Source organism: Dermacentor variabilis, chromosome 7 (assembly GCF_050947875.1).
Source record: "Dermacentor variabilis isolate Ectoservices chromosome 7, ASM5094787v1, whole genome shotgun sequence".
NCBI classification, from domain to species: Eukaryota; Metazoa; Arthropoda; class Arachnida; order Ixodida; family Ixodidae; genus Dermacentor; species Dermacentor variabilis.
The window spans coordinates 83,151,618-83,295,796 of NC_134574.1; the positions used below are offsets into that span (position 1 = coordinate 83,151,618).

General features: G+C 44.1%; 2 protein-coding genes and 1 non-coding gene across 3 annotated transcripts; 1 reads left to right on the forward strand and 2 right to left on the reverse strand.

Moving 5' to 3' along the window:
• Positions 1-7,250: 7,250 nt before the first annotated feature.
• Positions 7,251-78,163, reverse strand: LOC142587579 (uncharacterized). Its single transcript, XM_075698693.1, has 10 exons — positions 78,004-78,163; positions 64,002-64,043; positions 63,690-63,826; positions 63,557-63,624; positions 50,045-50,131; positions 20,307-20,419; positions 10,399-10,535; positions 10,129-10,196; positions 9,086-9,172; positions 7,251-8,552 (listed from the first exon to the last, which is right to left on the reverse strand). Exons 1-10 carry the CDS (start codon positions 78,106-78,108, stop codon positions 8,344-8,346), a joined length of 1,053 nt encoding a protein of 350 aa, XP_075554808.1. The 5' UTR covers positions 78,109-78,163; the 3' UTR covers positions 7,251-8,343.
• Positions 31,523-31,595, forward strand: TRNAS-UGA (transfer RNA serine (anticodon UGA)). The gene has a single exon. It is a non-coding gene; the product is annotated as a tRNA-Ser (tRNA).
• A 32,066-nt stretch (positions 78,164-110,229) lies between the features above and the next one.
• On the reverse strand, positions 110,230-134,089 carry LOC142586885 (uncharacterized). The gene is made up of 6 exons (XM_075697763.1): positions 133,899-134,089; positions 125,276-125,338; positions 119,089-119,225; positions 118,959-119,026; positions 115,559-115,639; positions 110,230-110,657 (listed from the first exon to the last, which is right to left on the reverse strand). Exons 1-6 carry the CDS (start codon positions 134,076-134,078, stop codon positions 110,452-110,454), a joined length of 735 nt encoding a protein of 244 aa, XP_075553878.1. The 5' UTR covers positions 134,079-134,089; the 3' UTR covers positions 110,230-110,451.
• Between the last annotated feature and the right edge of the window lie 10,090 nt (positions 134,090-144,179).

A 144,179-nucleotide genomic window follows, 5' to 3' on the forward strand; every position in this document is an offset into this window, starting at 1 on the left:
TCATCTTAGGAGTTCCAGGACTTCCTCGATGCCTTTGGCATTCGGCGCACGTACTGCCCGCCATACCATCCGTAATCCAATGGAGCTGCCGAGAGGACGGCACAAACCGTTAAGAGGAGCATCCGCAAGCAGCTGTTGCACGACAAGGGAGGAAACAGCAGACCACTGCGGCAGAGGCTGGACGACTTTTTGCTGGTATATCGGACATCACCTAACACAGCAACGCGCAAATGTGCAGCCGAACTGTTTCTGAAACGATTGCGGCGCATGAAACTGTCCTTGCTAACGCCCTCATTTCCAGAAGACATGCAGAGCAAGCAAGAAGCTGTAAAACGGCAGCATGACAGTCAGTTTGAGATTAGGGACTTGACCTCGCTGTTATATTGTGGCTCAGTTTAGGCGACTATAGCAAAGCGTAGGACGAGCCCACACCTGCTGTATCGGCCAATAACCGCAAATGAGGCACGCATATGGGTTCAGCGAAGAGGGGACGCGGGCAACACTCACGCGTGAAGAGAAAGAGGATTAGTAGCTGCACCGTAGAAAAGGCAATAGAACTGCACCCCCGCTCGGAACAAAAGGGTAGAAGGCCCGAACTGAAGGGGAGCGTTCGGGGAGACGAGCGTGAAGATGAAAGTAGGGGGTGCTTGAGGTCACCACCACCACTAATGCCCATGCGCTCCTCAAATGTCCCGTCGACCGTCTCGGTCACGGAAATTGAGCGAGGCGACGGTGCCCAGCCGGTTTGACGTTTGGCATCCGCGTGCGCCTGCTAAGGATTCCCGTGAAAATGGCGGCAGTTTTACCACTTAGCCGGCTACGGCCGAGGAATGCTTTTGTGTGCGATTGCCATCGGGTCCCAATTATGGTGTTTGTATTTCAAGCGAACCGGCACACAGCTGCACGGGAAACAGATTTCTCAGTTTGGCAGGGTAGCCCACTGTCCGGCGGATATGCAGTTAATAATCCGCGATTTCATGGAACATTCTCGGCAGCTTGGATGGCAGCCGTTTGCAGGTGAAAAGAGGGAAGACATCAGGGGCCGATACTCGCATCCCAACGTAGGGGAGAGGGAGGTGGCACGTGTGTTTGAGAAATCCTATCCCCTGGCGTGTTCTAAAGAGTGCCACTGTTTTCACCAATGCTGTGTGCGACACGAAGGTGGTTGTGCTATTGGTTACAATGATGTGAACTCGCATGTGTGATTAGCTGGTTCGCGAATCCTTTGTACAACTGAGGGCTTTAAAAGTCATGTTGGTTGTGTGGGAAAGAGCGGAGCTTCGGGCTAGGACTCGGACAGACGCCTCGGCGTTTGAATAAAACGTCACTTCGTCGGACAACGGCTCTTCCTTCGCGCTGCCACCATGCACTCGAATCATCGAGGGGCGCCGACTTCGGACCTTCAACACCTTCCCTCCTTGACTAGCATTGAAGCTACAAGAGGACAAGGGAAAGAAAATAACTTGACCAACGAAGATCGATTTTCCGTTCATTCAGGGCAGGGGACTTCGTATACGTTAAGACTGTCAGGCAAGAAAAGGTGTCATGGACAGAAGGGTGTGTGGTGCGGCCAGTTAGCCCTGTGACCTATCTTGTAAAAACGCGGAACACAGACCGGCACGTTCATGTTGACCATTTACTCTCGCGCAGTTTCCAGCATGCAGGATCGAACGTTGGTGCGGCGGCCCCGAGAAGACACGGGACCGAGGACGTTGTGCGTCATCGGCAGGCCCCAACCATGCTCCAGCAGGCGTATCATGAAGCGGACGCGGCAGCATCTCTCCCGGAGGATGCAATAACGCCGCACCCGCCATCACCAGATGGGCAGCAATTTCCACTGCCTGCTACCCACGATGATCATTCTCAGGCGCAAGCCGAAGCGCCTTCCGATCCTCTACCAGTGCTGCGCAGAAGTCAGCGCACCAGGAAACCACCAGACCGATATGGGTCTCACGATTTCCGCCACTGAAGATAGGTAATGTGGACGACGATCTTGGGGAGATGGAATGTGATGAAGTAACGTCAAGTGAATGCCGTGCCACTTCCTCATCACGTGCACTGATATCAGCAGCGCATAAGGAACCGCTGCCTATAAAAAGCGTGTCAAAATGAATAAACGCTGATTCCTTGTTCTGCACCGGACACTGTTGTTTTCTGGACTACGGCTTCTCGGTTGCCGCTCCGCTACTACAATAATCAAACCTAATAAAAGGTATAGATTAAAGGTAGTGCAAGCCTACGCTCCAACACCCAGTCACAATGATGAGGAAGTAGAACAGTTTTATAAAGATGTTCAGTTAGCGATGAGAAAAGCACAAGCACAGTATACTGTAGTAATGGGCAACTTCAATACAAAAGTGGCGAAAAAGCAGGCGGGTGAACAAGCAATTGGCAACTACATCGTCAATTCTAGGTATGCTAGAGTAGAGATGCTGTTAGAATTCGCTGAAAAGAATAAGCTTCGAATAATGAACTTTTTAATGGAGCGTAGAAACGGAAAATGGACCTGGAAAAGCCCTTTAGGTGAAAGAAGAAATGAAATTGACTTCATACTTTCTGCTGATAACAGCATAGTGCTGGATATAAAAGTGACAGCTACGGTAAAGTGCAGTGATCATAGGTTAGTGAGGGGCAGGATTCACCTCAAATTGAAGAGAGAAAGAGCTATATTGGTCAAGAAGAGACAGGTCAGCCTAGAGACAGTAAAGGCAAAAGCAGACAAATTCAGGCTAGTAGTTTCAAACAAATATGCAGCGTTAGAAGAAATGGGTGATAATGACAAAGAGCTATTGAATGAAACCATAACTAGGTTGGTTTCAGAGGCAAAATTGAAGTGACAGGCAAGGCAACCAGTAGGCAAGCTCTCCCAAGTAACAAAGCACCTAATAAAGAAACGACAAAAAAGGAAAGTGTCCAACTCAAGAGAGTGGATAGAATTCGCGAAACTGTCAAAACTGATCAACAAGGTGATAAAAAGATATATTCGAAACACTAAGGTGAGAAATACTGAAGAAGCCGTAAAAAATGATAGCAGCCTGAAATCGGTGAGATAGGAACTTGGCATAGGACAAACCAATATTTCTGCACTGAAACATAAGCACCGTAATATTGTCAGCAATCTCGAAGATATAGTAAAAGCACAGGAAGAATTCTATACTGACCTGAACACTATCCAGAGGATTCAACATGCCTCAATCAGTAACGGTAATGGACAGGATACAGGAACTCCTCCTATAACTAGCGATGAGGCCAGAAGGGCCTTGCAAGACATGAAACGAGGAATATCGGCACGAGAAGATAGAATACCAGTCGATTTAATCAAAGATGCAGGAGACATAATGCTTCAAAAAGTGGCTGCTCTTCATACGAAGTGTCCATTGACTGCAAGGGTCACAGGAAAGTGAAGGAATGCCAACATTATACTATTCCTAAAATGCAAAACGCTAAAGAATTGAAAAATTATTGGCCCATTAACTTACTCGTAGTATTGTACAAAATATTTACCAAAATAATCTCCAATATAATAGGGGCAACACTGGGCTTTAGGCAACCAAGGGAACAGGCTGCCTTCAGGAAGGGATACTCTACAATGGATCACATCCATGTAGAGTATGGTATAATCGAGAAATCCGCAGAGTACAATAAGCCTCTCCATTTGGCTTTCATAGATTATGCAAGGGCATTTGATTCAGTGAAGATACCAGCAGTCATATATGCACTACGTAATCAAGGAGTACAGAACGCCTACGTAAATGCCTTGGAAAATATCTACGGAGGTTCTACAGCTACGTTAATTCTACACAAGAAAAGCAAGAAGATACCTATAAGGAAAGGCGCCAGACTGGGAGGTAATCTCTCCAATGCTATGCGCTGCGTGCATAGAAGTATTATTTATTTATTTATTTGTTTATTTATTTATTGTAACTTCAAGGCCCGAAGGCGTTACATAAGAGAGTGGAACGAAATACAGAGCATGTGCAGTAACAGGGCATTTATTTCAAACTATTAAACTGGGAGGGCTTAGTAGTAAAGATCGACGGCGAATATCTCGGCAACCTTAGGTTTGCCGATGACATTGTTGTATTCAGCAACAATACAGACGAGTTACAACAAATGATTGAAGACCTTAACAGAGATAATGTAAGAGTGGGGTTGAGCATTATTATGCAGGAGACAAATATAATGATAAATAGCCAGGGGAAGGGAACTCAGGGTCCAGGATTCCCAGTCGGCCTCTAGAGTTTGCAAAGGAGTACGTTTACGTAGGTAAATTAAACACAGGGAACCCTCATCACGAGTATGCAATTCACAGACGAATAAAAATAGGCTAGGATCACATACAGCAGCCAGTGCCAGCTCCTGACTGGAAGCTCATTATCATTGCACAGTCAAGCATACCATTATCAAAATGCACAATCAATGCATTTTACCAGTGCTGGTATATGGGGCAGAGACCTGGAGAGTGCCAAAGAAGCTTGAGAACAAGTTAAGGACCGCGCAAAGAGCGATGGAACGAAGATTGCTAGGCATAATGTTAAGAGACAGAAAGAGAGCGGTTTGTATCAGAGAGAAAACTGGTACAGACGTATTGCTAACTGACATCAAGAGGAAAAAAATGAGCTGGGCAGGTGATGTAATGCGCCTGTATGATAACCGTTAGATCATTGGGGTTACACAATGGGCACCAGGAAAAGGAAAATGCAATCGAGGATGACATAATACTAGGTGGAGCGATGGATGGATGGATGAATAACTTTCTTGAGGTCCGTCGGTGCGCGCGATTAGTGCGCAATGGGCCGCGCCCAAATCGGGACAGACAGGACATGCCCCTCCACCGAGCCACGGGCCCGATGAACAGCTCAGAGCTTTCACTCAAGGTCCGAGCTGCGTAGAGCTCGGTCCCACTCTTCCTTGGTGGTCCTGACCCGCGGCGCCAGGGGGCAACCCCAGAGCATATGTGCAAGGCTAGCTGTATCATGACAGTAGTGACACGCATTGTGAGGGTGCGCGTCGGGAAAGATATTGTGGAGGAAGGCCGTGCATGGGTAGGTTCAAGTCTGAAGCCGCCTGTACGTGACTTCTTGTGCTTTATTTAGTGCTTTGTGTGATGGCGGAATGGATGTTTTGAATAACTTATAACGCTGGGTGAGATCGTTGTAAGTGACGAGGGGAACGCGCTCACTCTCCCAACCTGCCAAGAGGGAGTCTGGGCTAGCACAGTGAGTTAGGTCTCGTGCGGCCTCATGTGCCGTCTCGTTGAGGTTAAGGAGCGGCCCCTCCAATGGTCCCATGTGTGGCTGGAACCAATTGATGTAGTGTGGGGTGACGTGATAAGTAACAAGTATTCTGCCGACGGTCGGGCATATTATTCCTGTTCCGAAGGACAGAATTGCCCTCTTGGAGTCGCAGTATACCAAGCTTTTCTCGCCTTCTAGGAGTGCAAGGCTGATGGCCGCCATCTGGGCAACCTCAGGACTATCAGTGCGGACCGTGCACGCGTTGATGACTGTGCCTACTTTGCTGACCACCGCTGATACATAGGCGCATCTGCCAAGATATTTGACTGCGTCCGTAAAGCTGCATGCTTTCCCGGAGGCGGCTGCCTGTCGGAGGAGTGCTTTGGCTCGAGCAAGTCTTCTGTCGGCGTTGTGCTCTGGGTTCAAATTGCTGGGTAGAGGGGCTACCCTAATCTTTTTCCTCTGATCGGGTATTAGCCCGTGGCTGTTACACTCGATCTCCCAAGTGGAGATACCGATTTCTCATAGGATCCACCTGCCCGCAGGTGTGCCGGACAGCCTGGTTATCTGTGCCGTTCCTGTGCCTCCGCAATCTCGCATGCGTGTTGTACATGCCTAATGCGTGCAGTGCCTCATTGATCGAGTGCGTGGGTAGACCCATGGCTCTCTTGGTGACCTTACACAGGAACGTGTCAAGCTTGTCTCTCTCCACTTTGGACCAATTGTGCATGGCCACGATTTACACGAAGTGACTGATTGCGAAGGCCTATGCCAGCCTAAGCAGGTTGTCCTCCTTGTGCCCGTGATGCCGGTTGGCCACTCGGCTCAGTAGGCGTGTGGCGTTCTTGGCCTTCTTGGTGAGCTTAGCGACTGCGATGGTGTTCGAGCCGTTTGCCTCTATTGTCATGCCCAACATTTTGATGGGACCGACCACCGGAATGGTGTTGCCTTCAGCGGTGTACGAGCGGACGCATAGGTCAGCGCATGTGCCCCATCCCTTCGGTTTGGGACCTCGTCTCTGGTCTATATAGCTGCAGCTCAGACTTGTTCGGCGAGCACCGCAGGCCTGTTGGTTTGAGGTACTCCTGAGTGGTTCGGATCGCATTTTCTAAAGTGTGCTCGATTTGTCCTTCGCTCCCCTTTGTCACCCACATGGTCACGTCGTCTGCATAGATGGTATGTTGGAGGTTCTCGATTGGAGTCAGTTGCCTGGACGGTCCTATTATGGCAAGGTTGAAGAGGGTAGGGGATATCACTGAGCCCTGCGGGGTACCCCTGTCACCCAGTACTACTGGCTCCGACTATAGGACCCGACTCATAGTCAGGCCTGCCTTCCCCTCAGGAAGTCACGGATGTAGTCATGGAGACGTTGGCCAAGTCCGAGTACTGAGATTTGTTGTAGAATGGAGTGCCGTATGTTATTAAAGGCCTTTTCTAGGTCTACGCCTAGGATAGCCTTGACGTGCCCCACAACATCATTGGCATTCGTCAGGGGCTGGAGACGCAAGACGCTATGAAGCTGTTCAAAAGCCAGATATTCGACAACACAACAAGAGGCGTCTAGGTGGAGCGATGGAATTAGGAAAGCCGCGGGCGCTAGTTGGAATAGGTTGGCGCAGGACAGGGGTAATTGGAGATCTCAGGGAGAGTCCTTCGTTCTGCAGTGGACTTAAGACAGGCTGCTGCTGCTGCTGCTGCCGCCGCTGCTGCCGCTTAAAATTCTGCCTATCCTTCTATCATCACTGGTGCCTGCAATCAACCGCCTCACTTGGATGCGTCATTTGTCGAACATTTTCACGACGCCCTGCACCATGTAAAGCCGCCTTGTATTCACACAAGCGTTTGTGATGCGGAAATTTTAACTTCCTTTTAATTACCTGGTATAATCTATCGTCGACATTAAAACATAAGGTTGAAAGATATTGTATGTCTTTATTGTTCGGTGTCCATGCTGTACAATTAGCATTGCTTTCTGGCGAAAATGTCGTAAATGGTTATTGATGATTTACAGGATCATTTGCAGCTGATTTAATTGCTTTATCAATATGCTCGAAAAGCCATCGAGTGTACATGAACTTCAAGTAGCTTTCAGTTGTATATGTGAAGACGCAGTCAGTCGAGTAATATTGCACAATAATGTGCACTGTGCCTCCCCGGAAATTATAATTTTAGCTTACACAACCTTGCTAAGACCCATAATTGAGTACGCAAACATAGTATGGGATCCTTACACACAAAGTAGCTGTCTAAAACTAGAGAAGGTGCAGCACCTTACTTCTAGGCTTGTATTTATTTATTAGCACCATTTGCACTCTCCAACTAAATTATGTACACTTGCAGAGCTCCCACCTCTACAAAAACATACCCAGTGTGAAAGGCTCAAATTCCCGTTCGTAGTAATTCATATCGATATCAAAATATGATACAAGTACTTCCAAATCAAGACACAGGAAACATTACGGCACAGGCACAGTATGTATATACCTCCTTCCACATTGCACAATGACTGCTTCAGGTATAGCTTTTTTCCCAAGCCAATTCAGCAGCGGAACTCCTTGCCTGATTCAATTGCCCAAATTAAATCCGTTAATGCAATCTTGGAAGCAATACATTTCCTTATGTATCCTGATGCACCCTGATGTTCTGGGGTAATGTTGTGATATAAGTCAAAATGTGCTGTGTAATTATATTGTTAATGTGTTTCATATCAGCAGTGCTGCTTCATTTTGATTTTTTCTTCTTTTCAGTGCATTGCTCAAGTGCACTAATGCACTTCTCTGTTTATCTGTGTTAAATGCACTCCGGCATTAGCCCGCCATGGGTTGACACTATCAATAAATAGATAAATCAATTCGTATAAAACTTAAAGCCGGTCGGCTACATATCCTTTGCTTGTTTTGTTAATTACATTATCGAGTTAAAACAACTAGGTCAGCAAGTAAATGACTACGAAACGAAGGAACTGAAGACAATATAACAACGATATGCCGAGATACTACAGATCTCCTCTCTATTTCGTAATATGAATGCTGTACACCAAAATCGGCTTTAATATATTCGTTAAACAAAACCATTCATGCACACATGGCATAAGAAACAACTAGTATTAGCTGTGCGTATTGGTCGACGGCTTATGATTTGCCCCCGATTTCGGCAGTGGTGCTTGCGTTTTGTTATGAAGTATATCACTGCATTGCGGTCTGTAAATCACTTGTCCTCGGCTGTCTCGCTTCTTGAATTTTCGAACACAGTCCTTATGGGGCCCGAACGCAGCGAGTGAATCTATCACTCGGAGGTCGTAGCTGCGGAATGTACCTAGAAACAAGAATTATTAGGTCAAATTTATGCGTTTATAGAGATGTTCACGCATTGTGAAACGGGGAATATTTTGTTAATAATCCACTTGTACCTACGATATGCAAAATTCTAGTGAACCACCGTTTAGCACAAGTATACGTCCTCATTACCTACTGCTGTTACTGATGTCGTGTATTAGAAAAAAATGTTCTTTTGATAGGGAGGCCTGAAATATAGCGAGTGTTGGCTATAAGATGAAAGAATACTTTGCGAGTGCATATTGCGACACTTATGTTCCGTGTTTACCAACGAAAGAGAATTCCTGTGTAGATAATGGCTATGACTGCTCGTGAAAAATATTACTAAACGGAACACGAAACTACAGTTGTCTTGGACGCATACTTTCTTATATTACTGTTTACTCAATGATAGAATCTGGCGCATACTAATGGTGTTCTCTCTAAATAACTTCAACGTGACAGTTCAAAAGCACATATGAAAGAGCGGATTTTAAAAGAGAAGAATAGCTCAAGCTCAACATTAAAACTTACCACCAAACAATCGCGATACCATAATAACGGCGCAACTAGAATCAGAACTCATATAGAGAACCTCCTCGTGAAGGTCGTATGCTCCTCCTGAAATAGGATAGACGTAGATGTGAACTCAATTGGAAGCGACACATGCGGCTCGTTCTCTCGATATAACAGTCTGATTTCATTTAAAAGCAACATAAAGGAGGGATCGATGAGCGTTCTCATGTTTGTATGAACCTATGGCCAGTCTTTACAATGTTGTTGGGATATGAGTGACTCGTTCATTTTGCTCTTGCGCCCTATTGCTCCCTCAGCCCTTAGAATTCGTGGTTATTGATAAAATAATTTCCCATAACGTAAACACTTTTACATGATAGGCATTGTTCACTGCGTTCTTCTTATTAATAGTTTTTTTTATTTCCTTCTTACGAGCGCTTTTACTCTACACTCCAGCGTTTCCGTAGGTCGGACGCTGCCTATACAAATTGGCATATCTTTATTACAAACAATCTTGCGGCACTGCGATAAGCTTCAGTTAAAAAAAAAACGCTGGCAAAATGAAAACTGAATGCGGAAGAATTCACAGGGCACCATCTACTTCCCAATCTTTCTTTTCCCTTTTTTAGCAGACATTTGTGCAGCATTAATGATTATTATCGATAGAGCTCAAAGCGTGAATTGATCGTCGAAAAGCCTTACAAAGCCTTCACACACAGAATGGAATGCGCCTCTGCGCAATCCGGGGGCGAACGACGATTCAAGCTAAATAGTTCGTGACACTGCTTAGGATATCGAGATTACGCTGTCAGCAGGAAGTGTACGCTAACATTTTTTGCCGCATTTATGGGTTAAGGCTTGATATGGCCATTGACCTAGGATTTCAAGAGCACAAATTTATACATCTATCTCCTTAAACAACCTTGTACACCTCGCTCGTAAACCTGAGTTTGTTGCATACAAATAAAACGTTCAAAACCATCGTTCTATCCAAGCAGTTGAAAATATTATATGTATACCAAGCTTTACATCGAAAATACTAGTGCAGCTTTTATAAATACCTTGAGTGTGCACTAGCATGTACTTCTTTCGGCGCTGGTTGAATATTCCCTCCAGGTTGCCAGATGTTCTATAAAAAAGGCACACATGGCGGTGTGGTTTGTATGACAACACGTGGTTACAAACTTTCCGCTTTAACGAAGTACGTATAAACAGCGTTGTTGTGGTCATTTTTCAAGTTCCTGTATTTCGCACATGTTGGTTAGTCTATTTTTCCAAAAAGAAACGGTGTTTCCAACATACACCTTGAAATAACAAAAAGATTACAATACCTTCCTTTGCGGTCGTACGAGAATCGTGTGAAAAATACAGAGGTGGCTGTTATATTCTTCACTACATCCACTTCACACAATATATCCGTACGCCTGCTTGTAGTGTATGTCCATATAGGCTCCTTGACATCTAGGAACTGAAATTCGAATATAAAACGCGCACATCAGTACAATGTTTAAAATATAGCCCTATGTTAGGATTTTTTTTTATAAATCGTAAACGCACCTACAAGCTTGGCGCTCAGTGAAGCGTGTTTGCCGAACGTCACTACGCCATTATTGGTGCGCGGTTGGCGCACCAGGGAAAGAACACCCGTGCTGTTATTTTCACTACATTGTGCTGTAACAAATGAAGAGCTTGCGTTTCAACTGAAGTTGTTTCATGAGACTGGTCGCTTTTGCATGAAACTTCGCAGTGACCTGCCTGTGTAGAATACTTGCTAGGCTTCTTTTCTTTCCCATAGTAAGTATACACACTCTGCTTGTTTAATTTTATTTCTGTATTACAACTATACGTCTGCAATCGTCTGTTTTTGGTGTATTTGCCCTACTTTTGAACTTTGACAAATATTTTCTGACAGAGATTGCTTCGCGAGCAGGCAATGTCAAGGCCGTCAAGGTATTTATATCTAGTGACATTAGTGCCGCAAACTTCTTGAGGCATTCTACAAGGCTCATATAAATAATGCTCTGCTCTTCATCGACACATTTGAAGGCGCTCGTAATAAAGTGTCAATAGATATACAAGCAGATAACATGACATGATGCTTCACAAATTCATGTTGCTATCGGCATGCACACACACAGCCATCTCATGACACTTGTAACGGTGAAAGCGCCGAAGGTTTTCGATCCATATCATACCTTAGTAATGAATTAGCAATGAGGTTGCTCTCAATATTGTTGCGCGCGAAGGAGACCGTCTATAACCCGTACGGCTATACGGGCTCATTTACTTTAAGTCACCAAGGTGAGCTCGAGAGCGGCCAGCTGGCTGAAGATCCCAACGTCGCCCTCTTCCTCTTTCCATGCTCGGGGCCGTAAGCACGTTCAGCGGTCTTCATTTTTGTGTCGCGTATGTGCAACATTACCCTATGCGCAAACAAAGCCCTCGGGGCGAGTCAGTTCATTTGTCTTGATGTGAACACTTTCAAGCGGGCGACATGGACCACTTAGGTCTTGGCGGATCTTCTACGAATCGCCGTGAGGCGAGCAGTGTTATAGGTGATCTCCGTGAGACTGTTGAGAAAAACAAAAGGTTCATCGTAGGTGGCTAAAAGATGTTGGCATAACCCGCGTTTCCGTGCAGGAGTGCACAGCCACGCACTAAATCACCAAGACAATAGGTTACGGGATGGTGGCGTATGTCGCAGCGTGGGTTTGATCTGTCCTGTGATGTCAAAGTGTGTAAACAAGCAATACAACGCACCTGTTCGGCGAGGTGGAAGGTCTCGGTGACAATAGCGTTTTTTTTACTACGGAAAGGGAAAAAAGTGTCGATTGTGCGCCGCGGTAGATGTGGGTACAGCAGGAAGAAGAGGCCGGTAGTCTCGTGCTTGACTGTGCTGAACGCGTACGTGATAATGAGCAGATCATTATCCCAGTTCTTGTGGTCGTATGAAACATGCATAGATTGAATGTTTATAATTGTCCATTGGTGCGCTCCGTAAACCCATTCCTTTGTGGATGGTATGGTGCGCAGTGACGCAAGTGGTATTCACACAACGACACAGCTCCTCTACGAAATTCGCTGTGAATTGTCGTCCACGGTCACTGATGATCACGCTAGGCGGACCATGTCGGAGGTTGACATATTGCATAAGGCACGTTGAAACGCCACTGGCACTTGCGGAAGGCACCGTCGCCCTCTCGCATTAGCCTATGAGGTAGTCGGCGCAAACAATTATCCAACAATCGCCCTTGGCTGATTTTGAAAAGCGCCAGGAAAGTCAATGCCCACTTGCTGGAAAGGCGTGCCTCGAGGCGATATCCGCTGGAGCAGTTGATGGCATTTTGTGACACTGACACTGCAAGCAGCTGGCCACATACGTCTCAACAGACTATCGCATTGCAAGTCAATAAAACATTCCTTAATCAGGGCGAGCGTCCTCGCCGAACCTATATGGCCAGTCCCGGGGTAGCGGCGTGTGGTATTCATGATCACTGTGCGTAGGCTCTCCGGCACCACTAATAGGAAACGCGTGCCAGTCCTATAAAAGTTCTTATGCGAGAGTCCGTCACCTAAACAAAAACTGTGTACTGTCGTAGAGGCGGTCACAGCGGCAAAGAGTGGTGTGGATTTAGTGTCATTTCGTTGTGCGGCTTTCAAACTGATAAAATCGCGAAAATTCGGCGACACTGAAGCCACAAGGTCATCGAAGCTGTCGGTATGGAAGTCAGTAGTGGTAAGTTGCATGTGTGAAAGGCAGTCCACGTCAGCATGTCGTCAAGCAATCTAATAAGTGACGGTGTAGCTGTATTCCTTTAGGCGGAGTGCCAATTGCGCAAGGTGGCCACAAGGGTCAAGAGCGCTTAAACCCAACACATTAAGTGGTGGTCGTTGACAACTCTGATGGGCGTCCATACAAATAAGATCAAAATCGCTGAACCACAAGTATAACCGCAAGACATTCTTGTTCCGTGACAGTGTAATTCTGCTCGGGCCTACTTAATGAGCGACTAGCATACGGGATCACGTGTTCGTAGTCACCACAGTGTTCAATTAGGATGGCACCAGCACCTATGACACTGGCATCCGTGTGAAGTTCCGTCGGAGATGAGGGATTGAATTGCTGACTAACCGGTCATGAGGTCAGCAGAAACTTCTACTGACGAAAATAAGAGTCGCAGTGCGAAGTCCGCTCAATGGGGACATCCTTTCGTAGCAGGCATCTGAGAAAATACGTGACAACGGCATATTTCGGAATAAAGCGGCGGAAATAGAAACAAAGCGCATGAGAACTACGAAGCTGCTTGACAGACCGCGGGTTACAAAACGGTTCAACAGCTGCTGTCTTGTAGGAGTGAGGGTGAATGCTGTACTTATGGGCGAAATGCCAACGCACAAGGGTTTGGTGAAGTCAGAAGTGGTACTTCTTTGAGCTTAAAACTACGCCAGCGTTTTTTATGCAATTCGAGACAATATAAAGACGCGAGTTGTGTTCAATGAAGGCTTGGCCCAAGATGTCGACAACGTCGCGGTAGCAGATGCAGATGTTCCACTTCAATGCCCGTATAGCGCGCATAGGCAGCCGGGGGGCCACTGTTAATTCAGACTGGCCCGACATGGTGCCGCGGGATCTCGGAAGCGGCCTGTACCGCGGCCGATCACGTCGAGCGGGCAAACGTGTTCTCTTTTTTCGCTACTTGCTCAGCGTATTCTTCTTCACGGGCTCTGGGGGCAACGGTCGCCCCGCTAGAAGAAGTCTATTATATACAGGCGGCGACTAGTTTATGCGGATTCTCCGAGCACTTGCCAAACTACGTACTTGTGCGTTAAGAAGCAAGTACCTTAAGTCTAAACACGGAAACGTAGAGGCGCATTTTTTGTGCCCGTGCACCGTTTGATACGCCCACTTCTGGCAACAATAATTTTGCAAGTAAGATGAGTGCAGAATATTATGCTAGCAGAGAGGCATCTGTCTCCTCCGGTGAAGCGTGAGGTGCATTATCTTATGTCAGTATGGCGAAGACCCCAGTCTTATTGCGCAATTTAGTGCAGTCGTTGCGATTCCGCCAGCTTGTTGGCCAGAATTCTGGGTTGTGGTAGGCAAATGCGCCCAATAGGACGCACATGTCCGATTACATGGGTGCTACAACCTAAAGATATTCTGAACTTTTTTATGGCGTTTGTGCAATGAGTCCTCCGGAAATGGCGGAAATGTTTTCGTGCTGCAGCCGCTTCGCCTTTATGTAGCGTTACGTCGGAAGATCGCGAAAAATCATCACGGGAACGGGAACTATACGCCGCAATTATGACTTAAATGCAGAAACAATCCGAACTTTTTTACGTAATAAACAAAGTATGACTTGTTCCAAAATGAATAGAGGACGTCTGGCTACCGACCGTTGTGGCACTAGCTACTCGGAGCTGTCGAGCAGAATGGCTTCATTTGTCTGAAATAAAAATTTTATAGGGCAGTATAATCTTGCTCAAGCCCTCTAGCCCGTATACGACATGGGTCTGCCAATTCGCTGAGGATTCGTTTTAGCGGCATTCTGGCCCTTCAATTGCACGCTGCCGCATGTTTTCTGACGCCACCGCAAGTCAAACAAGGTGAAGTGCCTCAAAGCAGGCAATGCGATTCGCTGTGCAAGCAAACAAGCAAACAAGGTGGCTTACTATAAACGAAGAGAGCACTTGAATGGGTGATTCAAACAACTGTACATATCACCTCAGGATACTTAGAGCACCGGTTACGCAATATTGACGTTAGAAGACTGGACTGCAAACTGATTGCAGCAGACTCATTTTACCGGGCCCCCTGTGACATCAGCGAAGCTTACTACATCAGATGAGGAAAGCCCGCAGTTTGACACACACTTGCGAATTGGGCCGCATTTCTGTCACACACTGCACATTGTTACGACAAGTTTTAACGAAATGCTACTTGAATGAATGAATGAGTCGACTTTATTTATTCTCCGAGCAAGGGGAGACTGGGACTAAAGGCACGAAGGCCTGAAAGAGGTGCCAGACCCGAGAATCACAACATCGACTATAATCAGTACAAATGAATCTATATCAAACGCACATACATTTCGCACAGGAGAACAGAATTTCAGTAACAAAAATGATTACCATATTTGTTCATTGGAATGGTGAAGCCGCATGAACATTAGCACAAATTCCACATATATGCACTCTTTGTTAGGTCATACAAGCATACATACAGATGCAATGAAAAGAAAATATCAATAATTAGTGAAGCAAATGTCATCGGCGTGTAATAATGCACTAAGTTCTTTATTAAAGAACCTTTTTGAAGCGCTAGAATTCAACAGTTCTCTTACCTTGTTTAATATTTCTATCAACTGATATATGAATGTTTGTTTTCCATAATTTGTTCTTGCTGTCGGTAAGTGTCTGGTATTCCGGCGCAGTGAACTTGATGGTCGTTGCCTTTTATCAGTACATAATGAAGGCTTGAGGGTGTGATAAGCCTCCTCACCATTGTTAGCGCGATGAACTTCACATATTCGCCAAAGCTGTTTGTGCTTCTTAGCGGTGTCTCACTTTGGAAGGGGTTTACAGTGCTCGAAAGGACATTTAGTTATCATCTCTGCAACGTTTTTTTTTCTCTCTGTCACCTCGTTGGCCTGAATGGGTACGTCAACCTTAAGTTACAAACTTAATGTATTGCTAGTAAAATTAGATATTTCTAGTAAAACTGATGAGCTGTGCAGCTATTTATCTCTTTGTATGCAGACACACTACACAGAAATGAAGATATTGTAAGATGACTGTAACTAAACTAGTACGATCTACTGAACACTCGTCGAATAAAAACGATGACAGGTAATACCACTAAAAGGCACAACTCCTATATATGATAATACTTTCGAATAACCAAAGACCAAGTGTCAGTGTCTAAAGAGGGTGGAAAAATCGCCGAAGCATGGTACGATGACCACCAAACGCTGACTTTCAAGTTGAGTGTTTGGTGGCTGTCAAAATATTTCTTAGGTAAAGCTGTTCCAATATGTTTTTATTCCAATCTCTCCTGACGTGAAATTTGCGGAACCACCGACGCATCCATCGGGCGTTCAAGCGCAGGGTTGTCTGAGTAGACCAACCAAACGCTATCCTCTTTCATAGGTCACATTTGTTTGCTTCAAAAACGAATAACATTGCCTACACTGAGCGGCTTGTCTGATCTAATTGGCTGACATGAGGCGAGGGGCACGCTTAAGTGGAGAGGGGTGAGCCACTGCACTGAAAATCGAGAACCGGATGAAGAGGGGGGTGCCGGCGTCTGCGTTTGGTCCGCTTACCCTTACTTGGCTTGCGGCGCTGGTCGACAATCGCGGCAGCATTCAACGAAAACTTAAGAATGACGCTAAAACGGATCCTCAGCAAAGAAGAGCTGACAGAACGAGGTCAGAATTATGCCGAACGTGCTTGAAAACGTTACACGGCAACGAAAAAAGCTTTATTATATGCAAATGAACGCATGCTCTTCGGCAGGAGCAAGTAGCCCGTACCTGAGGGATTGACGGCAGCCATCTTTTATTCCTTTCGGAATGGGGCAGCCTGTGGCTATTCACAAGAAAATTCAGCTTTGTTCGGCATATTGATGCATCTTTAACGTGTACACGTCACTTTGACGTGGTGAGTTTTTGCGGTTTTGTGACGTGGCGAGACATGAAGGTGTAGTGGGTGCAGCACGTAAACTTTTGAGCAATAGCCGAGGGCTAACGACGAAAAGGCGTTGAATCAGAAATAACTGTTTTCCTTTTGTTCGTTCAAATCATGCATAGTCAGTGTGTACACATCATATCAGATGGGGAGCTATCGCGGTTTTCGTGACGTCGCGTGATAGTCAGGTGAAGTAGGGGTGGTTCAAAAAGGTTTCCGACCTATCGTGGCGGGATGACCAGTTGTGCGTTATAGCGTCCATGTTCTGCGTTCCATCAGGTTTGAATTTGTTCGGCGAGAGAGAGTTGTCGGATGTCGAAGCGATGGCACATACACATTAGGTGGTTAATGGTTTCCCAACACCAACAGGGATGGTATGCCGGTGTATGGGCTGCTTCTTTATGGTAGGAGTCACCGTACTTAAATTCCACTTCAAGTAGTAGAAAGCTTGTTCAACACTCGTACAACGGGCTCCTTTTGGCTGCAATAGGGCCTGCTTGACTTCCTTGTCGGCAATGTACAAGGAAGGCGCGCTGCTCACAAGGCTTTACCACTTAGTATTGATGCGAAGGGAATACGTATTTAGCTGCTAAGCGTATCCCAAAGTGAAACATGGCAAAACCATTTAGGGGCCATATAACGTAATACTATTCGAATATGTCTTTATTCCAATTTCCTGACGTCAAATTTACAGAAACACTGAGGAAATAATCGGGCGGTAACCCGCAGCGGTGTTTTAAAACCCCAATAAAATGTGCTTCTGGTTTACAGGATATGACTTTCTTTTGCTTTCAAAGCGAATAGCACAACCTACATTGAGCACTTTGTTTTTGTGTAATTGGTTGAGAAAAGGCGAGGCGCACGCTCATATGGGGAAAGTTTTGATTGAGCCGCACCAGCGCAGTGAAAGTAGACAGCGGGATGAGGGGGGTAGCACAAGGGTATGCGATTGGTCCCCTTCCCCTTAGCTTACGGTGGTTGGTAGATAATCGCGGCAGGGTGCAACGCAAGATACACCTTCCGTTAAAACAGATTCTCGGCATAGTAGAGTTGGCAGCGTGCCGAAAGGTCTCCATAACCGTTTACTGCCACGCATAATCTCTTATTATAAGGAAATAAATTCATGCATACTGGCAGCTCAGAGTGGCCATGGTAAGGTTTGTAACAGCGCACCCAAGACAAGGACAACAGCAGGAATAAAACGACGACACGGCGCTGTGTCGCTGTGTTTTATTCCTTCTACTGTCCTTGTCTTGGGTGCGCCGTTACAAATCTTGCCATGAATCCCAACCAACTGGCCCAGCTTGCCATTCTGATGCAGAGTAGCTAATGCCACAGCGATCGGCGGGTAGCCATCTTCTATTCCTTTTCAAATGGAGCAGTTAAATTTCCGGCCATTCAGAAACACTTTCAGTTTTGTTCGGCATAATAATGCGTCTTTAACACGTGCACGTCTCTTTGACGTGGTGAGTTTTCATGTTTGTGTGACGTGGCATGACAGACAGGTAAAGTGCACGCAGGACGAAAACGTTTGACCAATAGCAATTGCTTATACAACGCCTTTTTTCCTAATGGCCAGAAGAGCGTCAAGTGAGAAATTGTTTTCCTTGCATTCGGTCTAACCATGCCTAATTGGTGCGCGCATATATCAGATGGGGCATTTTCGCGGTTTTTGTTATTTCGAGTGACAGACAAGCGCAAAGGGTGGTGCCTCGAAAATTTTTCCATGAATCGGGAGGGGGGGGCTGATTCCATAATTAGAATAGAAAAGTTTGGAGTAGCTTTAGGTTAGTGTCCTAAATATGAGGACGTGCTTCCATAAAAACTTCCGAATTCATTTCACGTACCTGTGCAAAAAGTTGAAGGAAGAAGTCGAAGGTACCCATCGGCCCAGCCTTCTATTTTTAGTTTTAATCTTACTCTTTTCTTTTCCTTTTAATCTTACTCTATGTGTCAAACAACTTATTATACGTTATTATGTATGTGCGCATCAAGGTGTTGCGGCAAGATTTTAGTTACGCAGAAAAGGAAGACAGCACTATATGCATCTTATTTGCAAGGCTTGCGGTGGGCTATATTGATGTGTGAGATGAGTACAGACCATGTGGGGTGTAAACATTTCGATGTTTCACATAATGCGCTCTGGTTAGTATTACGGCTCGGTCGGGGTCGTTCTGTCTTTGGTACTTTTAATTTTGCGTATCCCAGCTAGTGCACGGTGGTTGTTGTTTTTATCAACTTTAAAGTTTGCACACGCGAACCATTTATGAGAATTTCTATGCTATGTCAGTGGTCCCTGCGTGAGAGTAAAATTTATTCTCGCATCCAAGATATGAAACAATACTAATCACTCCAAAATTTATTTCTCCATGCAGATTTTAGATGACAAGTTACTGTTCACCTCAGTCAGCCACCATTACATTGTGCAAAATCGATTATTTACTGACGTCTGTGAATATATTCATTTTTCCACAGCGGACGCTGGGCAAAAGGCAAGCATTGTATTTGCTAGTTTCTTTTTGTGCATTTGCAGATGCACGAAGTTCTACTTCACTAACGAAAGCTTATCCATTGTCCAGCTTCAGAGCTTCTGACCCGCTGGCGAAGGGGCTTAAAGTGTTTCTTTGCAGAAAATTTTCTCTTTCACGGATCTTAATACTACTGTACCAAAAGAAAAATCTTCGTGCCGGTTACTTCTCCCTACACAGCAGTTTCGTCCGGAGTAGCAGATTCAGTATGTATGTATTATGACTTCAACCCGCTGAGGCAGCATTTTACAACGAATAACGCGAGATCCAAAAAGAACGAGTACCGATGCGCATTGTTGCAGCTCGCAAGTCTACAGCTCTCCATCAGGTACTCCACGTGTTGTAGCTTGGCGTCCACAGTTTGGGTTGCGCTTACATGACGCAATACCACACTGGAGTATAAATACAGGCGCAATGTCTTAATGTGCTAGAAAAAATGACTTCTTTTTATGTACTGAGAAACAGCCTGTTATTGAGCAATGCGAGCTAGAAAAAAGCGCGATAACTTGTCGTAGCTTGTAGCTTTGATTAATATGTTAACGGTGCATTCAATAAGCGAGAAAACGGCAGTTTAGTATGGCTGGAAGTGCTTTGAGACAGATTACCGCAGGGTTTATTTGAAACAAACCGCATCTTCATAATGCTGTCTAGTAAATTATCTGCTTCTGAGCCAGTCGCGAACAATTATAACCTGCCGTGACACTGCCGCAAAATCAGCATGTTCTTTCCAAGAAATAATCCAAGACACCGCTCTGGGATCCTGTATGCGAAACCGCTTTTCGGGCACGCGGCAGCTCGATACATTCTAATAATTTGAGCGGCGTATAGATAATTGTAACATTTTGCATTGTGAAGATGAAAAGTCGAAATGCTGAGTGGCAGCTTTTGTATTAGAAGGTTATTGCAAAGAAGCATAGAAAATCAATCTTACAAGGATGGTGGCTACAACAGCGAGCAATACTAAAAAAACGCTTAAAAATTCCTTGTGTCATTTCGAAATAATTCCTGTTTAAAAATCTTACCTTGTGCATACTGACACTCCTTCTTCTGAAAAGGGTAAATTTTGACTCCAGCACAGTCAATGTTGTGGCTAATAGAATGACAGCAAGAAGATTCCTTTCTGTCATGTTCCCCACTGTAAGATTGTCGAGGCACACGAAATTACGCAGGATTCTTCACTGAGCAGCCACTCGGAAGAAAATATATTCACATAGACAGAATGAGAAACAAGCTTGGCTGCCTATTGTAACCTGCTGTTCGCAGGTGGGCTACGGAGGACAAATGCGTCGACGAACTTCAAGCGCGTTTTGTTGGCATACGATTTACGCATGTATTGTAAGGTAAGGACAACAGACTATCGCCGTGTTTTTCCAAAAGCTAACGTAATGTTAGGCGGCGCTAGAATATAAATTATAATTTTGTCCATCACGTGAGTGTTTTTGTGAACAGCAAATAGTTTAAATTTCTTCCCCGCATTTTTTTACCTAGCAAAAAAGAGAAATTGTGCCTTTTTGGATTTTACGTAGCAGTTACCTGCAGATTAATTGCCACTCGTTACCAGCTTTTTTTATATTTCTGTTTGGGAAACCAGTAACATTTGTGTATGCGAAAGGTAGCCGTATTCTGATGACGTTAATATTTAGCTATATGAAGACGACCTGGATCATATAAAGATACTGAAGAAACACTACAGTAGCGCCGAACAGAAAAATGTACTTATTGAGAGATTACCGTGTACTTAGCGAATGTGAATGGTGGCAATCTCGTTGAATAAAATACTTCTTATCTCTACTACAAACTGTATTTCTGATTTCTTTCAGAATATCATTTATTGATTCTTTCTATCTAGGCAATAGAAGGTGCTGTGATGGTTTATAATATAATTGCAATATTTACGCATGTAGTTCCAGCATACTAAGAAGAGGAAACCGTGAGGAATTCAAAGTAGCGTCCCGGATAGGTTGTATTTCGCAAAGACAGCAGCTAAAACCTCGCAGAAGGGTTCTGGAATTACTAAAAGCGCTGTGCTGCCGCGATACCTTATGTAAACTGAATGAAATAGCTCCTATACACCAGTAAACTGAATCACGATGCAGGCCAGTACCCTGCTATAACATGGAAATAAATTCCTTTGTTACAACGTAGACATAAAATAGTGATATATTTCTCAGTAAAGTAGGTGTATACATATATATCGGCATTCACTCCGACAAGGCCGGGCCTCCGGCCGATTCGTCAGTAAAAACATATATATATATATATATATATATATATATATATATATATATATATATATATATATATGAAGGAGGCTGGAAAAATAGATGCTGTATTGGCAAGAGGAGACGCGCCTCGAAAGAACCTTTGTTCTCTTGACATGTCCCAGAGATATCAGTTTTCAGCTAATTAGGGAGCTTAAGATTTAGATTTCCGATATTTCAATACTTTTTATATCGCTCTTATAATTTTTGAGGTATGTGATGCGCAATGGCAAAATATGGTCCTCTTTGTGGGCAATGTCTTATGCACTAAATTTTCACAAAGAACATCATGCTGTCGCTTGTTCAGCTGTTTGTAGAACACAAAATGCCGATATCTAGCCAAACAGCATGTAGGTACATTTAGTGCACCCACACAAAAAAATTTGAGCATTTCAACAAATTTCAAATGCTCAAAACAAATAGAGAAATGAAGCTCCCAAGGTGCAGTATCCACGTACGCACATAAACCGGCTTCATGCGCACTGCTTGAACAACTTCAGAGCCACCACGACCATGGGCGAAACGGGATCAAATTTATAAGGGGTCACTTCATAGGCTACGTCTGAGGCGGCGTGTAATTTTGTAAGAACCAAAATACCGGTACAGCAACTTTTCCGAGAGTCTCCGGTAGTGGACAGACGTCCAGACCCACATGGAGTCGCCGGGATAATAATGCACGTCGCGTCCACCCTGGTTGTATCATAGGGAGTCGGTACGCTGTTGGCTCCGGATACCATGCCGAGCAAGCTGGCGTGCCTCGCTGGCTCTTTGTATGAACTCTTTTTCGTGTTCGTTGGTAGGACTATAATCAGCCACAGGTAGCATGGCGTCAAGTGTTGACGTGACGAAGCGTCCTTATACAAGTTCGAAAGCTGTAAAGTGTGTGGTGCCCCAACTGTCACATATGGCAAATATCTCGACCCACGTCTTATGCTCTAGGTCTATATTGACGGGTGACCGCGTTTCACAGCCTAGCAAATGTTATCGCACAGAGCAGGGCGCGCCTGCATGTACGGGAAGTTTAAGCCCGGCCGCGGCGGCCGCATTTCGATGGGGGCGAAATGCGAAAATACCCGTGTACTTAGATTTAGGTGCACGTTAAAGAACCCCAGGTGGTCGAAATTTCCGGAGTCCTCCACTACGGCATGCCTCATAATCAGAAAGTCGTTTCGGTACGTTAAACCCCATAATTCTTTAATGTATGGGAAGTTTCTCGAAAGTTATCGATGGTTCTATCTGCTGTGTGTTGTCATCGAACCTTGTGTAATGTGATTTCATCGCGTGATGCAATTGGCGTATAACTTTCTGGAAGGCACGTGTTCACCAGTGATCACTAGGGAACCTTCGACGACTCATGTATAAAAGCGGACGGGCTTGACCCGCAGATCAGATTTTAGATGATAGCCGGCTGTGATCGCCACTGTCATTGTTCCTTGAGTGTACCCTATTTTTCAGGACACAGGTTCGCCCGCTATAACACTAGTTTCGTTACAACTGCCTCGCTGCTTTCTTCACCGTGACTACCACGTGACACCTGGTGGAGGCCCAGGGGTAAATCTCCGCATGGCTGCCATTGGCTGTCTTGTAGTAGACGCTATTCAGACGCTAGCGCCAAGGTCCCCTTCAGTTACGACCCTAATAGGAGGGCGACACTTTAGCAAAATGGCGGCGCACATGATTGTTTAGGTTATCATGGCAACAGACACAGCAGCCACGCGGCGCCTCCTCACCCTACCGTTTTTTTTCTTTTCGTTTTTATTATGCCGACCCCCTCCGCTCCCTCTCCACCCTTCCCCATGCCCCGCGCGCCTTTACTTTTGCTTTCTTTTTGCTTGTCTGCGGAGCGGTTTTTTTTTTTTTATCGCGCGTGTGCATTACTCCAGGCATTGTTTGTGAACTGGCGAGTGGTGCGCCGGGAGTTATTTATGTGTAAGCACGCTCGCAGTCGTGTCCATACTTTGAGTATTCCAGAGTCCACTTCCAACACACCTTTCACCTCGTTTTATTGAGTTCCTTTTCCGAAAAAAATATTTTTGCATACCTTGGTATTATACTCGCTCAGAAAATAAACAAAAGTGAAAAAGGCATGACATGTACATGACTACTAAACAACACAAAAGTTCACAGACAGTGAAAGAACAAAAAATAACTAAAACTCGAGAAAACGCGAAGGCCTTTTCTTGTACAAACATATAGGAGATTTTTATATAATTCTCTCAAGACCAAAATGTAGAATTGCTTCTGCTATACTCACTGAGATATTGCACAAAAGTGGACGACGTGTATGACACAGTCATGACAGCTAAAGAAAGGGAAAATTCTCTGGTAATTGCCAAAAACATTAACACGGAAAATGCCTAAATAATAGACCCAAATGCTAAGACTGCTTGATGGAAAGCCATACTAAAAAAATAAGAGCTTACTTATAAACCTGCACGAAAGTATATGAAATGCGCGACATATTTATTACTACTGAACAAAATGAAAAAGACATGGCAGAAGAAAATAACATTGCACTAAAAACAGAAGTAGACATCACATTATTTTGCACATGGCCACAACTTGAGTAACTGCGGCAAGGGGGAAGAGAAGGTAGTAAGCTTTTGGCAGCAGCGCACAGAAATCACTCGCAGAAAGGCCTATACCGTTTCGCTGAAACGAAAGCTCTGCCGAAAGATTGCGCAGCCGATGTAGCGAAATTATTCGACGAGAACATCCGGCTGCGACATGGCGCCCCGGAAGTCTCCATCACTGGTAGAGGAACGGCCTTTACAGCCGAGCTCACCCAAGCCATTATGCAATACAGCCAGACAAGCCACAGGAGGACAACTGCGTGCCACCCGCCGACGAATGGTCTTACTGAGAGCCTGAACAAGACCCTCGCCGACATGCAGGCTCGCAATGTACGTCGACGTTAAACAAAAGACCTGGATGCCATCCTGCCGTACGCAACCTTGTCTTACAACACGGCGGTGTAAGAAACAACACAGATCACACTGTTCAAGCTGGTTTGCGGCAGGAACCCGACAACGACTCTCGACGCCATGCTGCCGCGCGTCACGGACGAAGAGAATCTAGACGTTGCCATCAATCTCCAGTGCACCGAAGGCGCCGGACAGCTCGCCCGCCTGCCGATAAAGAACCAGGAGATGACTGACAGCTGATACTACAGCCTTCGACGACGCTACGTCGAGTACGAGCCCGGCGACCGTGTTTGGCTTTGGACCCCAATACGCCGACGAGGACTGAGCGAGAAGCTTTTACTCCGCTATTTCGCACCCTACAGTATCATCCGATGCATTGGCACACTCAACTATAAGGTCGTACAAGACGGAATTTCGCTATCATAGCGACGCCGCTCACGACCTGAAATAGTCCATGATGTAAGACTAAAACCGTTCTACTAGTGCTAAGGAGCTTTGGGATTTTGCATAGCTGAATTCTGGACATTACTTTCACGGCCTTGTTAATTTCAACTTTTGTTAATTTTCATTAATAAGGATCCTGTTGTGTTTTGCTGTATTATGCTTGTAGCATCGGGACGATGCTTTTTAAGAAGTAGGCATTCACACGTGTAGTTGTTTATCGGGTGACCACGTTTCGCCGCCTAACAAATGTTACCGCAGAGCGCAGGACGTGCCTGCTCGCATCGGAAATTTTTAGACAGTTATCGATGGTTCTATTCGCTGCCAGATGTCACCGAACCTTGCGTAATCTGATTTCATCTCGTGACGCGAATGGTGTAGAACGTTCTGGAAGACACGCGGTCACGAGCGATCATTCTGTGACCTTCGATTATATGTATAAATGCCGACGCGCCTGACACGCAGATCAGATTTTCGACTATCGCCGACTGTGTTCGCTGCTGTCGTTGTTATTTGTAGCCTATATTTCAGTGCACAGGTTCGCCCAATAAAATGCTAGTTTCGTTACTCACAGCTTCGCTGCTCTCTTCACCCTCACTGCGACTTCACAATATACACGGAAAGCGTATCAGCTAGCGTTCTGTTGATGTGCTCCGTTAATCCATTTGTTTTTCGATAACACGCAGTGCTCCTGCGGTGTCAGCTATGCGCCAGCTTGCGAACGCCCTGCATAAGTTCAGCTGTGAAGGGTGCACTGCAATCTGTGATTAGAACAGAGGGTCCACCATGTCATTGGAGGATGTGGCCGACAAAGAACATAGCCACTTCATAAAGGTTCCCTTGGGGAATAGCTACAGTTTCGGCGTACCGGGTTAAGTAGGCGATAGCGAGGACTATCTAACTGCTGCGCGAAGAGGTCAATAGGAATACACGAAGCTGATTCATTCTTTTTTGTTAGAACGGTGCTTGAAGTTGATCCACAGGGTGGAAAAAGCCAGTCGATTTAACGGGCCGTTTCTTGCGGCGCTGACATTCGTGGCAAGTCTTTACGTGCCGTTGCACAGAAGAAAACAGAACAGGCCAGTAATACTTGTGTCCTATTCTGGCTAATGTTTTAGCGAATCCTAGATGTCAACCGCAAGGGCCATCATGGCAGGCTTGTTAAATCTCTTGGCGCAGCGCCAATGGCCCGACAAGGAGGTAAGTACTTGGACAGCTTCTGCAGTTCTTCCTTTAAAGGACGTTGTTGTGCAGACAGTATGATATAAGCCGCGCAAGCGAGTGAGGTAAAACGGTTTCAACTCCTAGAAGGGGCTCGATCAGCGGCAGCAACCCAGGATCACCGCACTGGTGCTCATCTAGCTTTACGACGTCAATTACACCGACAAATGGCATGTCATGGTAAAGGTCCGATGATGTCGTAGTCACTGGTGCGCGTGATAACCGTCGGCGTCATTGTACTTCCTTCCATATCGGTGGACATCGGTGATGTCACATTCTTGTAACCGCAGGCTCCAACGGGATAGTCTGCCTGAAGGATGTCTGAGGTTGGCAAGACAGCACAGGGCGTGCTGATCGATGAGAGCCTTAAACGGTCTATCGTACCAATAGGGTCGGCATTTACTAATTGTGAAAGCCACCGCCAAACATTCTTTGTAAGTGGTTGAGTAGTTTATCTGAGCCTTGGTAAAAATACGGCTTGCACAAGCAATGACGCGTTCCGCACCAGCTTGCCACTGCACCAAAACTGTGCCGAGGCCCGCATTGCTGGCGTCAGAATATATTTCTGTATCAACGTGATCGTCAAAATGACGAAGTATCGGGGCAGCTTGCAAATGCCAGCGCAATTCATTGAACGACTGCTGTTGCTCGTCCACCGCCCAAATGAAAGGAATATCGTCGCAGGTAATCCGTGTCAGAGGCTCAGCGATTCTCGAGAACTCCTAGACGAAGTGTCTAGAACATGCGCACAAACCAAAGAAGCGTTGAACAGCCTTTTCTGTGGGTGGTAAAAACGCGGCTACAGTAGGTAGCTTGTAGTAGTCTGGTCGGATGCCTCTAGGACAAACTACATGGGCAAGATATTCGAGCTCTTGGAACACAAAGTAGCGTTTTTCAGATTTGATTGCGGAGTTGGCACTACGGATGGCAGCGAGGAAGCTCTTGAGCCGTGCGAGATGTTCGTCAAACGTGCACGAGAAAATGACGACGTGATCCAAACATACGGGGCAGGTTTGCCATTTGTGTTCAGCAAGGACCGGTATCCATCAGTCGCCGAAAGGTGGTAGGTACTGAACAGAGACCGAAAAGGAAAACTTTGAACTGATAAAGCCCGCCAGGTGTCGCAAAGCCTGTTTTTTTCACGGTCCAATTCATCCGCTTAGATTTGCCAATACCAGAATGTTAGATACTAGAAAGAAAAAGCTTGGCATGTTGTACACGATGCAATACGTCGTCGATACATGGCAATGGATCAACATTTCGTTTCGTGACACAGTTATACTTTCTGTAGTGTACAGAAAAACGTAGTGTGTTGTCCTTGTTTACTAACACCAAACGGGAGGCCCACGGGCTTGCGGACGGCTGGATGACATCGTCTTGGAGCATCTCTTTCACCTGCCGCTTGATCGCTTCCCTTTCCGCTTAAGACACCCTGTAAGAATACTGGCGAACAGGACGTGCTGAGTCGTCCACAATAATCTAGTGCTTTGTGATGGACCTGCATCGTACATTGGACGACGTTGAAAGACAGTCAGAAAAATCATTCACGAGGCTAAGCTGTCAGTCTTTCTGATGGTCTGGCAGGGCAGCGTTCACATAAATGCGTTATTTTAGCCTGGGTAACTCAAATTACTGAGGTGATGCGATTGCTAATGTGCGAATGTCAGTAACATCAGTAAGTTCGCAAAGAAATGCGATTGTCGTTCCTCGAGGTGCATGCCGTACTCGTTGTTAAAGTTTGTTAGAATAACGGCGGAACATTTGTTTCGCACCTGAAGAAGCCCACCTGTTTGCCTCAGCAATGCCTTCGGCATCGTCCTCCATATCGCATCCGACAACAGTAAGCACGCTGCTCTTGGGTGAAACGTGAAGTGATCGTGGGCTACAGGAAGCGCGATGTCAGCGTAATAGTCATTACTCTTCGCTTCGCCTTGCATAATAGCGAAGCTGACTCTGGACTCTTGCAGGTGGATGATGGCACCTTTCGCGTGAAGGAAACCCATGCTGAGTATAAAGACCTTTTAATATTGAAAAAGAATGACGAAGTCGTCGATATACGCGAAGCCCCGAATATTGACTCGTGTCGTGCACCGGCAAACTGGTGTTATGACGTGCCCTCCTGCTTTACGAATCTGAGTTCTAGTCCATTGTGTTGAAGCTTTATTCTGTAAAAGCGCGATACTCTGGCTGATAACAGACTTGTCCGCACCATTGTCGATTAACGACTTGACTTCTTGGTCCTTATGGTTACTGGCACGTCGCAAGATACTGACATGGAAACACACTGTTCCCATGCGTCTGAATTTTCTCATAACGCTGTCTTCCTCGTACAGGATCTTCTGCGTTCGCCACTTCAGCGACCTCACTTGCGCATTTCGTTAGACTAAGTTTTTCGAGGGGCCTTGAGTGGGTGAGTGACGCTTGGTTGCTCTCGGCGTGAAGAGGGGGCAGGAAGACCTGTTTCGGGCCGGTGACGGTGACCAGCGATCAAGGAATTGCCGAACAAATGGCGTCCTGGTGTCGGCAAGATGGGCTTTGATCCCATTCGTTCGCCTTTGCGCGGGAAAGGCGCACTGAGCGAAAATTCATGGAGCCCCGCTCGGAGGCAAGGACATGCCCTGGGAGGCGATTAGCTTCACCGCAATGAAAATACAAGGGCCTCCAGGCTGCGGTGTGCCATATGTTGCTCTTGCCGGGTGGTCGCGCTTCAGCCATGAATGGCTCACTGCGAGGCCTCAAGTCGCCAGTCGCTTGTTCAACGGCGCGCACACCATGAAGTCCGGGAGTACGCTCACACTACAAAAAGTTGGGGACTAAAAACTTCGCGCACCTGCTGCAAACGACCCGCGAGGCTGTGGGTGCAGTGCCTCATGCTCAGGTGTCGCTTCACTCTGGGACACAGACATGACTTGACATGACAAGAACTTTATTTGAGTCCTGAGGGACTGAGATCATGGGGAGCCAAAACCGAAGGGACACGGACAGCCTGCCTTATTTCCTCATGCATGACCTCAGACAGAGAACACCATGGTACCGAAACGTCAGCCACCTGACGCTTTTCGAGCTCTTCTCGAACAACAAGCTTGGTGAGCACCCACAAGGCGTCCGTACTGCCAGAGTTTAGAGCGAAAGCGTCACGTGAGAGGGTACACATGTCGCGGTTATACTTGCTTGTTTGCCGCTGCTTTGCCTTTTCTATTGATGTGGTTTGCGCAAGAAACTCTGCAGTGGTCTTGGGAGGGTTAAAGCTCGGGACACCAAATGACTATTGCTTCACACCGCGTATCATGTTCCTTAACTTGTTTTCTTCCGACATGGACGGATGTGGGCGTGGGAAAAGCTGGTACATATCTTCCACAAACATTACGACGCTTTCGTTCGGTCGCTGTACCCTCGCCTGAATTGCAGATTCAGCTCGGCCCTCGCGATCAAGACTTGCATATCAGCTAATTAGCTGCCGTCAGAATTCGTTCCATATCAATTGGGTCGCACCACATTTCTCAAACCATGACCGCGCGCAGTCCTCGAGGGTGACGAAGGCGTAGCCCAACTTTTCAGACCAACTTTTGGTCCAACTTTTCAGACGCGCAGATCCGTCCATGTCGGAAGGAAAGAAGTTAAGGAAAATGATGCGCGGTGTCAAGCAAGAGTTATTCGGTGGCGTCATAGGTACCCACTCAAAACGGTTGCAGAGTTTCTTTCTTCTGCTCCGCAGTGCAGCCGTTGAATTCCGCTACACACTCAAAGACATCCAGCCAGCCTTCAGCATCCTCGAAGGCATCCACATGGAAGGATTTGAGGATTCGCGGCTGGTTTAGGACGACCTCCAACGATGCCGTTGGGGAAGAGGGAACTGATGTACTCATCCTTCTCATCCTTCTGACACAGTTAGGTAGAGGCTTGGGCTCAGGTGGTAGTTACTGAAGTCAACGGCTTGTCCTTACATGTACTGGAGTCAGCTCAACAGGACTTCGTAATAGGCTTGTAGACGGAGTTTATCTTAGAGGGGTAGCATACCCCCCACCTCCACTAGAACAATGTAACAGATTGAAGATGGAGGCTGGAAAAATAGATTCGGTCTCTTTAATGGCGGGCCATAAAGAGAGTGTGCAGCCAGCATGCTTAATTGTCTTGCATATCCTAGACCTTGCGCGCGCCTTCTTTCTGTGCGGAAGCCCCACATCTTCGTTTCACTATCTAATTAGCGGCTTAGAGTTCAAAGGGTCAGTACGTTTGTTAAAAAACTCTTTCATGAGCACACTTTAAAAGCCATATGCACACACACTCGCTCACACACACGCGCACACTCACACACACACACACACACACACACACACACACACACACACACACACACACACACACATACATACACACACACATATATATATATATATATATATATATATATATATATATATATATATATATATATATATATATATATATATATATATATATATATATATATATATATATAATCAAGGAGAACGTCTGCACCTAGCCAGCAGAATTGCTAGCAGCATCGCGTGGCGCAGATGCTCGAGCTTAAAGGCTATGCTTGGTGAAGTTCTCTACCCATCATCGGCCCGACGTGTAATGCAGCTCCTTTATAATTGGTGGACGTGCTGGGCTCCTCCAACTCTGCCATCCTGGATTTCCACATTCGGACGCGGCCTTTCGCCATTCCAGACGCCAACCAGCAGACGCTCCCGTTGTCACCTTTTCTCTGCGCTGGCTCTATTCACCAGCGGGATCTTACCATCTTCACTTGGACGGACGACAACAACGTTGAAGACTGCCTTGCATCCTACAAGAGTCCGAGAGCTCATAACAAATGGGGTGACTCGACCAACCTAACCAACGTCGCTTTCTATCCCGCGGGCGTGTCCCATCTCTGGTTCACGAACCCTGAGGCGCATTTCAGAACGTGGTTTACAATCGAAGCGGCTTTTACAGAGGTGTTAGCCGACCCGCCTTCCGCAAACTCCGAGCCGAGCAGCAATTGCGCACTCGCGCACAGGACACGGGAGAAACACTCACCAGTTAGATATCGGACGTTGTCGATCTATGTATACGCGTCAATTCCACCATATCGTAAGTGGACCGAATCAAGCACAGCATGAAAGGAATTGATGATGCCTTCAAAATGCTACTGGCCAAGAACCCGAACGATGACGCTCTACCCATCATCGGCCCGTCCTGTTATAAAGCAATATTACGTATATATATATATATATATATATATATATATATATATATATATATATATATATATATATATATATATATATATATATATATATATATATATATATGGCGGCGCTGGCTAACACTCCCAGGGTTCTACTAGGACTCATAAATACCCAAGAAAGTGGATGGGGAAACGGCGCCGCGGTAGCTCAATTGGTAGAGCATCGCACGTGAAATGCGAAGGTTGTGGGTTCCGTTCCCACCTGCGGCAAGTTGTTCTTTCCTCCAGTTTAATTTCTATTAATTTATCGTTTCTTCATTCCATTTATTAAGCATAAGCAATTTCCCCTATGTTGTCCTTGATGCCAGTGTTTGTTGGCTTCTTATGATAGGACTAATGAAAATCGGGCCCCTCGGTTAACCCCTTTCTTTTCGTTTACATATATATATATATATATATATATATATATATATATATATATATATATATATATATATATATATATATATATATATAGATATATATATATATATATATATATATATATATATATATCCTGAGAAGCCAGCAAGTGCACCAAGTACAACATACAGGAAAAACCTATACTTACTAATTTGATACATTTACTACTGATACATATAGTGGCAATGGAAGTGGAACGTAAGAGCAACTTGCCCGAGGTTGCAAAGTGAGCTATTGTGGTGCCGTTCCCTCATCCACTTTCTAGGGTATTTACGTTTTACTACTAGAACTAACCTTAGGAGCATTAGCCAGCGCCAACACTAACAAACCTTGTCGACGGATGCGCAACAATCTTTCGGGCACAGACTTGACGAGTACTCGACTTTTTGAGTGAAAGCCAGTGGTCACAAAACCCACACATGCAACCTGAAGGCATGAATGTTGCCGCATTCAAGACCCTCGTTATACAATGAACAAGATGAAAGGGGTTTAAGCAAGGGGCCCAATTTTTATTAACCATCTTATAAGCCAACGAGCAAGAACACAACAGACACCATAGTGGAAATTATTTGTACTAACTAGTTTAATTGAATAAATATTCGATAATGAAAATGAAAGTGCATGAAAAAACAACTTGCCACAAGTGGGGAATGATCGCACGTCTTCGCATTACGCGTGCGATGTTTTACCAATTGAGCAACCGCGGCCCCGTTCCCCCATCCACTTTCTGGGGTACTTTTGTTTTACAAATGGAAGCAACCCTGCTAGTATTAGCCAGCGCCAGCACTCGCAAACCTTAATGTCGGATGTGCAACATCCTTTCTGCTGCAGGCGTCACGAGTACATGATCGTTTTGAGTGCAGCCATCTGATCAATAAACAAACACATAATATAAATATATATATTTATTTATAATCATATATTGAAGACTGGACAAAGTGGACACAGCGTTTGCGAGAACAATTTTTTTTATGAGTATTCGACCATTTTACATGCAACGTCATGTGCTTGCGCATGTCTTTTGTAATTTCCACGAGAACGTTATTGTGAATATAACATAATATGCCGAAAGCAAGTAAACTAACCATTCTATAGACACTGGCATTGCTCAAGCACTGGCATTGCCCAGAACAAAGGCCTACATCACCAATCCTCCGCAACTCCTGTCTTGAGCTGCCTGGATGTAACTTACCGCAGGCCTGTAAATTTCATAATTTTTATACCCCACCGAATTTCCTGCCATGGTGAACTGCTCTTCTCTTCCCCTGCCAACCCTTCTGTAACTTTAATTATCCACCGGGAATCTGCCTTACGCTTTACATGGACTGTTCAGCTCTGTTTTTCTCGTGTAGTCAACGAGCATATCGGCTATCCCTTATTCATCTCTGCTGCACACCGCTCTATTCCTGTTTCTCAGGGTTACGCCTAACAATTGTCGTTCCATCGTTGTTTGCGCAGACCTTGACTTGTTCTCGAGCTTTCTTTATTACTTTCCAAGTTCGTGCCCCTTATCTTAGCACCAGTACAATGCAATATTGTACACTTTTTTTTCCAACAGCAGTGGCAAGCTAGAAGTCACAGCGTACATTTCCTGCTTATTTTAGGCCGTGCGTCATGACTTCACCGCTATTGTGTGGGTACAACGTTTCACATATCATCGGACGCCAGCTGGCTCCTAGCGAGAAAGCAATGCTTTTTTTTCGGCAGATTGATTTCACACCTACACTGCGTGCAAGACACCTGCGACTTTCTAAACGTGAAAACAATACTGGCGTTGCTTAAAATGTTGCATAGCTTTTTCAGACCTCTGTATAATATCCACCAGGTTATGCGCCAACATATATAAAATATATCAATATAATGATACACAAATTAAAGAAATTCAGAATTACCAGCAAGCTATGATTGTTTCTGGTGTTCAAAAAGTATTTCTTGAAGTTGTTTAATATAAATGAGTGAGGCAGTGTACGCCGCTTAGCAGGGATAACATGCTAGCGTTAGAAAAGTACCGGGTGTTTCAGGAAACCTTAATAAAATGGTAAAATATGTGAATGGCACGTAGCTGGACCGAAGCAAGGTAATGTTTGCTGTCGCTTGGAGATACGCAGATTATTTTCTGTATTCTACGTATGAGATAAATTAGCTTAAAGTATTTAATGAACTTTTCAACTATTACAACTAAGTGAAAAGTTTCGGGGTGAAAATTGGACATGAACATGAGAAACTCCCGATACAGATTTACCTTGCTCAATACTCTTACGGCCTAACTGGCCCACCACTTCAACTTATTTCCAGCTACCTAACTAATCTTACTCAAGTTGCTCAGAATGACGGCAAACTCTCATCTGTTATAAGCATATATCAAGGCGTTCCTCAGGGCTCAATCCTTGGCCCGCTGCTGTCTCTGCTATTTATAAACGACGTACCTAATTTTCTGACCACTACGGACTGTATATGCTATGCAGATGACGCGACTATCTTTACTTGTGGTAACAATGTCGACGAGCTACATCGAAATGTTAACGATGATCTGCATAACATAGCTTCCTGGTGTCAAAAGAACATGTTGGTCATCAATCCGCTAAAAACGGTTTTTATAGTTTTTCATTCCTTCCCGACACTTATTTCGAACTCTATATCGGTGTGTCTTGAAAACAATTTAATACCAATATTCGATAAAACTAAGTTTCTGTGCGTAGTTTTAGACAGGCATCTGAAATTCAGTCTTCATGCGCAGTCACTTGTGCGTAAGATATCGTTTGGAATACACGCCATAATCAAAACCCGCTCATATTTTCAGCCACAAATTATCCATCCCCTTTATCATGCACACATTCACAGCCATTCATCTTACTGCAGATCAGCCTGGGGAAACACATACCTCGCTCACCACAGCCAACTTCAACGCCTGCAGAATGAGGCGATTCGCCTTATGACTTTCAGCCATTTCTTATCGAATCCGACGCCACTTTATTGCAGTTTAAACATTAATCCTCTTCATCAGCTCTTTCAATTAAGGTTTACAATCCTGATATATAAGATATTTCGTAATATTACACACATAGATTGCTTTGTTATTGAAACTTTTGTAAATACTAACACTACTAGGTTCTCTGAACTCGATAATCGTCTTTTGCCTAAAGTGAGCACAAGCTCTGGTAAGTTCACTACCGCATTTGCGGGAATAAAACTATGGAATTCTATTCCACATACCATTAAATCATCCCCCACAGAGCATATATTCAAGAATCAAGTTAAGAAATACCTTATGCAGCAACTCTCTTCATCCTAACCACCCCTTTTGTGATTGTAATCATAATTGACTTAGCTATTATACTACATGTTATATTACTCCTATTTTTATTGTATTGTACATTTGCATTGCTTGTTCACTACTGAAGTCTTCTCCGAATTTTTTCGTCTTACTAAACAGCTTTATATTCTTGTTTTTTTCGCGCTGTTTCTCATTTTTTTGAAATTGTCTGTGAAGCCACCGTAACCAATGCTTGATTTGTATCGTCTTTTTTTCATTTTGTTCATGTATGGGAGCCCCCTGACAGTTTGTAACTTTGGGACTCCCTGTGTAATGCTAATTTTGCATACAATTCTTGTAAAACTGACATAGTTGATGAATTAACTTGAACTTGAACTTGAACATGCTGCATAAAAGTGTTTTTCCGAGCGCGAAAGCAGGCAGCATATACACACAAAATTGCCGTGCGTCTAGCCGCTCGATGCACTCTATGCGTATTTGCGGCCTTCTTTCATGTTCAGAAAAACACTTTATGTAGCACGTATTCAGCAACAGAAAGCTGTATCGGTAGCTCCTCTTTGACACTGTTCATCTGACTATAATCATTGAGAATTTGATCATTCGACTAATAAATACTAATTATCAAATTAGGCTGAGTGCAAATCTTAAGTGTAATCTTAGTATCTCCAAGCGACGGCAAACAACATTACATTGGAATCTGTTCAGCTGCGCAGCATTTACATGCATTGAATGTTTGGCACATGTTAAGTGAAACACCATGTACGTGCGCAATGAAACACGTTCAAGCCGTCGCGTTTCTAGAAAAGACATTAAATATATAAAGGCGCTTTACGTTCGCATTTCATCCCCTGGTGCGGATCTAAAACAGGGCCCAGAAGGCGCTGCACAATTGCAAGTCAACGACAGCCTTCACGCAGCTTTTAACTGTTTTGGGTAGTACAAAATACTAGGTTCTACTTTGGAATGCAAAAAAAAACACGGTATATGAGCTAATCGATGTAGCGCTGCAGTCAAAATTTCAAACATATTTGCGCATTGAAGATTTTGTGATATGCCATGAATGGCGGAGAATTCAAAGTGCAGTGCTGAAGCCGTACACTGCTCACTTTTAATAGTAACCGCAATTTCGCTGTGCAGGCGCATCCGGGCATGTAGCTGTGTCATTTCGCAAGATGGCAGACCGGGCGGCTAAAAGCATCAATGGCATCCGTGCATTTCTGCTAACATCTCTTACCTTAGCGGGCTCTGAAGCGCTTGCAGTGGGCCATGTATTTTTGTTTCTTTATTTATTTGTGTTTTTTTTCAAGTGACACCAATAATTTTCGGGCTAATCAGAGTGGTGAGGGGTCCCTGGCCGAAACTACAAGCCGGTGTAGATATCATGTAAGGGATAATAGTAGGCAAAACTAAAGAGATGTATTTCGGAAATATAGGCAGAGAGAAGCTAAAGCCGCCACGGCAGAACATTCTCCTCATAAGCGCTGCTGCGATCGTTGTTTTGGTCCTCTTCGCATCTCCAATTTACGGAAATGGCTTCTAACGTGTGACCCCGCCCAGGATTTGATTACTTTCGAGGTTAACGGTTGCTGTTCTTGCTAACACGTGGTAGTTACGAATTCCCGAATCGCATCTGCACCGTTTGCAATTTTTGCACCCTAATGGTCACATTATAATGCTGCTCGACCGTGAAGGGTCTGATTGAAATCTAGACTTGTCTAGTCTACATATTGTCACGGCTCACTGGAGACAAGAGCGGAGAGCGGCATTTAATCGAGAGAATTAGGGCAAGCGCTCAGTCCAGGCTTCTTTTGTAGCGCCTCGCTTGTACACACGAGGTGGTCCTCTTCATCGTCAACGTGGTTGGGCACAGATGGCGTCGCGGCATTTTCTCCCCTCCAGAAAGAGCATCGCCCCGATGCTCGGCGGGTAGCATCCGGTGTCCAGCAAACCAGAGAGTGTCCATGTCATTCAGAAAAATAAGGTTTCACGCGCACCACGCGCTCAGTCTCAGGCAAGTCCTGACGGCGCCTCGAGCAGGATGGGCTGTCAGGGACGACTTCATAGTTGACGTCGCTAAGGCGTCATAGAACCTTGTACGGTCCGAAGTATCGGCGCAGAAGTTTCTCTGTGAGGCCTCGGCGGCGTACTGGAGCCCAAACCCAGACTCTCTGGCCGAGCTGGTAGACGACGCATCGATGGTGTTGATTGTAACGTCGGGCATCACTGTCTTGCTGGCTAGCTATGTGAACGCGCGCAAGCTGTCTTGCTTCTTCGCCGCGCTCTGTAAAATCTCCGGCGTCAGTCTCGGAATCGTTGGAACCTTGAAGAAGCATAGCATCCAGCATTGTAGTCACTTCTTTACCGTGGAGGAGACTGAGGAACGTCAGTCTTGTTGTGTCTTGCCGAGCCGTATTATAAGAAAACGTTACGTAGGGTAATTTGGTCCCCGTTCTTGTGTTCCACATCGACATACATGCACAGCATGTCTGCGAGAGTCTTGTTGAGGCGCTCCGTAAATCCATTGCTTTGTGGGTAATAGGCTGTCGTCCTTTTGTGTGCCGTGGCACTGAGGGTGAGGACAATTCGTAAGTGTTCAGCCGTGAACGCGGTTCCCCTGTCGGTTACGATAACCGCTGGAGCACCGCGCCTCAGGACGACGTTTTCGATGAAGAACTGTGCGGCTTCGGCTGCCGTGCTGCTAGGAAGTGCCTTGGTTTCAGCATATCGCGTGAGGTAATCTGTCGCGACTATGATCCACTTATTTCTGGCAGCAGATATTGGGAATGGACCCAAAAGGTCCATCCCAATTTGTGCATACGGTGTCTCCGGAACTGGAACGGGATGTAATAGTCCGGCAGGTTTCGTAGGTAGCACTTTTCATCGCTGACAATCAAGGCACGTTCGAACGTAGTGCTTCCCCTGTGCTGCGAGCCGTGGCCAGTAATACTTCTCTTTGATTCGTGCTAATGTTCTTGTGTAGCCTAATGTGACCTGGGGTAGCTTCATCGTGACAGGCCTGCAAAATTTAATTGCGGAGGGTTCTAGGGACGACTAGTAGATATCTCTTCCCTGTTGGAGAAGTTCCTCCTAAAAAGAACACTGTTGCGTAGGCAGAGTTATGACAAGGGCCTTGAGAACAATCCGGGCTTTTCTTCATGCCAAATGAATAAACATACCTTATTTGTGTCAGGAGGAACAAACTGAGATTGGCTCTTCCTATTGCAGTTAAATCTATACTTAGTTGCATTACCATTTTTGCATAGTGTCAACAACTTTTAGGGCAGTTAGATCGACTCTAATACTGACGATGGCTTACCGACTTAAGTATAAGGAAAGAAGGTGAAAAAGTGCAACATTGTTGTGGATTTCACCTAATCCTCTTGATTCTTGCTACTTGTTTGACTTGCTACTTGCTTGCTTGCTGACCACTCGGTTATACTAATTTTGGCGTAATGCCGCAAAAAAGCGAACAAACGAAGATATGTACACACATGACAGAAGCACCAGCTCTAACCTCAAGCTTTAAAGTCAGCAAGCAGACATTATTTAATAACACATGGAGACATGATGGGATGTTATTTGTTAATATAACGTTTTCGTGCAATGCAACTGATGGATGACAGATTCATTTTTTATTCTTTTAAATGCCGCAAGCAAGTGGCATTTACTTCGCACGATGTCTGATGATATTACCTGGCGTTCGACTACTCTCGATCAACAATACACCAATGCAGTTGGCAACCCATATCAACGTAACAAATTCACATTCAAATAAAGATAATGCAGTGTGCACCCTACAAGCTAGCATGAACATTATTTTAATTACTAGTATGAAATGCACGTTTGCTTTCCAAATGGTTCATTTTGATCTGCATTTTATAATTCGAAAGCAGGGCTCCTCAGGAAGAATAATAACATGAAGCTCCACAGTTTGGCTCCTTTATGTCGGTTGCTACACTACCAGTCCTGTTTACAACAGCACAGTTGTGTTTTAGGTTTGCACCCCAATTCAAAAGAATAATTGGGCTTTTGCCTCAGAAAGTGTGTTGCTTTCCAACTAGACGCGAACAAGTATTTTATATCTGCATGATGACCGCAATGGGATGCACTTTTTAAATGACAGTGATGTCATATTTGAAGTGCAGTTGAATACACTCTCAAGTGACCTCAGCTCGGGGGATGACACGATCGGAGGCCATTGTGAGAACGAGGATCTTATTTTTTGTGAACAAAGCGCTTCAACATGAGGAAGCATGACTTATTTCGTCTAAAGTTGCTGCAATTGGATACGATCAAGGAGGGCATTTATTCGTGGCTCCATACACCACAAGATTACAATAATGGCTCAATATGTTGCATTCGGTACATTTAAAAGTCAAGAAGTGCACGATATTCATCTAAACATGGTAGCCATGCTACAGTGTCTGTGGAGAACCCAAGTCAAGCACTATTATAAAATGAATGTATATGGAGAACCCTGTTGGAAACTTTCACAAATCTAGCGATAAACAAGAGGGCCAGTGAAAAAATCCCCGCAACGGCGGACGTATGTCGATGGGAGCGAAACGCAAAAGCACCCTTCTGCTTCGAGGTGCATGTGAAAGAACCTGAGGTTGTCCAAATTGATCCACAGTTCCTCAGTACCTGTGTGCCTCATGATCAAAAGGTGGTTTTGCTCGTGAAACACTTATCATCATCATCGTCATCAGCCTATTTATCGTCCACTGCGCGACGGAGGCCTCTCCGTGTGATATCCAATTGCCCTGTCCTGTGCCAACCGATTCTAACTAGCGCCTGCGAATTTCTTAATTTCATCATTCCACCTAGTATTCTGCCGTCCTAGACTGTGCCTTGCTTCTCTTTGCACCCATTCTAAAACCCTAATGGTTCACCAGTCATGTAACCTACGCATAGATGAATTGCCGCACTTTATTTTTTTCTCTTAATGTCAATTAGAACATCGGCTATCCCCATCTGCTCTCTGATCCACACCACTCCCTTCCTTTCTGTTAACCTTACGCCTAACATTCTTCATTCTATCGCTCTTCCCGCGGTCCCTAACTTGTTTTTGAGCTTCCTTGTCCGTCTACAAGTTTCTGCCCCATATGTTTCCATTGGTAGAATGCACTGATTGTACAGCTTTCTTATTAATTAAAATGGTGAGTTTCCAGTCATAATACAACAATGTCTGCCGTTTGCGCTCTAACTTTTGCTCTTTAGTAAATTTCTTCCTCACGAACAGGGTCCCCTTTCAGTAACTAACCTAGGAAAACGTACATCTTCACACACTATAGAGGCTAGACCGGCGATCGCGAACTCTTGTTCCCTTGCCAGGCTACTGACTGTTATGTTTCTTTTCTGTATAATAACCTAAAACCCTACTCTTATAATCTCTCTGTTGAGGACGTCAATCATTTGTTGTAACTACTATAATACTATAAAACAGTAAACGACAAGAGAGGGGGTTAACCGAGGGCCCCGATTTTCATTAGCCATATCTTATATTACATAGTATATAATACAATAATTTAATTTTAATAGCTTGCTTCGAAATGCTCCAGAATAACTAGACCAAATAATTTAACCCGTTTCTGTGAAGAGTGCCATTTTTAAAATTTAGTACTTCGGCATTTATCATATTGTTTTTATGCTAGTACACGCATAAGACCTCCGATATTGGCATCATTATGCAATCCACTGTTAATTAAGGTGGCTGATTCCTAGAAGCTCAATATATAGTCTCTGCAAAAGTGTGGAATGTCTGTACAAAATAACAGTTCAAACACTTCGGTCTTTATTTACAGCTTAATATGGGACGAGATAAGGGGCCCTATAACATAAAGCTATTCCAATATGCTTGTATTCCAATCTCTTGACATCAAATTTGGGTAACCGCCAACGCAAGCATCGGGCGGTCACCCTCAGGGTTGTCTGAACAGACCAATCAATGGTTCTCTTCGTTCATAGGAGGTCACTTTTGTTTGCTTGAAAAACAAATAAAAGTGAGCGTCTTGTGTTATGTAATTGACTGACAAGTGGCGAGGAGCACGCTGAAGTGGAGAGGGATTTGATGGGGCCGAGCGACTGCACTGAAAATCAATAACCGGATGTAGAGGATGGTGCTGTCGTCTGCGATTGGCCCGCTTTCTCTTACTTTGCTTGCGGTGGATGGTCGAAAATAGCGGCGCAATGCAACGGAAGCTTAAGAATGACCATAAAACGGATACTCAGCGAAAAAGTGTTCGCAGAACGAGGTCGTAAACGTGCCGATAGGCTCGAAAACGATACAGGGCCACGCAAAAAGTTTTATTATACGCAAATAACCCCGTGCTCTCCGGCACGTGCGAGTAGCCAGTGAACTGAATGATCGGCGGCAGTAATCTTTTATTCCTTTCGGAACGCGACAGCCTGCCGCTATTCAAAAGAAAATTCAGTTTTGTTCGGCATATAATGCTTAGCGCGTACGCGTCACTTTGACGCGGTAAGTATATGCGGTTTTGTGACGTCGCATGACAGGCAGGTGAAGAGGGTGCAGCCCGAAAATTTTTGACCGATGGCCGAGGGCTAATGGTGAAAAGGCGTCCAAACGTAAATAACCATTTTTGTTTTCTTCGGTCAAATCATGCATAATCAATGTGTGCCCGTCATATCAAATGGGGAGTTATCGCGGTTTTCCTGACGTCGCGTGACAGACAGGTGAAGTAGGGGTGGTCCAAAAAAGTGTTCGACCAATCGCGGAGGGCTGATTGCAGAATTGTAATAGAAAAATTTAGAATAAATTTGCGCTATAGCGCCCAAGATTTCCTAAATTAACTTTTCATTCGTTTAGGAACTTCATTCTGTAAGGATATGTAGAATACCAGTGACTGGCATGTTTACAATCTAGAGCGGTTTTATTATATCCAGTTTTAATTTTGCTGGTGCAGAAAAATGTTTATCTTATTTGTCAAAAATTAAACATATATACATATATATATACCTATATATATGTCACATTTCGTGTCTATGCTAAAATGCATTCTCTCTCATTCTGCGTGTATCGTGTATTTTTCCTTTCAGCAAGTTGCAACTGCTCTCGAAGGCGTTTACTGGTCTGCTAAACAATGCCGACAAGTACTATTTTCGCGACGACGACTGCATGGGAGCACAAGGTTTCCAGAGAGGCGCTGTGTGATCAGTGAAAGGAAAATATGTCGAAGAAGTGCGGCGACGGGTTAATTCGTCGTTGTACCACGTGTGCGCGTGATTTCGTCAATTCAGCGATGGTCCTTTGCCATCGATTTGGCTACGTGTTTCGTGCACGAGACGAAATATTTCGCGGCGGAAACTCAGTCTGAATACTGCCGGCCGAATTGTCAGACGCAGGCGATCACTCCGAGTAGGCGGAACGCCCGCTCGGGTGGCAGCTGCACGGACGACCGAGTTCCCTTGGGCCTTGAACGCCAGCATCCGACATTTCGGCCTGCGGTGCTCCGTCTGGCGCTGTGTAAGCTTGTGACGCCCACCACCAAGAATGTCGCTACATGCGTGCCGTAGGTAAAGTAAATGGCTTTAATTCCTCCATAATACTCCCACTGTGGCCTGCATAACCTGCCAGTCAAATAAGGGGGAGGGCAGGAGTGTGTTTAATATAGTACTCCCGTTGTATGCTGAATGAAGGGTGTTTACCTAACTAGGAGTTTATCAAACGCCTGTTCGATGGGAGTAAAAACACGTACGGATGGGAATGCGCTAGAGGACAAGCGAGAAACGCCCATCTGGGTCTTTTTTTTGGTTACAGTGCATGGAGTCTCTGCTGGAGTGCATTTGTCTAGATCAATACTTTACATGGTACCCTGTTCATCAGACAAAAATTTACAGGTGAATAAAAATTAGTTGGAACGCATACGACGGGCATTACCAAATCCTGACTGGGAGCTTACCACAGTCGTTCAAGAAACAAGAAAGGCACAGTCACTTTAGCGCACGCAAAAGAGGATGATGGTAAAGCATGCGGGATCACGAGTCACGAGATTATTGACTTTCATTCTAATGCATTGTTACTTGCTATTGTCCTCTCACAACAAATTGCGTCGGTTTGGGTGCCTTAATTACCTCTACCTTATTAACAGTGCATTCCTTACCTTATTTTGATATCTGACAATTCTCATTTTGTGCTGTAAACCCAACGTTCTATCCATACTAATCTTTTCAGATATCTGGAGAGAGAGTTCAATTGTGGACAGTTCAGCAAATGATTTACTACCTAAGTTATTACCAATTTTACTACTAATTACTACCTAATTACCACTATTACCACTAATTGCTCTTCAATTATACTTGAAAGAAACACGTGTAAGCAAGTTCTCTTATTTTTCTCGACGTGTAATTATGCTCGACCTTTGCGCGGCTAGTAACAGTGCAATTAATAACTTCGCCTTAATTAACGCCAAATGTAGTCGTTTCAGCTTTAGACGTTCACAATATGATTTGCAATCGAAGTTAGAGTTATGCCTGGGTGACCGATATCTCTATTGTACATGGTGGTATCGAGGGCCTTAATCGTTTTCGCCCTAATTAAAACCAAAAAATGGGTTGGACTCCATCCGATGGTCGTGGGTAGAGTGCCTTAAATAACTACTTTATTTACCTTTGCACTAACTTGCTTCGCCTTAACAACAAAATCGTGGGTTCCACGGCCGGAACTAAATCTATCGTGACGAACTGTGTCCTAATTGCACTTGTGGTAATTAACCTCAAATGTTCACAGTTCGACTCCCGGCGCTGAGGGTTGAAACCACAATTCTGGTGCCATAATGCCGGACGGTAAAATTTTCCTAGTGCCCGACACGGATGGGCAAATTTTCGTCGCATGAGACGTCTGAGCCGTTCGCCTTAAAAATTGCGCAGGGAATGCACTTTAACGGTGGTAACATATTAGGTAGCAATATGGAGGTTATCAAAAGAGCAGGAAAGCAAGATAAGGAGCGCACAAAGAGTGGTCCTACGAAGAATGTTAGGCTTAACGTTAAGAGGCAGGAACAGAGCGGTGTAGATCAGAGACAAACGGGAATATCCTAAATTAGAGTTTATAATAAAATAAAGAAATCTAACTGGGCAGTTCATGTCATGTGCCACGCAGATAACCAGTAGACAATTAGCGTTGCAAAATTGGAGCCAGGGCAATGGAAACGCTGTCGAGGACAGCTGAAAATCAGGTGTCATGATGAAATTAGGAAATATTCAGGCTCAAGTTGCAATGAGGTGGCGCAAGACAGGGCTATTTGTGAATCACTGGTAGCGGTCTTGGTCTTGCAACGTTCATAAATATAGGCTGATGATGATAATTTTCATCATGAGTAAAGTGAAGTTGATGATTATAATTACAAGCCAGCGTATTCGAAGCCTCAAACGGATTTGGATATTCGATATAGGAATAGTGCAGGCATCAACTATGAAACACTGTGCGTGACTTTTTTTCAATATCGTGCTTTGCATCGACCATATTGGCAAATAAAACGTACAATGCTTCAAATTCGGTATTCATTGGGCGAAGTGAAATTGAACGATCTGCTTATTGCTTAAAACCTTCTCTAAATTTATTTAGGTATCAAGTTTAACTCAGTGGAGTTATGTTCTTCTTACAAGGCTTTATGGCGCCATATTTTGCGAGGAATAGAGGCTTAGGGTCAGTTCTGTGTATTACGTAGCTGTCTGTGTGCCTCTGCCACTTCTGACCGCTGCTACATGAGATCCTATTTTCTTGAGACGAAGGTAGCATACACATTACACATACATTTAGGGTCAACAGAATTAGCAATGCGTTACTACTTGCCAATATGCACAGGTTCTAATATCCAGAACTATGAACGTGCCTTGATCGTGCGATCCTGTAACCATGTCTTTATTTCGTCGAGATACACCGATAATGTTTCCCTGCGTATTGGAAAATGAAAGCCGTTCATGCAAATTGAGGATGTCACGCATTGATGTGATCTACTTACTTTTAATGAAACTGAAAACTTGGGGTGCAGGACCAACATAATTTGAAATAAGCCTCAAGTGTTGTTAGTGTACACATCTCCGCAAAGCTGGAGCAAAGTCTAGCGAGCGTGCTGGCTTTGCGGATTCGCTTTAGCTGCAATTTTAGATAATGGTTGCGTTGTGTTCCGTAATATCTCCTGGCACTTTGTTTGGTAAGTACCATGTGATCCACGTGCGTATTTCCTAAATTTTCTCTTGCAGCCTCGGCTGGGACCCCGGGTAATGGAGGAGTTCCGTACTCGGAGATCATAGGTAGCGGGACTGCCTAATAGAATAATAAACATAACATTTTAGTACTTCTCGCAGGCATCTTAATCCACAAGGAATTGCAAACCTGTATATTGCATAGTTATGGAATAGTATACTCAAAAGATTTTGCGCCAAGAAACAGCACACACAAGAAGAAATACGATGACACCACGGGCGCTACTTCAACTGTTTAATGAGGGTGAAATCACTCGACATATATAGCCCTCCAAAACACCGCGCATGCGTACAAGGCAACATGGAGTACAAGGTTTTTTCAGAGTAGGCGCGATAGAAACTTCAGCTCAGCATCGTAAAGAAAAACTGACCTATCACTAACACAGTTCGGACCCGCTTTCTTGATGTAGAAGGCTTCCAATGTTTCACGCGAAGTCTGATGCCTGCCTCTATATACCCAAAATCCTCGCATCGCGGAACCGTGGAAAACAATCGGTGCAAGCTCTGCAGTGATTCAGAAGTCGCTCACCTTCAATATTCTTTATACCTTTTGCATGTTCCCAACTTTTTAGTCCTTTTAGAATTTTATCTCCGAAGTACTTTTATCTTGTTTGACGAGCAACCTTACCTGCTGAAGAAAGGCAGATGCATAGGCTCTTGCATAGCCCCCATACTTTGCAATATCTTTTTATCATCCATCGATCGCTCTCTACACGATCGTTTTAACCATTTTATTAATGACAAAGTCCTTAAAGTGTTTCGGTACAAGGACGACTTTTTAATGGTTTTAAACAAGCAGTGCTCCGTTTCGAATGTGGCTACAGTGAGCAGTGTTTTAGATGATTTTAGAAACCTGGGGAAATGGCTTTGTTTTACTTTTGAGCTACCGGATAATGGTTTGCTTCAGTTTTTAGATTTACAGTTAAAGTTTTCAGATGGCCACATTTGTTGGGCTTACTCCCCTCGAGCGCAAAAAGGGCTCTTGCCGTACAATTCGGCCCACTCAAAGGTAGTTAAAATAGGCATCGCCAACCTCTGCCTGGAGTCATCGCTCCGAAAGTCGTGTGTCCATGAGATGCAAGCAAGTTTTGACAACCAATTGGGCAGGCTCGTTGCAGCTGGCTTCCCTGAGTCGGTCTTGGCCTCTGTGGCAGAAACGCTTTTGAAGAAGTTGAAGGCAGGGGTAAGCAGGGTAGAGCCGAAGAAAAAAGAGTGGCCTATAGTGGTCCCATACATCTATAACGTCACGCACAGCCTGAAAAAAGTGGCTAACCGGTATATAGCACCAGTGGTGTTCTCCGCTCCCCAAAAGCTTGCCCAGCTAAGCCGTCGCATAACTTGCGAAAACCAAATGCCTGGCTGTCAGAAGAAGCATGGCCAGCGTTTCGCAAAGTGTGCCACAAACGTGGTATATGAATTTCCTCTGTCCTGCGGGAAATCCTACATTGGACAAACGGGGTGTTGTGTCACCGACCGACTTAGGGAACATGCAAAAGGTATAAAGGATAATGAAGGTGAGCGACTTGTGAATCACTGCAGGGCTTGCACCGATTGTTTTCCACGGTTCCGCGATGCGAGGATTTTGGGTAGAGGCAGGCATCAGACATCGCGTGAAACATTGGAAGCCTTCTACATCAAGAAAGCGGGTCCGAACTGTGTTAGTGATACGTCAGTTTTTCTTTACGATGCTGAGCTGAAGTTTCTATCGCGCCTACTCTGATAAAACCTTGTACTCCATGTTGCCTTGTACGCATGCGCGGTGTTTTGGAGGGCTATATACGTCGAGTGCTTTCACCCTCATTAAACAGTTGAAGTAGCGCCCGTAGTGTCGTCGTCTTTGTTCTTGTGTGTGTTGTTTTTTGGCGCAAAATCTTTTCAGTATGCAAGATCACCAGCTAGCCGAGCAGTTAACTCTTCTAAATTATGGAATAGTATCTACCCCTTACTACAGCAAAGAAAGTAATGCACATTGAAAAAGCAGTAATTCACATAACTTCTATATAACTTCTGCGGCATCTAAAAATAGTTATTCGCTTTAACATTGTAGCGAAATGCCGCGAGTTTGCAAATATAACCAATGCCTATTCCATTGCAGTCACCAAGAGAGGATCACAAACTTGTTGAAGTCGCCACGTTCCATGAGGTTTATCGCAGGTTTCTCAAATGAAATCACTATGTATAAGCTAAATAATCGTTCTTACATAAACGCTTGTTAAAAACTGTGCCTGACAGTATGTTGCATTATTAAGTATTTTTCTTTGTTTGTATGGTTTCAAATATACATGAACTTTATACAGGCCAACGCAAGCGTTCCGAAAAAAGAATCCCTGTATTAGAGCGAAGCTGTTTTACTCTAGCACGCATATGCAGCCTGTGAATACGCTCCCCGGGGGGTACCCTGCGCGGCTTGCGTCCGCACCGTTGACAGGAATGCGCGGGCAGCCGGCCATTTAGGGTAGAGGTCGAAAGAGTATGGCGACAGCGCCTGGACACGTGGCCTTCGCTACTGTGGTTAAAACATCAGGCGCGTCGGAGGTACATGCGTAGCTGGAACGGAAACAGGTAGGGGCAAGGGACAAATATTGTGACGACGGCGCCGTAGCAATGGAGATGGGTAGGGAGAGAGGGGGAAAGAGCGTGGCGGTGGTTTCGGCGCACGTGTCCTGTGCTTCTGTAGTTATAACGTCATCTGCGTCAGAGGTGTCGGTGCAGCTGCAGCTGCGGTTGCGTTAGATGACTGGTAGGTGCTTTGACGGTGGCGGCGCTTCATCCGGTGTAGTGTGGCGCGGCGTGAAAAGAAAAATGTATGTGTGGTGACCTCGGCGGCGCTTGTGTCGGCGTAGTGTGAGGCAGTATAAAAAAAATAATCTATGGTTTCATATCGTATGCGGCTGACCTATGCAGCCTAAACAGCTGCACTGATAATCCGTCCCCTACCCGCCGTGGTTGCTCAGTGGCTATGGTGTTAGACTGCTGAGCACGAGGTCGCGGGATCGAATCCCGGCCACGGCGGCCGCATTTCGATGGGGGCGAAATGCGAAAACACCCGTGTACTTAGATTTAGGTGCACGTTAAAGAACCCCAGGTGGTCTAAATTTCCGGAGTCCTCCACTACGGCGTGCCTCATAATCAGAAAGTGGTTTTGGCACGTAAAACCCCATATATTATTATTATTAATCCGTCCCCATGTGAATATTGGCAACCCACAAACATTTACTTCTTTTGGATTACATATTACCTAGATCTACAAACACTAAAGTTATTGCACAGAAATGACTCAACAATAAGCGCGAAAAGCCATACATTTACAATAAAATAAACGTATTTGTTCTGCCTGATAACTTCGAATGAATAAGCTAAAACTTATTTCGCAAAATTTGGTTCAAGAGCTGGTATAAAGTGACCTTCTTCTTTGTCATGTGGAACATGTAGCCTCTAATTCCACATCCAAATTGCAGTTGCTTGGTTTCCCTATTATTTGAAATGTTGCGATAGCGAGAAACAAGCAAAAAATAATTCTCTTTGAAACTACATAGACGCAGCTGAGCTATTACCTTATCGCTAATTAGCTTTTGTAGAATAATAATACGCAGGTGTCACGAGAGCCAAATTTACTGGTGACTATCACCTAACGCCGCTATGTCTACATTGATCGCCATATACAGAGATCAACTCTATGGTAGCCTGCAAATATGATAGTGAAACGTGTACTTATCTTTATCGGGCAACCACGTTTCGCCGCCTAACAAATGTAATCGCACAGCGTGGGACGCGCCTGCATGTATCCGAAGTTTCTGGAAAGTTATCGATGCTTCTATCCGCTGTCTGTTGTCGCCGAAACTTATGTTATCTGAGTTCATCAGCTGACGCGAATGGTGTAGAACATTGTGGATGGCACGCGGTTCCGAACGATTATTCTGGAAGATTCGACGACTGCTCTATAAAAGCCGACGTGCTTGACCAGCTTATCAGATTTCCGACGATCGCCGACCGTATTCGCCGCTACCGTTGTGCATAAGTGTAGCCTGTTTTTGTGGGCGCAAGTTCGCCCAATAAAAGCTAGTTTTGTGTTCCACCGTATTGCTGTTTTCTTCGCCGTCACTACCACGTGACAATATTCATATGACATATTCAGTCCTCAATATCTTTCTGGAGTGTATATGAAATAATCTTAAGCAGAAGAATGTTGAACGTGGGACTACAATTTCAAGTCGTAAGCGATTGTCACAGAGAACATATCTATATATAAATGAAATCGACGTGCATATGCGAGAACGAATTATTTTCGTATTGCACTAAATCTAAGCGGGCTGACGACGCAGATTAGATATGTATATTATAGGCATTATCTTACTTGGTATATGAGTTCTTGTAGCACAGTTAGTTGCTTGTCTTCTTAATCTTCGTTTTTTCATTTTTTATTGCGGCAACAAGTGCTCATTGTAGAAGGGTGGTTCTCGGTTATGTTTGAGTGAAACGCGTGTGATTTCGTAAATTCGTCAGATAGTAGTAACTGTATATGTGCAATTGAAAAGGCGTTCGTCCTCTGCCGATTATTCGGTGCTCCATTTACTTTATGTAATTATCATTGAATATTGAAAAGTATTGGTAGCGTAACACATAAAACTTTCTAGAAGCTAATTTATAAATCTGCAAGAATATTCTGGAAAATTCTTGTCCTTTCCAATAACCTCGCAGCGGGGTTTCGGTCGGGATAATGAGATCTTGCTAATGAGAACAGCGTATAAACACTAACCTTGAAGCGTGGACCTTATCTTAATCACTGCACATCTTTGCTTTCTACTCATATACAATATATCTTCCGTCTGATTGTACGGGACATCTGAAAAAGAAAAATAATATTTATCTCAGTGCAGGTTGTTGTTTATAATGAAACGTGTAGTTTTCTCTTAGGTGCCGAAATAAAAGCAACACGCCGCATTTGAAGTGTAGGATTTTCATTTATTTTGGCTTATCACTACGTAAATTGTGTCACTGATAGACGCAATAAAGACCACTAGTACGGAAACACGCCAAATGATAAAAGCATGACCTCTTGTAGCTAGACCGCGTCATTTAGTGTTGCTGATGACGTCAAGTAACCTAGACATTGCGCTAGGACTTCCCTGCATAATAATTTTATTGCTTTGCCTCCAATACGAGAGTGCACATAACTTCTTTTAGCTAGCAAAGTGGTTATATCTATTTCAGTACGCTCAATAAAGCGCAGCTGTTCAATTACCATGAATGCCAAAAAGATCATGAACAGTCGGAGCCAGCAGTTTAAGTTGTATCAGCTGCATTGCGAATGCTCTTGGATGAGCAAATTAGCACGAAAAATTAAAATCTGCATCTATGAGGACTGCGATTAATCTTACTTGTAGGCATCCACAATATTAACGTGTTCGAAGATTATCAAGCAGAATTTTAAGAAATTCTCCTGAGTGAATGACATATTTACATTGAAAATGGTGTATCTGCAAAATATATACAGAGAATATACACAGCCAAGCAGGGAGAATAGCAATAAACAAGAACGTGCTTTTTCCGATCGGCACCTTTGTTGTCCTGCTGACCCCCTTCTTTAGAACACGGGAATGGCCTGTAATACTGACTTCCCTTTCTACTGTTGCACGTTAATAGAAAGGTAAGTGCTGCAGTTACCACACATATTTTTCGGGGAGGTGGGTACTGGATAAGGGTTTGTATCTCCGCCGCAACCGTGACATTCTTGACAGCAAAACGCTAATGTATTCATTTATTTTGCCAATTTATGTCCACCCACCGCGTCTTATGGTATTACAGTGAGGGAAAGAAAAAAGAATAAAGCACTTCAAGAAATACAAATTTGGAGCAATTATCCACAACCAGAAAAATGTACACCCTCTCATTACAGTGACATAACGAAACACTTATAAACAAAACACAAAATAAGCGAATTGTCTAAGTAGTTCCGAAAACGGATTGGTAGCGCCTATATACTACAAGAACCAGTACCACACACTCACATTACGAAACAAAAGTAGCACACAGTATTCAATAAGAATCCTATTAAACACTCAATGGGAAACAGAAATGAATGGCAAACTTGAAAGCATGCAATACAATACTCATCGCAGGGCATAGAGCGAACGCTCTTCGGCTCAAAATGCAAAAAGAAATGTGTAAGAGAGGCAACCAAGATGTAAGAGGTGATATATCTATGACAGAACGATCCAATTGATTCCAATCCTGGATCGTCCTGGAGAAAAAAAGCACAGTCGAGATGAATTCGTTTCCCAAATCAATTCTGATGCCGTACAATTGTGGTCTATTTTCTGAGAATATTATTTGCTTTGTTTATGTTTTCCTCCTATCAGTGGAAGCTGTTGAATAATAAATGCTATGAAAAAATGTTTACCGTTGCCTGGGTCGACGGCAATCTCGTGGGTCCCGTGCATTTCCTCTTTCATGGTGCCGGGCTGAAGTTTCCGTCGTAATATACAGATGCAAAGCAAAGAGCTACATTCGGTCCTCTATACATTTATGTCGCGTCACCCACTGCAGGGCGATAGCTAACCGTAAACCCATAGACAAGAACTGATTTAATGCATGCTCTATAAAAATTATCTTGTTGTAAAATTAAAATATTGGGTGCTACCGCGAAGGGACGCTAGTGCCTGTCTAGCTATAAATGTTATACAGGTTGTCTCTCATATTATGAGCCAAAGTTTTAAATATGAAAGGCCCTCCGGACTCGAGTTGAACCAAACGCATATGTTGGCATTGGCGTAGAGTTACTCAGGGTATTTTTTTATTTTCCCTTAATTAACGGATTAGATATGTTTATTTAATAGCGTTTTGAAGTATTGGCTGCTGACCACAAGTGTGATACGCAAAGTTCTAGAGCACCTTGATAAATTTCTCAATATATTATTTCCAACATGATATATCTCACGTGGTCCTCTTTTCAGCGCTACAACGAAAGCCCGCAAAATATGAAAAAAATACCACGTGATGGGGCGCGTACGCGCTGTTATTGTGCTGCTCTCAAGGCTACGATGGACGAAAAAGGCCGGCTGTAGGGAGACTGGCCCGCGACAGGGCATTATGCCTGGTGTAGGTATGTGGTCATGTGGCTCTTATAGCATGACGGTGCAAATGCATGCTGCTGGCCGAGCATTGCGAAAGCTATAAAGGCCACAAAAACGAAAAGAGGAAAACAGCATTATGATTCTCCTTCACAGAAGGAAAAGGGAAAGTGCGTGGGTAAAATGGAAGGTAATGACGGCCGCTACAATTTTGCCTTTGTACACAAATGAACTTGTAGTAGTTTCTGGAATTGAACGATGATGCTGCAGCTTTAAACCTTAGGGCTCGAATAACAGCGGATAAATCACACGTGGACAAAACTAACCAATTGTAAAAAAACCTTGGCAATATTCAAGGAAGGTCACGCATCAATTAATGATGCGTGACCATCGGTTATCTTCCCTCCTCATTACATGTCCTGCCCATGCCCATTTCTTTTTCTTGATTTCATTACCTCGCGTTTGTTCCCTCACCCAATCTGCTCTTTTCTTATCCCTTAACGTTACACCTATCATTCTTCTTTCCATAGCTCGTTGCCTCGTCCTCAATTTGAGTAGAACCCTTTCGTAAGCCTCCAGGTTTCTGCCCCGTAGGTGAGTACTGGTAAGACACTGCTATTATATACTTTTTTCTTGAGCGATAATGTCAACCTGCTGTTCATGATCTGAGAATGCCTGCCAAACGCACCCAAGCCCATTCTTATTCTTCTGATTATTTCCGTCTCATGATCCGGATCCGCCGTCACTACCTGCCCTAAGTAGATGTATTACGACCTTACGACTTCCAGTGCCTCGCTGCCTATTGTAAATTGCTGTTCTCTTCCGAGACTGTTAAGCAGTTCCCAAGGGAAGGGAAGCGTAGCAGGAGGCGGCCGAAAGTTAGGTGGGCGGATGAGAATAAGACGTTTGCAGGTATGGCATGGCCACAATTAGCACATGACCGGGGTTGTTGGAGTAGTATGGGAGAGGCCTTTGCCCTGCAGTGGGCGTAACCTGGCTGATGATGATGATGATGATGATGATGATGATGATGAGGATGATGATGATGATGATGATGATGATGATGATGACGCATCAATTCTTTAGACGATGACTCTTTTGACACTGGTCCCGTCTGCTCTCTTTCTGACACTGCCTACCAGACCTTATTTTTGAACTCGCACCACGCATGTGCGCATCACTTCGTGGTCGCAGTATCGGGTGGCCGCGTCTGGTATCACACTCTCGCAGCGCGACTGGGGCGTCAGTTCCTGAGAGAGCGCGCCCGTAGGCTGTTCCAGTTTACTGAATGTAGGCCATACCTTATGCACCTCGTTTGAACCAATCCCCCCGAACTTGAATACATCCAGTGCTCCTGAGGCGCCCGTATCCTTGCTTGTTCTCCACAGCAACGCTATCTGGCTGGGACCAACGATGAACAGCACATTTGACTGTTACTGAAGAAACAGCGGACATCGTTGTGGCTCTAGATGCGTCAAGTGGACGTAGAAGGCGCCCAGTTGAGCTATTTCAACGCTGAGATCCAGGTGCACTCCAAGCTCAATGACGATTGTGCGTGCATATGAAACGCTCAGACAGCCCGTGACTATTACTAAGAAGCGGCATAAATCTTCTATCCTTGGCGAGGACGTGGAAACATATTCTGTCAAAGTTTTCTTCAGACTCACATGCAAGTGTTCTTATTGTGGGTGCTGAAGCTGGAGTTTCAAATTCTTCAGGGTCGACAGTACTTAAGAAGAGGCAATTGCGTGCCACGTACCACGCGAGTCTCCCCTAGATGATGGATATTCGAGAGTTCCAAAATCGAAAGGACTTTGCACACTGGGTTATAATGAACACGGGAGAGGACCTAGGCTTTGTTAAGAAAGTACTGTGTACCGATTAAGCTTTCTTCTCACGTTATGCCCAAGTGAACATACACAACGCTCACTGTTGGAGCGACGAAAACCCTCAGTGTGTTTTGAAGACACATCACCATTATCAGGGGTAAGTTAATGTACGGTGTGGAATTTACGGTGGCACTATCATTGGCCCCGTGTTTTTTGATAACACGCTTACAGGCGAAGATACTTGAGCGACATCCTTGATGGGGTGCTTGAGGATTTTCTTAGAGAAGTTCCATTGGTTGGATCAAGAATATTTGGTATGAGCATGATGGTGCTCCTACACACGGCAGCAGCAAAACTGGCAAATGGCTGCATGAACTATTCGCGCAACAGTGGATTGGCCGGCATCGTCGTCAGATTTAACTCACCTGGATTTCTTTCTCTGGGGCTACGTCAAGGATCAATTATACCGGACACCAACTACTACATCAGATAACCTAAAAGAAAGAAATAATAGTCTGCAACTCCATCCCTGATACCATGATCAAGAACGCCTCGGAAAATGTGCTTATGTGATGCCAAATGTGATTGCAGCAGATGGTGACCTCTTTGAACACGCATTATAATCAAAGGGCGCTTTTGAGATTGAAGGTCACTGGAACATAATTCCGTCCCTAATGCTGCCTCCCCACCCAATCCAATTACACTCCATCCGCAGGCTGCCACCTCTTGCCCATTTCAATTATCAAAAAATAAATTTACTTTCATATGCGGTCGAGTCGCTTCGGCAAAGGTGCGAGAATTTTTTTCCGACTTCGTGTGCTTTGGGCAGCAAGTTGAGCTGCGACGCGCTCACCCTCAGCAATGCGAGTAGAAGAGTTTGCAGCGAGCGACGTGTACATTCGAAAGCATTTTGCTTCATGCTGGCGTGTCTCTCGCCCTTAAAAGTGAAGTGCACCGGGTGATGGCGTTGCCTCTCTGCCCTGCTTAGCGCATCAGTTTTCTTTGTTTGTACCATTGCAAGCAAAGCTCTAGACAGCGTGCAATCACTGCTGATATATGTGGAAGCTGCACACCACCGGTGACGAGGCGTGACAGACTAATCTGACGACAATGACCAACCATGCGCGGACACTGCGACGTCACGTAATTGCAAGGCCTACACCGTCTACACCAAGTGACACCACGCTGGAGCATCCGCTGCCCTGAGTAATGCTGAGGCAACCGAAGCGCTCACTGTCTGCGCAAATTAGTGTCATGATGCCGTACTTCGCTTCACCGCTCCTAGATGGCGGCGCCGTCCCTGTGAAGATTGCATATTTTACGCGTTCGGCGCCGACGTCACATCCAGTAAAGGAAATTGATCCGGCATTCCTGCATAAGATACTTTCGTGTGAAAATAAAAGCAGTCCAAAGACGCATCATTCACGAATGTAGAATATTACCGAATTTCCAGGTCATGTATACAAACGACTCGTTGGAAAGTTTACTTGAGCTCTGTAGTGAATTGCACCCATCACGGATGAATTGTTTGGGAAGCCGAACACCGCAGGTCAAACGTCAGTCAAACAAGCTGTTGAAAAGGTATCCAGATTTCTTCGAACCGGCTTTGGCCTTACCTAAAGCATCTTTTTATACTTGTAGGTATTTTTGTAAGCCAACTTCAATTGCTAATTAAGCAAAGATTACACGTCTGCAGAAAAAAGAATGGGCTTGATGTAAAGCGATGAATGTTGTGAAAGATGTTTCTAACTACAGAGCACAAAACTAACGTCGTGCATTTTGAAAACGGTGTTTTTTGTCTAATAGCGCGAGGCACGTGGACTTTTTAGGGTACTAATAAAGCCACATGAAGGCACCCCATGCAGTTTTCGGGGGTGTTTCCGTAGTCTAATTCGCTGAGACGAAGTACGCTAGCCAGCACCGCCTGCAAAGTCAAAATGTTATTTTCCGACATATGCCTTCTCGTACCATTTTCTTGTGGGCAACAGAAAACCATGTAGCGAAATGTAGGACGGCCTTGTTCACAACTTTATATCTTCGTCTTGGAATTTTGATGGAAACAACAACGGCATTTGATAGATATCCAACTAGTCACAAGCACAATATCCAAATTTCACGGGGACAAGGATGGTTTCACGAGCGTACACCTGACGACCGTTTCAGCGAATGAAAGTGGCATATGGTCCCTGTATCATTGTCCATGGTTAGGTCCCACATAGTCAATTGCAGACTATGACCTGCAGACAACGACATCTCCAGAGATATCTTTTACGTTGACCTGCCGGCTTCAACTGCAACTTTGTTGCCTTTTGCTGTATTCACAATTCGCATTCGCAATTGCCATCATAAGCTTTGATATCTCGTACTGACCAAATTGTGTGAATTGCAGACATTTCTCGCTGTGTAGTGCGTATTTTTCCGATTGTGCTGGTGCCTTATAATATAATGCAAACGTCCTCGGCATATGCTGATATTCTGAGTGATAGCCCGCATCTTTTGGACAGTAGGCTACATAGAACTCTAATAAGCAAAAGGGGAGAAAAGACCGTTATCGTTTTATCTGTAACTCCTAAGGAGATGCGCGTCGCACTTGGTCTCTGAAATTCGAAGTGCAATACCACTTTGAATAAAAATAATTCACAATGCAGATGGCGCAGAGAGGGTCTTACTCTGCTTGTAGTTGGTACTTCCTGCTGCGCAGAGCATACGCCGGAAGTTGGTCGTTTTTGAGCGAAATTTCTGGTTCTGTTCAATAACTAATTCTGCCTTGAAGGAAGAAAATCTCGAAAACAGACTGTACGCTACAAATCAGTGGTACTAGCTGATATATGACTTCTCGCGAGACGCGTATTTCTGAAAGTAAGAATAGATATAGCAGAGCGTAATCTCCATGGCTGACCAGTGCTGGTTCTTTAGTATAGGTTATGAAAAAAAACCTTGGAGCTCGTGCCTGAACTGAACGGGTCTATTGGTTTGTATTTATTTTGTATGTAGATCAGAGCCCACATACTCACCGTGGTGGCTTAGCGGCTATGATGTTGTGGTGCTAAGCACAATATCGCGGCAGGAAATCCCGACCGCGGTGGCCGCATTTCGATGAGGCGATATGCGCCTGTGCTTCGCCAATTCGGGGCATATTAAAGATCTTTTGGTGGTCAAAACTAATGCGGAGTCCCCTACTACTGCGTGCCTCATAATCAATTCGTGGTTTTGGCACGTAAAAACCCAGAATTCAAACAGAGCGCAGAGCTTGGTGCGGTAGCACACTGTGCACTGAAATATCTAACTTACCTATGTCAAAGCTGCATCTCTGGTCTACTCAAACATTGAAAGTGCCAGATGTGGTATGAAGCCCTTACCACAGCCCAATATAACCCAAAAAATATCGCTTATACCTTGGCAACTGTACTACCAACGCGCCTCACTTTGGTGCCATTCCGTAGATAAAAAGTGTTCCACGACTTTCTCATGTATTGGTCGCAAACACAGATAGGGCTGTTGTCGCGCCACAAATGAAAAAAAAAATTAAGCTAAGATTATAATCTCTTTCGCCATTGAGAGCGGCTTCGTCCAGAAGTTGATCTGCTGACCTGAGCAGGAGTGGCCGCACGTCAAGAGCTCATTCAATCTTATTAGCTATAATTACTTAATCTCATACATTTTCTCATAATTAGGTATAATTAGGGCATATGAGCGCGCAATTTTGTGCAAAATTTTGTTTGTTGGGTTAAGGAGCTCACACATTCGAACCACAGGGTCCAGAAATGTCGTGAAGAGATTCTGAAAGCAAGAAAAATGGATGCCAGCGTCTGCCCATCATTTGTTACCATGTTGGGCACAGTGCGAAAGGCGAGCTAGTGCAATAACAAAACTAAACTACCGCACTTGCACAAGCTGTATAAAAAGTCAAATATGTTAGGTTTCTAACACGTGAACAAATGTGATGCACTTTACATTCATATCGGTCTGTCGAGGAAAGAGGCAATTATCCAATCATAAAATTGTTCGTGTGCCTAAATAACAACGCTATCGTTCTGGGAATGGGGCAATTGGGGCTAAATTTAGCTTCGCGAGAGACATTGAGAATGGCGTAGTTTTGCATTACAGTACACTTGCCTACCTGAGCAGCAGTGGTTGCCTCTGAGAGAGGTCATTATGTTAGAATATGTAATGTAAACCAAACTACAGCTCGTCGTCATCAGGAGCTATAAGGTCTTCAGTAGTGAAATTTCTTGCCGCTACTAGAAATTTGCTCGAATACGGTGCCTTCGTGTTTCGCACATAGACTTTAGAATTGGCGTGGAGTGACTAGAGAAGCAAGGTAACGAACAGACATCGTGGCCTCAAGGAGGACAACCTGCGTCGGCTCATCAACGCCTTTGTGCTGTGTCACTTAACCTACACGGTGGCCATGCACAACTGGCTCAGAGCCGAGCGGGAAAAACTTAATGCCCTCATTAGAAAATTCTTCAAGAAAGCCCTCGGGCTGCCCGTCAGAACGCATACCGAGGACCTCCTTGGGCTCGGCCTATACAACACCATGGACGAGATAGCCGAGGCTCAGGAACGGGCCCAGCTAACTCGGCTGTCCACCACGCCGGCCGGCAGGCTTATCCTCGAGGAGATCGGACTCGCACCCACCAAGAACTTGGCTGAAGACACCCAAATCCCCAGAGAAATAGGGGAGAAGATCGTGGTCGCCCCTTTGCCCCGCAACGTTCATGCCGATCACAACGCAGGTCGTCGCAAGGCAAGAGCATTGAATATACTAAAGCAAATAAACAAGGTCAAAATCGGAGCAAGCTTCGTGGACGCAGCTGCATACCGAGACGGCAAGGCTTTTGCGGTTGCCGTCGTTGACACGCTGGGCAAACTCATCAACTGTGCTTCCGTCCGGACGACGAACCCAGAGGTGGCCGAGCAAGTGGCGATTGCACCTGTCATGCAAGACGGTCGGAGAGACAGGGTGTATAGCGATTCGAAAGCCGCCATCCGGGCATTCCAGCAAGGCCGGGTAGCCCGGCAGGTAGTTCATATTCTGAACGGCGCCAAACGCGGCAACACCTCCATGCACTCGATCCTTTGGTTCCCTGCACACTTCGGGGCGATTGAGGGGGTTCCTCTGAACCTCAACGAGTCTGCCCACGAGGCGGCGTGTGCCTTTACCGACCGCGCTGCCCTCGGATCGGGCGACTCTCTCCCAGGACACAGAGACGCTCCTCTCACACACAACGAAATCACTAAATTCTTTTACTTAGACAGAAGGGTTTTCCCCCCGCCTCACTCCAAGCTAAGCAGGCCGCAGGCGTTCACACTAAGACTTCTGCAAACGAACTCCTACCCAAATCCGGCGTCCCTTAACAGTATATATCCCGAGATTTATCCGAATTGTGCTTGCGTGGCCAGTGGTGAGGTAGCTACGTTGCCTCATATGCTCTGGGAGTGCGGGTTGCTGGGCCCGAAGTTCACCAACGAAGAGTGCGATGCGCTCCTGCGAAGTCCCGTCTTTGAGGACCAAATCCTGGCCGTCCAGCGCGCCACCGATCGGGCCGGCAGACTAGATCTGTCAGTCCCGTCGTGGGATTAGCCGGGTGCGCGTTTTATCGCACTTTGCTGGATCAAATAAAAGTTTATTCACTCACTCACTAGAGAAGCAAGACAGAGGGATGTCCAAGCCCTTTGGCGACGGTGGAACGTATCCGTAGGATGCGCATGAGCAGGAAATTCAAGCAAGCGGGGGCAACACAACCTTCTACGTGAGTGCCGGGCTCGAACGACACAAGGCAGTCGCGGGCGCCAACAATAGCGGTGAAATTTCTTTAATCTTGTGGCCAAAGACTATAACGAATTGGCGGCAAGCACTATTGCAAAATCAGGCCGAACAACTACCACTAAATTTAACATAGGCCAGGATTGTGGGCTTTCTGATGCTTGAATAAATGGTGTTTGTGTATTTGGTTACGTTATTTTTTTCAATAGTGCGCATACACTGTAGTCCGCATGGGACGTTTAACGTACTCCCTGCGCTTGGGTCGCTCACATAGTCTACCGAATTTTCTTTTTGTATTGAAACGTTTGCTTCTTTAGGCCACCATAGGTGTTCTTTACCAACAAATAATAATAATAATAATAATAATAATAATAATAATAATAATAATAATAATAATAATAATAATAATAATAATAATAATAATAATAATAATAATAATAATAATAATAATAATAATAATAATAATAATAATAATAATAATAATAATAATAAATATGCTACGCTGCAATAATTTTCAGCTAATTTCTAAGCCTAGTTTTCGCTTTCTTAGTGGACATCACATTATACAACTTATAGAGTCATGAATGAGCTCTTGTACATGTTGAGCGGAACTTGGGTGAATTGACGAGAACAAAAGGAATGGTTGCAAATGTTTGGAGGAGGTCGCTGCTCAATAAATACAGAGCAGTCGACAAGGGTGCCATCCCATCTGCCGAATATATCAGGAAGTCGGGCTCACTGCTTAAACGCGGAGGCCAAAATCATAATTTCCCACACAGATGTCATTGACCTTGAAACTTCTCCTTCCGAAGCCCACGTTGTTTACAAGGCCTTCGTGTATTGCGTGCATTCACGCATCAGCGAGAAATTGATTAATAACGACATGAAACAATGCTGGCATTTTCACTACAGCTGAAGCAGGTCGAAGCTACGCTTTAGTGTATGCTTTCTATTCAGCACTTCACAGCTGTTACCCTCATGAAAAACGTATAACGTTCACTAATTGGCTAGATAACATGCGTAATCTCCCTTGATTTCAACACTGTGAGGGAAGTGTTTCTAAATGCTTCAGTCTGCTATATAAGTCAAACGTTATTGTCCTTTATTCAGACAAGCCTTGAAAAGGGGGACGATTGCTAATACAAAGAAAAATACAACAAAAACGCAAAAAGCTCAAGCAAACGGGAATCGCCAATTCATTTTATATGTAAAGGCACTCAAGTCCATGAAGACAACAACTTTGTTAATACACGTTTTGTTAACCGTTAGAAGGCACAAAGAACAGGATTGCAAGAACCTACAAAGGAATACCTCGTGGGTCTTCTCATAGAGTAGGGCTCGTCTGTTGTTTCTAACCACGAATAACTGCCAACGCGTATACATTCAACTCGTTAAAGTTTCTTTTGAACACTGAAAGGTGGAAGCAGAAAGAACCGATGGCATAAGAGCCAGAACTGCCTCCAGTTAGAATTCACGGAGCCCTCGATCAAGCTAGCAATCTGGCACCGCAGAGCAATAAAAAAACACGATGAATACTTCTCCCGAATTTTAGCCCTGATTTACGCTTATAGATGTTTGTGGATAAGTGCGGCTTACACGGCGTAAACAGATTTGAATGCGAAAAAGGCCGATAAGCTGTCAATAACTAGAAACGCATTTTAGTCTGACTCCGGGTAAGACATAAGTAATGAATTGCGAAGTTTGTGATAATTTTTAGTGAGACTGAGAATAAAACTACAGGAAAGGTCCATCTAAATGAGACCGCGAAGCTTGGAACGAAAAGCATGCCAAAACCTGTCGTCAGGGACATCAGTTGGTGGTGTACGATTGCAGCGTCACTTGGTGAGGGAGGTACAAACAGAAAAACTAGAAAACCTACGTGAAAAGAAAACGTTCTAAAATTCTTAATAAGAATTCTAGCACACGAGTAAATTTCGCGTTTCAGATATCCTTCCTCCAATAAAAGAAGAAATGCAATTTTTTTTGTATTTCACAATTTATTAGTTCTCTCTTGGCCACCCCTACCAACCAGTGATACTGGCGCAAGACTTGGCAAGGCTGTGCAAGCCAGCTATTACGTAGCGAGAAATGGAATTGCGCGCTCGAACGCGGCGGTTTCGTCTCAGTTGTTATTTAAGTATTACTATTATCTCCTTCCATGTTTCTTCAAAGTGTGCCGTGCGCTTCACTTTAAATTTTATGTGACCGAGCGTAGTGCATTAGATGGCGAAAGATGCGAGCGCAGGTTTTTTGGTATCGTGAAAGTTCACGCTGCGGCATCCGACGCGCTTGTCTTGTGACGATAAATGTGGAACGCCCCGCCAAGAAACGTCGCGATATGTTTGTTTACTCTCCGTAACACAGGCTCTGAGTGTCCGAGGGGCAATATAATTAGTAAGTGGAGTGTTTTCTAAATGATAATGTGGGGCAATGTTGTCTTCTCCGATAACTGTTGTATATGAATACATGGTGTGGCAAGGCCTTGCAAATGATTCTGCGAAAAGTAGTCGCATAGGTTGCAATGCAATACGGCTGTGTGCTGGCCATAGCACTTTTCACCACTGAAACATATTTTGTTTGGTCAGTTATATTGGTTGTATTATTGAAGACGAATAAAAGTGAATTTGATTTTGAAAGCTCTTTGGTAGCGTTTTTTATTCCCATCCTATTCGCTCACCATCCTAAGAAAGCTACTGGAGCATTTGCCGTCAATAAGAGCCTAATTGCGTTCATATTAAGAAAACGCCACTTATAATAGTTAAACGACACGCTTTCATTTCAGCTAGGTTGTGTCACATGCTTGTCTCATCCTCAAAAGAAAAATAACTTCTGTTTTAGCGGCCATATTGCCGGACGCTAAAGAAAGTTAAATATTCGCGACAAGCAGCCTAAGGATCTGACGTCACTGCCATTTAAGGTTGTGATGTCATTTTTTTTTTTTAGTTTTTGCTTCCTGCTAGTTGTCCTCATGATACTTATATGGCGACGGTTATAACGAGCCCCATTTTCCTGACATGTGGGCTTCTATGGAAGCATCGCTACCAGTTTACATATACCTTGCTATGAGTCCTTACGCAAGACTTCTAGCCACTCACCTGAGGAGCTCCTAAGTTGCCCCACAGGAATACAAGTGAAATTGCTGATTCCTGCACCACAACAAATTCTATCATGCCTTCAGAAGACGCCAATCGGTAACGTCACTGCTTATTCCTAACCGTAGGGTGATGCTGAAGCATTTAATATTTGGTTTTCAGTCTGCGCGACAACGACAAATGGGTATTTACTGCGTGATGTTTTTCGGGGGTCCCATTCCACATCCCCAGGCCTTAGAAGTGGCCGATAGTCGAACTACTGCTTTAGGACTGATAGGCACCGTGAGCGCATTATTATAGAAATGACCTTTTCCTAGGTACGTCTGCGGGAATCATCACTGGGTGCAAGAAATTTTGTAGTACACCAGTTGTACAAATGCAGTAAAAAGTGCGTAAACGCTCACAGAAACTTGTATTTGGCGCTCTTTGGCCGCATTTGGCCCTTGCGCCAGAAAACCAAAAAAGTCAACATTCGATGCAAAGACAGAGTACTACTTTTCTAGATACCTGGAAGTTGAATAAGCATGTGTGCCACGTGCTTCAGATCAAAGGTTCCTCGTAGGTCACCGGATATCCTGCGTATAAAACAAAAACAGCTATATATAGAGAGCAATACTTCCCATGTGGATGTCGATAATACTTTTTACTGTTTTCGTAATATGATCGAATCAAGTGAACTGAAGTTTTGTTGATATTTTGCATTTGTTGCACTTCACAATGCCGTTCGGGATGTCCGGTGGTGTTGTATATCCATATTGGCTCTGGCGACGACAAAAACTGAAACAGGCAGGAATACGTTCATGTGAGCTTCAAAATATGAGGTATTCCTCTGCCTAAAATGCAACTCCTGTATATTGAAAAGTATAGGTGCCTTACGCAATCATATTGAGCGTAAAAGTGGCGCCCTCATAGGAAACATTCAGTGTTATTGCAAATGGAATGAGGTACTTACTCTTGGGAATCCGCCAAGTTTACGTCCTCGATGTACCCGAGGCTGTATAAATTGATAAATAGAACACGACATGTCGGCTTTTGCAATGTACGAGCACAGATGTCATCACGAATATTTTTATTGGACATGAAAGCACCTGCGTTTAGTTTACACTTCGGGCTGCATGCCTGCTCTCATGCCGTAGCCAGTGACAAATTAAAGGCGAAACTGCTATTGCACCTCGTAGGGAAGGTATGCGCATGCCTCCGAAAATGATCTCGCGCTTTCCATGTAACTTCCTTCACATAATTTATTTCACACATGTACTCACCTTTGTTATGCCCAGTCATTTCACTGCCGCGAAACGCCCTACCCAGTTGCGCAAGGTTCACCTGAGTGAGCTGACAGCAGTACTCTTGTGCGTACAGGATCAATCCTGCACTTTCGTGGAATATCTCATTGTGCGCACGCACACACTAAGTACATTGGCTCCAGGAAGCAGTAACTTCGCACCGAAATTCAGCGAAAATCCTACCACAGACATTTATTGCATCCGCAACTTTTTCCTAGGAGCTTTCTTACCCCATCTTACTTCTTCTTAAACTCTTCTTACTGTTAGTGCGCTATCTGTGCGGCACGATCATGCCGATTGTTGCTGAATGACTGGGCACTTTCGGTTTATATTGTTTCTTTCTTGAAGGAATTAGTATTGCTTATATTGCACCAAAGGCAGTACTTTGTGCAAGCAGCTTATCCTGCTTTTCTTTATTTGTCAGTAGGCAGAGTTCATTAAGAAAATCCAGCGCACATGTTGTACAGCATGTGAAAAGAAAGTTTACCCTGCATAACTCGAGGAGATCACTGAAGCACAACGCATATCTTAGTTCGAAAGACTGACAAAGAGCGACACTGGACGATACATCTTCGACCGACTGGGTGTCACGTACCACAAACAATACAGACAAAAAGTGCAAATAACAAGGTAATCCGAGAAATCTTACACGGTTCAGCCATGTCCTGGAACGTCCACCTGGATTTCAACAAAAGTCGCAGACTAGCTAGAGCCAAAGCCCTCCTCTGATCATACGGCAGGGAAACCGACGCGCGCTTCGTCGACGCCGCTGAGCACCCTGACTGCCAACGCTTCACTCTAGCAGTAAAGGATGCCAACTCCTATACCGAGAACGCGTTTATCGTTGTAGCCCAATATCCAGAAGAAGCCTAAAAGGTATCCATCGCCCTGGCCCTCCGAATCCGGACTGCAACACCGTCCGGAGCGATTCCCAGGCGGCAGTGAGAAACATTGCCAAAGGGTGCATTTCGCCCAAAGCCAACAACATCCTTAAGATAAGATGCATCCCCAAGGACCATCCGAATCTAATTGTATGATTCCCCACCAACATCAATATGGGCCTCAACCTCATCTGCAACCTCAACAATGTAGCCCACCGCGGAGCGCGAGAGAGCTGACGGAACACGCCCGACCGCGCTTTCGGGAAGATCCCCGGCCCGAACGAGACAGACTGACCAGATGCAACAACACACAGATGTACCAACAAGCCAAAGGTGCATTCCCACCACCACACAAAGGCCTAAATAGGATACAAGCGGCGGCGCTACGTTAACTACAAAACAAACCTTCCTGAACCCATTTCACCTCAAGCGGATGTTCCCTGATGTACTCAAAGAAGACACACGTAAGATATGAAAACACGGCATAGCTACAGTCAAACACATGCCACGGTAATGTGACACCCACTGAGGGCGTCAGATTACCGAGGTGGGCCGCCCCTCTGCGAAGCTCCGACCTCAACTACCAACATTGGGCCGTCCAGTAAACCCGCGAGGCGACGCTGAGACAAGATCTTGACGTCTCGTCGTGGGAGAACGCAGCCGACATCGCCAAAAATCTACCGGACAATTCAATAAAGTTATTGCCAACCATTAGCTATACGATGCTGCATAAACGCTGCTGTGGCTCTTTTTCAGTGTACCTTTTCAAGTTTCTGCAGAGGATATTCAGTTTAAAAGTCAATTTAGGTCAATTTATTGTGAACATTCGAGTGGCTTATTCGTTAAGATGTGACCTATCTCGACGGCTCTGTATTCGCATGATTACATGATTGATTGTTCCTTTTGGGAATATGGCGTGTGTACAGTCAACTAAAAAAGTTTATGGGGTGCGGTTCCCCCTTCAAATATAAATTCCTGCACTGTTAAGGCATGACACTTCATATTTAATTAATCAACGCGTAGGTGGCGAAGGCTACTACATGCTGGAACACTTTATTCGAGGCTGTGTGACCACGCTTCGCGAAAATTCAGCTTCCTGGCAGCTCCTGTATCCCGTAAACTTTTGCGGTTAACTGTATACCAGTTATAAAAATAAATCTATGAGTTCTAAACAGTAAAATAGAGTTCAAGTGAGATTACGTTGATGTATTGTGCAAATGCGCATTCAGCTTAGGTCCCATGTATGTGCCACAATTATACAATCACAAAACGGTTGTTCCGACTCCAACAAAACTCCATCATGCAGGCGATGCACATAAGAAATGAGTGAATATTGCTGTAAGCACCAATGTAGAACAGCATAAAATTAAAAGAACAAACGAACAGGGCATAGGAGCTAACGTTGTTTTAAACAGAGTGATGCTTAAATTTACAAAAGAAGCAGCTTGTTACAACGTCTATGTGTGTTACATTATCGCAACATTCACGCGATTGACGTTAAGGCCTCAATACCGCCTATATCATAATGAGACTTACCCAGTCATTAGAACTGGCCAATAACGGAAACACAGCCAGTGGCAATGCGTAAATGCCCCGCATGCTTCGAATGCTTCAATGAAATGTTATCAGAGTGAGTGCAAATCCCGCTGAATATTGCATTTCCTTCATGAGGTGTGTGCGGTTGAACAACACACATAACTCTACATCTTTATATTTTGCGTAAGATAAAGTTGCCCTTAATGCAAAGAAGGGGTAAGGCGTGCAGATACGGTTAAAAGAGAAGTGAAGACGAAAGCCGTCAGCTTCTCCACTTCTCTTGTGTCCGTCTCTGCATGCCTTCCCCCTTCTTTGTATTATGAATACTTACCAGCTAGCTCAGCTTTCTCTCGTTGTGCAGTTGTCATACGCAGACAAGACATCAATTTACACACACTACGAGTACTTTGCTGGTCCGAACACACAATTCGCATTCGGAGGAGTTGTAAACCTTAATTTTCATCATCACCACCGCCGTCTCCATCAGCAGCAGCAGCAGTAGCAGAAACCCTCTACGTTTATGTCTATTGCAGGACAAATCGCCTTTCTAACCGATATCCAATTGCCGCTGTCTTTCGCTAGCTGATTCCATCTTACGCCTGCAAATTTCCCAACTTTACCGCCATGTCTAATGTCCTGCCTCGCACTGCTCTTCCCATCGCTCCGCTCGCGTTATGTAACTTTCATGGTCCACCACTTATCTGCCATACGCCTTACTCATGGCCGGTCGAGATTCATGTTTTTCTTTTTAATCTTAACTAGAATATTGATTCCTGTCTCTCCATCATGCTCCTCACTCTTAACGTGACGCCGGGATCGATTCCCGGCAACCGCGGCCGCATTTCGATGGGGGCGAAATGCGAAAACGCCCGTGTACTTAGATTTAGGTGCACGTTAAAGAACTCCAGGTGGGCAAAATTTCCGGAGTCCTCCACTACGGCGTGCCTCATAATCAGAAAGAGGTTTTGCCACGTTAAATACCATAATTTAATAATTTTTTTTAACCTGACGCCAAACTGTTTTCGTGTAATCAAGCTTTACGGCAACAGTTCAACCTAAATTCATTCGCGCTTTGCGCGGTCCCTAAATTGTTCTCGAGCTTATTTTGTAAAGCTCCAGGCTTGGAGCCCGTATGCTAGCATTGGTAGAATAAGATTACTGCATACTCTTCTTGTGGTAAGCTCCCAGTCAGGATTTCGTAATGCATGCAGTATGCACTGGCAGCGATATTTACTCTTCTGTAATTTTCTTCTGACGATCAGGTTGCCATGTCAGTAATTGAGCTAGATACGTGTACTCCTGCACAGACTCCAGTGGCTGAGTGGCGGTCACAAATTCTTGCTGATTTGCCAAGCTATTTAATATAAGCATTCTAATATACATATTAACCTTCAAACTTCGCTTTAATATATCGACAAGCTTCTCGTTAAGCTTACAAGAGATACAGTGTATGTATGTCCTTCTTACTACGGTCCAGGCTTTGCTACGTTGTCACTTCATGTAATGAGAATGTATGCGTGTCAGGGTGATAAGAATGTTGCCAAGAGAACCACCGTGGCATTACTGAAGTCATAAGTTGTTCTGTACATGGAACTGTTGAATTTGCTCGTTATTTGTGGCCCGAAATGGTTATTCATCTAGTCAGCAAGGATGTTAACCTCCACCCCGTGAGATACCAGAAGCCCTGCTGTCAGAACATGTCTCTGGTTGTTCGTGCTATTCGTTCTTACTTATGCATGTACTGCACCTTCCACACTTGCTACACTATTTGAAACGCAGGCTGTAGTTCACTGTCCCTTGAACATGTTCTACTCCTATCTGCACCTCGTGACTAAGGCCTCGATATACCTAACATTGAAGCCTGTGAGTTGTTGAAGTATGTTGTGCAACCCTAAAAGTGAGAAAAATTTCATGGATACATTTAATATACACGCTAGCTGCTTTTTAGTGATTGTGTTTGATATTGCCTTGATCTCTCTTCGTATTCCGACTTCTTTCATGTGGACGTTTGTGTGATTAGGTATGCGCCAACACTAGCCGCTCGGGAATGAGCGAAATCGCGTTTTTTAATATAAATCATTCTTATGCTGGCATTGCTGTCTTTCAGTAAACAACTTCGTGTCCTTGTGTGTGCTAATAGAGTCTCATAGGAGGTTACATGTGAACTATAGAACACTACCATCTTATGTTGTAGAACCAATAAATATTTCTTTACCAAGGTTCTTTACCGGCACCCAAGGGCCAAGAGCGTGATAAAGAAGTGAAAAGGCAACAGTGCTCGAAAATTCTCGAAAAATCCGGAAATGGACAGTCTCCGCTCATTCCATTGTAAGAATTGATGAGTCTTCCAGAAAATGTACGTAAGAACTATTGTACGTGCAGCGCCAGTTATGGGCGCAAATATCCCGGTGTGTGAGAACTTGTTAAAGAAATGCATGAAGTCTTGTGTACGTAAAGTGAATCGCGCTTGCCTAGAGTAGTTTAGTGGCGTAGTGAAAACTGTGCCGGCGTCGTGCAGTCGTATCACCTGAAATCAAGGTGTGTTGGCCAAGGGCACATGAAGCTGTTTTGTGGCATGAACATGCGTGAACATTTCTGACACTGGTGTATACGTTTTTTTTTGCCACCAATCGCGTCCAATTTCGCCCCTTGGCCCCACTTGACACGTGTCATTTAGACCGCAGTACAATGTGTTTTTCTATATTGCCATATATTACAATTAACGCAAATGGTGAATATATTTGAAAGCATTCGGTTAGAAACTAAAATAATTAGCAACTGTACGGTAAAAAATACGGCAGAGCTTATCTAATGATGTCTCTCGATGGTAATGCGAACAGCAATCGAGCAACTTAGCAAGAGACAAGGTTCCAGAAGTCGCATTTCTTTCACACATGTAGTGGTGATTCTGGGACTTTTCTTGGTTCGGCTATATGCCACATACTCCTATATCATTCCTTTTTGCTATGGCACTCGTTTGCCAAGGTCGCCCTTGAGCATAGAGGTGTGACGATGACTGTATGACGCGGAGGCAGTGACAATTGAATGATCGAGCAATGATATCAATGACACGACAGAGGCACACAACGACGACATAATGACAATGCGCTCTTGATTTTTTTAATTATGGCAATGGTACACCGACAACAACGGGTCAATGATGGCATAAGGTCAATGAGGCCACAATTAGTACATGACAGGGGTTGTTGGAGAAGTATGGGAGAGGCCTTTGCCCTGCAGTGGGCGTAACCAGGCTGATGATGATGATGATGATGATGATGATGATGATGATGATGATGATGGCATAAGGGCATTGTGAGGGCTGCGCCTGCGTCAGCGCGATAGCGTGAGGACGACGGAATGACGACTACCGAATAAAGAAGCCGAAATGACGACGATGACACGACCAAAACGGTATGATGGTGTGATAGCGGATGCATGCTAGCGTTGGTGGGACGACAATGCAATGACTACATTGTCATGACAACAGCGTCATAATCATGATTGCATGACAACAGCATGATTACAGTAGAGTGACTAACAAGGAATGAATTTGGTTGATCGACGAGCGTAGTATGAGGACGACGGCATGAATATAATGGGTTCAAGATACTGAAGAAGTCATGGCCATAGTTAAAGAACAGCGTGGCTATGACGGAATGACTAGAGTCGTATGTCGAAATTACAGTGATGACTTGGAACGACGCTGAACGGCATCCAGACGAGGGCATGACAACGAATAGATAATCACTCTATGACGGTGATGCTTTGGTTACAACAGCATGAAAAAGGCATCATGACAATGAGATGACGAGTGCATGATGACAATGGCGGGACAATGACTGTATTGATGGCGTGAGGACAATGGAGGGAGAGAGTCAGATGGGGAGCTGGAGTGACGGTTATGGCATATTCACGATATAATTACGACGATTATTAATTACGACGATGACCATTTATAGACGACGATCTTATTATAATATATGACCACGAAAGCTTGAAGTTGAATAAATGCGGTATGATGACGGCAGGACGACAGGGACGTGACGTAACTACAGTGCCACGAAGATGAAAAGGCAACGTGACGATGAGTGTGTGGCGACAGTGGCATGATGATGATGACATGACGAGAGACGGATGAGTAGGCAACAACGACCACCATGGAATGATCGCAACGGTATAGCGAGCACAAACATATACCTAGGGTCCCAAACTATTGGAGAATTTGCCAAGTCAGGTCACAATAGAGGGCGTGACGACGAAAGCAAGATGACACTCAGATCACGAAGCTGAAATGGCAATTGAATGACGAATACGGCACGACTAGGGCAGTTGGCCAATGAACACACGGTAGCCGCATGACAACGATGATATAACGACAATGGACTCAGGGGAGTCGTATGACAAAGCTGGATTGACGGTGACGCAAAGGCAACGACGGCATCATGATCATAAGCCCATACGTGAGAGCCCAAGGTATTAGACAAATAGGGTCACTAGATCGGAGGAGAAGGCCTAACGACGACGGCATGACGAGAGCGAGATCACGAGGATAGACTGACCGCAATGAAACAAACATGACCACATCAAGACCGCGAGCACATTACTGGTGGCAAGGCAGGTAGGCAACTTGGGCCACTGTGACGGCATAAGAGGCTAGATGGATGGATGGATGGATGGATGGATGGGAGAATGGATGGATGGATGGACGGACGGACGGACGGACGGACGGACAGACAGACAGACAGACAGACAAATGGATAGATAGATAGATAGATAGATAGATAGATAGATAGATAGATAGATAGATAGATAGATAGATAGATAGTTTTGTTCCAATCAATGAAGGAGGCAAATAATGCTTTTCACATGAAGATCTTCTAAATATACGAGGTTTCGTATGCTGCTTTTTAAGTATGACAAATTATTTAGGGATCCACATTGTCCCTGCAGCGTAAATAAAGTTGGCACGTTAACCAAGCCTAATACCTTTCACAATATAATCTACGGCTGTTTCTGCTACTGCAAAACGACGTATATCTTCCGGAGGTGCTATGCTATCTGTATGCTATGCTATGTAAGTATGTAGGATACCAAGTGAGCTAACTCACTTGAAGCGTCGAGTTACGCGAAAGTGAAAGACAAAGCAGCGTGGCAACGCTAAAATGGTCAGACATTATGATGAGCTGCCTATTAGGGTAAACGATCTGCGACTTAAGTTTTGGGGTTCATGTTTTGGGGTTTTCTAAGTAAGCCCGAAGGGAGAGTGAGCCAATTAACACTAAATGAAGTTATAACCACTTTATGACGGTGGTGGTGAATGAAGCCTTTCTTTATCTGACGTAGTTTACCTGACTTACTTGAACCCTTATTTTATCTGACTAACGCACTGCGTATTCTGCATATAATGTAGTACGGCAGCTGCAATCTGATCTGCTCCCGGCACGGCGACAAACAGGAAGAGCGAGATTATTTTATCTCTTCTTGAACAGCGGCAAACCTGATCTGGCAAGTAATGAGTATATACTTCTTCCGTCAAAAAGGTCGTCACGTTGTGCGTCCGTATTTTGTTCAAGACAAGGAAGTCTAAAGACGCTCCTTCCAAACACAGCTGAACAATGGAATGTCTGCCTAAATTTAGCGCGCCTGCAATAATGTTGCTCCATGGCAAGATGCCCTGTTTTTGAACTTTACGCTGCTCTCTTGCTTGGGCACCCCCGCCTGTGCACGATAGCACGGAATAAATAAAAAAATATAAGCAATACAGTGCCATAGCGCCAGGGGACCCAAAACGTTCAAGTGAACGTGTTCGAAATGGACACTGCTTTGATCCCGGGAGCATTATGGCTCTTAAGCTCGCATCGCGGACACTTGATGCACGAGTCGTTATATTGGCGAACATTACGATAGACAGGAATAATTGTTGCTTGGATAGTTCGTTCATACGTCTTATAATGTGTTATGAAGAGAACCACAAGTAACGGTTGTGAGCGACGTATTTTAAAGTCATTTCTTGCATTCTCCTTTTCGTTCCCGGCTTGACACATCATAATTGCGGTAGTTAATGGACTTTCTATACCTCTTAGCAGGGAAAGAAAAGCGGCTCATATTCTTGGGTGAAATATTGGATATAGTGCAATTACTACTTTTCGGCTAAACTAGGTGGACAGGCAAGGGCAGAGAAGTATCGTCGAGATGTGAAACATCGTGGTATAATTGCAGAGAGGCAACTTGGCTTCTACATTACGATGTTTGCTTCGCCACTTTATTAGCCAAAGAGCAGCTTACAGTAACGTGGTTAGAAATAAGGAGGATATAAACGAAGAGACAAGGTTCGCAGAACGCATTCATCGCTGGCAGTGTTTTGCCCTATCTTTTCTCGCTAATTGAGGATAGGTTGACGCAGTTGCGGACGGCCGCCCAGATTCGGTACAAGCACATAGAAATGGTATGGAGAGGACACAGTCGGCATCTACTGTACCCCCAAATGCTTGAGCTAGAGGGAACTTGAAGAGAGGCGTAACACCGATACAGGAAGAAACTACTGTGCCACTATGCTACCGGATTACCGCCGCCATGAACGCCGACGGTCGCGGTAGCAAAAGCCGGAATCTCATTGACCTTGACTGCCGTCTGTGAATACTTTTTTGGAGCACAGGCATCATCATCAGGTTTGTTACGCCCATTGCAGGGCAAAGGCCACTCCCATACTTCTCAAACTGCCACGGTCATCTACTAATTGTGGCCATGTTGTCCCTACAAACTTCTTAATCTCATCGCCCACCTAAATTTCTTACGCCACCTGCTACGCTTCCCTTACCTCGGAATGCAGTCCGTCCGTAACCCTTAATGACCATCGGTTATCTTCCTCCTAATTACATGTCCTGCCCATGACCCCACACCCCATTCCTTTTTCTTGATTTCAACTAAGATGTCTGTAACTCGCATTTGTTCTCTCGCCCAATCTGCTCTTTTCTTTTCACTGAACGTTACATCCATCATTCTTCTTTCCATAGCTCGTTGCGTCGTCCTCAATTTAAGCAGAACCCTTCTCGTAAGCCTCAATGGTTCTGCCCCATACGTGAGTACTCGTAGGACACAGCTGTGATATACTTTTCCCTTGAGGGATAGTGGCAACCTGCTGTTCATGATTTGAGAACGCCTGCCAAACGCACCCCAGCATTTTCTTATTCTTCTGATTCTTTGTCTCATAATCCGGATCCGTGGTCACTACCTGCCCTAAGTAGATGTATTCCCTTACCATTTCCAGTGCCTCGCTACCTATCGTAAACTGCTGTTCTCTTCCGAGACTGTTAAACATTGCTTTAGTTTTCTGCAGATAAATTTTTAGACCCACCCTTCTGCTTTGCCTCTACAGGTCAGTGAGCATGCATTGGAATTGGTCCCCTGAGTTACTAAGCAAGCCAATGTCATCTGGGAATCTCAGGTTACTAAGGTATTCACCATTAACTTTTATCCCCAATACTTCCCACTCCAGGTCTCTGAATACCTCCTGTAAACACGCTTTGAATAGCATTGGAGAGATCTTATCTCCATGGCTGACGCTTTTCTTGATTGGGATTTTGTTGCTTTCTTTATGGAGGACTACGGTGGCTGTGGAGCCGCTATAGATATCTTTCAGTATTCTTACCTATGGCTCGTCTACAGCCTAATTCCGTAGTGCCTGCATGACGTCTGAGGTTTCGACTGAATCAAACGCTTTTTCGTAATCAATGAAAGCAATATATAAGGATTAGTTATATTCCACACATTTCTCTATCACCTGATTGATAGTGTGAATATGGTCTATTGTTGCGTAGCCTTTAGGGAATCCTGCCTTGTCCTTTGATTGTCAGAAGTCTAAGGTGTTCCTGATTCTATTTGCGATTACCTTAGTAAATACTTTTTTGCGACGGACAGTAAGCTGATCGGTCTATAATTTTTCATGTCTTTGGCGTCCCCTTTCTTGTGTATTAGGATTATGTTAGCGTTCTTCCAAGATTCCGGAAGGTTCGAGGTCATGAGGCATTCTGTATACAGGGTGACCAGTTTTTCTAGAAAAATGTGCCCACCATCCTTCCACAAATCTGCTGTTACCTCGTCCTCCCCAGCTGTATTCCGCCTTTGCATAGCTCCCAAGGCGTTCTTTACTTCTTCCGTCGTTACTTGTGGGATTTCAAATTCCTCTAGACTATTCTCTCTCACATTATCGTCGTGGGTGCTACTGGTGCTGTATAAATCTCTATAGAACTCCTCAGCCACTTGAACTATCTCATCCATATTAGCAATGATATTGCCGGCTTTGTCTCTTAACGCATACATCTGATTCTTGCCTATTCCTAGTTTCTTCTTCACTGCTTTTAGGATTCCTCCGTTCCTGAGAGCTTGTTCAATTCTATCGATATTATAGTTCCTTATGTCAGCTGTCTTACGCTTGTTGATTAACTTAGAAAGTTCTGCCAGTTCTATTCTAGCTGTAGGGTTAGAGGCTTTCATACATTGGCGTTGCTTGATCAGATCTTTCGTCTCCTGCGATAGCTTACTGGTGTCCTGTCTAACGGAGTTACCACCGACTTCTATTGCACACTCCTTAATGATGCCCATAAATTGTCGTTCATTGCTTCAACACTAAAGTCCTCTTCCTGAGTTAATGCCGAATACCTGTTCTGTAGCTTGATCCGGAATTCCTCTAGTTTCCCTCTTACCGCTAACTCATTGATCGGCTTCTTATGTACCGGTTTCTTGCGTTCCCTCCTCAAGTCTAGGATAATTCGAGTTCTTACCATCTTATGGTGACTACAGCGCACCTTGTCGAGCACGTCCACATCTTTTATGATGCGAGGGTCAGCGCAGAGTATAAAGTCTATTCATTTGTTGTCTCGCCATTCGGGTTCCTCAACGTCCACTTCCGGCTATCCGGCTTGCGGAAGAAGGTATTCATTATCCGCATATTATTCTGTTCTCCAAACTCTGCTAATAACTCTCCCCTGCTATTCCTTGAGCCTATGCCATATTGTCCCACTGACTTGTCTTCAGCCTGCTTCTTGCCTATCCTGGCATTGAAGTAGCCCATCAGTACACGGTATCTTTATTTTGACTCGACCCATCGCCCATTGCACGTCTTCTTAGAAGCTTTGGACCTACTGGTCATCATGACTGGATGTAGGGGCGTAGAGCTGTACGACCTTCGATTGTTACCTCTTATTAGGTTCACAGCAAGGCCTGCCACCCTCTTGGTAATGCTATACAAGTCCTGTATATTACCAGCGATATCCCTATTAATCAGTAATCCGACTCCTATTCGCCTTGTCTGCACTAAGCCCTGGTAGAATAGGGCGTGCCCGCTTTTTAGCACTGTAAATGCGTCTTTTGTCCTCCTAACCTCTTCTGAGCCTTATTATATCTCATTTACTGCCCTCTAATTGCTCCAATAACACTGCTAGACTCGCCTCACTAGATAACGTTCTAAAGTTAAACGTTGCCAGGTTCAGATTCGAATGGCGGCCTGTCCGGAGCCAGTGATTCTTAGCACCCTCTGCTGCGTCACAGGTCTGACCGCCGCCGTGGTCAGCTGCTACGCAGCTGCTGAGGACTGAGCGCCGGGGTTTGATTGTTGCATTCATACAGGAGGTTGTGGCCAATTACTGCACCAGGGTGGCCAATCCTGCTTTGGTAAGAGAGTGCGTTACCGGTTCTTGTCACCGGGGTCAGGCCGCACACCAGGCCGGTTTTTGCAATTTTATCATCACGCGGATTTTTTTTTATCGGGCAGAAAATTGCGCAGCACCGGGATTCAAGCCACGGTCGTCTCGCACGCGAGGCGGATACTCTACCTCTTCGCCAGCGCAGTTGTACGCCTCATTTAACGTTCGACCGAAGGTTAAATCGATCGAAGAAGGTAGTGCCTTCTTCGATCAGTCAAGGTCGACCAATCTGATCTCGGTTAACCCGCACAGATGGCACTCAACTGGAGAGACCTGGTAGATTATGACCTGCAAATGAGTAACCATAAATAATAGAGGCGAGAAGAAATTTTTAAAAATTTTTTTAGGGTCCCCGTGCGGACGGTCGTGGCGAAGCTACGCAATTCTCTGATATAGTGATAAACTAGAGGAAAAAAGATTTAAAGAAAGGAAAATATGTTCACCATAACGGCGAAGGAAATTCTGGCGTAGAAGAGAAACGCCGACAGTCGTTGCCTGGACACGAGTGGAAAATCAATGTCGTGAACGATGTGCGGGGGTTTCTTCTCGCGAAAATAATCAGATGGTAGATTCTGCTCACGGCAGTTTTGATCAGGAAGCGAACTCCATCCGAGCCGTCTGCCTTTCTGGTTTTTATAGCAAGTTTAGTAATTTGGATTTAGAATAAGGTCACAGATATAGCCAATTAGGAATCGGGCAACGGTAGCCGTCAGCAGTGGTACAAGTTGCTGAAGGCAGCAAGTCCGTCTTACCCTGGTGGCAACGTAATATTAAAATGAAGAAGGCATACATAAAAATTGAATTAAAATACCACTGCTGCATCGAAAATTGATATAGTGGCAGAAACGTTGCCCTCAGCTTGCTATTCTCTTCATTTCATTGTTTGTATACCTGTCATTTATAACAGCACACTATTTTGACACCACCAATAGCAAACGACCTAGCTCACTTTAAAAGGAGCAAGCAACTGCAGATATTCAATATTGCCACATCATCTGGCGTGTTTTGCAAAGACACAGATGTCTTAATGCCCGAATGTAATTTTCTCAGTGATAAGTCATAGACGTACCGGGATGTTTGAAAAATTTTTTATCAAATAAGCAAATTTCATATTCGAGAAGACACCCCGCCACCCTCCGAATGTTAAAGCGTAATTGCTACCCTGCTTAAATAACCAGTCTGCAGACCTAATTCTGGAGGACTTATATTGACAAATAAAAGCATCTTCAATGTTTCTACAAAACAGCAACTCAGGAAACACGTAAGTGATCGCAACGGTTATAAATACCAACGCAGCCTACTGTGAAACACAGAACGGAACGAAGAAAAAATATTTCACAGGTAAATTCAATACTTTCTTCTGATGAGCCAAAATCTACCCATGCCGATGGCAGTTGTCTGTGAATTTTACCATGCCGATTGTCTGTGAGATTGGCATGGTAAAATTTGTTCTTTTGACAAATATTGTAATGAAGACCGAAGTGAAAGCCACGCATAAGGAGCTACTTTCAACCAAATTTGCAAATTCAAGAATACGAAGAAATTCTTACCACAAAAAATATGAAAGGCCATCTAGCGCTGAACCGAAGTCTGGCTTCCAGCATAGCTAAGGAAGCGGCAAACAGAAGGAAAGCAAAAAGCTTCATTCCCGCCATGCTTCTAGCTTAGAAACTGTCCAGGTATACAATGGGGGCTCTGCACTCCCAGGAACGGTTACATGCAAAAGAAATCGCTTTTCATAGATTCAATATGACAGCTGCCGTTGGAAGTCTATTGTTACAAGCGGCCTACATATGCGTAGCGAAAGAGAAAAGAACTATGCAATTGCTTTTATAGTTTTCTACCACATGCATTTTTTATAAAAATCACATTGCAGCCAGATTTTACAGCGCGGTCCAAATATGATTGACCATTTGAAAAGAAAATTTCTGCTTTGATGGTTTCTAGAATGTTCATCGGAATAACTAATGTGTGAACTTGTACACGAGCTTGACCAGTGAGAACTACACCGCTACAAGAGATCCTCTGGTTAGGCTTTTTTATACTCTTACATCACTGCGGTCAATTTAATTCACAGCGTGACATGAAGACGAGACAAACAAGTCGCAAACGTTTGCTGCGAAGTCGCCAAAATTATCGCTGAAACTGCGGAATATATTTAAAAATAACGTTGGCATTCCGCAGCACTACCAGATGAGTTAATATGGCGTAATTCATTCACGGACCTGTTAAACAGTTTTGCAGTGTCCGGGTAGAGTTGCATGATCAATAAACATAAATATACCCGAAGGCTGCAGAGGGCCTCTATATTAAATATATATTTGCTATACAACAATCAAAGCAGCTGAAATTTCCTATATATTTGCTGATTGTCAGGATGAAATTTCAGCAAGTATATAAACACATAGCTGAAGTTATCATAAGAAGCCAACAAAAAATGACGCCAAAGACAACACAGGGGAAATTACTTCTACTTATAGATTGAAATGGAAAAATTATAAATTACTTGAATTAAAAGTGGATGAAAAAACAACTTGCCGCAAGTGGGGAACGATCCCTCATCCTTCGCATTACGTGTGCGATGCGTAATGTGTCCACCTTTTTTTAATTGTCAGGACGGTTTTCTACTTTTCGTCATTCTGCTAGACTTTGTTACGAGAATAGCTAACGTGTAGCTTGTTTGCGACTGCGCATTTGGCGATCAGGCGCAAGGGGAACAGACGGACGCAGCGCGGGAGGGACCTCGACTCGGCCGACAAGTACGTACTTAGCGCGCGCGACCGCGCGCCGTACCTTGAAATTGATCTGCACACGGCCCATGCCTTTGTGCGCGCTGTGTTGTCGCAGCTCTTGCCTTCAACCGATAGATCGCACGAAGATCATTTCGCTCGAGGAGGCTGCAGCGCTTGCTCATACCAGCATTTTGACAAGTGTCCGCGCTCATCGATTGTGATGTGTTCACGTTTGCTTGTGCGCACTGGCGCCATGCTTGTTAATTCAGTGAGTAAGCGGCTGTTTCCCTGTTAATACTGCCTATAAAACTGGTATCCTTGCTTCATATAACTGCCTACTAATTTTCTATCGCAATCGGTGCTTCGCGTTTCCGGTGAAAGTGCCACTTCTTTTTAAAAAGAAGCTCCTGGAGCATGTAGCACACTGCGGCCTGAAAACATGAATGAGATGATGAATAAGCGACAGATTGCAATGCTCAGGTTGCTAGTTAAAACTATTTACTGAATAACTACGTAAGTATCCTATTTGAAGCATATGTACAGATTCCGGAATTGTGGCCAAGAAGTTATCAAGTCGTCGCATCACTTCTGCACTGATCGGCTTCGATTCCGTACTTTCATCATTCGCCCTCAATGAATAGTAAGACTAATTTAATAATAATAATAATAATAATAATAATAATAATAATAATAATAATAATAATAATAATAATAATAATAATAATAATAATAATAATAATAATAATAATAATAATAATACTTTATTGATGACTTGAGAATCATTACAGTGGAAGAAATCGGGCCTGCCAAAGCCACAGTGGGCTTGAACGGCAGTGCCTGGCAGACAGCGACAGAGCCATCAGAAACACATTAGACAACAGTGAGAAAAAAAACACAAATGACAGGCTTCCCATCACGCATTAAAGTGTCTAAGAGCCTTTCTAAGACCATATTTCGTTTTCACATCTTGTATGCTTTGAGGGAGTAAATTAAACATTGCTGGGACATAATAGTTACGGAGTCTTCGACCATATCTCGTCTTACAGCGGGGTGTAACGTAAGGATTCTTTGGTCTCAGGGAACGAACAGGCACATAAGGAATTTTATACTGACTTATCCAAAAATGCTTTAAGACAACAGTTTCTAGCAGCAAAGAATTGAAATCAGGTAAGGACAAAGTTTTGAACACATCAGATTTGGGGGAGACATCATAAGCAACATGCTTCAGAATGCCACGAAGGACGGAGTTGACCTGGTTTACCAAATGTTGAGCGCCATGACCATATGTAGATATCCCGTACCGGATCACACTGTAGCATAAGGCATGTGCTACAAGCTTTCGGACAGACAATGGCATGTAAAATTTTATATTATACAAAACACAAGACACTGCGCGAAGTTTTTGACAAATATATGCGAAATGAGAGTTCCAGGATAAATCACTGTCAAAAAACACGCCAAGGTATTTAATTGAACAAGCGTATTGCACTGGGGCACACGAACAGTGATTGCAATGTGATGTGTGCAAATATAATGGGGACGATAGGGTAACTTGCTTGACAGGGTTGTGGAAACAGATTAGTTGAGTTTTGGACTCATTGATATGGACTACATTATTCTGAAACCAGTCCATCACTTTTGTTGTTGCCATTTGTAAAGAAGAGATGGCGTCAGTCTAACTTCGAGCGTGTGAAACAAGGACAGTGTCATCAGCATACTGATATAATTTGACGTTCACAACATTAGACAAATCGTTAAAATATAAATTAAATAATAACGGACTTAAAATTGAACCTTGGGGGACGCCAGCTTTAATTTTGGTCAGGTTGCTACGAAATTTTCCAATAGACACAAGTTGGTGCCTATGAGATAAGAAGTTTTTCAGAAGCCGCAAAAACGCACCCCGAAAGCCTAGCAAAGAAAGTTTGGTTAGCAGTATACTATGGCAGACGCTGTCAAACGCTTTGCGGACGTCTAGAAACAATGCACAAGCAATCTGATTGTGTTCAAACACAGAGTTTAGTGTATCGGAAAAATCTTCAAGCAGCAACTGCGTACCCCGATTCGGCACAAAACCATACTGGCTAGGAGATAACACGCCATGATTGCTTAAAAAGCTGCTCATTGTCGTGAGCAGATGTTTTTCCAATATCTGCCCAATGCATGAAAGGATTGAAATAGGCCGGTAGTTTTCGATATTGTTACGTGCGCCACTTTTAAAAAGAGGAATGACCAGCGCATTTTTCAGATTATCGGGAATGATACCAGTGGTAATAATATTGTTTAAAATGAGTAGTAGCACATCTTTTATTGCTTCGAAAGTGCTGCGCAGCTCTAATATTGAAATACCATCAATTCCTGAAGACTTATTTGGTTTTAGACTGAAAAGGATTGATTTGAGGTCATGTTCCGAAAACATGGGAAGAAGGGCGGATTCTGAAATACTAGTCTGCAATGTGCAAATATCTGGATGAGGTCTCGCTACACCAGACACCTTTGAAAAAAATGAGTTAAAATCATTAGCGGTGGCAGTGCCATTTGAAGAAAAACGAGACATCAGATCAACATGGCGATTAGCGTTTATATCACCACCTCTAAGATTGTTAATTAGGGACCATGTTTTCCTGCTGTCACAACGAGCGTCCGTGAATTTCGCTCGTAAGTTATTACGTTTTGCAAGACGTATCATAGCATTGACCTTATTTCGAAGCTCTTTGAACCGAAGCCGCAAAACAGCACAATTGGGACTTCTCTTTGTTTGAACCCATAACAAGTCTTTTGCCTGTATTGCCGCGAGTATTTCTGTCGACATCCATTTTTGGTCCAATTTACGTTGTTTTATTTTACAGACCCGTGTAGCTGCAAGCCGGAAATCGGTGAACAGTGTTACAAAGTTGTGATAGGCGTCGCCTGGAGGAACAGTCATCAAAAAGTTATGCCAGTCGTGATTCATTACACATTTTTCGAAAGCCAAGGGGTCAACAATTGAGATTTGCTTGATTTCGTTTGGAGCGAGCAAGTTGGTAGTGTCATCTGTTAGAGAGCAGCAGACCATGTAATGATCAGCGAGTTTCGTTGTAATAACGGCAGATTTGACACTTAAGTTATGTGCACGTATATTTATATGATCTATGCAAGATGTGACAAGATGACCAGCAAGGAATTCTTCGCCTGTAGGTTCACAGATCGTGTTTTGCAAGCCCCATTTGGAAATGACGTCCAAATAATTGCCAACTGTCGTTGCTGAAGGGCGTAGCGTATCTATGTTGACATCCCCAATTAGGCAAACATGGTCCATTGACGACATCGAGGCCAGGGCAACATCAAGTTCATCCAGGAATATACGACCGTTGCAACACGGTGGGCGATAAACCGCAAGCAGAATTAGTGACAAGGAAGGTGCGCAAAGACGCACTGCCACAATTTCAGCTTGGGAAAACGAGAAAGTCAGCTCAGTTGTCGCCCATGTGTCCCGGATGAAAACTGCCACGCCTCCTCCCCTTTTAATTGGCCTAGTGTATGAAAAAACTTGGTATCCAATAATCTGATACTGATTGATGCAGTCGGACGGAATGTTAATCTCGGTAAGCACGATCACATCGAAATCGGAGTTCAAAGGAGTAATTAAGGCCTGAAAATGGTCCCAATGTTTTCTAATACTGCGAATGTTGACGTGAACAGCACGGAAGGCGCAACAATTAGGATTTGGAAAGAAACTAAGAACCTCGTTTAGATTAGTACATGTCTTGAAGGCAACTTTGTTCATGTTCATGCAATACTCTCGAGATCAGATGCCTTATTGATATACAGAATAGGTGCATCTTCATCGCTCTTAGCCAGTATCCTGCCGTTTTTGGTCCAAACGAATTTAAATTTTGTTTCTTTGCCCTTCTGCCTTGCCAGCCGATACAGCTCCCGTTGGGCACGCGAAAGATTATCGTTGAAGTAAAGCCGCGGAAAGGTACTATCTTGAGCTAGTTCACGTAGAATTCCTCGTGCAGAGAGCCATTGCTGTTTGGCTGAAACAGTGTGCATTTGCACAAGGACTACAGGAATGGCATTGCTGCGTGCGGGAAGTCGGTGAACGGCAGAAACATCGGTCAGTTTGAAATCAGAAATGTTTAGCTTCGCCGCCAGTCCTGTCAAGAAGGAAGGCAAATCCTCGTTGGGGTTATATTGCAGGCCATGAATCTCAAAATTGCAGCGCCGGCTGTATTGCTCTAATTCGCTTAGTTCAGAGCCAACCCTCTCAAGCAGCTCAGCCTGGGCAACAATCTTAGAGGAGAGTGTATCTACTTGCGTGCCAAGCTCGCCGACTGCTATCTGGTTCGCAGTTGCAGTGGATGACACCGATTCATATTTAACAGCAAGGGAATCGAGCGACCCCTGTATCAGCAGAACAGTTTCTCAATTTAAGAGACTTATAGAAGGGGAAGTCATGCTAGGATGTGTATATTCGTTTTTGATATCGTGTTCTAACGGACTTCATGTTTAAAAAAAATGTTTCAATAATAGTTGCACAAACGGTGTGTTAATATTCTCATGAATAGTTGACAGGCCTAAAAACAACGGAACCAGTCGACAACGGTTGCCGACAGTGGTACGGTTGTAATTACGCTTGTAACTGAACTGGTGGAGACTAACCTGAGATATTTTTCTTTCTTTGTCATCATTGACTGTTCTTCCTTTAAAATGATGGAATTTTCATACTAAATCTGACGCCTATTTTTGAGCTTAACTGTACTTAAAAAAAGCGCAAACGCCTTAATTAACCTGAGGTTCACGCATCTCCTAGGTTAGTGCCCATATTGGCAATAATAAAATAAACCTTGTCTCTGCAATGTTCTGTATAGCTTTCTACATTTTTGAAACAAACAGCGACCACCAACATGGAGTTGTCAGTGCGTTGTGTGTATGTCTGTTGTGCGCATGTGCATGTGGATGCGTGTGTTTTGTACGTGCTGTGTGCGTGTGTTTTGTGCGTGGTAGGGGAGGGCGTGTACAGTATGGGGGGGGGGTTCCATGGTGAGTGCTGTTTCAAAGCGTATACGGTGCCGCTGACTGGCCACGTGCTAATATTCTGTAGTTAACTGAAATGCAATTGTCATCTGGCTGGAATAAACATAATTTGGAAGTGGTCTCTCACACGGTACCCACATGCGCACAAACTGCATGCCTTTGTTCACCCCTATTCCAAAAAAGCAGTGTGCTTAATTCACTGGAGTTTTGTACAATCATGATACTGCCATATGAATATTAAAACATTGTCCAGGTCATTCGCACCATGGCACCCTGAGAGAGGAACCAAGGTCCAGCACCCAAGCAAGCAGCACGGCCTTGCACCGAAAGTTTTCTCTATAATCAGGTGTCTTCATGACTGAGTTTTAAAGCAAAAGTCTTCATCAACGTACTGCCGAGGCCACTCTGAGTTTTCTTTTCCAGCGCCAGCACGGTTTGATATATAAGCTGGTTCTCTTGCACTGTAGTAAATATAGCGCTGTTTCTATTTTGTTTTCATGTGGCCTATTTAGCTGTGAGTTTTTCTTGCTTTAAAATAAAATACTGCTATTTTTGTAGAACACGAACTGTAGCCCGGTTCATTGTAGCATCACTTACCACAAAGTTAGTGCTGCCACGTGCTCTTTGTCACGCATGCCTCCATGAAATATCTGGTTTCCTGGCTTATCGAGGAACAAAAAACCGCCCGTGGCGGTGCCTAAGCAGCTATAGCGTTGAGCTGCTAAGCTCAAGGTCACGGGATCAAATCCCGGCCACGGCCGCCGCATTTTGATGGGGTAGAAATGTAAAAACGCCTCTCTTTTGCTGAAAAAGAAGACTAAACGGAGCAGGTGGGCACTGCGAAGAGAAGAAGTTGGGACAATGAGTAGCTCTTCGTGTGGTTTCTTCGCGTTTCGTTAGCTTTATTCTTTTGTGCATAAGGGGCCCGTAAGGGTGCCCTGGTGATCAAACTTATTTCGGAGTACGCGACTATGGCGTTCTTTATAATAAAATTGTGGTTTTGGCACGCAACACCTCAGCATATATGTATAGAAAAAAACAAGCCTTACATTGGAACAATTTTCAAGTGAGAACACTTGCTATTTTGCGACTCAGCTAAGATGATGAAGCAATGTTTGACTTTATACAGCAATTAGTTTTTACATCAAAAAAGCATTCGATTGAAACTGAATTTTGAAAATACTCACATTCCTTCAATGCGCATTTCACAATATATGGACATTGTGACAATGCACACCTACCATGATGCCTCATACACACTGCACACCGGTATTGATGCGATTATGTCGCAAACTTGTGCTTGAATACATGGAGTGACTAATTCAAAACAAATTCATTGACAGGTTCGAGGGAGTTCCGTAACTTGGCCAGCAGTGCCTGTTATAGGCAATGATGTGTGTATTTACTTACTTCATTTGCCTTGTTTTAAAATGGCACGTACTTTCTCTGTTCTTCCTTCTCTATGTATGCGTGCAATCCATGTTAAGCGGAAGCTCATCTATAGCGTGGGAAATTGACTTTTAAGCTGTCCTAACAAACGGAGGAAAAGCGATGCTGCTTGTCTTCTAAACCAAATGCGCATAAACTGTTCGGTTAATATACCTGTTTTCATATTTATATGACCAGTTATGCTTTGATGTAAACTGGAGCAAAAATTCATTTTCTTTTACAAAATCCTTATATACAAATTATTTCTTACAGCCCCTGAGAAAGAAACGCGTTGACCATGTTTAACAACAGCTCAGGAAATTGAATAAAGTAAAAACGAAGAAACACACGAGGGCGACGTGTGACCTATACCGTCTTGTGCTGCCGCTGAACATTTCCAGCTTTGAGCACATAGTCTAATTTTCATTTGAGACCAGCTGTATATTTACGTGGTATTTGTTATCTTATAATAATTATGTGACGCGCGATAGCAATACTGAAACATGAGATAAGTTCGCGTGAAAGTGGAGGCTAGAAGTGATAAACACTCGTCGACCAAGGAATATGGGCTGCAGTGAACGTTTCTACAAAAAATTCTATCCGTGAAAACGGCAACTGCCCTCACGAAGAGAAATGCTCTTTGAAAGCGTTGGCTTCGGAGGCATTTCTTCTTCGCCCTTAATTCATCACGACAGAAAATTCTCTTTGCACGTCTCACTTCTGTACAGTGAAACAGAAAAAAGTGAAGTAAAAGAAAAATATACACATAAAACATAACTTTTTCTGTGCCTCAAAGTGAATAATTGTTTAACACATACATTTCATGTACAATACCAACTGAAAATCTTATTAAAAGAACAGTACTTCAAGAAAAGACAAGAGCGCTAGAGAGACGCGGACTAAAGGATGAACTTGTACGACGGACAGGCGCTAACTTCAAAGTAAATATTTATGCTAAGAGACAGGATTTATATAGATAGAAACAAGAATAGCACCACTGTGACTTCACGACCTCTCTATTAAAGTGGCACTGCTAATTGGTAATCAAAGTAATTGGATAAACGCGATGAGAAATCATTTACCCATAGATTGAATAGTAAAGGGCGCAAAATATAACGTTGTGCAAATCCAGAATTTATATATGCTCTGAGATTTAAGAGGAACACTTTTTCCAAGAATACCACTTGAAGAAATTAAATTATGGGGCTTTAGGTGCCAAAATCACTTTCTGATTATGAGGGACGCCGTAGTGGAGGACTCCGAAAATGTCGACCAGCTGGGGTTCCTTAACGTGCACCTAAATCTAAGTACACGGGTGTTTTCGCGATTCGCCACCATCGCAATGCGGCCGCCGCGGCCGGGATTCAATCCTGCGATCTCGTGCTCAGCAGCCCAACACATTAGCCAATGAGCAACCGCGGCGGGTTAGATACCACTTGAGAGCGGCCATCAAGATGGTCGCTTAATATTTAATGCAGAGGACCTCTAAACACGAGTAGACGTAACTTATGAAAAATGACGTTGTGGTTCACTGTGGCAAGCGCTTTGGCTATTTCAAGAAAGTTAGCAAATGTCAACATATTATGACCCAAAATCAAATAGGTTGTATTAGAACGCTTCAAGAGGGACCATCAAGGGCCACCGTGAAAAACAAAGCCAGACTAGTGAAATAACATTAGTAAATTATTTTTTTAAATGTTATACATTCCCGTATGATATATTTTACACCGAAGCTGTTAGTCTCTCCTTGGTTAGCGATTTCGTGTCCATGCCCGAGGGCAGAAATGTGGGCCTATCTCAGAGATAGTCGAATACCGGGACATCCCGCAGCGGAGGTGAAACAAGCTTCAAACACTAAGCAAAGTGAAGCGAAAAGTCCACACATTCTTCGGAATCACGCATACGACATAGATAACAACGTCTCTTTCAAGAAATACAAGCACAAAACAAGTATCTGAAGCACATAATTGATGATGAGGCGCTCCTGATAACAATGCAAAGCGTGTGCGTTTCATGGTAAAGATTATTGTTGCGGAAGCTGCCGCGGCGACGGCTTGCATATAGAAGAAATAGGAAGTGTCGAATGGCTGACGAAATTTCATTTATGAACAGTATGACCAGAAGCGGGCCAAGAAGAGATTCTTGACGAACTCCGCGGGCGACCTCATATTTAATAAAACACTGTTGAGAAATGCCAACGGAGAGACACCTACAGCGTCGATAATTTGTGCGAGGTTTCTAACGAGGACTTCGAGGCAATTTACACTCACGCTTTGTTATAGAGAAATAATGGACATAATGAGCCAGATGAAACTCCCATAGGGATGCGTGTGTTTAAAACCTCATGTTCAGGAACGGACATTATGCTGCTAATGCCGATAATGAACTAGATTCGTCTCCGGAACTAAAAATAGAAAAGAAGAAAACCGAACGTTGCGCATCGAGCATATCAGTTGCCGCGCGGTTCGGCAATCGTTCGCCGCGGCAGTTGAAAACTCCCGCCTCCCCGCGTCGAATACGCCATCGACTAACTCTGGACTATCTCACCACTGCGCATAGCTGCGCACAGGCAGCTGGTCACTATCGCACTCCTCCACTGCGCGTGTCTGGAGTGGCGAGCAGCCCAACGCCGTGCGGCTACTTGCGGCGGTGCAAAAGATGAGTGCATTCACTTATACTGCACTCTTGACTTTACGGCACGTAGCGCATCCAGGTGCAACTGGGCTTCGCCTCCGAGATCTCCCCGGCGCACTCTCGGGTGTCACGCGCAAGTGGTACGCGAGTCGCGCTGTGCTGCGCGGCTACGCGCAGCGGTCAGACATATCAGAACATTTACTTCGGTTTTCTCTGCAGCCGCAGCTGGCGCTCGGCCTACGATTTCTTCCCGGCGAAATCTCGGGGCGTGCCCAGCCGCGCCTGCGCCTGCCCGCCTGCCTACGCGGTTGTGTGGGCGGCCTGGTGGGCGTCGCCTCCGAGATTGCACTGACACCTGTGCAGTCTCGGAAGTCCCTATCCCGCTGGAAAAATCCAGCACGGCGAAGTTCGCTTGGCTCATCGATCACACAGAGAAGCGCTTTGTGTGCTACGTGCTGTCGACCGCGACGAATGACGTGGAAAGTGGAAGCAAAAGACCATAACAGTGAAACAGAAAGATACTTTTATTCGTTTATTCAAACTTGCTCTCGTGTGTTGTCGTGTAGCGGCTCCACGAGCCGTATTCAAAGCCGTATTCTTAGTTCCATGTCTACAGTTGGGCACCCCACTGGTGATATACTGCAGTAAATGATAGTATTAGATATTAAAAAGTATGGACTGTAATGCAGCAACCTTGGCTCCTCCTTCAAGTTCGTCATAGCCATGTTCGGATGGCCTTCAAATGGTTTACTTAGGTCAAAGTAGAGCGTCTGATTCGTCCCTACAATGCAGCACATTACCAAGCACGGTTCGTAAATGAGACCTAGTTCGTTGTTTTGGAACACCCTAATACAAACAATACGTTTTATCTATTGCAATGTTCTGAGCATTACCAGAAAGCAGGAAATTCAGCACAGATTAGGCGCCGCACCAGATTTGTGTACGGGTTCTACCCTTGCTACGTTCCAAGGGCTAGAAAACGTACTAGATTTTCGGGAACTGAAGAAGATGCTGGTGAGAATAGGGACAAGTACACAGTTTAAGAAATGTTTGCTAAGGTCCAGTGCCCGCGATATCAAAGCGGTAAAGATATATGCTTAGAAACTTTTTCTCGAACCAATTTATTCGGACACTGTTGGATCTACAAATGTCATTCGAAACCATCTCGTCTGCACAAAACCCCATAGCAGTGTCCTATATCCGGCGGTAGAATGTCTAGCACATATAATGACAGAACAGGAAGCAAGAAAACAAATACAATTATCATATAGCAAGCAGCGAAAGATTCATCGAAGATAACTCTATGTCACTGGAACGTGTTGGGCTCTGAAAATAATTCCTATTCAGAATTGCATAACCAGTGACTAGGTATTGTCAAATAATCTCTGTGAAAAATGCGCATTGTAATTTAAAGATATATCTACCCATATACCCTTTCAATTAAATGGCATACTTGTCACAAACTATCACATCATCTATTCTTTTCAGCGCGCTCAACAAGGCCTATTTATCATTGCAGGCTTTTTTGTAAAGTCTCTTCTATAATTAGCACACTGCATAAAACCATGTGCTGTATTGGCCTTTATTATGTACCTTAATGAAAGTAAATTTATTTTTCTGGTGAGTTCTGTTTTTGTTCTCAATTAGAGAAATCCACGACACCTAAATTGCAATGAAGTGCTTAGTAAAATAGCTGTGTAGTTAACCGCTCAAAACAACGCCCTTAAAGAATTAGAACATAATGCTTTATTCATCAATAATGCTTTGACTAAATGACACCTCAGCTTGATATCTAGAAGAATCTTGTAATGAAATTCGAAAGTACTGCAGAAGCTGCAACAAGTTCACAGCCAATCACAGTTTTCTATCCTCCCTAGAGATACAGAACTGCCAGAAAAAGAGAGCAAACTTTTATATCACAGGAACGTGTTTTATAGCAGAGCTGCCTATGGCTCGAATCCCAGAATGTTTTTGTCTTCGGTAGACACAAAAGCACATTCTATAAATTTCGAAGCGAAAAGTGTCTCTCTCCTTTGTAATCACACGTACAACATATAGTACAGCATGTGTTTGAACAAAGAAAAACCACACAACAAGTTTCTATACCGCATGATAGATGATAGGCGAGCGCGAACAATGCAAACCACGTAGCACTCCCTTGCCTGTTTTTCCCAGTAAGACTGCTGCTACGTAAGCTGCTGTGGCAACAGGAGAGTTCGAAGTGGGGTGCGACGTCACTAGCCTGGTAACAATGTGAAGCAGGTAGAAATCCTTGCATACGTTTCTCACTTAGGTGTGCATACGCCGCGGAAGGTACCGGTAGCCTACGAAGTCTTTCATATATAAAATACAAAAAAGAACAGTTTGCAGGCTGCTCTCCACAGCTTCGGTGATCAACCACCTTTACAGGTTGAATACGCCTACAATTTTTTGTGTCATCAATTACCATTTTTTTGTGTAACCAGGTTACCCCATTACCAGTTCTATGTCATTAAGTATTGGTAGGAAAAATAAGCCTGCTCTCACCGTGCAATAAATGAAACTGGAAAGAGCAGGTATGTGCAATGGCATTAGTGTAAGGGCTGCAACGAAAACTATCTGGGACGCCTCTGTGTGGAAGTAATTTTTAAAGAGGTTACACAAGCAACGCACAAGCAGTTTCAGCGAGCCCCAGTAAAGTATTTCAGCAAGTTCAGAAAGAGGTACAGGTTGTGGCTGCCAACCAGAAATTCTCCCTCCTTTTACGTGCAGCTGATCACACTGGTAGCAATTCTAATAGGCAAAATACAGCTTGTGTATTTACAAAACTAGTGCTATGAGGCTATCTTTACATAGAAAGAAAATACAGAAGTACATGAACTTGGACATCGTAAGAAGCGCAAATGAATGCAAACACAAAGAAGAGTCACATAGACTGGACGGTCGCTAGACATCAACTGGAGGGTTTATTGACGAAAAAAATAGCAACGTGCATACTTGCGCGGAAACATACGAAAAGTAGCAGAAGCTTCAGTTGCCGCTCAAAAGAATTCTAGCGCCACTTGAGATACCCTATTTCATTCGCATGTAAGGATAAGGAAGGAATGCTCACACATTTGTCAGTTTCGTTTCTAATGCACAAGGCATCGAAGATTTTTCTAGCTGGTTCGTTGCAAAGCTGCGCACGACACGGTTTCCCTTAAGTCATGCATGCACGAGCACTGCGCGCAATGACCTGCCAAAATTCCACCCCACTCCAAATATTTACCAGCCCTGCTATACTCTTTAAATCTTTCATCGATGGATCGGCTAGTCTCGCCAACCTAACATTTTTCACATAAAAGATGGATCCTGTACACCACAGCCACACCCATGTCCAGTGTGCTATGCTCTGCAGCCGCCCTTGGCAGCACGACTGAAGATATTGCACATACGTGCAAGCTTAGCAGGCGCCGAAAAAATGATCAGGATGCCACATTTTCCAGCCACCTTCTTGATCCTGTGGGACAGGCTATAAACGTATTGCACGACCACAGGCCATGCCTTTTTTGTTTCAAGCTGATTGTGGCATGTGTAGCTCCCTTCATTTACCTCTTTAAAGCTGACCTGAACTGCCCCTCGAGTTGGGTGAAATACCACAGTCCGCGGGCAGCACGCGCTGCTATGAAAATTTCATACAAGTTTTCCTGTCGTATATGGTGCGTGGAGCTCGCAAGCAATCTCGAACTTATATTTCTCGCAAGCGCTCTCTTCTCAACAGAAGGCACTGTCCTCACTCTCTTATACGAGCACTATTTCGTTATCGGACGCACTATTTCTTCATTCCTTTAGACGGCTGCTGTTGGCCTATAGATGACATCAAGCTGCGGTTGGCTAGATTTCATAGATACCGCAGAAGCCGCGAACTGCCGCCACGAGTCCACTGGCTGAGCGCACTGCGGCTCGCTGAGGACAACTGCGTTTGGCTTATGTTTACCGCTTCGTAGGTACTAAACGGGGAAGTCGTGACGTTTACGTTACCATAGAAAATGAAATTCGAACTGCGCGCCACTTGGTACATTTATAAGTTAGAGCGTTGTAGACACGTCCCACTGTGCCGTATCCTTCGTACTGCAAGGAATTAAAGAAAGAATGGGAGCAGAGCGCAGGCCACGTTTGATTACAAATAACCACGCTTCTGCTGGACACACTGAAGTGCTTTTAGTGGAAAGGTATTTTTCAACTAACCCATTCTGACTTCAAATGCCTTTTACACCTCTATGGGCTCCTCTAATGACGCTTCCTGATGTAGAAGCTAACAGCTCTGTGGCAACGGCAGCATTGTACAGGCATAGCACTTTGAAACCGAAGGCTGCACGCATCCTGGTGGCCCCAAGAGTTTATGAGAGTTTTTTGCAATGCCCCTTTTCAACATCTTGGAATGGGCTAAATTGAAGCTAAGGACTGGCTTTTCATAGTTTGTTGATGGTATCTCCAGCACACCTGACCATCATGCAAAATGTTGCAGACAATGAGAAACTGGAGGTGTCGCTTTCAGGTAACTGAAAGATGAATTTAGCCCTTTGCCAGTAGGCGCAAAAACACCAAACAGTTGGTTCATAGGCTCTTCGGAATGCTGAGGCCGCACATCCTTTGGGATAAGTAAGTAATTATCAATGTATCTAAAATGTGTAAAGCCTTAGCTGCGCATGCTGTGTCATGTGGAAATACGTCTCCCAAAAAAGTAGAAAATATCACTTAAAACAGGAGTGATACTTAATTCACTACATATACCCTCATGTTGAAGGATAGGGGCGTGATTAAAAGCGACTGCTGCAGAGTACAGGTAATAAAGGGAAAATGAGACATCCACCTCCAAAGGCATTCTGCGAATCGGGCACGAGGCAATGATCATACACTTGAAGTAATTTCAGATGCCCTTGCAAAAATCTAGAGAAGGTGTCTTGCCATGAATTTTCCTCAGTCACATACATCCCTGAATGCTATGCCATTTTTGTGCGTTTTTACGAGGAGAAACATCCAGGAGGCTCTTTTTGCAGCACCGATGGTCTTCTCGAGGTTTTGCAAGTTCATCTCATAGCAATGAGTCAAAGGTTTCTGCCCTGATTCTATCCGTGCGCACTTGAAGGGCATAAATTATTATTATACTCCTTGTTGAGGTTTTCCGAGAAGACTGCTTAATAAAACGCCTCAAAAAGAACTGTGGTGTTGTTAGGGCGTTGCAAGATGAACTTGGAAAGCCTCATCGGGACCTCAGGTGGTGCAAAAAAGGATCTCCTTGATATTTGTTCGCCTTGAAAGCCTACAAAATGGCACGCCATTCAGGATGATTGTGATTGAAAAAGATAGATGGCAAGGCACCTTCTATAGATTCTTGTAAAAGCTTCCGAAATTGTTTCAAGTGTATGACCCTTACATTGTGCCCAATTCGAAGTGTGTCTTAGATTATGTTTCCAAATAAGCTTATTCTATGCAGGTACTGTACACCTTTTCTATTCGGTGGGGAGCGCTTTCGTCTCCGTGTCTCAGTATATGTGCGCGTTACTCAAAATAAAAGTCACTTGGAAGTCAGCGCTTGTCTTCGTCGTTCTTTTGATCCGTTGTCCTTGTATGTGCTTTAGGTGATGTTTGAAACAATGGAATACCAACTAGCCCACACCCTAACCTTGCTTCGGTAGTAGATCTTTTTCATTCGATTGTGCAACAACAAACCTTTTGCGCTGTCAGTGAAACCATCAGTGGCTTTGGTCGTGTTGCCTTTCAAAGTTGTACTCGTTTGAACGTTAAGAACTCTATGGAATAAGAGCCCGGACTTTCCAAAGGAGGAGTTTGTATTGAATCACGTAATGCTCTGGTTTTAGTGATGTTTTTATTTTTTGTACCAACATATTTCCATAAGCCTTTACACAGCACGCGCATATAAGCTTTTGCATATTATGCGATATGATGATGATTCCTGAGTAATCCTAAAGGATGTGCGGACTGAGTCTTCCCAAGACCTAGTGAATCTAGCGCCTGGTGGTTTTCATTTTTGTGGCGAAAGGCACAAATTCACGTTTCAGTTACCTGAAGTGGGGTGCCCTCAGTTTCTCGATATCAGTACCATTTTTCATTAAGGTCTGGTGTGCTATTGATACCACCTATGGTGGAAAAAAACTGTACTTAGCTACAATTCAGCGCTTTCTACGACAATGAAAAATGGAATACGAAAAAAAGCATGCACAGAACTCTCGAAAAGTCTTGTGACGATCAGGTTGCGTGCAGCCTTCAGCTCGGAGTGCTACGCCTGCACAATGTGAACTCCAAGAGCTACGGCTCCACAATGCTGGCTTTCCTGCAAAATTGTTGGCTTCTGTAGCAGGAAGCCTAATTAAGGCAGTGAATTGAGGAAGTCACACATGCCACAATCAGCTTGAAACTAAAAAGGCGCGGCCTATGTTTGTGCCAAGCATTAATAACTTGACCTAGCGGCCCAAGGAAATAGCTGGGAAATGTGGCATCCTGGTGTTTTTTTCGGCGCCTGGTAAGTTTGAATGCGTGTGCAATATCATGAATGCTGTTGGCAAGGCCGGCTACACAACAAAGCTCACTACACGTTTCGAGACGTGCAGAGTGGCTGCGGTCTGCGAGATCCCACTTTCATGTGGGAAATGTTATGTCGGCCAGACCAGCCGATGCGTCAATGAAAGATTGAGAGCAGACCGCACCGCTGTCAAGTCATTTGCAGGCGTTGGACATTTGGGAGATCACAGCAGGTGGTACTCGTGCAAACCTGATTTTCAGGTAACCCGTCTCCTGAGCAGCTTTGCGATGCAAGCTTGAAAAATATTTGAGAGCTTTCCATTACCAACGAAACTGCTAAAGGAATGATCACTCCTTCCCTGGCCATGCATGACAAGATAAATGCACATGTGAAGCGGCACTAGAATTGACTTGAGTGACAAATGCACCTTCTGCTTCTTTTTGTAGGTTCGCGAGCAATGTGTGCGTTCCTGTTTTTTCGTCAATAAATCCTTAAGTTGATGTCTAGCGAAAAATAGATTAATTTGCTGAAGAGGAGATTGAGCAGTTCTAAGTTGACTGTATCCTGGTAAGGCACACGTAAATTTTTTAATGTTTGGCCCGACTTAGCTGAGACACATTTATTTGCCAGAGCAAGAAGGCCAATCTAGGAGACACTAGAATGTGGGATCATGTGTGTCATGTGGAGGTTCTCCATGTGTTTTGACCTTTATTAGCCTGCAGGTAATCGCCATGCCACGAAACGTTTGCTGAATAAAATCATTTGCTTAGCCCCCCCCCCCTTTTCATGACCGATCTCACAAATGTTCCCCTTCTAGGATTCCAACACATGGGTTGGATCTGCATATTTCCTTGCCATGTTGCCTGTGGATGCTTAGGACACCGTCATGTTTGCGAAACAGCACTTTCCTTGAGGCTTAAATGTTGTTCACTGCCTTCTCTACAGATTTCATACTCTCAAGTTTTCAGCCTTTACATTGTTCTAGGCTATCGAATTTCTGATTGTTTCCGTAAGAGAGTTCGTAGCGCTCAAAAGAAATTAGCACATCTCACATAATCTTGATGGTCATTGCAGTAAGACTGTTACACTTTCCGCTGTGACATATGAATACACAGTCCGCACAATCAACACTTGACGCTCCGCTGCAGGAGTGACTTTAAATGTAAATGCAGCTAGAGACCTTTCATGAGTGATGGTTGTTACGACTGGCTTGTATAATGAACAGTTTGTGCCACGCCGCGAAATCCACGGCGAAAGCACGGATTTGGCGGCGCGCATAGCCGCCTGCGCATAGCGCGCATAGCCGCCTGCAACCGTTGAAAAACGCCTAGGAGGGGGCAACACCGAAAAGACATTAGCCGTTGTGCGGCCACTTTTGCCTCCTTACCCACGTCACGCACGAAGCCCTCACGTGTGCGTGGACGACTGGCCAGTACTGTCTCTCTACAGCGAGCGAGATGGTTATGCTTCGTATGTGCTCTCCTTCCTCCTCTTTATTGGTGAAGCGGACGCCGCAGTGTCGGTGTGTGCGTGTTTCCCTCTACTGCGCCTGCAGCGGCTAGAAAATGTGTTGAACTAACTGCCATGTACGGAGCGACGGGGGCTGATCTCGGACGCTATGCGGGTGTGCGTTCGCTCCAAAACCTCATGGGCGAGGGTGCTCTGAAGAAGGTATATAGGGCGCCCCAGCCAAAGAACTTTAAGCTTCAGCACAATCTAAAGCGTTGTTGTCGCTCTCCGTCATAAAGCTTGTGCAGCTGACCGCTCCGTAGCCACGAATTTAAAAGTTCTTACGTGTTATGTCATTGTCACAAGGCTTTGTAGCTTGCAGTTCAGCTTATTTAGATCACTGAAAATACAACATTAAAGTAATCGGAAACGTCGAAGCCGCTTGTAAAGCTGCACAACAAGCAATCTATATGTAAAGCACATTGAGAAAGCAAACAGAAAGCACAGACAAGAGAGCTAAAGTCCATGCAAGTGTGTGTTCAAGGTACGTGAAGACTGTACACTGCATCGCGATGCCATCTACAGGCGGCATCTGGAATCCAGACAGCCAATGTGTGCCCTTTATTATCGGCAGACATGATCCCAGATGCTGTCTGTAGATGGCGTTGCGATGCAATTTGCCGTTGCTCCAGTTCTCGCTGCGTGGACTGCGTGGAGTATACCACTTTTGTCGGTGCCTGTACAGTCAAGGCGATGATTGCACGAAGAGCAGATTGGGAAAAGTTCTGGGGATGGGAGCTCGGCGCTGTGTCCATGCTTATGTGTGCTCGCTGCTGTCGGACATTCATTGTCTGGATGTAGGCTGAGGTATTGTAGACGGCGGACAGACCTAGCTGGAAGCCGTTACGACGTTCGCCAGCCACACTTCTGGGGAAGGAAAACGTGAGGCGCCTGCGTCCAGTGAGAGCTTGTCATGACCACAGGCTCAGAGCTGCAGCCATCAGGACAGGCTGCCGTACTCCGGACGCCGCATTTCAGCTCCCGCCGCGTCTTCCGCGATTGCAAGCCTCTGCCCGAACGCTCTTCTCTTCTTTTTCTTGCACTGCCCTTAGGGCTGCTAATTGGTTCTGATTCTCATGTAGCCCCCTGCTGCAGCTTCGCGCTTACAATGTACTCTACATATTCTTCTTGATGCGCACGCACCCCCATTCTGTGTCGTCATTGTCGTCGTCTTTATAGTGTTGACACGCACAGTGACCGCGCACATCATGACATGTGTCCCAATAAAAGAAGTTTTTAGAAAAAAACTGCAACAATGTGCGTCGCACAGTTATACATGACTAAATTTGCAGGCAGAGCCTACAATGACACACTTTTTTGCAGGTAAAGCGCTTAGAGAAGCCAACTGTTAATTAAAAATGACCTCATGTGATTCCATCCCATGTTTGTCTAATGAGTGATCACCTCGGCACAACGCCGTACACTTGGAAGATAAGTCTGCAACGTTTTGACACAGTTTTGTAGACCCAACTAATTTTCAACAGCACTATAAAGGGTCTGCGCAGATGAAGTATTATAATCTTTATGAGCAAAGTGTTCTTTCAGCAAATAGTCACGGATCCTGTAGGGATGGATCCCTATGGCACATTGGTGGTTGGCCAGGCTGCGATTATACTACGGCACGTTTATTTCTGCCTTTACGTACTCGGGAAGATTAGGTCATAGTTAGAGACTCCAAGAGGACATTTTTGTGACATTTCCTAATGTTACAGAAGTTATACTAGCTTCTTTTAAATTTACGCTAAGTTTCAAATATACTTCAGTTTCTTTGATTGCAAATAGGGTACCCTACCAGAAAGCACGGACGCCGCTTCAGTTACCTTCGCTGACGAAACCTTATTGGTATTCTGGCAGTAAACACACGCTGACCTATTCTCCACATCGACATCGAGACGGTCTGTAATACCTCTCGACGATTGGCAGACCAGCATATTTACTTTCTTTGTCATAGATGGTAAAGATCATTCCGCTTAACCTACACTTACTCAGTAGAGAAATGTATACCGGGGAGAGAGTGCGTCTCCATCACTGTGTAGAAGATTAAAATGAGCGTGAGGTTTTTGGAACATGTCCTCAGATGTGGCTGCCATGCATTTTTTCAGTAGGCAATATTCGGTGTAATGATTCTCCCTTCAATTAATAGTTTTCTTCAAGTTCACCTTTTCATCATAGTGCGACTTGCTCATCATCCGCAACAGGAGATTTTGTTGGCCTAAATGATCTATCAGATCAAGTGTTCTGTCAGCATACTGCGCTTCAAGTGCTGTCATCTCCGCTGCCAGCACGCGACGCTCTTCGACCCAACGAGCTTGCTAAACTCGAATGTGCTCTTTTTCACCTAAAAGCTGCTTTTTCTGCCAAGCGCGTTTGGCTTCTATTACAGCAGCACTCTCCTCACAGTTAAGATCCTATCGTTGCTCCACAAAAACCTCTCAACTACATATTCTGAAGGACCATCTAATCCCCTTTCTCTGCAAGCTCTCTGAGACCCATGATGCTTCTGTCCCTCTATTTTGCGCTTGCAATCGGCCTCGTCCTGTCGTAGACACCATGCACACAACAAACAAGCGATACTTAAAGCACGCTTGGAAAGCATACGGAAAACACAAACAAGAGAGCTAAAGTTCACGCAAGTGTTCAAGGTATACGAAGACCCTTCAACATCCACAAAGAAAGCAACAAAATCCCTATAAAGAAAGGCGTCAGACAGGGAGATACGATATCTCCAATGCTATTCACAGCATGTTTACAGGAGGTATTCAGAGGCCTGGAGTGGGAAGAATTGGGGATAAAAGTTGATGGAGAATACCTTAGCAACTTGCGAGTCGCTGATGATATTGCCTTGCTTAGTAACTCAGGAGACCAATTGCAATGCATGCTCACTGACCTGGAGAGGCAAAGCAGAAGGGTGGGTCTGAAAATTAATCTGCAGAAAACTAAAGTAATGTTTAACAGGCTCGGAAGAGAACAGCAGTTTACGATAGGTAGCGAAGCACTGGAAGGGGTAAGGGACTACATCTACTTAGGGCAGGTAGTGTCCACGGATCCGGATCATGAGACTGAAATAACCAGAAGAATAAGAATGGGCTGGGGTGCGTTTGGCAGGCATTCTCAAATCATGAACAGCAGGTTGCCACTATCCCTCAAAAGGAAAGTGTATAACAGCTGTGTGTTACCAGTACTCACATATGGGGCAGAAGCCTGGAGACTTACGAAAAGGGTTCTGCTGAAATTGAGGACGACGCAACGAGCTATGGAAAGAAGAATGATGGGTGTGACGTTAAGGGATAAGAAAAGAGCAGATTGGGTGAGGCAACAAACGCGGGTAAACGACATCTTAGTTGAAATCAAGAAAAAGAAATGGGCATGGGCCGGCCATGTAATGAGGAGGGAAGATAACCGATGGTCACTAAGGGTTACGGACTGGATTCCAAGGGAAGAGATGCGTAGCAGGGGGCGGCAGAAAGTTAGGTGGGCGGATGACATTAAGACGTTTGCAGGGATAACATGGCCACAATTAGTACATGACCGGGGTAGTTGGAGAAGTGTGGGAGAGGCCTTTGCCCTGCAGTGGGCGTAACTAGGCTGATGATGATGATGATGATCTATATCTCAGAATACGCAAATAATTGTCCCTTTCCTAGAGGCGAATAAAATGCGACTTTGTGTGGCAGATGATGAACATAAGATATTTTTTTGCGTTTTAGAATTTGTAAAGCAACGACCTTTGACCGGAGTATCAGATTCAACGCAGTGCGTTACTGACTCTGGCAGTCTACATTGAAATGCCATTTTTCAAAAGTTCCAGTTACTCGTGGACACACTTGCACCAGTAAGCAAGTGAGACAAGGCCGGTAACGCCTAGCAACGTTAAAGGGCTGATTTCTAATATGCCGTATATCTGTTTCCGTGAAATGAATGTCAGATACATTAAAATATGTTTAGCTTCGAAGTATCTTATAAGTATTCAGAAGGTATAACAAATTGCCAACGTTAAAATATGATTCCATAGCCATGTGCCGTAAAAGGTAAATTGCCTTAATACACATACCAGTGTTCCTTCTCTTAGCGATGCCTTTAACGTAGCCTAATGATTTTAAAGCCTCTCATTTATTTCGGTAATGCATTCCTCGAGAGAGCACTGCCACATATAGTGGGAAAAAGTGCGTGACTTCTGTCTCTCGGAAATGTCGCAGCCTGATGCTTTTTAATTGTGGCTAACGTGGGCTAAACAAAAGATGCATTGCACTTCTTCCTACGAGCAATTATATGGCAGATGCACCATATTCATGCATGGAAAGTTGCGTTTAGCTGAATCTGTAATTCGGAATGCGGGTTAAGATTAAATTGTTACCTTGAAACCCGCGAGTCCCCGTCTGATGGTCCTGAGATTACCTTCCAACGTGCTCAGAAACGTTGAAAAGAGAAGTAACGCAAAAATCTGCTTTCTCATTATGGTTGTCTCGGAAAGTGTCCGCTCTGCTAATAGAGGTTGGGAGCGTTCGACCAGCTACAAGGAGGAAAATGTAAAAGCTGTAGATATAGAATAACGGCTAACGCTGCCTGTCTATTGTCACGCACGGTTCACAGGTGCACAGCGAGACAAACGCAACACCGCAGTTACTTTCACGATTTCTTGGTACAGGTATGCTCTTTCAATACGTACATTCATCGCCAAGGATAAAATGAAATCTTGCGCATGGTGACCAAAAAAAAAGTATCAGTTTCACCGGAAAGTGGACGCATGGATTCGACAGCAAATACTAGACAGCTAAGCAAATTAACGACAGTAGTTTTATCAGTCATATAAGCTTGCGAACAGTCGCTTACTAGCTAAAATAAGAAGCATGGTGTAAGCGCGCACAGGGAAACCTGAGGACATTGCACTCGATGAGTGCTTACACTAGCTGGGAAAACACAGCCGCGACGAAGCGCGGTAGTAGCAGCGGGTGAACTGACCTTCGTGCTGTCTATCAATTCAGCAGTGTGAGCCACATGAACGCAGCACGCACAAAGGTATGAGTCGCCGGCGCACCAAGAAACTGCTGCGCACCAATCAGCGCTATGATCTTCGAGCAGTATATCGCTTTAACGCAAACTAAGCGGCGAGAGCGCAGCACGCACAACGGCAAGATCTGTGGAAGCGTCTACGCTGTGCCATAAACGCAGACCGCTTTCAAGATACGGCGCGTGCGGAGCACGCAATTGAGCCGGGATCGTCGGCTCTCCTCGCATGCTTTCATTCGCGGATACAGAATATGGCAACGGCGACGGCATGATCGGCCTTTCATTTTATAGGGAACATCACGGCGAAGGCAAAAATGTGCATGCAGGGTCCGTGTAATTGCTACAGCAATAGTAAGCTATTACAGTTAGCGATTACTAGGCCGTGTTCAACAGAATAACCTTTAAAATCCCTCTCTACTTCACTCTCCCAGGTAACAATATTTTCTTTCCCGAGTAACCCACTGTAAATGCCTTGGGCTATGTGTAACTAATATTCTTTACTGAGCAAAACATGTCGATACTGTGGTGAACAGGTTTTAGTGCAGCGTGTTCGTGTTAATTCGTTCTTAAAATGCTCGACACCAAAGGTCCGTTTCCTGGTATATAATTCCAGTTCTTCCTCATTTATGATACACAATAATCATTTCAGATGCTTAAACAAAAGCGAACAATAACAAACCAAATAAGAATTTAAAAGAATTATTATATGTTTCCCCAAATTATATGAGCTAACTTCTATCAATAAACCGCTAAGGACAATCGGGTTACCGCTCCTCGTAGATTTAAATCTAACGAACCACCTAAAATTACATATTTATACTTCTAACCAGTATTATAATATTCATGTATCTTTATACCTAATCATTTGCAGGATAATGCTGTGCAATGCTCAGCATTATCATAGCGTCTATGGATAATTCATAGCGTCTATGGATAATTCTGCTTCCATAATTTGCTGGTTATGACTGCTACTGACTACATTTTATGTAAACACCTACCAATATGATACTCAATCATTCGGTCCATTGCTTTGTTATCAGAACGAGAAAGCAATCGTACAAGTTCCCAAAATACTATTTTAGCCGACATTAAGCTATGAAGGCTTCGAAAGTTCTGCTACTGGTGCGTTAAAATTTGAAAGCATTTACCCATTGCTTGGCATGAATCTTCGATATGAAACCGAACTTGGTTATTGTACATGTAACAAACTTTGGTATAATCTTGAACATCTAGAAGACGTTTTCTCCTTAAATTTTATAATTCTCATCATCATCATCATCATCATCATCGTCGTCGTCGTCGTCATCATCATCCTGGTTACGCCCACTGCAGCGCAAAGGCCTCTCCGATACTTCTCCAACAATCCCGGTCATGTACTAATTGTGGCCATGTCGTCCCTGCAAACTTCTTAATCTCATACGCCCACCTAACTTTCTGCCGCCCTCTGCTACGCTTCCCTTCCCTTGGAATCCATTCCGTAACTCTCAATGACCATCGGTTATCTTCCCTCCTCATTACGTGTCCTGCCCATGCCCATTTCTTTTTCTTGATTTCAACTAAGATATCATTAACTCGCGTTTGTTCCCTTACCCAATCTGCTCTTTTCTTATCTCTTAACGTTACACCTATCATTCTTCTTTCCATAGCTCGTTGTGTCGTCCTCAATTTAAGTAGAACCCTTTTCGTAAGCCTCCAGGTTTCCGCCCCGTAGGTCAGTACTGGTAAGACACAGCTGTTATAAACTTTTCTCTTGAGGGACAATGGCAACCTGCTGTTCATGATCTTAGAATGCCTGCCAAACGCACCCCAGCTCATTCTTATTCTTTTGATTATTTCCGTCTCATGATCCGGATCCGCCGTGACTAGCTGCCCTAAATAAATGTGTTCCCTTACCACTTCCAGTGCCTCGCTACCTATTGTAAATTGCTGTTCTCTTCCGAGACTGTTAAACATTACTTTAGTTTTCTGTAGATTAATTTTTAGACCCACTCTTCTGCTTTGCCTCTCCAGGTCGGTGAGCATGCATTGCAGTTGGTCCCCTGAGTTACTAAGCAAGGCAATATCATCAGCGAATCGCAAGTTACTAAGGTATTCTCCATTAACTTTTATCCCCAATTCTTCCCAATCCAGGTCTCTGAATAGCTCCTGTAAACACGGCGTGAATAGCGTTGGAGAGATCGTATCTCCCAGCCTGACGCCTTTCCTTATTGGGATTTTGTTGCTTTCTTTATGGAGGACTACGGTGGCTGGAGAGCCGCTATACACATCTTTCAGTATTTTTACATGCAGCTCGACTACACCCTGATTCCCTATATAATTGCATTTCATGTTTATCTTGAGAGAACGGTCAATATTGACTGGTCCCCGCAGGGGCGTCTGCGTCAGCGGGGATTTGATGTGTAGCGACACCACGTACCCGAGCACACGCGGGTTTGCCCCTCCCGCGTGTGGCCATGCGCGGCTTAGCCGTATCTGGGGGAAAGGGGATCCTGCGCGTTGAGCCGACGCCCACTGTTTGGACCTTTAAGGCCCCCTCCCCCCCACCCCCGGCAAAGGCTACACACCTCTTCAGCATCTACTTCACATAGATGGCACCTCCAGACAGACCCACCTGGAGCAAACCGGCAGTCGCCTCTTCGTGTCTCTCTTTACCCTCATCTTCGTCTTTCGCTTCCCCTTTTAATATTTCCTGTCCTCTCCTCTTTTCCATTCACTTCGACTTTTCCTGGCGGCAAGAGTTAACCTTGTGTGGCTGTCCTACCTTGGGTATACCATATTGGGTTATAATGAAGGCATGCTGCTGGCGCTGTGCAGACTTGTTTACATATACTGCCACGTCCCCTTGTTGGGCTCCGTAATAGGTGGTAGACGCCATTGCCACAAAAATTACTTCTTTCCATGGGATCCTCCAACCCTTTTCGAACCCATCGTGCCTCGAAAAACCTACGCACCGACGCAACCTCGCTGTGATTTCCCCAAGACAAAGAAACATTCCCGAAATTTTATGTTCTTCACTGTGAGCAATCATCTACAAAAGCTAGAGCAATTTCACCATTTCTTGTGGCCAAGTTTCTAAAAGAGGCCACTGGACTGGTTTGAAAGTAACGAAAATGCCAAGTGGGGATTTCCTCGTCAAATTAAAAGACAAGAAACAACACAACAGACTCGCACAACTCGTAGCCTTTGGGAACATCCATGTTTCTGTGAGCGCACATCGAACTATGAATACATTCAAAGGCGTAGTATCAGATGAACACTTAATGACATTGAATGAAGAACTAGATGAATCGAATGACCAAGACGTAACCCATGAGCAGCGCATCAAAATCAGACGGAATGACAACGAAGTCTCAACAAAGCATTTAATAATTACTTTCCATTTGACTACCGGACACTCATGAAACGGGCTTTGTAAAGCTTTATGTTCGACCTTACACTCCGTACACGCAACGTTGCTGCAAATATCAGAGATTTGGTCACGCATCCCAGAGCTGCCGAGGGCAGCTTATGTGCGCAAAGTGCCGCACAACAGGTCACTCTGCTGATGACTGCAATATTGATGAGGTGCATTATGCAAACTGCGATGACAGTCCCTCGCCCCTACGGCGGCAGCACACAACGTTGCCCTGCGATCTCTCAAAGTATCCACACCAGTGGCCTCTTCAAGCTCCGGCAGCATCCAGGGCACCGTAGAGGCCACAGGGGTCCTGTCGACCTCTGGCCCGGCGGGGGCGAAGAATTCGTCGCTTGAGATGAATTCTACGCGACGTACAGATCGCTCTCCAGAACGGGTCTCCAGTGCCTCGCAAGAGGCTATGAAGACTAACCAGTCCAAGCCAAACGGCGCAGGTAGCGTCGAAGGAGCCGCGAGGCTCTCTTGACCACTCCAAAAGACACAAAACAGCAATTGCAAGGCCTAACAAAGGCTCTGTAAAGTAAGACGCTCTCCTCCCTTTTGAGACACACAGCACATTTTTTTTTCAACGTGGACGAGATCATACAGTGAATATTACAGGACTATCAAGAAACCTAGATGACGTCCAAGAAATTATCTGTAAGTGCAATCCTAAAGTGCTGTGTGTGCAAGAAACGCATGTAACTTTCAAGCAGACAAGCTTCCTCCGACAATACATGACTTTCCGGAAAGTCCGTGAGGATACTGTCGCATCATCTGACGGTGTTGCCATGATTGCTGACAGAAGTGTAGCATGTCAGCATTTGAAGCTCCAAACGGCGCTTGAGACAGCGTCAGTTCGAGCCGTACTTTTAAATAAACTCATTACCCTCTGCTCCTTGTATATGCCGCCACATTATCAGCTTCACCGACGCGACTTAGAATCAATTATAGATTAACTCCCAGAGCCCTATCTGATTCTTGGTGATTGTAATGCACACAGTAGTTTGTGGGGTGATTCACGCTGTGATGCGCGAGGTCGCGTTATTGAACAGCGGCTTTTTTTCCTTTGGAGCATGTCTCTTGAATACGAAGGAGCCCACGTATTTTAATCTGGCTAGGAAGTCCTACTCTGCCATAGATCTTAGCATTTTATCGCCGACGCTTTAACATATTTTAATTTGAGTGTACTTAATCAACCGTGTGGAGTGACCACTTTCCAATAATCCTAAGTACGCCGAAACAAGATAAACTTCCCCCGCAGGTCTCTTGGTGGAAGGTTGACTCAGCCAATTGGGAACGGTACCCAGCTCTTACTCACATGACGTGGACTGAGATGTCCGGTATAACCACAGATTATGCTGTTACATATTTTACAGATTTTATATTTGATGCCGCCGGTAAATGTATTACTCAAGCCAGTAGCATGAGTTCCAAACAGCGTGTTCCCTGGTGGAACGAGGCATGTAGGCAAGCATGGAGAAACCAGAACAAGGCGTGGGCGCTGCTTGGCGATTCTCGAAGAGCAGAAAACATAGAAAACTATGAGCATGTCAAATCCCAGGCAAGGATAACGCGCCGACAAGCGAGACCAGAGAGTTGGGCAAAGTTTATATCAATCATCAACTCGTACACAGATGAGAGAGAAGTCTGGAATAGAGTGAAGAAAGTTAAAGGACAACAAACGTATGTCTTGCCTTTACTAAATAGCCATGGAGAAAGCCTGGAAGATCACGCAAACTTTCTTGGTGTACAATTTGAACACCAGATCGAGCTCCTCACACTACTCCGAAACCTTCCTGAAGTAAAAAACGCGAATAGAACCACAAATGTTAGAAAGAAAATGTGCAAAAAGTGTGGCGTACAACGAAGCATTCTGCATAGCAGAACTGCAGGTAGCACTGAACTGTTGTTATACATTCTCCCCAGGTTCAGAGCGCATAATTTATGAGAACTTGAAAAACTACCCTCCGAAACACACAAAAAAATTTTGCCTTTACAACGTTATATGGTTTTCCTGCGAGATCCCCTCTGTTTGGAAGGAGGCTATTATAATTCCAAGTCTGAATCACGCAAAGGACCCTTCTTCTGTATCAAGTTACAGACCTATAGCATTACCAAGTTGCCTCGGAAAAGTATTAAAAAAATGATTAACTGTCGCTTACTACACTTCCTTGAGTCAAACAGATTGCTTGACCTATACCAGTGGGGTTTCGGGAGGCTCGATCTACCAGTGACTATCTCATACGTATCGAGGCACGTATCCGTGAAGCTTTTGTTCATAAGCAGTTTTTCTTATCTGTATTCCTTGATATGGAGGAAGCCTAGATACTACGTGGCGGTGTGGGATATTGACCTCTCACACTTAGGTAGCGCGGTAATATGTTCAATGTTCAGTGTTCAGGTTATCTGTCTAATCGCGAATTCCGTGTTCGAGTGCCCAATGTTTTGTCACTAAAATTTGTACAGGAGGGCTGCAGGGTTGGGTGCTCAGCTTCGCGCTCTTTATAGTAAAAATGCCTTCTTTTCGTCTACACATACCACGTAACATATTGTATTGAACATATGCTGACGATTTGCAGACAGGATTTCAATCAAGTTCTCTCCCAATCTTTGAGCGACTCGTCCAGCTTGGTCTTAACAAGGTCTCCAAATAGGCTGATGAGAAGGGCTTTGGACTGAACCCACGAAAAGCACATGTGTTGTTTTCTCTAGAAAAATAGGCCTGCACCCTAATGCGGAAATTGTGTTCCATGGTGAGCGTCTGCGTGTAAACAGGGATTATAAGTTTTAGGCATAATTTCAGACGTGAAATTAACCTTTGTACAACATATAAAGTATCTTAAAAACAAATTTATGAAAACAATGAATATCTTAAAGGTGCTGTCACGCACAACATGGGGTAGTGATAAAAATGTCTTATGAAATTGTTTGAAAGCCCCACACCCCCACCACTAGACTATGGAGCCATAGTTTACCAGTCGGCTACTCCAAGTGCTTTGAAAATGCCAGACCCTGTCCACCACTTGGGCATTTACCTGTCCACAGGCGCCTTTAGGACAAGCCCAGTGGAAATCCGTAACACGGCCTCTTAACAGAGGCCCCTGCTGCGGTAGCTGCAATTAAAGAAAGCACGTACCTTCCAGCCTTTGGGGCTCAAAGGCCTTGAGGAGACAAACTTGCTATTTCCATATCCTTGCATTTCAGCCCCATGGTTACTCGTCATTCGTATCATACCCATAGACCACTCCACGTATCGAGGTCAAAATTTTGTACTACATATCGTTTTACACGTCTACGATAACGATTGATTCTAGACCACTTTGCAGCCATGTTACATCCCAGCATCGCAAATCGCCAATCAGCGCTTAACACAACGTTATCAATCATAGCGCTCTTTGGCTACACCTGGCCCTTGCGCCATCCACAAAGAACACGTATCATCAGACCATGACTGTTGAGTGCGAGTGCCGCTTGGCAGTTTCAGGCGACACCAGAAGGGTGGTCAGTTCTGTACCACGCTGCCTAAGCACCATTTTAAGAACACACAAGCCCCTGACAGTAGGCTGCGAACAGTATTGCAAAAATAGACTGCAAGGTACTATTTGCTGTAACGAAAGCCAACTTAAGCTTTGTTATGCATGAGCAAATGTAAGTTGTTTGTTTGTTTGCGTCACTTAAGTACCTCAGTGGACATACGCCCTCTCGCTCACGCTCAAGATATTTCACATGCCTCACTCCGACGTCCTCCCTGATAAAGCCTACCCGATCTGGTTGAATTACTAGTCTTAGGGTACTGAAGAGGAAGCTTTAGCTCACGCTCAAGTTCAGTGTGCTCTACTGAAACACATGTAAAGCGTAAAAACGTTTTTCTGAGATAACCCCTCGACCGATTTTAATGAAATTTGTCGCATTTGAGAGAGAAAGCTAGGTTTTAGTGACTGCTGGAAGCGGCAATTTGAGATAGGGCCCACATGTGCTACCAGAAGGCATCAATGTAGCAAGGTAGCATATGTGGCTTTATTGACCAGTTGCCTTTACCCAAAAAGATCGCGTTCTCGTGACGCCTGCGGCAAAAAGGACGTTCCCCGTCGCCCGCAAGGTCTCTGAGTGGTGGCGCTGGCTAACACTCCCAGGCTTCTACCAGGACATATAAATACCCAAGAAAGTGAAAGGGGCCACAGCGCCGCGGTAGCTCAATTGTTAGAGCATCGCACGCGAAATTCGAAGGTTGTGCGTTCGGTTCCCACCTGCGGCAAGTTGTTTTTTCGTCCACTTTAATTTCCATTATTTTTCGTTTCTTTATTTCATTTATTAAGCACAAGTAATTCCCCCTATGTTGTCCTTGCTGTCCGTGTTTGTTGGCTTCTTATATCATTGAAATTCATGTGTAACTTATCAATTTTGTCCGCTTTAGATGTACTAATATTTGCAATTCATATGATTGTGACAGTATTTTTCATTGCTGAGTTAGTCAGTTATAAACGTGATTGTTTTGTTTCCAGAAAACTTGCGATTTTCGCTAAATTTTAATGAAAGATTGACGACCTAGATCGAAATTCTAAACAAACAGTCATTATATCTTAGAGTTCCTTTAGTATGAAACAGACCTTGTCAAGTTTGGGGCAATGGTTGCCGAGAAAAATTAATTCTACTTTCACATGTATCTATATAGTAGCACCCATGCTAAAGCTTCCTCTGAACACACACTGCAGCGTTTATGTTTCTATCTCTGTGTATAACCGTCTTGGTTATACACAGATATCTCTGTGTATAACCGTCCTGTGTATAACCGTCTATAACTTGGGTCACTGCGTCTTGCATGGTTTAATAGATCACCAAGAAGGCTGTGATGAAGCAACCTCGTTGGAAATGAACTGTTAGACCAACTTCCGGAACAAGGTATGCGCAACAGAGTGTGTGATGCATGTCAATAAATCTCTTTGATGCCAACTTTCGTCACTGGTTATGTGTCAGTGGGTATTTGGTACTTTCGAGTGGCTAAAAAATTCTAGAAATTGTTCCCCGGTGGTAGAGATTTATACAAGATGCGTTGAGATGGTGGAAATAGGGTGTTTCACTACATTGCTTCAACGCTAATTGAAACGCATTTCTTCATTCATTGTGAGATGGGCTTTATCGCAATTCTTCATATTGAATAAGGCATATAGGTAATAAATATAGGTATTGAAACATGGGTATTGCTGCCTTGTCAAGTGCCCGATGCTCTGACCATCAAGCCACAGTTACACATGTGTTTCTATTGTCCAAACGCCAACTAGGTTTCTATCGTCGAAACGTCAACCGCATAAATGTAAATCATTTGTGCGTTTTTTGTTGATACATGGTGTCTGCTGCCTTCGACAGACATACTGCAGTGGTAGGACTTGTAGCAGTCGATTGAGGGCCCTGACAATGTTTGGAGCTCAAGTGCAGTAATCATGATGAAAAAGAGAAACTGAAGAAATAGCTTCGGTTCACTGTCCTAGGCGGCACCATGACGGCTGCCTGCTTTTTGAAGACTATGCATAACACTGAAGGCGGCATGACGTGCGATATAGGAGTTCAAATTTAATTTGTTTGTACAAGTTGCATCATCACAAGATTTATTGCAAAGTAAGAGAAGAAAAAATGGATTTCATAAAGAGATATCCAGGTATTCACGTCTTGTTTGATGCCTTGAATTTGAAGATACAGGCTGCATAGGTATAATACTTCCTATAAGCCTCCAACGACGCCAGCGTAGTCATATCGACACAGTGGCAAGAATTATCTAACGAAGATGCGTCTTTGTCGGTTTAGTTGTTGTAACAATGGTGAATCCTGGTTCCGTCCTTTGGAGAAGTATGTTTTGACAATATGGTTGATACATACGTAATGACGTACTCGTGAACTTGGCAAATTTTTTAATACAGCCTCTACTAGGGCCCCGCTCAATCGAGGAATTTCGAACTAGGAGGTCATAAACAGCTTGGTTGCCTAAGAGAGAACGAGAAAAACAATAACGGGTCATCCTTTCTCCAAAAGGAAATCCAGTGTCAATCGCTGCTATTTTGTCTCTACAACATAATATACTTTTGCTACAAGTGAAAGCAGTTCAATATACTTCAACAAAATATGTGTATACTTTATTTTCAATTCTATGCAAAAACATTCTAGATATTCTAGATATGAATAAAAGTACTCCGCATACTGTCATGCACTTTACTGGAAAGCATGACATGAGAAACGTGATACTTTCAGCAGTAAATCACCTTCTTTTCGCCGAATAATCGCGTCTTATTTAACAGGAATCAGGCCAAATGAACAAGTTCAATCACTGCCAATTTGTACTGGAAATTACGCGTGGTACCGTATTACATTACGAGCTGTTTATACCGTAGGTGATCTTCTGTATTTAAAGAATATGTTCAAGAGGCAAAACCCATCTGAAAAATACAGTACCCCATAATTTTTTCAAGTACATGGTTCGTGGATCTCAAAATTACAGAAGTGGTAAAGAAAATTAAATAGGTGAGAGGTACCAATAAACACCTACAAAAATAGACACTTACGGACATCTTGTTCTAAAATGTGGGAATTTGTGTTGTTATTTGGAAAACATTCTTTACATTTAAATCGAAGGGATATATCTGGTTTATTCTTCTCTGTAGAAACTCAACCTATGCAGCCGCCTTCTATGCATTTCGTATTGCTCAAAGACACAAAAATATTTTTCTTTGAGAGAATGATTTCAACACTGCGGATATAATACCTAAAAAGCGTTTTGATGAACTATATGTGTCGTAGATGTATTAACTATGTAATGAACACGTGGCACAGTTCAATTCTGCCAGGCACCTGCTGGACACCAATATAAATGGCCACCAGTCGAAATAAATACTGTTCGCCAATAGACATCCTATTCCTGGTGCCTTTTCTGTTCCCAACAAATTGGTGTTCTGTTCTCGCAGTAGGTATTCAGGGTATAAAGGACCTCACATTCAACTCGATAAGTCTCTTCTGCACTACACTATAGCGGATACACGTGGAATTGTTCTTAGCTGCGAAAATTGAAGCGATCAATTTTATGTTTTCCGGATCATTTACAAATCGCGCGCTTTAGAGCTCATTTTTTGTCCTTGAGCTTTATATTTTGAAGAGCCGTGCGATAAGAGCGCTACAACTTCAAACACATAGTAACCTAATTTACAAAAATATATTAAAAGCTTTCTAAATAGTTGCATAAAGCCCTCATTTCAATTTACTAATTGCATCCGGTGTGTTTCCAAGACGCATCCGTTTGAAATACATTTCGAAGATGACTTCAGCTTCGAAGTTAAATTTATCAAAGTGTGGGGCGAAATACATGAGCGTTCTAGTTACTTTTGTGCTCCAGTGCATAAAGGAACATTTTTTTAGTGAGTACAAGAGTGGATCACTTAGGGCGAGTGTGATGGCGCATATCTCAAAACTCACGCCATTCTGTAAATTCAATCCAATTAAATAAGCCTTGTACCATCACCGGGCAGAATTTGCAAATTTCAATATGTGGCGTAAGGTTGCTCTTGGAACATTTAATTGGTAAAGTTCTGTTAATTTGTTAAACATGTGGTTTGCTTTCTCGTGCATGGAGTGTCCGTTTTACTGAAGAATAATCCCGCTGAAGGACTACAAACATATTAGACAGCTTAAGTTTAGCGTGTTTAGCGCGACAGCGGGCTTAGCAGTACAGGGGGATCAAAATGTGCAAGCCTAGAACAATAAATGTGCCATAGCGTTTAGCCTACGCCTGCTTTTTTCACAGTTTATGTTATCCAGTCATTTATTACGAACGAAGTGAATTCAGTTCGAAGCAGGGTACCGTCTTCGTATGGTTGTCGTAGTTTACGTGTAACATACCGCCGGCCCCGGTCACCGGGTTCGAAATGACTTTGGCGTTGATTTTGTAGAAGTTGCTTCGTTTGTACCAAGTGACTCTGTAAGCGGCTTTTTCTTAGTTTCAGTCCCCGCCGACGATAGAATATTATCGATAACCTTCTGGAGTTTTCGAGATTACTTTACGTTTCGAACGCATCAAAGTCTTCCGCTTGAATCCTTTCTGGTGATCATGATGATCATTTATCAGAATCCCCTTTGGGAAGGGGTGACGAGAAATCGTCCCCTAACCCGCTTTAGTTACTCAGGTATGCTAATAATGCCTTTCCTATTAGTATACTTGTACTAATCTCTTTAAGCATCTCTGTCTACCTTGTAACGCTATGCCTGTAAACGGTCTGGTCGTATGACTACCTTACTTCTTTCTTCCAGCAATAATCTGAACGTCTCCTGATCATTGCCACTGCTGAACACGTGATGATTTTGTCTAATATCAATCAAAGCGCTTCTGGAAGTTGTTCGTTGCGTACTGGTATCGCTGGCTGAAACCCTTCGCATTACGTTAGAATATTTAGGATGTTTAATAGTTTAGGCCTTTTAGCAGGTTCCCCTCAAGTTGCCAGCGCAGCCTATCGCTGAAGTCGAAATGTAGGCGTGATGGCACCAGACATCTGAGATCAGAAAATCTCGAATGCTACGGTAGACTGCTTATACTGATTTCGCCGCGGATCGGCTGACATATAAAGTAAATACAATGCTCTCCCGGCTGTCATGGCGCTACCTGTCGTACTTTTCAGACGCACGCACAAAGCACAGCGAATAGAAGCACTTAGGTGCACTATGCATGGAAATTTCAAAGCGTAGTGAAATAGAACACTACATGAAAAAGGATGCTATAGCGTAAAGCTATTCCAATTCTACAATGATATGATAGATGATGATAGAAGAAAAAGTTTTTGAGCCACCCCGACATCGCCTGTCTGTCACACGACGTGCCGATCTGATGTGATGTCTGCACAGTGACTATGCATGATTACATGAAACTCAAAAACTATTTCTGATTCCAAGTCTTTTCGACATGTAAAACTCTTGCTCGGGCTATTTGGTTCATGCTTGAAGTAGTAAAGGCAAGGCGCAGAAGAACAGGTGCCGGTCCTGTCGTTTGTGTTCTTCTTCCTGAGTCCTTGTCTTCTGCGCCTTGCCTTTACTACTTTTCGACATGTTCCCTCTGATATCGGTAAAACGTTTTCGGAATGCGCCCACTTCGCCAATCTATCGCGCGACGTAAGAAAGCCACGAAAGCTCACCTCACGAAAGGGATGTGCTCGTCTTAAAGACGCAATACTACGCCGAACAAAACTTATATATATTTTTTGAAACTGCCCCTTTCCGAATCGAATAGAAGATGGCTGTTCTCTGACAGATCTTGCGCCGGCTACTCCGATATGCCGGGGAGCATGATTTTAATTCAATATAGTTGAAATTTTAGTGGCAGAATAGCCTTATTGAGTCCTTTCGACACGTCTACCACATCGCTCTGCTAACTCTTCCTTCCTGATAATCCGTAGTGGCGTATTTTTAACCTTCTTCTGCGCGCTACCGCGGTATTCCACAAGCCACCGCAAGCTAATGGGAAGCGAACCAATCCCAGCCGCCGGCAGCATGCTACCTATGTGGTTGTGTATTTTTCTGTGCTTGCTAGGTACCATATAAACGCTCTGCCCTTGAGCGTGCTCTACGCCTCTCATCAGTCAATTTTATAACAAAATCTTCTCATTGTTGGCCATAGTATTCACTTTGAAACCGAAAAAAATTGTCCTCCTATAAACGAGGAGCACATTTGATTGGGCTTTAGAAACAGCGCTCTGAGTTAGGGGTTACGTAACTTTTACGTCAGGAGACTAGAATGAAAACAGATTTGAGTAGATTTGCGTTATAGGGCCCCTACGCTATCACGCTAAAACCCGCTCAGTGACGACAGTAGCGGGGAGCGAGAAACCTGTCGTATGTAAGACGGAAAGGGAAATTGTACGCAAGCGACACTTTGACCACTCTCGGTTCTTAATAAATTGCGTTTATCAATAGAATTGTATCAGAAAATATCGTTCTATCCATATAAAGTGATCTCACCTTTATGCGCCACATACTTCAATTACGCTACGTGCTTTCTTTATGCACTTACTTATTATATACTCCCACTTTATGCAGTGGCACTCTTCCGTACCTTTCTTCGGCTTCTTCTACAGGACTTCAGTAAATCACATGCGAGTGTGGCGGCTGTGTTATTTTATTCTATGCTCGTTTTGTTTTGGCGCTACACTGGCTTGACACATGTAGGCCTTTCGCATATCAAATGGTTGGAAGTGAATTCCCGTGCGTGCTTTCTTTGTCGTAATATTTGCAAGTACCTTTTCGCCCCATGGAAGCAATGGTGTGTTAAGCACAGTTTTGCTAGCAGGCAGGCTGCTTAGACCTGTATGCAGGCACAATACGGCCTCTGCTTGGGGAAGACAATATTTCGGATATCGTTGAGTAATATTTTCTTTTTCAGTAGCCATAAATGGGTTGATAATAATGATTAGAAAGCCGGCCTCGCGCTTCCATTTTCCTCTCACGAATAAAGCTGCTCTCTTTAGCTATCTCCTTAATATACCATGCTTTTGGTTGTCTACCTCAACCAGTTCTTTTATTTTATCAGATGCACCAATTAGTACAAAATACCGAACACATGCTGTTTCTAATGTTTAGGTAAGGCACATTTTGCTTTGTGACTTATTTTTAGAGTGAAAAAAATACATAAAAGAACGGAAACGCGACGGCTCTCTGTTGACAGTTGTGTGCTCTAATCAATACAGTAGAATAGCTTATTACCTTTCATTGAAAATGTAGCATAAAAATAAAGTAAGTGATAAATATAATTGAACAACACCAACACTTGTCTGCAAAAGATCAGTCCTTCTATCGAGTGGTTGCAGGGAATTTTGGGATTGTTTACTCCAGCAAAACATTGTTGTAATACTAACCAGGAAGTGTAATCCTAAGTACCGCACATCTCAACTTCTTGCTTAGATACTCCATGTTTTCAGTTAGGCTGTCAGGCATATCTGAAAAAGGAGAAAGTTTAGACAGAGGGTTCCTAATTGCGTATAACAAATTTTATAGGGCCATCTCAGTTGCAGAAACGAAGGCATCATGTCTAGTGGAGCGGGAAGCAACATCTCCGATTTTGTTTGATCAGCACGAAAGTTATGTGCGTGACAGCCACAATGAAGACAGCGTACAATAAAAAAATTGCAACGAGGATAGAAGTCGCGTGGAAAACTTTTTATTACCCCTGCCCTCAGTGGTAAGTGTCCTCAGTGAAGAAGCAAGTTATAGTAGCAATGTCATCTATGAAGATACACAGCCCAGCCCTCAGTGAAAAAATACAGAGCGCCGATAATAAAAATTATTCGAGCATGTGAGCGAATGTATAGGCACTGCGCGAGAACGCTCTTCATTTGTATGTAGTTCGCTGTTATCCCATGTGAACAACGAGCATAGCATCTCGCACTAACTCATGTTCGAGCTCCGACATGAAAGTTGTAGACAGATGGACCAGGAACCTAGATTACGTATGAACGCAATATGTGCACGTGGTGCCTGGCGTAAGCAAGATCATTAAGAGTATGCCGTTTCTAAAACTTCCTATGCTCTTGTTTCATGCCATGCGTTTGTGACCTAAAATAGAAATGCGGTAAGGCTATCGGTAGCCCTTGATCATATGGAAGTATCAAACACGTAACTTGTTTTAGGGATGAGGCTGCATGTGAGGTGAGCCAGCAATTTTTCCACCTATTGGCTGAATGCAATGGGCTAACAATGCTTTGTTACGAATAACACTAACGTAGTTGATGTAGTGTAGTTATGTAACAAATAACGTAGTTGAACGTAGAACGTAAGCAAGATGCTCTATGCGGTGTGAAACGTATGATTTCAAGGGGAAATTCCTACTAACACTATAAACGACTTCGGCGCGAACGCAGGCACTACAGCTGACTACCCTGATGCCTGACTATATTAAGGACACAAGAAAGTTGGGAAAGTTGTGAAATAATGTCTCAGATTAATCATTACGAGGCACAATATCCTTGTAAAGCAACGCAGCGGCTATGGAGACGCCGTCAGAAGACGGTGAGGACGTGCTCAGGCAGAATTTCCAACACATCAGTTTATTTGATATGCTAAAAAAAACACTTTATTTTCATATGGCCAGCTACAGAAAAGCCCTAGCAACAAATGGCCTCCCGCTTAGACGCAGAAGTCTGGAACCACTTTGTCACGGCGCCTTTAAGCATTTACCTCGGCTTTAAAATGCGTTTTGCTGATGCCATTGAGTATATCAACAAGTACAATTTATAATGATTGCGCACAATGATCAACGTCTAACAGTGTGTTGCTTCAATACGAACGTTTCTCTCCGTCTTCAGCACTTTACAGCTCGTGGCTGCTCGCTGCTGCTATAGTGACGAATTTACCAGACAGGGCGATGTAGTCAGTGTGCGCCCGCCTAGAGAACTATGGCCATTAGGAACGCGCAACTGCTCATATGGCTCTGGGTATGTGTTACAAATAGAAAACTTAGGCAACTGAGTATGTGAAACTGGAGATGTGGCACTTGATAGTTGTTCAAATGGACAAGTACAACGAGAAGCAAGAGATGAAGGTGACAAAACAAATGGAAGTTCGCTAGAAAGATGTGAAGAATTTCTCATAAAATAAGCCGAGTGCACACAATGAAGGTAGGCGCACACCATAAGACAACAACGGGCATTTAATGTAGAACATTTTGCATTGTAGTACTCTTTCTGCAGAGTTTGTGCCATGATGTAGGCCCCTTAACCAAGGGAGACCAACAGGAGCAACGAGTGCCACTGGTGGCACTAACCTCGCCACCGTTCGAGGCAGACGTCGAGTTATTTCAGTTTCCACGAATGCCACCTTCACCTAAGCTGATGTTTACATGTGTGCGTGTTCCCTTATCATTTTAATATTAGCTAAAAGATCAGTGCGCTCAATGAATTTTAGTGCAGATGTTTAACTTTATTTATTTGCAGCGGGAATAGTACTGAACGCTGTTTCGCTCACACGCATTCGTCTGCTTTTACCAGGCGCCGTAGCTCGGCGAGCCTGTCAGCATGAGAATGCGCCGATGCGCATGGTTATTATGGTGACGAGGGTTCTGTTTCCCTCTCCCTTCGTGTGGTGACGCTGTTAAAAGGATAGTGGAGGCACGCCGATGATGTTCTTGTATCAACCGGCAGCAGCTATGCCGGAATAAAGCAACGTCGTTCGTCGTTCCGCGTCGTGTTCCTTTCTCGGCTCGGAGCCCTGCTCGGCCAAAACGTAACAAGGCAAATTCTCCCGCTCACTTTTCTTGTTTAAAGACGCATAAATACACATCTTTTTGTCAGTCTTCGAAGTTTGTTGCTCCTTCCCGCGTGTATCTTTCGCCCGACTAGCCACAATACATGCTGCTGTTTCTAATGTAACCACACTGGTCAACAACGTGTTTCCCAAATGTCTAACCTACACAGTGAAGCATTTCAAGCACACCATGTCACCTAACGTGGGAACACGCATGTCTGGAAATGCATCATAACAGAAGCAATTATTTTTCTCGAGTAGTCCATAAAATACCACTATTCTATTAAAAAAGTCACAGTTTCGCAGCAATTGCGATAGCAAATAGGTGGGCACTGATACAAAGTGAAGGTCGTAGTTTTATCGGCCGTATAAACAAACTAAACAAGCATGTTTTCACGTGCGCACAAGGAAACAAGAACACATCTCAATCGATGACCGCGGAAACCCATTGTCAAAACGCTGGAGTGACGATGCACGGCAGCAGCAGCGACCGAACTGACATTCGTGCTGAGTCGCGCATCAAGTTAACCTAGGCCGCGAAAAGACAGCGCACGGCGGACTCTCTCACCGTCACATATGGTGTTCGAGGTAGACTGCCCCAGGCGGGCTCTCACGGCTGCCGCGGCCGCCAGAGCGCGCCCTTCCCTCCTTACTAAACTCCCGGAGCCTTGATCCTTCCTCACCGCTTTCCTCGCTGGTGTTAACGAGATCAAACCAAGATCGCTGGCTCAGCCTCGTACGCTTTCACTCGCAAACACAGCATACGGCGCCGGCGACGACTTTATCTACCTTAGACTTCATACGGAACCCTATGCCGACAGCGACTGCCGAAATGCGCCTGGGGTGCCTATATCATTCTTATATAAAAAATACAATTCGTTAGATACCTGTGATTGGAACTTCGTTAACACCCCAATTTGTCAAATTCATTAACCACGACGTGTGCTTCAGAAACTGTATAATCACTTCTTCAAGTGTGGATTCGAAGGGATAAATAAATTCCACGTCTTTTCATACCTGGAATATGAAGATGCATGCGCTTCTGATATTGCAGATCAAATGTCCCCATTAGGCTGATGGATTTTCTGTGAAAAGAAGACCAGATGTAAATGCAGTTCGGGAATTATAGCGTGACTGTTTATAGTACTTCGTGCGGTTTTCGTAAAGTGATCGCAACAGGAGAACGGAAGTTTGGTTGATATTTATCGTTTGGTCCACTTCGCAATCACGGTCTGGACGTCCGGTGCTGTTATATAACCATATCGGCTCTCTCGTGCATAGGAACTGAAAGAGGCAGAGACATGTCGGTGTTAGCTTCGAAATGCTGCGATTCCTACTACCATGAGCATAAGCTTTCGCATATATATGAAGCGTAATAATAAAGCAAAAATTTTATAATTTAGGTGTATAAATCTGCTGTACAATACGTATAGTTCAGTAGAAAAAACTGCCAGAAAATATTGTAAACCATATTTCCGTCCAGTCTGTCTTGCGAAGGACATGATGGCGCAGTCATCATCATCAACAATTGCAAACTAGCAGTTGCTGGGTTTGTAGAACTTGTTTTATTACAATATAATCCAACTCCTAAGAATTGGAAAATGAGAGTGAGATGCAGGCCGCACGTATGGGCAATATCGAAAATGAAAATCCGACAACAAACGAACTTAGGCTAGAAAATAAGGAATGTATGTAAAAAACTATTGTTTTATGAAAGTATTATGTCTGAGAGAAGCTGGTAAAGTTTTTATACAAGATAAGAGTCATCCAATAAAGCCTTACCATATGAAAGGAATTTGATCACTTTATGTACAACTTCTTTCAGTTGCACCAACTTATCGCACGTAAAATCATTTCGCACTTTATTATGTCTTGTAGTCATCAAGCAGCGTTTAGAGATTGGCAGAAGCCTGTGGTTGGTCACTTGTGCCGTAAGCAATATACCAGCTATAGAAAGAAACATTACCTATTTAATGGCTGAAAGAAAACACAATTCGTCTCATGGTCTACAAAACCATTCCCCAAAGGTGAGATTCCGTCAAGCATAAGGGCTGTAAGTAGTTTTGAATCTGATAGTATTAGCAGGTATGACATCCGCAGGTCGAACACCTGACGGACCTCTCCGTTTGAAGGTCTGCGTATTCAAAATTTTAATGCATGTGTCGTGGATGTACAGCGGTCGATTCGTGAACAGTACCGAGCAAGCGTCGACTGGCCAGCAGTCAAGCCATTTGAACAGTGCAGAGCAACCAGAACAGCAATATCTTGCTGATAACTTGCTGATCTAGTAGCTCCGAGCCATTAGAAGACGCTGAATGGTCGCGAATTCGATGCTGGCGTAGTACTGTAAATGAATCTGCTAACTGCACGTATGTGGTTTCCATGTACTGATCTTAGTGGCCCATTACTTGGACATAGCCAGCCGAATTGAATCACGACAAAGTTTCAGAAACATGAATATATAAGAACATGCCCACGTGCCTGCGTGTATTGCACCAAGCAGCGAACAAAGAGCTAGCTTCTGAGACAATGCCTATACGCTAACGTAAAAATCTCAATACTCCCGTTAAGCCCTCGATGCAGCCAACTACAAGGGGTAATTAGTACACGAGCCACCTAATAGCACACAGATGTAGTAGACATAGTTCTATAGGCTACGCCAATCCTAGGCTATTCAACCTTTAGTGCACACTTCACTAGCTCCCCCAGAGAGTCTCTGTAGATTCGCCCAGAGGCTATAAGTCACATGGGCTGCGTCTCCTTCAAATATAACGCCCTTCGACGACATGGATGGCAGTAGTGGGGTCAACGCAAAGAAACCAGATAGCATGTCAGTCGCACTCCTACCTCGCATGCACGGATGTCTTCTAAATGTATGTGCGTATCATTACTCGTCCCCACCTATAGCGAAGCAGAACTTGTACTATTTGTGAATTGAGGTTCGAGCCTTGCAAACGATGGCAAGTCTGGGCGTTCTTCAATGAATCAAAAACTACCTGTAGTTTAGTAGCCGAAGACTGCTTCCTTACAACTCCCGGATGCTATCTGAAGCAAATAGCCCAATCACTGAGAACATGACTGAAAACAGCTACTGCGTGGCCAAATGCCGCGTATGTCCGGACGACCATATCAAGCGGATTCAGTAACTCTTTCAAAGTCCCTTACATACTTGCCAGTTTCGGCAGGCGACTGATTGTTTTATGATTGTCGTTGAGACGTAGTTCGCTCGGCTCTTTCTACAATAGAGCAATAGCGCACCTGTCGGTTAACTTACCGGGTCCTTCTGTGAAACGAACTACACATTCATCTGTGGAACGCTTGGTTTGATTGTAGTATCTGCGCTGTTACTTCATAGTCACTCATTCTTTCTACTGGGAAACCGCCGATCATCAGGTTAGTCTGGAGATGAGAAAAGCTTTTTGGAGAGTTGGTCCTTGCAGTGTCCACCCAAATGGCTATTTGATTGAGGCCAACAATAAAATATTATCGATTCCTACAATTTCTTCTGGGTGGATTTTCCAGAGGTGATTACACCTAGTCTACAAGTTGAAATCGTGCTTTCTATCTGCTTTATGAAAGTTTATTGGTCAACTAGGGAACTTTCTTCAATTGGTAGCTTCTCCATTACCATATTTACGACTCCCAATGCGGTAGCATCGCGGGTAGGTAAGCGGAACAGTGAAGGCGTGCTCAATATTAATATTTGATTTTTGTTGGTAATGCACTGGTAACTCATTGACATTTAGTTTTTAAGCAGCGCTGGTGGTTGCGTAGCCAAATGCGTTAAATGCGATTTTGATTTTGCTTATTATCTCGAGGCGTGATTTTCAGGAAGGAATTCTGTGATAAATGATATCTGACTGCCTCCATTTAAGGTTCTTGTTATGTACCTCGACCTGACATTTTTATTTAGAAAGGCCTGAAAAGTATGCAGGTAACCATCATTGTCCGTCTTTGCGATGATGTTTGGCGGCTATTTACCGCCACTGAACGCGACAAGATTAACAGTGATGTGCTTCCCGCAACTTCCGTAGTCGTGCATCTCTTTCCTTTTGATGCGGTCACTCATGCTCGAGACGTATCCTCTGTGACAAGTTGTGTTCAGTGAGTTTGACAAGGCAGGACATGGCCTAGGAACTTCTCCAAGTACATAGGTAGCTGTGGTTGTCTTTGGCAAAGTGCTCCTTCTAAGAAGCAATAGGCATATAAGCCAAGCAAGCAAGTTTGGCTTTTTTCCGCGCGGCAAAAGAAGCATCTTATCTAGATGCAGGAAGTACTGGGCAATACAGAAATCCTGCTTGTAGACCCAGGTCCTCTGAGCATGGTCTTTGAGAGATCTTGATTACTATGTCCTGTTATAGCCTAAGCTTTTCAGGTCAACACGTATGACCATGTGCAGCTATTTTAGGGTCCATTTAGTTGTCACAGGGGCACTGTTAGCGCAGACACTTTTATTGTTTCCACTCCTCATATACTGACCTGTACAGTACCCAAAGCAGCCACCATACGCCCATTCGCAATAGTAATGAACAGGTTATTGAAGCCCCTTCAACAACTAGCGATGAAGTTAGAATCGCCTCACAAGAAATGAAACGGGTAAAAGCGGCAGTGGAAGATGGACTACGGTTCGATTTAATAAAATATGATCGACACATAATACTTCAAAAACTAACGGCCTTTTATGCGAACTGTGTATCGACTTCAAGGGTCCCAGAGATGCGGAAGAATGCAAACACTATACTACTGCACTAACAGGGAGACGTTAAATAATAGAAAAAATATGGGCCCATTAGCTTGCTTCCCATCTTATGCAAAATACTCACCAAGATAATCTCCAATAGCACAAGTGCAACGCTGGACTTTAGTCAACCAAGAAAACATGCAGGCATCAGGACGGGATACTCTACAATTGATCAGATCCTTATCATCAATCAGGTAATCGAGAAATCCGCAGAGTACAATAAGCCTTTTTATATGGCTTTCATAGATTACGAAAAGGAATTCGATTCATTCAAAATACCAGAAGCCACAGAGGCACTGCGTTACCAAGGAGCACAGGATGCTTACGTAAATATCTTGGAAAGTACCTCCACTGATTCCACAGCGACTCCAATGCTCCAAAAGAAAAGTAGGAAGATACTTATTAAGAAAGTGCTCAGACAAGGAGACACAATCTCTCCAACACTATTCTCTGCGTGCTAGAAAGAAGTATTCAAGCTACTAAACTGGGCGAATATCTCATCAAACTTCGATTTACAGATGACATTGTCCTGTTCAGGGACCTTAACAGGGAGAGTATAAGAGCGGCGTTGAATATTGTTATGCGAAAGACAAAAATAATTATCAATAGCTGGGCAAGGAAACAAGAGCTCAGGATTTTAGTCAGTCTCTCAATTCTGTGAAGGAGTGCTTTTACCTAGGCCAATTACTCCCTGGGGACCCTGACCATGAGAAGAAAATTTACAAACGAATAAAAATGAGTTGGAGCGCATTCGGCTAAAATTGTCAGATCCTGACTGGACGCTTACCATTATCATTGAAAAGAACGGTGCACAATCAGTGCATTTTCCCGGTGCTGACATATGCAGCCGAGACTTGGAGACTGACAAAGAAGCTCGAAAATATGTTAAGGACCACGCAAAGAGCGACGGAACGAGCAATATTCGGCATGGCGTTAAGAGACAGGAAGAGAGCGGTGTGGATCAGAGAGCAAACAGCCATAGCCGATATTCCAATTGGCACTAAGAAAAGGAAATCGAGCGAGGTAGGTCATGTAAGGCGTTGGTTACATAACTAGTGGACCCATAGGGTTAAATAATGGGTGCCAAGAGAAGAGAGGCGCAGCCGATGATGGCAGTGGACTAGTTGGGGCGATCGGTGTAGGATAGGTGTAATTGGAAATCGCAGGGGGAGGCCATCGTGCTACAGGGGACAACGAATAGGCAGATGATAATTTTCTCAGCCACAGTGTTCATATAATAACAATATTTCTCAAGTGTATTAAATTATCCGGGCTCATTATATATTTATAAATTACCAGGGCTCATATATATCGCGATGCAAAATATATTTGCATACAAAATATAGCATACAGCGTAAGCTTGAATTTGTGCGCCTATGTGTTATTCACATTTTTTTTAAATCTCGGTAGAACCTATGTATATATATACATATATATGTAAGGAGAGAGAGAGAGAGATATTACAGTTTGCGTCCCACTCACCACTCGAAAAATAGCTGTTACGCCACTCTCCCATAAGAAAGAACTACAGGTGCATCGCCAGCGCTTCTCATACACTTTTGTTATACAGCAATGTAATTCTAAACGAACTGCCTTTCGTCTTCTCTGACGTATACTACTACGGCGGCACCGTGGCGAAGCCCCGAATGCATGTCAAAACGGGAAAACACAAATCATCACATGATTTTGCCACCAGAACGGCTACAAAACTTTTACGTTGCCCCAGAGGAACGCGCTAAACAGTAAAGTGGACTGACGGGCCTGTGCCCAGAGACGCAGAGGCCGCTCAACATCAACGTCCTATTCTAGATTAAAAGAAAGAGTATCAAAAGTAAACGTTCAGAAATAAATATCTTTTGTACAGCCTTCCAATTGGTATAAACGCATCCCCGAAGTAGGTGCGCCTTATCATGAGGCACATCACCCATCTTTATATGTTTGCGCCTCTTCCACTTCGAAACTACTCGCCCATCAACTTCAAACTTTTTTGGCACGCTCATTGCCAAATATCCCAACACGTAATTTTCTCTGCAAATCCTGTTAAGAATTTTGTAAAAAAAATTGTTGATATTGGTCTAAATTCACCATATTGCTTCATGAGAAAGGACATCGTGATCCAACGTAGCATCCGCCATTGAGAATAGTTAAGAAAGCGGAATTTCCTTTTTGGCAAAGAGCAACTTTGTAGGCGGCTCCGCGTAGTATTTTATTTTCGCACATGTTTTGATGCAACCTAGGTATCCCCCAGCACGGCAACTTTCAACACATTGTAAGGGACAGAACAAACATTTCTTGCAACAATGCTTTACGAGGATAAACAGTGCACCAAAATGATTGACAAGTTGGAGAGGGTCGACCGCAGTGTTTGGACGTTCGGCGTGGAATTACCCCAATGCATTTATTTTATGTAGAGCCTCCAACAACCGCTCCAATGCTTGCACAAGCATCCGCTTCTTTTAAATGTTCGTTTCTCTACATTAAATAAATTGTCAAAACTGATGACAGAAAGGTTTGGGATTGTGCCTCATTTTCCCTAGAGACAGCACCATTAAAGCGAACACTTAGTAGCAGATGAATGTAAGCAGTTGTTTACTTTTGCGATGGTACCTTCTTTACAGTCTTTTAGACGATGACGCGTGCTTCCTCGCACTATGCTCTGCAAATAAGCAGAAAACAGAGATTGTTAGTTTGCATATACATATGCGGACAGAATCGTAACAGGAAATTTTTACTTGCTATTGAAAGCGCACTATATTTGGTTTTGACATCTCCAGTTACTTTAATATATCGACATTTTGATCGGACATAAACAATGAATGCAAACGCAAAAGTATTTCAAATGAAATATCCTCCAGAGTGAAGAAGAATAAAACGCTTTGTTCTACTCTGCCTCTCGTTCCTCATACATTACGCTCGTGCATCTGCATTAGCTTTCAAGAGACGTTTGATTGCCGAAAAACTCCGAATTCTGGTGGTGAAAGATTTCGGGAGTTAAGTGCCATGGTACACATGTCTGTGAAGGAGTAGAATCGAATGTTATTTCGCACAAAAAATAATTTAGTCAAATTATTAGGCACATGAAAATAAGTTAGCATATATATTATCACGACAAATAACTCCCCACAAGAGTGATAGCGAAATCACGGTGTCGGATAAAAAGTTTCAGTAGCACGTCTACCACACACGCCCTTATCGCTTTGTCCAGGTGGCCGGTCGAACTCGTATTCTTTGAAGACATATTACTTTCACTTATTCTAATGAAATACTAGGCGCGATAGAAGCATAGTCTTGGCACGGGAGGGTACTCCCCTTTAGTATTTTCGTGTGAGGTTGGCAGGAATATTGCATATGCAGCAGAGCCGCGTTCATGAGCCCACTACGGGTAACTGTTGGTCGCATTTTTGGATTATGAATATATGAGTACCAATTTAGATGGATAGCCAGGCTCACTGTAGTCTGCGACCATTGTTGTTTCAGGGAAGAGGATTTCTGCAGGTATTGATATCGGAGATTCGTCTTATCTTGTCACTTTGTCTACCCGCGCCGAATCCTTAAGCCGGCAATTGTGTTCGCCGTCGTCAATTTACGGAATAATAGATTTTGTAGCAGTCCAACAAGGAAACTTGAACTCAACGCTTGCTCACGACAGAAATTCTAAACCCATACAGCTTATCTCGTCTGGAAATGAGCTTTTGACCTTTTTGCTACCACAGGAACGTTGCTTGTTGCTTGAGGTTTATTTTACACGCAGTCCAGAAGTATCATAAGTTTCCTTATGAGCGTCATTTCTGCCGGTGTTTTCTGCGTGCTTTCCAGTTGTGCGCTTGTGGACAAAAATCATGCTGTCTTGCATAGTGCTGTTTAGACTGTAAACATCTGAAAAGTTACTTTCTCCTCCGCCACCATGAGTTCGGCATCGCCATTGGTTGAATAGCTTTAAGGAGCGCTTCTGCAATGTTGTGTTACAGTTTTAGTTTTTTTGCCATATTCTGCGATTTTATTGGTCATGACGACCGGAATATTGTCGGACACAACTTTTCAAGGAAATTCAAATGCGGTCAATATGGCAGGTAATGTGCTCAGGGTTATCGCCGCCCTTGGGGATTGAAGAGACTTTACTTTCATCGACATATATATAGCGTCACTCCAATTATTTACGTTACCCCTTCTACAGGACAAGATACTTTCAACTCAAATATCCAGCTTGTTTTCAGCTTGATCTAATGCCCGTGCTGACAACTTGCGAAGAGCCCTCTGAAAGTGGTGGCAAGTCAGCTTCTTGCTTTACTTGATTTACGCGGCTGAAAGTAATTTCCAACGCGGGGAGCCAGTTTCGTTTCAGAAAAATGGCTCATTACTTAGACATCGAAGTATGTACACGTGTTGGTTCAGTACACTTTAGTTACCGTTTTTCTAAATGGAACAAATACCATCACTACACCTCAAAATTGCATTTCTGAAGCGAGTAAGAGCCACTGCACCAGAGGCTATAATGTCTCGGAGCTGAAAATTGAGCGTGATGCATTTCAGTCATATTATATTTGAAGAACCTTTCCGGCTAGGCGAGCTCTGAATCGCATCTCGAAACTCTGCGTTGGCAATTCTCAGGGCTACAAGGTCGTTGGATTCTTCCCTATTAGCTGAAATTGTATCTTGTAGTTGAATCTTGTAGTCGTTTCCTGCGCCTCAAGAAATTACCAAAGTAGACACGACGTTGTGTATTTGTCGGGCGCGCGCATTCAGCAACGCTTATGCTTGCCGGTCTGTTTCCGTGGCTTTTTATTTTTTTTTAAGTTCTGCGGTTTGCACAGTACAAGGCTATCGACGGCTTCATATGCTGCTTGAGGCACTACGTTGTAAACGCATTCAAACGTGATATCGCTCTATTTGCGAAAGTGCTACTGCAAAATTCTGTCTCTGATACTACAAATGAAACTGTCGAATGGTATAATATTTTGTAGCAAAATGATCCAAGTCCACTTCGCCTGCTCCGTAAGCACATTGTTCTGTTTCTCTATATTCAGACTCGGGGCCCTCTGAAATAATAGACTGTCTTCGAGTCAATGTGACTAAGCCTGCATTCGTCGTAAGAAAATCGCAGTAGTAAGCAATTTATGACCCTGTCGGCGCCTGGTTCCGCTACTGAATCTTGGAATAGCAAAGCATTTTTGATGAGCTTGGACCATACCTTTGATTCGGAAGCTCCGTGATCGTGGTGTAGTAGAGTTATGAAGTTTTTTGTGATGCAAGCAAAGCTCAGGCGATCTCCTAAATTCAGCTCACGGCAGGACGTTAGTAACATTGTTAGTTTATTGCCTTGGTTTGAGATGTTAACTGCCTTGAGGTAAGATTAGAGACGTTACATTTGAAAACTTAATTTGCCGCTTTTGAAATACTCAGGTGTCTTGCTTCGGCTCCAGGACTATCTTATACGCTGAAGGATTACCAGTCAATTCCACTGGTCTTTACCTATACCCAATAAAACCGTTTTATTAGTGTTACCGAGGACCTCAGCTAAGACAGTGGCAAAATCCTGTCTTCACCGAAATATAACCGCAAAGGATATCATGCACTTGTACATAGCGCGTAGTCTCTAGGACGGTCGTCCTTGCCTTCTTCAATGACCTATCAAAGTTCCCTTCTGCAGACGTTTATATATGTGAGTGGGCAACCTCGATTCACAAGCATCACATCAGCCCAGCATATTGTGAAATATTCTGAAAAGTGAAACAACCAGTACATGAAACTTTTTTTTTAAATTTTACCTCGGTCTTTGCCTAAGCTCCGTGCCGTGAATCAGCCACACCGATCACTTTAGTGAAGCCGGACTTAGGGCAACTACCTGCCCTAAATCCTACGACAGACGACATTTCGTGGTCTCTATAAAGAGCACAAGTGAAATAATTAAACGGTAATGTACGAAAGTGCAACAATAATGTGTTGGTTATCGAATAGTATGCACGCCAGCTCCCTAGGGATGTGGTGAAATTGACAAAATGCTAGGTTGGCTTAAAAAAGCTCTCTTCATAACATTGAACTTTCATCTGCCCTAGTAGTGAGCTGTTGTTAGTCGAAAGCAATAGTTTCAAGGCAAACGCAGTGTTTTGTTGTAGCACCTCTCCCATTGCGGAATCGCAGAATAATTGCCTATCATAACAAAGCCACAACGTAGCTGGCCGCAGCTACAGACATCTCTAGCGCGTATGCGCAAGGTCTCATTTTTCCACTAAAGGCCTTCAGGGCTTGCTTCCGTTTGTATTCTACAATATGACTAGTGCTACGTGCTGCGCAGCGGCCTTGTCTTGCACAGGCTTGACCGACGGATAGCAGCTACACCGAAATTGCGCGTCAACAGCTCAATGCGAAGGGAATACTGCTAAGGCGTGTAACCAGAAGCGGCTAGGATTGAGCGCCCGCTGACAATTGTGCGTGGGGTCAGGCATTATGCTTCGCCTGGTTCGAGGCTGCCTGAATGTGCAAAATAGTCAAAATTAACTAAATCTGACGGATACGACACCAATGAGGAGGGTGGGGCGAAAGTCTGTTTCCAACGCGGCCGGCTGCGGTCGAGCATGAGAGATGATATTCGTATACCTCCGGAAATACTTAATTATCATCCAAATTGGAAAGCACTCTTGAGCTACTTGAGCCAGTTGATTACGTGGCGTCAATAAATATACACAATAACAGCGGAAAGAAACGCGCTGATCCAAGCAGCCTTCTTGATTGATGTCAGATATTCGCCGATTGCAGCCGCGTATGAGTCGGTTATATTAAAAATAATGTGTCCAGAAAAGAGCGAGGAGCAGTTCTTTGTTGAAAAGAGAGCGTTTGAGAAAAACAGTGGATTCGCGCTGCGCTTGCGAGCTTCATGCGCTCCGTACGATACGGTGATAGGAGCATATGCTATACGCGGACTGTGCCTTTTTAACTAGGACAGAAGTGTAGCACAAGACCCCTTTAAAGGGGCTGCTCGCGACAAGTAAGTCTGAGATAGACGCATGCTCGAAAGCATGCGTCCGCACTTAATTTTGACGCACTGAACAAAATGTATGCGCTGCATTGTGGAGTCGGCAATTATTACGCAAGTTTCGTGCAAGCCATAAGGTTGTGCGAAAATATAGGAAGGGTGCAACCCGTATACACTAGAAGACCTTGATATGCACCATGGAGCGGCGGGTATGCGCACACATGATGAGTCCGACAAATTATGGCCACTCCTGGCATTCATAACCTTACTGCAGTACTGCGAGGAATGCGACAATGGTCAATTTTGGACGTAGAAGTTACCTCACCGCCGTCCATTGCTGGTCACACGATTTTGGCAGTGTCTGTACTGGTGGACCCTATGGACTTTTCGAGGGTCACCTGATTAGAAGGTGAAACATATCTCAAAAATGTTTTGCCTTCAAAGCGATGTTTAAAATATAAATTGGCAGTGGGACGCCTACTTGAGTTGGCCTGTGGTTCGGTACTATCACGGTGTATCTAATTTAGGTGCACTCTAGTATAAGGGCTGTCTTTGAGCAGTGTTCAATTGCCGCTGTGTTGCAGGAGCTGATTAGAAAACATAAAATGCATATGCACCTAAAGCTATACACGTTTCATAGTTCAACAACACTATCTTTTTTCTGGAATGTTTTACAGTATATCTAGCCATTGAAACTACTGTTCTCCGATCGACTATATCTTTCCTGCAGCACCCCTTACATAGCCAGCCAAAGTACAATCGTACATTTTCTTCTGATCCATAGTATTGGAAATTCCTACTTCTACTCGGATATCGCTGTTTTTTGCCTTTATCGTGAAGATTCCTGATTTTTCGTAACATACCTACAAAAGCTTCCTGAGAGTCTTCTCCCGCTCCTTTAATATTCTTGGACAATCTGCGATTCGACACGGTGCTATGCGCCTATGACGTATTGCATCTAAGCACGAGGTCGGGGGATTGAATCGTGGCCACTGCGATCGCATTTAGATGGGGGACAATTGGCAAAATGCTTGTGTCCTGTGCATTGGGTGAACGACAAGGAACCTTTGGAAGTCAAAATTAATTCGGAGTTCCCCTCTACAGTGTGCCTCAAAATTAAATCGTGGTTTTAGCACATATAACCCAAAAATTTATTGATACTGTTTTAATTATTACATGACCAGATCAGAAAAGAATACGAAAATACATTACTTCCACGTCTCGCTACGCAACAGAGAACAATGAGACGGGCGAAAGTTCGATGTGAACGATGTGTTCGACGCTCCTACCATGTCATACCGTCGTTCGCCATGTCCGCGTGGTCACCATTCCCGTTCGCCGTTGTCTCGTCGCCCATCGTCTCCCTCCCCACAATTCTACCGCTCTTCCTCATGAATTGGACTCCTGCCTCTGAAAATTTGACGATGCAGCTCCCGCGGGCGAAGCTGCATTCACACCTCGACCGTAAAATCCTCTTACCACATTGCAGACTAGACGCAACTGAATTGGCGTTAAGATGGACGGTGCACTTTGGCTGCGCTTGTTGACATGGGGGCGCATATATCAATATTGCATTCGGAGCTTCGCTCCCAACTTAAGAAGGTCACCATACCATCTATGTGACTGTTCATCAGAGTCGCCCACAGGGAAATGCTTGCCGTCCTTGGTATATCCTCTGCGAAAATAAGTATTTGCAGCTGCTGTACGACGACATTACTTGCTATGCTTGAGCACTGCTCCCATCAACTCATCCTAGGCATGGAGTTTCTTTCTGCCCACTCCGCCCTAGAGCTTATGGGACCAAATTACTTCATCTTGACCTACCTCACTACTAAGACACTACACCAACCGTTAGGTGCATTTGTGTTCCGTGGATTCAATCCGTCTGGCACTTCAACCCATTACGTAATGTATATCCTTTGAATTCCCGATGACGATTACGTCCTGGGTCCCCTTCTTAACGTTCTACTGGCCAGAAATATCTTTGTTCCTCATACTACCACTCTCACCGCTTCTAATAACCGGGCGTCCCTTCCCATCTTAAACTTCAGCTGCTGGACGCAATTTATACCAAAAGGCATGACTCTGAACAACTTCTGTTCTATCGATGAGTCTGCCGTTTCTGCATTAGTTGCCGGCGATCCTTCGCTCCCCACTTCCTTTCCTACCTCCAGTCATACAGCCGATCGTGACATTACAAGGATGCTACCACCTAACCTCCTTCCGTCAAAGGCTGCCGATGTCAGGCACATGTTGATGCCTTATCTTGGCATCTTCGACTTTGATGAGAGCCCTTTGAGCCAGGCATCTGTTGTCTCTGTTGTGGGATGAAGACGAGGACCAAATAAGTGCTCGTGTGGTTGTCGTTCTGTCATCTCGGCTTCTGTCTGTATGCATCGCTTAAATACACTTACTTTTTGTTTTGGCTAGTCTGATCCCTGTCACAATATACATGCAGATGGCCAAGATGGAAGCTGTAGGGATCACCATGGTCTCTGCGAGCTCTACAAGCTCGCAGAACTCGGGCATGCCTTGAACACTATCAGACGTACGTGGACTGGAAAACGGCTGATAACAAGCCCGTAATAGAGAGGAATACCGGAACGACTGCCTTTTTGGTGCAGACAATACAATTGGCAAATACTGTGTTTGTGTGCGCGCACGCACGTGTGCGTGCGTGCGTGTGTATGTGTGTGTGTGCGCGTGTGTGTGTGTGTGTGTATGTGTGTGTGTGCGTGCGTGTGTGCGTGTGTGTGTGTGTGTGTGTGTGCGTGCGTGCGTGCGTGCGGTCACTGATCGCTTCAGTCGGGTTTCTCCACTGAAGACGGTTTTGCTGGTAAAGTGAAGTCGGTACAATTACCGCGTCATTAGCTGCGGTGTAGGGAGCCTAGCATGGCGGATTGGCAATAACATAGCGCATATTGTAGATTGGATAAGAACCTGACCCAAGTAGGCCACAAGTCTTGAACATTTGTTGTTGACAGCAAAATCGTTTGGTACATGATTATCCGACTGTCAAATGCCGTCCGTTACAAGGGGTGTCATGTTGCTAAAAATCAAGAAATCACTAAGTCTCTATAAAGTAGGATCTGAAATCGAATGCATCAGATATTGAGAAATATGTTACGATGACGAAAACCTATTTTAAATGTGAATCTGATATGAATATGAAATATAGATATGATATGAAATATGAATACGATCCTAAATAATTGATAAACTAATTTTAGTGCTCACGGACGTAGAGGTTATCAATTAATATTGCAGAAGTTTGCCCGGCTGCATGTGTACCATGCTCAAGATGGGCATGATGAAATTGGACATTATTTGCGCAACCCATGACAGGCACACAACCTACATAAAGCAAACCGCACCACTAAAGATGTACGCATTTTATAGACCTGAAATTCTGAGGAATAATAACAGTGCCTTCGTCAAGCGAAATGCACAAGAGCGTTTCTCCATAGGCCAGGAATGTGTCTGAGCTTAAAAGATTGCATTGCTGGTTTCTTAATTTAGTTATTTTATTTTCTTGTGAGTGTATTATTCCCTCATTGATAATGCAGTTCTTGGTCTGCCAAACAAACATCGTCGGACATGTGGATTCCGCAATGTCCTCAAATTTCTACCTAAAGAGAACTGTCAAATTCCCACAAAGGATTCCCTAGTGTTTAAATAGTGACTAAACATTACCATGTAAATGGAATTCACGGAGAACCATGATATTGAACATATTAGGGATATGATGATTTTGAATGCAATTGTTAACAAACGTCCAAAAACTTACATTAGGGCTGCGTTTGAGTATTACAAGATCATTGATTGGATTAACTGATGAATAGCGACATTGTCATTCGTAATTTAATGCTGACAAAATTATAATATAATCACTTGTTCATATTTCCATTGGCCAACATTTCCCAAATCAAAATTAACTGATGCGTTAACATTCACAAATATCTCAAATATCTAACGTGATTTTTGTAAACCTTCAAGTTCGTTCTTCTAATTCACTCTCCAACACAACAATTCCACGTGTGACGAGATTACAGCAGTAAAATCAGTCTGCAATAAATTTATCTATCTGGATACAACGATTGCACGCAAAAATGTACAAAAAAATTCCTTCATACGCGTTCTCCCACAAGCAACACATTGACACCTGCTGATGCTTTATACCATATGCTTAAGGAACTCAGTTCAGCTATGTATGTGTACTCGAGGGCGAGTTAAAACAAATTCTTACCTTTATACCAGTCAGAGCTGATTTCACTCCACTAAATCTACATTCCAACATGGTTAAAGAGGTGGTAAACAGAAGCACCGTAAAAAGATGTTTTGGCACCATGCTTTGCCTGGGAAAGTATCCAGTCAGACTGCATATGGCGCAGAATTCCGGCAGCAGCCACACGGAAAAGGAGCGCATGAATACATACATATACAGAAAAAAACCGAAAATGGTGTCTATTGTCCCGTTCGGTTCACAGGTGTACCGCGCCATACTAACGCGGCGATGTATTGTGTTTTACATCATGTCGACACCTGCATATTTTTTCAAGGTTATTTTGTGTTCACATCTGCTGCGAAGGGAATTGAATCGTCTCTTTGCCAACAAAAATTTCTCTCTGTTTACGTTTTTGCAGGAGAATAGCGTGCTACTTTTCTGGTTTGGTTCGTCGACGGGTAACATTACACAATTTCAGTTTTATATATATTACTGGATGTAAATTGCTTTTTAGCCTACACGGTAACGAGTTAGAAGGTTAATCATTAAAAATTTTTGCGCCACCTCAGCGTATAATTCATCTCTCGTCTCGAATAATATTGCCTTATTACTGATAAAGAGAACGCTTACAATAATAAATAAATTAAAATTAGCGTACACCAAGTGCTCACAATAGGAATATCAGTAGTTGCGAACTGAAATGTTTATTAAATTGATGTTTACATCGAGGCTTGATCAGGATAATGAACTTCTGCATTGCAAGCAGTTCCGTGGAAGCCGCTCGCTGTATAATTTTGGCTGCTAATAAATAAAATCTTCGTGATGTCAATATTATTGCAAATTCTATCAAATATCCAAGTGATTACACATATTCATTTCTGGTCACAAGCTCCAGGAATTCCAGTCGTTGCATTCTTTACCGGTTGTGTAAAATGTACTTGCTAAGACTGCTGACCAACCTGCATAGAATTCCACATTCGCAGCATTTAGACGCGTACATTCGTTTCGCCCCTAAACAATTTCGTAGGAGCACTTGGCTTGTAGAATCGCAGAGGTAGATCAGGTGGCATACCTTACGGCATCTTGTGACGTATTGGTCTTTTAACGGGCAAAAAAGTGGTGTTTGACATTCTTAATGATAAGCGGACATAGTTCAACGGTCATCAAATGTAGAACAAGCGCTAGGTACCTGCTTCTGGGAACTGGCAGTTATCCTTTAGCGCTGATGTCACACCACCCGATCGAACTGTCAATTTCAGTAGCGAAGTTGTTGAAACGAATGATCTTGGCCAAAATACAGTGGTAGGTGCAGTACGTGAGGAAATGGTCAAATGATATGGTCTGGTTTGAACGTTTCCATTGTTTCAATGAAAATTCTCTGTGTCAAGTCACGTAATCCAGCAGCAAAACATTTACCATCTTTCATGTCAATGAATCGATGGGTCTTGCTGCTCAAGTGTATGCAGCGACGTGCTGGTACTTAAATTGAGGCTTTTATTTGTGCACACAGAAGGTGGCTCGACGTCTCAACACTACACACGCCGTAATGCCGTCATAGATGCTATTGACAAATCCACATCTTTCAATGCTTCACGCCTTCGTCTTGTGAAATGCGTACCAACTATTGTCCAGCTACCAATTTGTACAAATGAAATATGCGTCTGGACAAATTATCCCGTCAGAGCGACACCTCAAAAAGTGGCGAGTTCAATAACGGCCTTTATGGCTACCGCGTTAACTTTCTCTTTCTGTTGTGTATGACAATGAACAAATTTTTTCTGCTTCGTAAGCTTTCATGTATGTCGTATGCGATTTTCCTCTCTAACTACATGTTTTTACGGATCTTGAAAGTTCAGTGAGCTTATGACTGTCTAGCGGAAATCCTAAATATAGTGCCCCTGTGGCTTATGGTACACGTATGCGGTACAAGATAAATCGATGATGGGGAACAAGGGGCTCGAATGTGTTAATCATGATCATATAAAACCAACATGTAATGAAGCCAGGAAAGCATCGGGGAAATTAGTTGGGGTTAAAATTTCACTATAGACAATAACAAAGCAAATCAAAATGGGAATTGGTGAAATGATAACTTTTCGGCTGTGGGACATGAACCCACAACCTCCACATAACGCGTTCATTGCACTAAATATTGCGCTACAGCGACGGCTGTAAATTCGTCCTCGAACTTGGATATTTATGCATTTTACTAGATCTAGCCCTAGGAGTGTTATCTAGTGCCACTCAGAGCCATGGTGAACGGGTGTGGTACATCCTTTTTGGCCCGATGCCTTCACGTAACACGCGATCTCAGAAGAGCAGGCACGTGGCTAATAAACCTTGATATTCTACCTAATGACATCATGGATGTGTTATTCGAGACCATCGCAACCAATAAACTGGAGAAGCAGGGGAACGAAGGAGCTAGATTTTCTTATTCATAACGACCTAAAGCCAACAGAAATGAAGCCAAGTAACGAGACTAGCATCATTTATATTGATGAGTTACGAGATAATTGCGACGGCAGTCCATATTTAATTTATTTTGGCCGCCGATGCCTCTGACTGGCGGTAGCCTAATTATTTCGGCAAAGGATACACGACTTGTATAACTTTTGTTGTTTCCTTTGCACTTTCAGAAATGAATATATCGAAGAAGATTGGTGTATCTTCTTCATTCGTCACATGGAAATTATAATGTGTCGCAAAACCAATGTCATCGCCCTCATATAGCGAACTTGAGCACACTCAAAGCATTTTCTTTCACATTTGATCAAGAAAGAAAAATATCTTCGAAGCAAGACAATGTCTAAACCAAGCAAATGGGTAGTACGGATAGTACCGAAAAGAAAACCCATGCCATCCTGCACATGCACATGCTCAGTACCTCAATGTGAATCTCGACAGTGTATTCTCATTGGCTCAGGGTTTGAGGTAGCTTACATGATCTGTTTAACGACTTGCGATCATTTCTTCTTTCGCACAATAAGTCACGTTGACAGACATTACAATGTCAGTTGCGCACATTTGCGACCACTGTAATTTGTTGCTCCAAACTGCTCCGAAAGACTCTTTTGCATCTAAATTCTGCCACTGGAGCAGAATTTAGACGCAAATTACCAAAAACGTATTTTCGGCGGTGTGAATATCGGGAAATAGCAGACAACACAATACAAACCGTGGTGCCGCTGCATACATTAGCCTCATTCGTTCGGCGCGTTACAGCCAGCGAGACTGCCGTCGTGGCCACGGACGCAATCGAATTGATTACTATTTTTACGCACCAATTCTGAGGCGTGCTTGCGGCCACATTGAGTTCGGTGGCCACGCTGGCTTTGTGACGGCTTGATCAACGCAGTCGTTTTACACGTCTTGAGCTGAAGCGCAATCGTTTTCTGTACAGTCAAAAAAGTTGTTAGTGTTCCCCGTACTTGTTCTTGTTGCTTTCTCGCAACTTTATTAGTTTCTGTAATTACTTTTTTTAAGAGAACTTGAGGTAATCTAATTTAGCTTCCGACATTATAAGAACATGCACTGGGATCGGCTGTTAGACCGTGGCTCATGGCCTTTGTTACTTATGTCTTAGTAAGGTCTCTGATAAAGCTCGTGGTAAAAAAATGGCAACGAGAAAGAGCAAACGGGCCTACCCCTATACGCCTTCTCCCGCGTGCGCAAATCAATGGCTTAATAGATAACGTGACGCGTTCACCGCGCTGATTGTGGTTCATAAAGCAGAATCGTAATGTACGAAATACCATGCCTACGAAGCGGTCCTTCTTGATAAGACTATCAATAGAAAAGCAATTTCCGCTACGCTATGGTGAATAACAATTCTAAACCACAAAAGAGCCCCACGAAATTTGATAAAGATACTTAGTAAGCCGGAAAAGATAAAAGAATGAAACCTTAGGAGGCCGCCGAACCTTTAAGTTTTGGCCGCAGCTCCCCGCGAGGTCATACATTCTGATGGCGAATGCTTCGATGTCGGTAACTGTTCATTGGTGGAATCCTACTAGATCCTATCTCAGAAGAGGAGAATACTACTTAGCAAATTTCCGCAGCTTTACCAGGCGCACAGCGACCCAAACAAAAAAAAGTACTTTGAAATCCGCGACGCCCCAATAGCGCTGGTGGTTGAACAAAAAACCTAATAACCGGATCTTTGACTTTCATTTACTGTTCTAATAATCTGCTTGTTGCCTCGACATTGGAGGGCGTTTCTCGTTATTGTACCCATGGCACTTGCGTGGCTTCACACAGTGCCGCCGGTAGCATGTCGTTATTATTGTAGGCTCGCCGCTGGCGTCGTGGCGTGCTACGGGTGAATTTCTTATTTTGTTCGTATAGTTCTTATGGAGAAATTATTGATTGAGCTAAAGAGAACGCCAAGGTATAGTTCGTTTTTCTTCATGCGTTCCGTTGCAAACCCTACACATGTTCCAAACACACATGCATAGGTGCTGGAAAAATAGATGTTGCATGCTTCAATTGCTGTTACAACACACTGAACGGCATTGTCACCTCTGCAATGTTATTCCAAAGTGCTTGCACAATAATATTAAGGAAATGCAGTGTCCCTAAAGCGTTTGCGCTTTCTTTTTCCACAGTGGAACATAGCTGAACTGAGCAGCAGTTCTGTCTTTAAAGGCACTTACGGAAATGTGCGATAGTTTACCTGCATGGATTTCACCTGAATGCCAGTAGCGAAAGAATGAGAGCTCTCAGCCTTGCGCTTCCGTCTCATTCCTGTTATCCCTCACACCACGTCAGTCACAAGTTACTAGTAGATGGCGTCGCCATCATCAAGCCCAACGTGTCTGTCCCAAAGCCATATGCAGATGCGATAGACAATGCTTCATTTGAAATGCGTTTAAATGTATATGTCGAATAACTGAGGACAACCGCCGCTGACGGGTGAAACTCTCACTGCGTAAAGTAAATGTTGTAATAAGAAAATTAAATTTAAAACAAAATAATAAAGGTAAAAATGAAATAATAAGACTAATAATATAGAATACAGAGACTATGAGTTTAGAACCTGCAACTTCTTTCTTTAAAGTCAGGCACCCTGTTAACTGAGCAAACCATCATTTCTTTTCCTCATTGCCTAGCTTTACTACACAACACATCACAAAAACAACAATCACGTCAAGATAATAACGTACTTTGTGCGTTTGATGAAAGCATATTGAATCAGCATCGCGTTGGCTTCTTCAAATTAATATTCGCGCGAAGCCACAACCGGCTCTAATGTTAAGAGCCACTCGGGAGGTTCCGCTGGCACCTTGTGAATTGCCACAAAAATTTCCACTAAACCTTGTAGCATACTGTGATTAAGCATTAATAGCGAGGAGGGGCTTTCTTTTGATTTACTTATGTTCATGGGCCTCCACTGTATTTGGCGTTCGAGAATGCCACGATGTCACGTCCATAAGGAGGTGCGGCCTGCACGAATTCATTTTCGAGAGAGCATACATTGGTTTGTTTCGCCCTTGAGTTGCACATTTGTCCCCAGAAAGCGGGAAGAAAACACGCCTATTGTTTTCGGCAAACGCAGCAACGTGGCGGTGCAGGTGGCGAATTTTGCAACCGTAACAGAGATGCAGAGCTTCAGAGGAAGAAAGGGTTATGGCAGAAACAGCTCAAGAAAGCAGCTGGGACGAGTGCAGAACATTAGTAAGAAGAGGTAATATGTGAATATGGCGACCGACTGTTCCAACAATAGAAAAAGCAAGATCATGCTGCCGGAACGTGACGCCAAGAGCAGGGTGATGCCGTCTTATGAGGGTCCAATGAACATCGCGACGTTGCAACGGGGTTTTTACGTTTCCTTATACGACGCTCTCGCAGTTTCTCTCCATTGTGCCAAACACAGCATATATTAACTATAACCGTGAACTTCTGTTACACTGTCGAAGCGACATTATATATATATATATATATATATATATATATATATATATATATATATATATATATATATATATATATATATATATTTATATATATCTATATATATATATATGTGTGTGTGTGTGTGTGTGTGTGTGTGTGCGTGTATGTGTGTGTACTCATTTATCCGCTACGAAGGGTGCAATGTTCTTTTCAAGCGGGCGTAGCGAGATGCTAGGTTACCAATATTTATATTACAAGCCCCCACAAAACGTGGCGGTGAAAAATTATCACCTGGACTGCTCAACCTAACCAGAATTTGCTACGTCTCTTGCAATCTAGCATATTGCTTATCTTTCTTTGATATTTTCTCTCTTCATTAATACCCGTTCCTCTGTACTGTATAGTTACCTTGACTGCAAATAATGCGGCTCTTTCAGTTTATTTTATGCGTTTTCCACCAATACCGTACACTGCTAAGCAGCCTGGCAAGGGAAGAATAATTATTATTGCGAGTGCGCTTCTAAACCGCGTGCAAAAGTACGTCTAACTAGGTCAATTACTTACACCAGCTGTGATTAGGAAAATAAATATAGAGACGAATATAGATGGTTTGGAGCACGTGCGGCAGCTATTACCAAATCCTGAGTAGGAGCTTACCACTGTCATTGAAAAGAGACGTGTACAATCATTACATTCTACCGGGGATAATATATGTGGAAGAAACTTGGAGGCTAACAAAGGAGCTAGAGAACGAGTTACGGACAGCGCTTCAGTACTTTCCGTGGGGCCATAGCTCTACCAAAAAAGACCACACATCGTTTGAAGAATTCACGTTCTTTGACGTTTGTCGTTAACATTGCTGAACTCATGCATCTAAATATGTTATACTTGCTTTACATGCTCGTTCTCTGTTTTACAGTGCACGATATTATCGCCTACGTAGACAAATGAACCATTCAAATCAGATATCAAAATCTTCCTAACTGTTTGAACCATGCGCCAGAATTAGATCGCCGGCCGCCACACTCCTGTCATCTTCCCAGTGATTGCTCATTGCCCCTACGACCTAATTCTCGGCCTCGACTTTCCCTCCGCGCATTCTGCCCTTATTGTTTGCTCTGCCAGTACCCTTCGCCTTGAGTTGCCGATTCTCGCAGAATCTTCCGACGCACCCCAGGGCCGCTTACCCCCCACCGTCTTTCTTCGCCTGCCGCCAAAGTCAATAGCCTTTATTGAACTGTTGTCTTCTCCACTAGTTCCTGATGGCGAGTACCTCGTCACTCCTCTGCCCGATATCCCAATACATTATGACGTTACCGTGCCTCACACTATACCTACTATTACTGCGTACGGCACTCGCATAGCTATCTTTAACTTTGGATTGGCAAAGTAAATTCTTCCGCAAGGTATTTGCCTTGCCAACGTTGATTGTCTCGGCGCCCATCATGTGGCAGCGTTATCAACCGATGGTTCTTGCGAGCTTAGCACGCCCCTCGTGCCACCCTCGTGCGCCAATACCAACATAAAGAAAATGGTTGCGACGGACCTGTCCTCTGCGCAGGATGAATACCTTTGCCAAGTATTATCGTCCCACCGAGATATTTTCGTCTTCGACGATAGCCCTTTAGGCCGGACGCTCGCGGTCAAGCATAGGATTCTTAATGGCGATGCTACGCCTATTCACTGACGACCGTAAATAACAATCATAATATAGTAAAGAGCCTCTTCCATCTGTGGCTTGCTATGCGTAACAATATCAACCAGATGATTAACAATATCACCAGATGCAACCAGGCACGGTGGCACCGTCGACATGCGGCTCACAAATTGCCCGTTCGTCTACATTTTGCAGTTCGTCTTCGGCCTGCTACTCGACGCAGGCGATGTGCGGCTCGGAACTACCGGGACCACTGCGACTGCGCTGGACCGGCATACAAGGAAGGACTACGCACCGACGCTGCCGACACGGATCTTCGACTATCAGCTACATCAGCTTACCGGCACATGCGCCTACCCATCTGCTGTAGAGCGCCACCAGGAGTCTGCACGATCTGCGGCTATATATGCGTTCCACAAGGGACCCCCTGTCACTGGGCACGGTGGCACCGTCGACATGCGGCTCACAAATTGCCCGTTCGTCTACATTTTGCAGGTGAGAAAATGGTTTGGGAAATGCCTCCGTTCAAGTGACCGTTTCTTGCTGGTGTTGCCGTGCCCATGGCAGTATATGGCTGTGTGTGAATCATGCATGACATACTTTAAGAAGCTATTGTTGATGGGCGGAGATATTGAAAGCAACCCCGGCCCTGACCTCGAGCAAATCGCCAAACAACTTACCGAAATTGCTTCCGACATTAAAGATATCAAAGAAAAGCGACTAGGGGATATAGAGAGCAAGCTTGACCTCATTACGAAACTCGAACCTGAAGTGACCGCGTGTCATACAGAAATGGCTTCTATGAATAAGGTAATTAAGAGTCTTGAAGAAAAAATAGACGACATCGAAAACCGTAGCAGAAGGTCAAACTTAATTGTTTATGGCCTACCAGAAATGGAAGAAGAAACAAGCGAAGCGCTAGAAGAGGCCGTAAGTGAGGAAATAATCGCAAAAATCCTTGAACTCGAACCTGTGGCCATTGAGCGCATACATCGTTTAGGAAGACGAGGACCGAACAAGATGAGGCCTGTGGTATTTAAATTACTAGACGCAAGAGATAAAAGTGTCGTACTAAAAAACTGCTTTAAACTAAAGAAATCAGACCTCTCAATAGGGGAAGATTTTTCGCGAAAAGTTAGAGAGACCCGAAAGAAACTCTGGAACAGTGCACAGGCAAACCGCGAAAATAAAGACAAGGTGTCGTTAGCGTACAACAAACTATTCATTAACAACCGTATTTTCATCTGGGATGACGAAAAGAATGACAGGGTAGAAATAAAGAAGCACGACAAAATGGAGCAAAAAAAAACAACGCGAACGTGGAAAAAAGAAAAAACGAAGTAAACCGCCCGGCAACACGCCAATACCAGCGCAAGAAAAAATAACGTTGTTAAACGTCAACGCTCGAAGTATCTTAAATAAGGTGCCGCCATTTGAAAACTTATTGCTCGATCGTGAACCAGATATAGTGGCAGTCACCGAAACATGGTTATCATTGTCTGTCTCAAGTCATGAAGTCACTCCCCCAAACTATGTACTGGTTCGCAAAGATAGGCAATCACGTGGTGGAGGCGTGGCGCTAGCAATAAAGAAATCAATCCCACTGGTCATTCTTCCAGAGGTAGCTGATGCCGAGGCAATCTTTTGTAAGATTAACACTAAAGGCACAAGTATAGTTGTTGGTTGCCTATATCTAAGCCCCGTATGTGGACACGAATGCATAATTGCCATACAAGAATATTTGCAGCAACATGCTCGTAATTGTCGTGTTATTCTTATGGGTGATTTTAACCTTGCCGACCTTAACTGGTCTACCATGCAGTACACAACAAAGGCTTCAGAAGCCCTTCTCGATATGATGTTAAATTTCAACTTGCGCCAAATTGTGGAATACCCCACAAGGGTGCAAAACGAGTCTCGGAGTATACTTGACCTGATCTTACTAAGTAGTAACTTTCTCTTAGAACAAGTGAAGTTAGAAGTAATAGAAGGAATATCCGATCACAATATTCCGATGTGTATCTTACCACTAGATTACAAAATATCAGAGCAAACCACAGCCCAAACTATAATCAATTTCGACAAAGCAGATGACGCCCACATACAAACCTATTTATCTCACGAATTCCAAGAGTTTTCGGCATTGACCTCAGATCCTTTGTCAGACATAAATGTTGTCTGGATGCGTTTTAAAGACATAGTGTCCCACTGTGTAACTCATTTTATTCCTGTTAAATCGAAAAAACCCTTGAAAAATAACCCATGGATTACTCGGGAAGTAATACATGCAAAACGCCAACTCAAAAGGTTACGCAAAGCTAGCAAGGCAACAGGCAATACTCCATCTAAGACCCCTAGGCTAGCGCTTGCAACAAAAAATTTCAAACAGAAATCGAAAGAAGCGAAACACCATTACTTCAACACCGTACTCCCCAGCTTTATAAAGAACAATCCACATAGATTCTGGAACCACTTTCGCCAAAAAACACACTCATAACTCAGCTCTCGTCAAGTGAAAAAGCGGATAAAGCCAACAGATATAACCAATTCTTTCGTTCGGTCTTCACAAAGGATAATGGCGTCATGCCGGACTTAGTTCCACGGACTGTTTCCACTATCGACCCACTCGTTATCACAGACGCTGGTGTTCTTAACCTTTTTCTTGCCCTAGACACTAAAAAAGCATGTGATCCGGACAATATACCCAACCAATTTCTTAAAAGGTACGCACAGTGGTGCAGCAGATACCT

What these genes read in the sequence shown, in the direction of transcription:
- LOC142587579 (XM_075698693.1), bottom strand. Translation starts at nt 78,108, where the DNA reads ATGGCGGGAATGAAGCTTTTTGCTTTCCTTCTGTTTGCCGCTTCCTTA. An exon ending in AACTTGGCGGATTCCCAAGA is followed by an intron (nt 63,827 to 64,001) that starts GTAAGTACCTCA and finishes TGCCTGTTTCAG; the next exon opens with TTTTTGTCGTCGCCAGAGCC. An exon ending in TATTACGAAAACAGTAAAAA is followed by an intron (nt 63,625 to 63,689) that starts GTATTATCGACA and finishes TTTTATACGCAG; the next exon opens with GATATCCGGTGACCTACGAG.
- LOC142586885 (XM_075697763.1), bottom strand. Translation starts at nt 134,078, where the DNA reads ATGCGCTCCTTTTCCGTGTGGCTGCTGCCGGAATTCTGCGCCATATGC. An exon ending in AAGAAGGTACCATCGCAAAA is followed by an intron (nt 119,226 to 125,275) that starts GTAAACAACTGC and finishes TGCCTCTTTCAG; the next exon opens with TTCCTATGCACGAGAGAGCC. An exon ending in CTTTACGAAAACCGCACGAA is followed by an intron (nt 119,027 to 119,088) that starts GTACTATAAACA and finishes TTCTTTTCACAG; the next exon opens with AAAATCCATCAGCCTAATGG.